General features: G+C 43.0%; 4 protein-coding genes across 8 annotated transcripts; 1 reads left to right on the top strand and 3 right to left on the bottom strand.

Moving 5' to 3' along the window:
• Positions 1-888: 888 nt before the first annotated feature.
• On the bottom strand, positions 889-5,948 carry Fgf17 (fibroblast growth factor 17). Of its 2 annotated transcripts, none has more exons than XM_032917540.1 (5): positions 5,862-5,948; positions 5,647-5,683; positions 2,873-3,050; positions 2,518-2,624; positions 889-1,182 (listed from the first exon to the last, which is right to left on the bottom strand). In XM_032917540.1, the coding sequence occupies exons 1-5, from the start codon at positions 5,894-5,896 to the stop codon at positions 889-891; spliced, it is 651 nt and encodes a 216-aa protein (XP_032773431.1). In that variant the 5' UTR covers positions 5,897-5,948. The 2 variants fall into 2 exon arrangements, with proteins under 2 accessions (XP_032773431.1, XP_032773432.1); XM_032917541.1 differs by having other exon boundaries at positions 2,873-3,017.
• Positions 5,949-10,899: 4,951 nt separating this feature from the next.
• Npm2 (nucleophosmin/nucleoplasmin 2) lies at positions 10,900-17,681 on the bottom strand. Its single transcript, XM_032918240.1, has 8 exons — positions 17,576-17,681; positions 17,380-17,465; positions 17,175-17,288; positions 14,965-15,058; positions 13,614-13,768; positions 13,397-13,437; positions 11,110-11,143; positions 10,900-11,028 (listed from the first exon to the last, which is right to left on the bottom strand). Exons 1-8 carry the CDS (start codon positions 17,631-17,633, stop codon positions 10,984-10,986), a joined length of 627 nt encoding a protein of 208 aa, XP_032774131.1. The 5' UTR covers positions 17,634-17,681; the 3' UTR covers positions 10,900-10,983.
• Positions 17,682-30,124: 12,443 nt separating this feature from the next.
• Xpo7 (exportin 7) lies at positions 30,125-114,178 on the bottom strand. 2 transcript variants are annotated; one of them, XM_032918241.1, is made up of 28 exons: positions 114,062-114,131; positions 70,714-70,860; positions 67,711-67,804; positions 66,693-66,859; positions 65,501-65,593; positions 62,840-62,944; positions 60,851-61,016; positions 59,924-59,997; positions 58,284-58,403; positions 57,111-57,257; positions 55,464-55,636; positions 52,603-52,796; positions 52,140-52,245; positions 50,290-50,425; positions 49,734-49,807; positions 48,517-48,597; positions 47,670-47,733; positions 47,197-47,305; positions 46,140-46,246; positions 42,739-42,827; positions 41,760-41,867; positions 37,273-37,355; positions 36,663-36,877; positions 36,167-36,305; positions 34,861-35,021; positions 34,203-34,301; positions 32,709-32,836; positions 30,125-31,674 (listed from the first exon to the last, which is right to left on the bottom strand). In XM_032918241.1, exons 1-28 carry the CDS (start codon positions 114,077-114,079, stop codon positions 31,581-31,583), a joined length of 3,291 nt encoding a protein of 1,096 aa, XP_032774132.1. In that variant the 5' UTR covers positions 114,080-114,131; the 3' UTR covers positions 30,125-31,580. The 2 variants fall into 2 exon arrangements, with proteins under 2 accessions (XP_032774132.1, XP_032774133.1); XM_032918242.1 differs by having other exon boundaries at positions 30,126-31,674; positions 65,528-65,593; positions 114,062-114,178.
• On the top strand, positions 113,640-126,520 carry Dok2 (docking protein 2). Of its 3 annotated transcripts, none has more exons than XM_032918245.1 (5): positions 113,640-113,670; positions 123,472-123,753; positions 123,986-124,073; positions 124,823-125,004; positions 125,482-126,520. In XM_032918245.1, exons 3-5 carry the CDS (start codon positions 124,037-124,039, stop codon positions 126,094-126,096), a joined length of 834 nt encoding a protein of 277 aa, XP_032774136.1. In that variant the 5' UTR covers positions 113,640-113,670; positions 123,472-123,753; positions 123,986-124,036; the 3' UTR covers positions 126,097-126,520. The 3 variants fall into 3 exon arrangements, with proteins under 3 accessions (XP_032774136.1, XP_032774137.1, XP_032774134.1); XM_032918246.1 differs by lacking the exon at positions 113,640-113,670 and adding an exon at positions 115,344-115,364; XM_032918243.1 differs by lacking the exon at positions 113,640-113,670 and adding an exon at positions 122,273-122,498.
• Positions 126,521-143,495: the final 16,975 nt, after the last annotated feature.

Here is a 143,495-nt window from a genome sequence, read left to right as displayed (position 1 = left end):
TGCGAGGTGACTTCTGGAGTCCCCAGGCTGTGATCCTGCCACCCCCCTCCTCCCCCGGGCCTGGGCCCCACAGGACGCCTGTCCCTGCAAGCGGCCGCTCAGGGCCGCGCCTAGGGGCTGGGTTTTCCTCTCTCCTACAGGTAGCAGGGACACGTCGCGTGAGCTTGGACATCCGAGCCCGCGGAGGGAGGGGCCGCCAGTCCCCCGGGCCTGGGCGCGCCTCGGCCTCTCGGTACCGCGCAGCGGGACAAGCAGACTGCTGCACCTGTGTGCCCAGGCGCCCATCTTCCCCAGCCTAGCACCTGACTTTTCGGTGCCGCCAGCACCAGACACTTTGCAGTTGAGTTCTGTGGTCTCATTGCCCACCTTTCTTTAGCGGACCCGGTTACAGGAAAATGGTTTTATTCTGGGGCTGGGGGTGGGGACGCAGGCCTGGGGCGAGAAATATGAAGAGTGACTGGCTTTTGTTTCTTTCTGTCTCTGTCTGTTTTTGGAAACAAAACAGTCCCTACTGTCTGGCCAAGAGCTAGGTTATTCAGATTTAGAGAGGTTCTGAGAGCAAGATTTGGGCACAGTTGCGAAAGACCTGAAATCTGCTGACCTGCCTGCTTATCTCAGGTAGACGCTGGGAAGCAGGCATGTACGTCAGGGGACCCTATTTCTTCTCCTGGGGTCTGCCTCTGACATCAAACCTGTTCCATAAAATGGTGACCACCTTGGGATACACAAGTACTGTCTCTTCCCAGTGGGAAACTTCATGCCCTCGGGGTCCTTTTGGAGTTTGGCTCCCCACCTTCCACCCCAGCCCCCATCTTTGGATGAGTTAGAGAAGAGAGGGAAGGCTGTTGAGGGGCATCTACCCAGCCTTGCACACTAAGGCCTCCCTGACTACGTTTGGGACTGGGGCCTCCGAGTGCGCTTGGTCCTGCGAGTGGGGGCGGAGCCCACGAATTCGAACTGCTTCTGCCTTTCAGCGTGGTTGGGGAAAGGCAGCTGGCCTTGGTAGAGGCGCTTGATGAAGTGGGCCTCTCGTTGGTTCTGGCGGCTCCGGGAGGCCTGGCGAGGCCGGCCCTGCCGGGTGAAAGCCATGAACCAGCCCTCATGCCGGGCGTTCTGGAAGGCTGTGTAGTTGTTCTCCAGTACGATCTCGGTGAATACGCAGTCTTTGCTCTTCCCGCTCGGCTATGGAAGAAAGGAGCAGAGGAGGGGAATTTGTCCATTCACCCTGGTTGCCTGGTCTGCCTTTGGGCCTAATTGTTGTAGAACCCGTGTGAGAGCAAGAAGTCATTGTGCCCCTGTCTAGTGGGATGGGCACCTTTGTTAGCAAGACAGCAGTGGGCAGTACATACAAGCTGTGCTTGGAGTCAGTGTTGAACTTAAGTCATTAGGTACTTAGGTCTCTTGAGGAAGCCCGGAGAAAATATTGAATCTCAGTTCCCTTGGATGCTCACATATAGGTGGTCAAGACTGGGTAATAATAATAATTCAGTGCTGGGGGGTTGGGGACATGGCTCATGGGAATTCTAGGCTGTCTGAGTGAAAGCTGTCCCAGGGACAGGATAGGAGAGAGGGGTCAGAATTAGCTGCCCCTTGACCTCACATGCTTTGCCTCCTTACAGGTGAGAAGTAAGAGGTTATTTGGTGAGTATCAGTCAGAGCTAGAAATCAAAATTGATCCGTTCTAAGAAAGTGCGGTGCTCTGTCCACACAGCCCTGCAAAGCTTCACCAGTCAGTGCTTGGTGTGAGCCTTGCTTGTCACTGTCCATGATGCCCACTGAGCCTGGGAGAGCTTCAGCTGCATCCGAATGCCTCGGCTTCCAGCCCTTGTCACCTTTTAGCTTTCCATATGGCTGCCACACAAACATATCACATACAACATCATGTGGATGGCGAGTTCCTCCTGGTCGCTGCTGGGGGAATATTCCTCACATCAGCACCAGGTTTTATGTGGATGCCCTGCCCCTTCAGCAGGCCAGGAGCACAAGGACTCTTTTAAATAGAGATTGGGGGGCTGGAGAGATGGCTCAGTGGTTAAGATCACTGGCTGCTTTTCCAGAGGACCAGAGTTTGATTCCCAGTACCCACATGGAGGCTAAAATACGTAGCTCCAGTTCTAAGGGATCAGACACCCTCTTCTGGCTTCTACAAGCATGTGGTACCCATATGCAAAGATAGAAATAAATATTTTAACAGTCACTAGAAAGTTGGAGAGCTGGCTCAGTCGTTAGAGTACTGACTGCCCTAGCAGAGAACCTGGGTTTCTTTCCCAGCACCCTTGTGGCGGCTCACAACCATCTGTAACTCCAATTCCAGGGTATCCGGTCCCTTCTTACCTCCATAGGCACCAGGCACACATGTGGTGCACAGACAATAAGGTCTCATCCTGTGAAGCAGGAGCCCTGACTTTCCCCTTGTGAATTAGGTCAGCAGCAGTAGAAGATGCATTGCTGTGGCCCTGCCTGCCCTTACTGCAGTAGGGAGGACATATCTGTCTGCTGCTGTGTCCCAGGTCTCACCTTCCCAATCAGCTTGCCCCTCTTGTTCATACAGATATACTTCTCGCTCTCTGCCCCCTTGATGCGGACTCTGCTGCCGAATGTGTCTGTCTCCACGATGAGCTTGGCTACGACCAGGGAAAGGGAGAAAGACCTTAGTCTATTGGGGCTTCTGCTCAGGGATGTGCAAGGGTTCTTCCCACACTGTCTGCCCTTCAAAGTCAGATCAAAGGGTTGGTGGACTATCAGGCTTGCAGCATCAAGAGGCTTCCTCTCTACCCACAATACCTCAAGCCCCCTGACCCAGGAGCTGGGAAAAAATCCAGGGACTAGATGAGGCGGGTACAAGTGGCCTGAGGCAAGGGCCAGGTCTTACCGAACTTGTTGCCATCCTCAGCGGTGGCAGAGATGCGACGCCCGGTGACCTGCACGTGCTTGCCACTGGTCCGGCTGTAGAGCTGGTACTCACGGATTTGCCGCCTGCTCAGCTGGTCAGTCATAGCGCCCTGGTCCCTCACGTACTGGTTAAAATTAGGAGACGGGTGATTCTCCCCCTTTGCGGTTACCAAGGGAAAAATAGTGTCAATTTGCTTTGGGTGACACCACCATTGGCCCATCTGGGGAGAGGGGTGAGGACCTAAGTGAAGTGGGGCTGGCTGTATGCCTGGCAGTGTATGGTGCGAGCTGAAGACTGCCTCTGCCCACGATCTTCCCAGGGTGCTGCATGGATCAGTTGTTAATTTTGAGGACTCGTGATTGTCAGTCTTGGGAAACACAATGAGACAGTATACATCTGCAATCATAACAAGTTGTAGAAGAAACCTACAAGGCTATGTGTTCTGTCTCCTTGTTCTATAGGACAGGTGCATGGGACACCCAACTCACAGCCAGAACTCCTTCCTCTTTCTCTGGGGTCTTGGCTCTATTAATTAGGACCACTAGACCACCTCCCCCACCCCAACTCTGCCACTAGCCCTGCACACCTGCACAGAGGGTGGGCTTAACCACTGGGGGGGATGTAGGGGGGCCTCTTAGGTCCTTATCAAAAATGTCCTAGAGGTTCTTCAGAGAGAGAGAGAGAGAGAGAGAGAGAGAGAGAGATCCCTAGTGTAGGTGGTAGAGGCAGCAATAGAAGGAGGTACCAATAGCTGCTCTCATGGTCACCTGCCCACCTGTGGTAGTTACCTAGGTACTTAGTAGCCTACATCCTAGGATGGTTCAAGGAACCATTTCCACCGTACATCAAGCCTGTCCAGTACCACATCTCCACACTGGGATTTGCCTTACCCAGCCTTACCTGAGTAGGACAGAAACATCACTGCCCCATCTCCAAGGTGCCCTCTAGGGTGACAGTTGTCAGCTGCTGGTTATAGCTTCAACTCAGCCTGCAAGACTTGTGTAGGGACAACCCTTCCCTGCTGCTAATGCCTAATTCCAACTATAATGATCTCAGGCTGAATGTCAGTCACTTGGACCAAGACAGAGCCAGATCTAGCTCAGCATGTATAGAAGGGTGGGTTATGTCAATCTAGGGGGTGGACATAACCTCAAGGCCAAGGTTTAACTTGCTCAGGGTTGACCCCTGCAAGCTCTTCTGTCACTGTCCATCCCCAGCACCAGTTGTAAGGGGCAGGACTGCCAGACCTCTAGGAGAATAAGAACATCCCTGTGCATCCCACCCTAGAGAAACTTGAGATCAGTGCTTGTGGTGAGGAGCACACTGCTTAGCTCTCACAGGCCTCCCTCTGGGGTGGGTTCCTGTCTATCTCAGCCTTAGCCTTCTGGCCCAGGTTCAGGATGTCCGCCCCACTTGGCGGGCAGCCTTCTCCTGGCAGTCTCTTCCAGGTCAGGGGCAGATAGCAGCCCCCAAAGCCCCCTCCTCTCCTTGTCCCCCTTCAAGTCTTTCACAAAAGTAGCCCACGCCCTCCCCCCACCAACAGCCCACAGCCCACAAGTCCCTCTCCCACAGGACCTTGCCTGTTCCTTTCATGTTCCCGCTGTGGGGGGACCTCCCCTTCCACCACGGTAGACAGCTGCTTGTCAGACAGCCCCTCAAGCATGGCTGTGGTTCAGCCTGTTGCCCCCCCTCCCAGGGGGGTGAAGGGGCACTTCAAGGGGGAAAGGACAGCCTTGCCACCTTCCCTGAGTCCTGAATGGGGCCTCAGCCAGGCCATAAACGCCCAGGCCAGCAGCACCATTGTGCTAATTTCCTTTCCAGAACAGGTTGGACCCACCCACAGCCCCCTCCCTGCCAGGCTGGGGGCTTTCTTCTTACTCTCCCTAGATGTGTGAAGCAAAAGGCCTGGAACGGGCTAGAGAAAAGGGGAAGAAAAAAAGGGGGTGTTGTCTCTCCCCCCCCCACTGCTTCAAAGGCAGCCCCTTCCCACTGAAAAGGCATTTACCTTAAAAAAAAAAAAAAAGTCCCCAGTGGATGGGAAGAGAAACAGGCCTCTGGCCTGGGAAAGCCAGACCATCTCTCCCCAGAGCGGTTCTGGACCAGTGCATTTTAATAGCTGCACTCTTATGAAGGATCACAAAAAAAAAGGGGACAGGGCCTCGCCTTGAGCTGGGGGCTGAAGCTTGGGCGGGTGGGGGGGTGCGGGGGGGGGCGGGTGGAGAGGTAAGCCCTGAATTCCATTCCAAACAAACCTCTAGGCTTGACCTAGGAACCCTAGAGGTAATGGGTCTACCTGGATGAAGGCTACTCCAATCGTGCCTGAGACCCTGGCCACCGATGGTCCAAACATGTTGGTAAGAGTAGATGGTGGACAATACAGGTGGTTTTGAACCTAAACCAACCCTTCAGGTACCTGCAGGTACAAACCTTACCTGAGCTTTTGCCTCCACTGGCTTCTAACTGCCCAGGGCTCTCTCCCTCAGGCATAAACAATAATAATAAGTGGCCCTTAGCCCTCTGAAATCCAACACAGAGGGATGAAGAGAATAGAGACCTAGGATGGTTCTTAGAAAGGCCTGAGAGGCAAACCTCAGTCTGTCCCCCATTCCGATTCAGTCTGTTCTCCAACCCACCTTCTGAACTGACCCTCCAAACCTTAACAGTTGCTTGGTTAGGGGAGGCCAGTCCTGCCTCCCCTCCTTCGAGGTGAGGTGGGGAAGGTTGGGGGTTGGGGGCTAGGCAGGGGTGCCTACCTGCGTTTGACAGCAGAGGATCAATAGCTGCAAGCACCTGTTTGGGGAGACAAGGCAGTTCCAGGTGTGGGCACCCCAAGGTACAGCCATCCCCCACCTTTGTCTTGCCCCACCTGCCCGATAGGTGTCCCTGGGGGCGCGCGCGCGGGGTGGGTGGGGTAATAACATTCCTGGAAATGACAAAAAAGAACTCCAGGCGCAGGCAGCACACTTACAGGGTAAGGTTAGGCAGCAGGCGGGCGGCTCCCATCGCTGGAGAGACTTCTTGGGGCGATTTGCCCCTCTGCTCCCCAAACTCAGGAGCGGATGTGGGCAGGCCCCTGGGGTAGAGTCCCAGAGAAGCCAAGGTCTCTCGGAGCCACAGGTTTTCAGGGATGGAAAGAATGGAGGGAAGGGGAAAGCTAGCAGAGGGGGATGAAGGGGAGGCGTAATTGAGAGACTGAGGTGCGAGGTGTCCACCTTCCCGGCCAGTGAGGCTGCGAAGCCGGAGCTGGTCCGATTGGCGTACTCGCTCTCTTGGGCTACTGGCCTCGGGCAGGGGTCCCCGGGCGCAAAGGATGGAGCTATGAGAGCGTCCTCTATCAGGAGGCTGGCCCCTGCGGTCTCTCTTGATTTATTCCTGACCCGCACGGACCTGCTGGTCTCCGTGAAGTGCGGGGGGCCAGCGGCAGGCACAGGGAGGGAGGCGCCTTGCCCTCCCCCCTCCTCAGGGTCAGCAGCTCCCGCCCTCAGGTTTGATGCCGCAATCTCATCTCCTTAAGAATGAGCTGCAGGTACCGAGCTGGGGCTGGGGTCTCGAATTCTGGCTCGGGGTGGGAATTCCCAGCAACAGCCTTAAAAGGAGGAGCCTCCCTCCAGGGAGCAGGGGTGGGCTTGGCTTGAGCGGCTGCTGGCTCAGCTTCTCTGCTGTCACCCCTTGCCACCAGGAAGGAGGGGTAAAGCTGCGAACAGTGGGTGCAACAGGTTGATGGCAGAGATGGGGAATCAGGTGTAGCTAGGGCTTTTGGAGCGATCGCAATGCTCACAACAACTGGTTTGAGATGGAAACCCGAGGAAGAGTGGCAGTCACTTTTGCCTGGGCTTTCTTAGTCTATTTTAAAAAGGGGGGGCGTCAGCTGTTGGAGTATTGGGGGGCCAATGACAGTGAGCCAACATGGGAGTCCCTAAGATTTTGGGGATGATACTCAGCCCTGGCCTCTCAGGTCCCAATTTACCAGTGTCTCCTAGTAGTTGCCTGGAATGCAGTGCCCAGCAGTACATATGAGCACTAATCCCATGTAGCTGGGTACCCAAGTCAGCTATATTAACTGCAGTTTGCTGATAGGAAACTGGGACATAAACCAGCTGCTGAGTGAAGGGGCCGCAGTCCCAGAACCTAGGCTCTTCCTGTTCCTTGGAGGTCTGACTTCACCCTCCAAGGTCCCAGCCTGCCACTGGCTAGATATTTATTTTCAGGCTCGGAGACCTTGGCGGATTCTTTTCTCTTCTCCCTTCTTCTACCGAGACAAGGTCTCACTATGTAGCATCGACTGACCTAGAATTCACTGTGGAGACCAGGCTTGCCTCTAAATCACAGACCCACCTGCCTCTCTCCCAAGCGCTGTGATTAAAAGTGTGCGCACGGCATTTGACAGGCTCAAGTGGACGTAATGTGACAGGCAGCCGGAGGATCTGAAAGCTGGTCACCAGTTCTCTCCTTACAGAGGCGGGTGGCGCTGAACTGAAAGGAGTGATTGGGGAGTCTGAGCTCTGGCTCCTTTCCCCTGCGTTTACAGAGCAGCACACAGGTGGACTTATTTGCCTTCCCACCTTCCTGAGTTCCAGCAATCCACAAAGTGGTCTGCCACCCTGCGCCCCCCAGCAAGCTAGTAGATACCTCTCCCTGTCCTCTAAACAGGGCCTTAGGCCAGCTCTCTAGCAGGGGCCATTAGAGCTCCACCCTCTCTTCCGCAGACTTAAAATGGCACTGCAGGGGGCCTAGGAGCAAATTTGGAAGAGTTGTTTGAGAAGGTGGGAATTACCAGGGGGAGTCAAGGGGTTTGAAATTAAATTTAAAGAAAGTTAGGACTAGGGGCTGGCTGGGGATGCAGCTCAGTTGATAGGAGGCTGCCCAGTGTTCATGAATTTTTGGGTCCTATTCGTAGCACTGCTTAAGGCAGGTGTGGTTGCACACCTGTCACCCCAGCACTTCAGAGACCCCAAGCAGCCCGACCAATTCATCCTTGGCTACTTAGCAAGTCTGAGGCCGGCTTGGGATATAAAACAAACAAACAAGGCTAGGCCTGGCGATGCACATCTTTAATCCCAGCACTCAGCAAGCAGAGGCAGGAGGATCTCTTAGTTTGAGGCCAGCCTGGGCTACAGAGTGGGTTCCAGGACAGCCAGGGCTATTAGAGAAACCCTGTCTTGAAAAGGAAAGAAAAGAAACCCACGAAACTCAGAACAAGTCAAAACTAGGAGGTAAGTGGTAGCCCATGTCTAACATCAGTGACTGTGCTGGGCCACCGGGCCAGTGCCCAGTGGAGCACAGTGCTGCAGCCCAGTTTGCTGTTCTCAGAAGCGGCTTCAGCCTGCTCACTTCTCAGCCCTGCTGTGCACCCTCTACCCCAGCCACATCATTTCCACCTTCCACATTCTTGCCATTTTAGATTCACCCCAGTCTCTGCCTCTTTAGGGAAACTTGTCCTCTTTCCTTCAGATTCGGTGACCCATCCCCACATTCTCTATTGGCTCCCTGGGACCCCACCTGAGTTCATTCCGAGGCCACAGGCAGCTAACAGGTAAGAGGGCTCAGGTGCATGAAGGAGACAACTAAAGACTTGGAATTCAATGGTGTCTGGGAGCAGAAGACAGGCATGGGGCATCAACACTGCGTGTTCTTGAGGCTCATTCACCAGGAGGCAGTGGGGGTTGCTTCTGCTCAAGGCTCTGAGCACCTGGTTCCTGTCACTGGGGACAGGACCCATTGTCACTTACTGGCTGGCCCTCAGTGCAGCCTAAGTCTCCATGGTAACAGATGTCAGCAGTGAAATTTGGTCTTGAGGCTCAGCCAGGATCTGGTAGAGCAAGGGTAGCCTGCTTTGTGTGTGAGCTATCCTTCTCTTTCCTTGTTATTTGGCATGTTCAGGCCTGGCTTTTAGGTTTGCTCTCATGTCCTGGGGGAGGTAGGAGCTGACCACAAGTGGGAGGCAGCAAGGAGAGTGAGGACAGGGACTGGGCTCTGGGTCTTACTGTCATCCCTTGCTATGTGACTGAAAAGTTGGTTTTCTGGTCCAGCTTCTCTTTTAGAAAAAGGAGCCAGGCTGTGCTGGCCCATGTCTTTAATCTCAGCACTCCAGAGATAGAAGTAGGTAGATCTCGGAATTCGAGGACAGCCTGGTCTACAGATTGAGTTTGAGATGGCTATCATGTCAGCTGAGACAGACTCATCCTGCGAAGGGGGGGAAGGGGAATAATAACCCTCTATGTGGTTTAGCCTTGGTTTACCTAAACTTTGGCTGGCAGACTTTCTCCCCTGATGGGGTGCGTAGGGGAGAGAGGGTTTATTAACATTTACTGGGGGGCTTTGAGAGATGCTAAGTGGAGAGAGAAATGGCTACCAAAATTCTAGTTAATCTCCACCATTTAGTACCAACTCCAACCCCCCCTCTCCCCCACCTCCGTTGGGGCTGTCTCACCTGTGCCCAGCTACTGCAAACACTGCTACCAACCTCAGCCTAGCCATCCTTTTCCTGTAGAAACACAGGAGAGTTAGAGCAAAAGGCCCTAACCTTTGGTTTTCTGGCTCCAGGTTCTCTTTTAGAAAAAGGAGCTGGGCTGTGGCTATGTGGACATCTGACTCTACAGGAAGTTTGCACATCCACTCAGTGGTCACTAGCGTACTGTTGGTCAGTCTCATGTACGGATCTGATGTATTTGTTAAGCACTCCTATATGTAGAGCCTTGCCTGGGGATGCAGGAGGGAAGAAGTCTGTCTGTGCCTGGCCATGAATAGGCTTTTCCTCACTGAGGACTGCACTCTCTAGCCCTTGCCCTCTGCCTGCAAACTGGCAGGAAATTCTCGATCAGTAGGGTGGTCAAAAGCCAAGGCTCTGACATCAGACTCTTTAGCTCCATGACTTTGGTGCAGACTGTTAACTTCTGTGCTTTGGTGCTCTCATTTAAGAAATGAGGCTAGGGGTTGGGGATTTAGCTCAGTGGTAGAGCGCTTGCCTAGCAGGCGCAAGGCCCTGGGTTCGGTCCCCAGCTCCGAAAAAAAAGAAAAGAAAAAAAAAATAGTCTTGCCAGCTTCCCCCATTCTCCATGTCAGCTCCCTTCACACCCTGGTTTCCTTCCTTCAAAGCACTTGCCAGGACCTGAAATCCTGCTGCTGGCTTTGTGTCACCACCAAGCTATAGTCAGGCTCTTCCTATACAGCTGTAACATCCCAGTGAACCAGGATGGACATGTGCCAAGGGCCAAGGAACTAAATAGGAACCAAAGCTTGTTTCCAACCTCCTGGGACTCACACGTGGGGGTCTGGGCAGCTCTTTGCTGGCTGGTTTCTGGCCTGGTCTACAGAGATGCTGGGACAGGGCAGGAGCCGCCCAGCTCAGGTTCCTCCACAAGCACAGCCCTTTGCCCTAGGGTTAACTTGTGTCCTGCTCAATCAGTGATGAAACCATGGCCACTCCCCAGTGAACAGGCTCCAGAGGAACCTCAGGAGGCCAGGCAGCCAGAGCTTGCAGTGGACACCCACAGTTTCCCATCTGGCTCACTGTCTGCCACAGGCCTTACGTGTCACGTAGGCCATCTCATAACTATAATAGCCCAAGTTGCTCCCAGGTTGTCCCATATGCTTTTGACAACTGCCTGATAAGAGCAAGGAAATGGAGCAGTTTGGGCCTGGATTGGACCCTTCCTGGTGGCAAAAGCAAGTTGGGTCCTAGAGTTCTGCACTTGTAAATCTCACCCACCCCAAAGAAAGTAGCCTCCTCAGCCCCAGCTCACTGAAATGGCTGCTGAGGCTAGTCCACTAGGCCTTCCCTCAATCCTGGGGTAGAAACCTAGGAAAAGCAAGATGGGGCTGGTTTCTTGCTCATGGTTGCCCTCTGCTGGGACAATAAGCTAGCGCAGCAGCAAAGGGAGGTTCTGATCATGCAAATTTTATTGTGGCCCTGTGCGTGCTTGCTGGACGTTCTCCGAAGTCTCCGGAAACTGGAGGGCTGGGTTGCAGGGCTCCTGTATAGCTCCCACAATACCCTATTACATTTAGACTAAGGTGCTGGGGCCGGACACCTGCACCAGAGCACAGCTGGTAGACATCCCGCCTTGGACATAGAAGCTGCTAAGATGAGCTCATTTCTTGGACGTCGACCTCTTAGGTTTGGGTGTAGATTTTCCCTGTGCGGATAAGAGACCAAAGAGTCTACCACCCTCCCTGGCTGCCTTCCCCTGGGCCAGCCCCGACTTCTCAGTGCTCACCTTCTTCCAGGGGCTCTTGTCCTGAGGGCTGGGCCTGGAAAGGAACAGGGACAGAGTGGGCAAGAGTGCAGCTTCATGCCATAGCTGAGCCCTCCCAATAGTGGCATACAGGAGCAGAGCTGGGACACTTCATCTAGACAGGGGGCCTGGCCCAGAGGGCTGAAGCTGCAGGCTTATTCCTCTACCTGGTCACCCCTCCTGTTTTGCCTTTTTCTGCATGCACTTATTTACTGCAGTGATAGGGATTGAGCTTTAAGTCTTTATGCACTGCAGGGACGCACTATCACTAGATTGTATTCCTACCACTTTTTTGTGGTGTCAGGGAACAGACTGTTTCAGGCATGCTAGGCAAGTTTCTGCCACTGAGCCCCACCTCAGCTCTGCCTCCTTCCTTTTCCTTTTCTGTTCTGCCTCTTTAAGAGTGTTTTCTTGGTATAAAAAGTGCTCTTTTCATACCAAGAGGAGGACTAGTGGTAGGAGGGATGGCTGGGAGTATGGGAGCATAGGCTCAACAGAGGATATATACCTAAGGTCTATTATGTAGCCCTGGCTCTCCTGGAATTTAGCTTGTAGACCAGGCTAGCCTTCAACTCAGATCCACCTGCCTCTGCTCCCCGAGTGCTGTGATCAAAGGTTTACGCAACCACACCTAGGCTTAAGTTTAAGTGTAGAGAGGCAGACTGAGCAATGGTTCTGTTAGACTTTGTTACAGGTTCTTTTTGGTTAAGAGGCTTGTTGACCTGACTGATGGGCTGATCTCTTGGGGTAGGGTGATGAAGAGATTTGTCTTCAGGGTTACAAACCAGAGAGACCCAGAAACTCCCAGTGATTCCAAAAACATGCCTGGTTTGCTCATCGAATAAGTGGATGCCTATGGGTGTACTTGCTGTTCTGCCATTGCTAGCTTTAATCCTGGGGACGGAGCAGGACCACTCCTGCTTTGGGACTTCTGTGCCTACCGAGGTAGGGAGGGAAAAGGCTCTCTCTAGCTTCCTTTTAGTTTCCTCAAATTTCCCCACCATTGCATCCAATTTGTCATTTACCCCTGTATAAGCTGCCCCAGGACTGTCTAGACAAACCTCAGGCACACTGGCCTTCACACTCACCATGCTCTCTGTGGTGCTGGCTGCTTAGGGTAGTTAACATTCTCCAGTTGTGTGGAGGTTTGGACTGTATTAAAGTTTAAATTTCTGGCTAGCAGAAGGCTTCCACAGCCTTGAGAACCTCAAGAATTTGCCCCATACTTTCTCAGGCTGAGGGTCTTAAAGACCTGGTTCTACAAAGTGATTTCCAGTACAGCCAGGGCTACCCAAAGAAACCCTGTGTCAAAAAAAAAAAAATGGGGGCTGGAGAGATGGCTCAGCGGTTAAGAGCACCGACTACTCTTCCAGAGGTCCTGAGTTCAATTCCCAGCAACCACATCACCATCTCATCATGCTCATCACATCATGCTCACAACCATCTGTAAAGAGATCCGATGCCCTCTTCTGGTGTATCTGAAGACAGCTACAATGTACTTATATATAATAAATGAATAAAAAAAATAATTGTGTTGTATTATAATAGTATTAAATGCTTACAAAGGGAAAAACTACTTTAAAAAAAATGACAAGCTGTTCCTAAAACACTTGATGTGAAATGAACAGGAAGCCACACTCTGTTCTCTTAATTCTAGTCCTTTCTGGGTTGTTATTGTGCTTCCAAAGTCTACATATGTTCCATTTACCCTGTGCCATAGAGAAGAAAAAAATGATGGGACTTTGGTCAATTCTTATGTTGACATTTAGATTGCTGCTACTTCCAGGATTGTTGGATAACGATATGGTAAGTTTCTAAGCATAAATCTTGAACTGTTTGAGTGGAAATTACCTCAGATGGAGTCAGAAGGATAGTGCATGGTTTCCCAGAGGTGTCGAGGCTGTGCGTGGTGTGTGCATGTGAGTAAGCACATTACCTGCACCCTGCTTTCCAGGACTGGCTATCTCACAGGAAGAACTTTTGCTGTTTCAGCTGGGCCTGGTGTGCAGGCCTGTAATCCCAGTCATCAGGGAGGCTGAAGCAGGAGAATAACAAGTCCATGGCCTGCTAGAGCTGTACAGTAGTTCAAAGTCCAGCCTGGGCAACTTACCGATAGCCTTGTTTCTCAAAATCAAACAAAACACCCACCAAACCAAGCCAAACACAAAGACTGGGGCTTGTAGCTGAAGTGGTACCCATTTGCTTAACATGCCAGAAGCCTTGTCAGTGTTCAGTGCTGATTGTGGTGGGGAATTTCAGTGTGAATTACCTCACTGCCGCCTCCTCCTCCTCTTTGTCCACCTTTTTTCTCTGGGAACAAAAACCAAGTGTTATTTAGAAAAGTCCACTGGAGGCCAGAACCCTCCAGTGCTGAGCAGGCCCAACTGAGACCTGCAGAACTTCAGGTGGAGACCTGCGCCTGTCCCAAATGCCCAACACTGGAGGCCCAGCTCAGGTTCTCATGCCCTACTCATGCTTTCCCCCACCTTAGCTATGCTCGTCGGCCTCTGGGGAGCTGCCCTTTTGACTTGTTTGATAGGGATCTCTTCTAGCGATAGATCTGCATCTTCATCCTCATCTTCATCCTCTTCCTCTTCCTCCTCCTCTTCCTCATCATCTTCCCAGGCCATGTCTGAAGTCTCTGGAATAGTATGGGAAGTAGGCAGGACTAGAGCATGGTGGGGAAAACCAGAGCATCTCACCTTAAGGCTCTGAATTTATCCCCAGGCAAGTGCTGACTTGAGAGGGCCTTATCCTACAGTGGGCCTTATTCTTTCTCTCCCTCCCTGAAAAGTTGGGGCCGTGGTGAAGCCAGAGGCAGGATAGCTCCGTGGATGTTGAGGGAAGGAGGGCAGGCAGGAGGAGGCTGTTTATGGAGAATTGGCAGAGCCAAGGCTGAAGGGAGGTGAGCAGGGAAGGAGAGGTAGATGGGAGTACAGTATGGCTTGGCTCTCAGAGGTTGATGTACTGGAAACCTGGTCCCCAGTGTGCCATGTTGAGGAAGTGGGATCTGTTCTGAGGTGAGGTCGAACGTGAGGTATATCTTTTCTGTTTCTTGAGACAGTTTGTGTGTGTGTTTGTGTGTGTGTGTGTGTGTGTGTGTGTGTGTGTGTGTGTGTGTGTGTGTGTGTGTAGCCGTGGCTGTCCTGAAACTCATTCTGTAGATCAGGCTTGTCTCTAACTCAGAGATTTACCTGCCTTTGCCTCCCCGAGTACAGGGATTAAAGATGTGGACCTACCGTGCTGGGAAATGGATTTTAAAGGTCAAACATGGCCCACTGCTATAGCTTCATGCTTACTAGTAGCCAATCTTTGAGATACTCCTAAATACTAGTTATAGTAAGAACTTCTTTTTGGGTGGAGGACCTTGTTTATATATAGCCCAGGCTCTTTCCTAGAGCTGAAAATACAAGCCTGTGCTGTTGTTGTAAAAATATAAAAATAGAAAATAGAGTTGTCTTTTACCCTGTTAGGTCCACACCGTGGTGTGCCAAGATATCTAGCAGACATCTTGGGCACCACGGCGCGGACCTAGTGGGGTAAAAGACCAACAATACATTTTTATTTTTATATTTTTACAACACTGTGCCACCGTACTCAGCTGAAGAGCCTTTTGGAAGACCCTGTTTATTCTACAGTATTTTCTGAAGCTGAAACAAGGGCTACCTCACTCATGATAAAGGCCTGAGGCTCACAAAGGACACAAAGGACATGGAAAGGCGAGAAGATTTGAGACGACAGCCCTTGTCACAGCCTTCTAGTTCAGGCCACTGGCAATCATTTGCTTTGGAGGGTCTGTGCAGAAGAAAGTCAAGAATCTCTGGAGGCTGCACTTACCATAGCATTCCTGGCCACTGAGGAACACAGGTCCTGAGCCAGCCCTGAGACGAAAAGTTACTGGAGGAGAAAGCTCTATACCTGTCACTGTGACCTGTGGTGGGAAAGAGACATCAGGGCAACATAGAAGACACAGGTAATTCAGCCTGGCCCCTGGTAGGTGCTGGTCACAACTGCTGCAAAATTCCAGGGTCGAGGAGGCATAGGCAGGAGGATTGCAATTTTGGGTGACATAAGAGACACTCTGGCTCAAAACAAAACAAAAAATCCAAACACACAACAAATGACCCCCATCCTAAGGTGACCACATTGAAGAAATCACTCCTCTGCTTTTCACAATTGAGAATGGATGGATCAGTGGTGCACACGAGTATCCCAGCACTTGGGGAAGAGGCAGAGTCAAGAGGACCACTGTGGGTTTGAAGCTGGTTTAGGTTACCTAGACTGTCTCAAAGAACAACAACCAGAACAAAATAAAACAAGCAAGCAAATGGCGGAGGCAAAGTGAGGAACTCAGGTGGTGCCATGTCCAGCACAGGAAGCTGAGCAGGCCTGGTGGCCAGAGTCCCGCCCTCACATCACGGAGGGAGACACATTTCTCCATGGAGCTGTTTTCTGACTACCACGTGGTGCAGCATTTGTGTTTCTACCCCACCCACCCCAGGAATCCTTCAGTAAAGGAAGATGAGGACATGTTAAAGTGAATGCAGAGTTTGCATGATCAAGGAACCCAAAAAGGCTCAAACATTATTATCCCAACATAATGGTATGTTAATGAATTGATGGGGAAAGAATGTGGGATCAGGTGAGACAAAATTAAAAAAAAAACCATTTTAGGGGCTGAAAAGAAGGGTCAGCTATTGAGAGCACGGATTTCTCTTCCAGAGGAGCCGAGTTCGAGTCCTGGCATCCACACGGTGCTCTGAAACATCTGCAATTCCACTCTCAAGGCCCTCTTCTGGCCTCTGTAGGAACAAGGTGTGAATGTGCTTTGCAGAACATAGGCAGGCCAAACACACAAGTAAAATAAAAATGAAGCATTTGATAAAAATTTAACTCCCTACTCAGGAATAAAATTAAAAGCCTTAAAGCATAGCTGTACCAGATGGGGGCTTCCTTAATTTGGTGAAGCATATCTGTCAAGCACATCATGGAGAACCATCTTAAATCAGGGAAGAGGAAAAGAGGTCAACGCTCAGGTCTCGTTTGCCCAATTACAGTTTCCGATTACTCAGGAGCTTTTGGCTTTACAATGATGCAAGAGTTAAATCCGTTTAGTAGAACCACACACCTGAATTCTGAATTTTGACCTTCTCCTGGGCCAGTGGTGTGTGATAGAAATCCTGCCTTATTCCTGATGCTCTATGTGCCCTGGTTTCTCCTCAAGCTTAGCATGGTGCTATGGCTCCAGGGGCTAAGCATAGTAAATCCTTTCCCAATTATGGTATTTTCAACTCACAGGTTCATTTTTAAGTCAGATATAATAATTTGTATTATACCAAAAGCCCTAGCCTTTGGGGCAATGCCCTGAGATCACAGAAAAAGGGAAAAGTTTCTGTTGTGGCTTATGTCTGTCATCTCAGCACCAGGGAAGGGGAGGCCGGAAGGGAGCGTGGAGGCCATTCTGTGATCCAATAGGAGACCCTGTCTCAGACAAACAAGGGCAGGCTAGGTGGTCCACAGGTAAAAGCATTTGCTGCATAGGCCTGGCGACCTGAGTTCAATTCCTGGAACCCACAGCAGGAGAGACCCAACTCCTGGGTTGTCCTCTGATCCCCACATGTACTGTGGCACATGTGTCCTGAACACTGTCTCCCTCTCTCTCTCTCCCTCAATTTTAAATTTATTAATTTAAAATGAATTTTAAAGTGCTCCAAATTACAAACCTGCCACTATTCACACACAATGGTTAACTGCACGGCACGAGATACATTTCTAGAGGGAAGAGCTTCCAGACTCAAAGCCCAAATAGAAGCCACAGACAGTGTCTTGGTGACGAGTAGTAAGCAAGCTTAAACAGGACGCTGTGGGAGAGGCTGTTCGGCTTGCTCATGGCACCATCTCTGGAAAGCAGGAATTGGGGTGGTTTTCCCGGTCGCCTTGGTGAGGAGCCCGAGGCATGAAGGCATCCACACTTATGGCCAGGCCCATCTGAGGATGAAGTTAGGGTAGTGAAGCCTTCCCTGGGCCTGCAGGGAGAGAGGACTCACCATAGGCAGGACAGAGGCCTTCAGCGTGGCGATAGTGATTGGTGATTTCCTGTCTTCCTGGGGAAGGATTTCCACGCGATTCACCTCCTCTTTGGCTTTCTCCCCCAGGCAAATCTGAGAAGGTTGATGAGAAGGAGCTGTTAGTTGTTGAGGCTGGAGACTCACTCCTGTTCCATTCTTCTCCTCCTCCTTGGGAGACACCCACCGTGCTGAGCAAAAGCTTACAGCTGTCCTTCCTCTCGCCTTGGGCTCTAAAGGTGCAAGTCTGTTTTTCCTGAGTGAGCTCACTGCCTGCATAGAGAAGATGGAGGTGTGGAACTGGGAGGCTCATGAATTCCTCTACGTTAAGGGTTCACCAGCAAACCCACTCCACCATTACTGGGGACAGCCTCAGCCCTTACCCCAGAGCATGTTCTTTGCCGTGGTTTCAGTCATGCTGCTGGTGCTGTGGCGACTCATGTCGATTTACTGGGTGGGGGGGAAGAATTATGTCTGTGATGAGGTAAGGTCCTGGGTCCCTGCTTGGAGCTCAGCTGTTATCACTGTTTTTTTGAGTAATGCAAAGGCTAGCTCATAGCCTTCCATAAGGGAAACTCCCTGAGTCCTGGGAATGTTGACTATAGCCAACAGCCATTAAAAACTAGAAACCAACCCCCCCCCCCAACACACACCCCCCCAAACGGATCAGAGCTTCCCCAGACCTGAGACAGACACACTCAACAAAGAAGTGCAAAGAATGGTGGTTTTGTCTAGCCCAAGTTTGGCAGCTTGCTGAGAGACCTCGTGGCTGCCTTTGGGGCCCTCTCAGAAACCCCAGTGTGGAGAGGGAGGGGACAGAATGGCCTCCACGTTCTCTTGGATCCGAGTCCCACTCACCCCCTCTCAAGCTCACTGCGCTGCCAGTCATGGGTTGCACCTCTACTGCAGGTCCTCAAGCTTCAGGGTTTCACTTAAGGGTCAGCTGCCCACACCAGGCTGTTAAGAAGCTTGGGAAAGAGGAGGGGAAGGGGAGGCAGGCCGTCCCCTCCTACTCTAGAAGCACCTGGCCCTCCATTAGACTTGATTTGGGAGCATCACCTCTGCTGTCTCCCATTGAGCAGGTGTAGGTAGAGCCAAGAGAGTTTGCATTTCTAACCAGCTTTCAGGTGAAGCTGCTGGTACCTGCCCAGAAAGAAGCCCCTGTGTGAGAGCCACCGTTTACAGCTAGTGGGGACTTACTGGGGTTACCAAGAGAGAGCTGTCTTTGCTACTCGACTTAGAGATGTTTTCCGATCAGGCAGGAAGCATCAGCAATGATGATTGCCATGCACTTCTACCTACAGTCTATGAAGAATGGTTACTGCTTTGTACGTTTTCGATGGTTGGCATTGCTGGTGTCCTTAAATTTAGCCATTCTAGTGGCTGTATTCATTCTGTTTCTATTTCCCTCAGAGAAAATGTTCTACTACTGGGCTCTATCTTCAGCCTGTTGGTGGTATTTTATTGTAGTTATTAATTTGCATTTCCTTCATGATAAAGGATGCTGAATGTTAAAGTGGTTGTTGGTAATAGGCAAACTGTCATTTTCAAAATGCCTGATCAATTATTAAGATTGAATTATTTGAGATTATTTTTATTGAGATTATTTATAGATGTTCTTTATGTATACTGGATATTTGTTTTGTGTCAAATATATGTATTTCAAATATTTTTCACTGTAAGTCATGTCTTGTCTCCCTTCCTTCCCAAAACAAGGTTTGGGTATGTATCAAGGCTGTTCTTGAACTCAAAAGGTTTTTATCTTTCCCCCTCAAGTGTTAGAATTATAGGTGGGCACCTTCACGCCCACACCTGACTCTAATTTTAGCTTTGATTCTTAGGTGTGTGATATATTTTAAGTTTGCTTTTCTAGGATGGTGCTGGGATGGCTAAAGAAGCACCTTTTTATGCCAGACATCCATCCTGATGCCCACTAACCATTTGTCTTTGACTCCAGTCCCTGGAAGATAACTTCCCAGTAACCCAGACATAGCCATCCTTACACTAAAATGTACAGCTGTGCTATCGATTTGCTATGCTATGACTGCTTTTTTTGGCTTCTATAACTTGCTTATGCAGACATTCAAGGACTATTTTGAGGTTGCCTTGGGTACCTAATCTTGGCAGACAGAACAGCTCTTGGCTTGCTTGTGCAGATATTCAAGGTCTGGTGGCTGTTGCCTTTTGAAATCCTTCCCTCACCCCCTCCTCACCCCAGCAATCTCTTCTGGTTCAGATATTGTTGTCTTGCTAGCAGCTTCAATACATTTAACTAATTATAATCCAGATTGAGTCTGTGGTCTTTCCACAGGGGTCAGGAACTTCACAAGAGTGTCACATATTGCAAAGGCTGGCATTGAACTTATGAACATTTGTCTCTGCGTCCTGAGTATCTGGACTCCAGGCATATGCTACTACATTATTTTGAGCCCATTTCTTTTTCTTTTTCTTTTTTTTTTGGAGCTGGGGACCGAACCCAGGGCCTTGCGCTTCCTAGGCAAGCGCTCTACCACTGAGCCAAGTCCCCAGCCCCTTGAGCCCATTTTTATTTATGTAGTAGGAAAGGTTCACTGCCCATCCCTCCCCTCCTGCTTACCCCAAATGCATATCCTCTGACTCCAACCCTGGAAAAGACAGTTCTTTCCCTTACACTGATCTTGGCGTCTTGGTGTCTATTGATCATATCGGTCAGTCTCTTTCTGGGCTGCTTCTGTTCCATTGGTCTGCATATCTGCTCTCAAGCTAGAGGCACCCTGATTTGATAGTAGATCTTGGCACCAGGCAGCATGAATGCCCAAGCTGACCTTTTGATTTTTTTTTTCTTTTTTTTTTTTCTTTTTTTCGGAGCTGGGGACCGAACCCAGGCCCTTGCGCTTGCTAGGCAAGTGCTCTCCCACTGAGCTAAATCCCCAACCCCTGACCTTTTGATTTTAAATAGATATTTTAAGGCTGAGGGTGTAGTTTAGTGGTAGAGCACTTGGCTTTTATGTAAAAGTCCCTAGGTTCCATCCTGAGCACCAAAAGAGAAGACTGTAGTGGCTGGAACAATGGTTCATCTTTGGGTAAAAGCACTTTTTGATCTTGCAGAGGAATTCAGTTCCCATCACTAACAGGGTAGTTCAGCTGTCTGTAGCCTCACTTCCAGGAGAAATGCCTTCTTCTAACCTCCTAGGCAAGTTACATGGTGTGTATGTATGTATGTATGTATGTATGTATGTATGTATGTATGTACAGGCAAAACATTCATAAATAAAATCTAAAAATTTTAGAAACAAGATTTGTAGCTATTTTTGATTTTTAAATTTTCACATATACAACCAATACATTAGTTTCTATAAAAAGGACTTTGAATTCCACCCCCACCACCCCAAGACAGGGTTTCTCTGTGTAGCCCTGGCTGTTTGGGAACTCATTCTGTAGTCCAGGCTGGCCTCCAACTCAGCCTGCCACTGTCTCATGAGTGCTGGGATCAAAGGTGTGTACCACTGCTACCTGGTTCCTTTTCAAATTTCCACTGGAGAAAGTACATAAATGAAAATATTTTTATGGAGCTGGATGAAGTGGGATACACTTTTAATCAGAGCACTCAGAGGCAGAGGCAGGTGGATATCTGTGAATTTGAGGCCGGCCTGATCTACATAGGAAAAGTCTAGGATAGCCAGAGCTACATAGTGAGAACCCACTCAAAAACTGTCTTTATGCAACCCATCTCTATGTACGATGAATATACACCAGGGGGACATGGCTCAGGGGTTACGAGCACTGACTGCTCTTCCAGAGGTCCTGAGTTCAATTCCCAGCAACCACATGGTGGCTCACATAACCATCTGTAATGGGATCCAATGCCCTCTTCTGGTGTGTCTGAAGACACCTACAGTGTATGTATGTATGTATGTATATATATATATATATATATATATAATGAATAAAAATCTTTTTAAAAAAGACTATATACCAATAAAATTTGAAGTACTTACTTGAAAAAATTTTGGATTTTATTGAATATAGAGATCAATGGGCTGGAGATTAATTTCATGGTAAAGTGTTTGCCTAGCATGTATGTTTAGTCTCTATAACAACAGCAAAACACCAAAACACCTACTATGAAGACAACATCACGGTGTTTTTGGATCATCAACAGATTACAGCCTAGATTTCCTTGATGTTATCCTATAGATTTCAGCACAGATCTAAAATTACTCATGTGTATTTCATGTTCTTGGATGACATAAAAACAGTGTATATTTTAAATTTTAATCTAATTGTTTTAGAACATACAAATAACCTTTATCCCCCCACCTCCACCCCCAGTGGTATAGGACAAATGCAGGCAAATCTAGGGTTTTGGGCATGTTGAGTATGCTATGGTTGGTTTGTCTTAGGAGGAAAGGGAATTAGTTGCTGATGTGGACGGGCCATGCAGAGAAGAGCGAAGAGGAAACCACTGCACATTTATATGAAGTACCACGGTCAAACTCATTGGACATTAAACACTCGAAAGATTTACTTTAACATATTGATAATAATAGATATTATCTTCTATGGTTTGCTTAATTCAACTTAGTGGTTCAAGTGGCTTATTTTTTGTACTCTAAATCATGGTATCTGAGAATAAAGACAAGATTCCCCCTTTCCTTTGAGATCCATGTACTTTTCCTTTTTGAGCTGCATTCATTTGGCTAGGACATTTTGGTAAAACATCCACTGTCCTTTTGAAAGAGGATCTTACTATGTAGCTCTGGTTGGCCTGGAACTAGCTATGTAGATTAGGATGGCTTTGCACTCTGAGAGATTCAGCTCCCTCTGCTCCCTGAGTGCTGGGTTTAAAGGCATGTGCTACCAAGCCTGGCCAGACCGCCTCTTCCCCTTCTCCCTTTCTTTTCTGCCAGAGACAGTCTTCTCATATAGAACCCAGATGGACCGTGAACCTTGAGCCCTTCTGCCTCCTCCTTCCAAGTGCTAGGACAGCAGGTCTGTGCTATTGCAGATAGCCTTTTGCTCTCTTTAAACAGGAGAGTCCATTTTAACCTTCAAGTGTGTTGTAGGGATTATGCTCAGTACAAAGTATAGGCCCTGCGTTTATTTTCTGTCTTCTTTCTTTCTTTCTTTCTTTCTTCCTTCCTTCCTTCCTTCCTTTCTTTCTTTCAAAAAATCTATTCATTTACTATATATGTAATGCAGTTGTCTCCAGACACACCAGAAGAAGGCATAAGATCTCATCACAGACGGCTGTGAGCTACCATGTGGTTGTTGGAACCCAAACCCAGGACCTCTGGAAGAACAGCCAAGTGCCCCCAACCAGTGAGCCATGTCCCCAGCTCTTGTTTTCTCTCACCAGCACTCAAAAAACTGCTGAGTTGTTTTTGAGATACAGTCTCATATATTCCAAGTTGTTGTCGATGGTGCGTGCTTTTAATTCCAACATTTGGGATATACAAACAGGCAGATCTCAGTGAGTTTGAGGCCAGCAGCCTGGTCTGCAGGGCAATTTCCAGGACAGCCAACACTACGCAGAAAAACCCTGCCTTAAAAAACCAAAAACCAAACAACCAAAAAAAAAAAAAAAAAAAAAAAACCACCAAAATCCAAAACGTAACAACAACAACACCCAAACCCCAAACTGGCCTTGAATTTACTATGTAACTGAGAATGTAATTGGACTTCTAATTTTCTGTGTTGGGCTTGATGTTGTGTTAGGGACTGAACCCAGAGCTTCCTGCCTGCTAGGTAAGTCCTCTGCCAATAGAACTACATCTCTAGCATAATATCAGTTTTTTTTTTTTTTGGTTTGAAATTTAATGTGCTTAAATTTTCATTATATATTTTCTATATCTACTGAGATGATCTCTAATTTTTCCTTACTTCATGCGGTGTTACAGTTATGCTTTTTATAGAAAGGTATTTAAGAAAATTATGTGTATAGGTGTTTTGTCTGCATGGTATGTCTGAGTACTTGAGTGTCTAGTGCCCACAGAGGTCAGAAGAGGTAGTTAGATCCCCTGGAATTGGAATTACAGACAGTTGTGAGCTACCATGTGGGTACTGGGAATTGAACCAGGGGCTCTCTGGAAGACCAGCCAGTGTTCTTAACTGCTGAACATCACTATAGCCTTATTCTTTTGAAGATTAAATCAACATTGCATCTAGACTCAGCCACTTAATCATGTTATATCCTTTTTATATACTGATTCTGACATACATTTTGGTAAGAATGCATCTAAATTAATGAGATAATAGTCTAGAAGCTTTAAATTAAAAAATTTTATGTATGTGCCTCTGGCTCAAGGAGGCAGAAGAGGGTGTTGAATTCCCTGGAACTGGAGTGACAGATCATTGTGAGCCAACATGCGGGAGTTGGAGATGGAACATGGGTCCTCTACAAGAGCAGCCAGTGCTTTTAACTGTGGAGTCATCTCTCCAGCCCACTAAACTTTATTTTATTCCTTAATGTCTTTGGTTTTTTATTTGAAATGATGACTTCATTTTCTGAGTTTCTGTGTGATTGGCATTCATTTTGCAGAAATGTTTGTGACATCGCCAGGGGTAGGTCTTCTCTCAGATTCACCCAGTGTACTGTCTACAACCCAAACCCTAGTCTTGCCCAATGCTTTCTCTTTCCCAGTCAGGTATCACAATTCTGGAACTAGGGAATCATAGAATCATTAGAATTTAGCTGATCACAAAATTGTTTTGGGTCCACCTCTCAACATTCCTCAACTTCTGTCTCACAGACCTAGCCTCGGTTCACACACGTTTCATCCGTTAGGCCGGTGGGTTAAGCAAGGAAAGCAAGGACTGCTCACCAGGCTGCTAAAGAGCCTTTGGAGGTTTAGAAACTGGGTTTTAGGATCAAAGCCCAACCTCTTGCAAGCCCGTTCTTTACTCTGACACAAAGAAGGCTGCACTTGCCCTCTAGTCATATTATTTCTGTTATTCCTCACAAGGTGTTTCATGCCTTTTTTGTCATGACTTCTTGGTCTGGTCAGGGCTTCCCTGGAAGCTGTCCACTGCAGAGCTCTCCTTAGCGTCTGAGACGTTCTCCACGGGTTCAGCACTTCAGCTTTGGGACAGAGACTCTACCACAGCCGCTGTGGATTTCGGTGTGAGGACGCGATGCAAATAAACTCAGATTTCTGCAAGCGCAGGGCCAAGAGGAGATAATACCTGGAGTAGGTCAGCACCTCAGTTACAGCCGGAAACCACCCAGCGCACGAGTCCTACTGCGCGTGCGTGGAACAAGGGCGGGATCCGGTCTGGGCAGCCCAGATGCAACCTAGGCATCCGCCGCTCCTTCTGACGCAAGGAACGCACGGGATCACTTCCGGGGCCGTGCAGAACATAGGCTTAGATTTCAGCCGCTGCGCTTGGTGTCAGCTGTGGAGGGTCGGGCTGCGATTTCTGCAGGAACTTCAACTCACTTCAGTACCTCTTTTCACCCTGTGCTTATCTTCTGCAAGCGCATCTGCGGCTGTAAGTCACATCCATCAGGACGTGACCTGATTCTTTGGTGCAGACTTGGAAGAAGCAGATTTTGGTTGCTGGGATAGATAAGGGACAAGATTAGGATCACCTCCAACAAACGAGCAGGTCCTAAAACTAGATGTGGGAACAGCAGGGAGGGAAGATTTGGGTCTACGGATAAAGCAGAGTTCATACACTGACAAAAACGGGCTTTACAGATGTAAAAAGGGACGTGGAAGAGACTTGAAGCTGAGTGGAAGGGTTACGCGATATTCTTTGTGACACGTGCCCCAGGCTGGATTTAAGAGTTATTAACCAGTTGAAGAAATGGCTGGCTGTACTGTTTTCATTTCCACTCTTGGATGTTTTGTTACCAACTACTCTTGAGAGCAGGGGAGAGGCTTGCATTTTCTGACATTGAGCTATATTCTCCACTTTTTACTAGTTGTGGGAAATCCGTATTAGATTGTGTAAGTGGCTCTTCTGAGCCTTGGGGTGGGGGTGGGGTTGTTGGGAAGAGGGCAGTCATATTATCTAGCCTTGATTATTTTGCTTCCTTCTGGGATTACAGGTGTGCACTACCATGTGCAATTATCCATTCAAAAAATTTCTCTACAAAAATTATGTATAAATGTGCACTTGAATGCAGGGCCAGAGAGGTTGTTGGATTTCATGTTATTAGTCACAGGCAGCTGTGAACTGCCTGATGTAGGTGCTGGGAGCTAATTCGGATCTTCTCCAAGAGCAAGTGCTCTTGGCTTTGCTCCACCATCATCACCTTCCCTCCTTTTGTCTCAAGACTGGATTTCAGTGTGAGCCGAAGCTGATCTGGCACTTGTGGCGTTTCTCCACCAGCCTTCTGAGTGAGCGCTGTTATTACAGGCCTGAGCCACTGCATCCAACTTTGCCTTTTTTATCCTGTGGGCTTGTCCTCCAGACCTTGGTCCAGACTGTGACTGTCGTAACTTGTGGTTCAGGAATTCGGTTACTCCCTTCTGCTCAGGCTGCACTCCTTTGCAACCAATGATGAGATGGGTTTGGCCATTAAGTGTTTTGTGTGCTGTATGCTTTTATGAAGTTTTCAACTAAAAGTATAAATGCACTAACCAGTGGTTGCTCATGCCTTTAATCCCAGCACTCTGAGGTGGAGGCAGGAGGATCTCTTTGAGGCCAGTCTAATCTACAGAGTGAGTTCCAGGACCGCCAAGTCTACAGAGAGAAGCCCTGACTCCAAAAACAACACACGCACACACAAAGTATAAATGTGGTGTACTTTATTTTACTGTTTACTGGTCTTGGGGAAACGGACTGCTGAGGATTAAAATCAGGGCTTGTACATGCTCAACGAGCTCTCTTCCACTGGCTGCAACCTGTCCTGTTCACTTTTAAGGTCACTGTTTACTATTAATGGGTTCTGTGCAGAAGAGTTTAACTAAGTGTTTTGACTCCGTGGGTTCCTTTTCTGTAGCTGATAATCATAAAGGCCCTGACCCAGATGCCAAGTGTCATGAATGAAGTTGACAAGGGTACAAAGAACCATGAAAGGCTAAGAAAGGAAAGTCATTTTCAAACTTGATTCTACCCTTCACTCTGATGGCCTCAGCCCCACTGTCTGGGGCAGCTTCCTTCAATGGAAAGTGTTTCCCAAGTATACCAAAGTGGCAGACTAGCCAGCATTTAAAGTTTGGAAAATATTCAAGTGTCATCAACTTAGAAGACAGCTGAAAGGAAGACCTCCTTAGACAGGATCCTTCATCTAGATAATAGAAGTTTCACTGTAGTTGGGGATACAATTTCGGTTCCTTCAAATTTGTTTTCCGAAGTGTAGTAAGGTACAGGTTAACCCAGCTGTCCTTCCTCAACATTTTTGCTTTGCTGTCTGACACACTAGTAGATACCACATAGATTTGTAGATTTTGTCAGTTCTGGTTTGGACAGAACTGGTTAGGGTGATGTTTTGGTTATCTAGGTTAACTCATGTTGTAGGACCATGGCTATTTTAGAAATAGCCCATGTGCTTAGAAGAAATTCATCACAGGTTATTGGAACACTACTCTCCAGGAGTACTAGAGTAAGCCTATGTTCTGGAGAAAGAGAATACATCCTGGTTGTATTGGCTGGTTTTGTGTGTCAACTTGACATAAGCTGAAATTATCACAAAGAAAGGAGCCTCAGTTGAGGAAATGCCTCCATGAGATCCAGCTGTAAGGCATTTTCTCACTTAGATATCAAGGGGGGAGGACCCAGCCTATTGTGGGTGGTGCCATCCCTGGGCTGATAGTCTTGGGTTCTCTAGGAGAGCAAGCTGAGCGAGCCAGGAGAAGCAAGCCAGTGAGTAACATCCCTCCATGGCCTCTGCATCAGCTCCTGCTTCCTGCCCTGCGTGAGTTCAGTCCTGACTTCCTTTGGTGATGAACAACAAAGTGAATGTGTAAGCCGAATAAACCTTTTCCTCCCCAACTTGCTTCTTGGTCACAATGTTTGTGAAGGAATAGAAACCCTAAGTCACTGGTAGATTGAACATCTCCATTAGAAAATTGAGGTACCTGCCTCAAGTCATTACTTCTTAAAATTTCAAAGCCTAGCCAGGCATGATGACATATGTCTACAATACTAGTACTTAGGAGAGGCAGGATAGCCAAAATTCAAGGTTAGACTTGGTTACATTAACTTTGGTTTAACCTGGCCTATGTAAGGACACATATCAAAAAACAAAATTTAGCCAGGAGGTGGTGGTGCACACCTTTAGTCCCAGCACATGAGAGGCAGAGGCAGGCAGATCTCTTGAGTTTGAGGCCAGCCTGGTCTATATATATAGTTCCAGGACAGTCAGAGCCGTCACATAGAGAAGCCTTGTCTTGAAAAACCAGCAAAATAAAAACAAAAACAATATAAAAACCTAACATTTTGATTGAGTAAAATCCCATTTTTGGTTTGCACTTTAGTAGGAAAATATTACCTTTATTTGGGTTAAGCTAATACATACATATGTACACAATAAAATTTAATAATCACCAGTAAGAGAATGTAGGGTTCATTGTAGCTTATGCCAAGAATCACTGTGTAGATTAGATACTCAGTGCCCAGGAACAGCATAGAACAATATATACTTTTCCATGATATCTGAGGAATAGGAAATTAAAGATGATTGGATTTCTGGCAACCTACAGATTGGGAAAAAAAGTCTTAACTAACCCCACATCTGATAGAGGGCTAATATCCAAAATATATAAAGAACCCAAGAAGCTAACCTCAAAAACAAAAGAAACCCCCCCCCAAAAAAAAACCCAAACAACAACAAAAACCCCCAAAACAATCCAATCAAAAAATGTGTTATAAAACTAATCCAAGAATTCACAACAGAGGAATCTCAAATGGCTGAGAAGCATCTAAAGAAATGTTCAAAGTCCTTAGTGATCAGGGAAATGCAAATCAAAATGACCCTAAGATTTCACCTTATACCAATCAGAATGGCTAAGATAAAAAACTCATGTGACAGCATATGTTGGCATGGATGTGGAGAGAGGAACACTTCTATTGCTGGTGGGATTGCAAATTGGTACAACCACTCTGGAAATCAATCTGGAGGTTCCTCAGAAAACTGGAAATAGATCTACCTGAAGACCTAGCTATACCACTCCTGGGCATACACCCAAAAGATGCCCCATCATGCCACAAGGGCACGAGAACATCATGAGGTTTGCAGGCTAAATGGATGGAATTACAAAATATTATCCTGGGCTGGAGAGATGGCTCAGAGGTTAAGAGCACTGACTGCTCTTCCAGAGGTCCTGAGTTCAATTCCCAGCAACCACATGGTGGCTCACAACCACCTATAATCAGGTCTGGTGCCTTTTCTGGCCTATAGTTGCATACATGCAGGCAGAAAGCTATATGATGCATACATAATAAATAAAATGTTTAAAAAAATTATCCTAAGTGAGGTATCTCAGACCCAAAAGGACATGCATGATAGGAGTCTAGCATGGCTGCCCTCCAAGAGGTTTTACCAGCAGCTGACTCAGCTAGAAGCCTATACTTACATCCAACCAATGGTCTGAAGACCCCATAGTCTCAACAAACCCTGACACCTGAGATCTCTGACACTGAGCTACCAACCAGGCAGCATATACTAGCTAGTCCAAGGCCCCTGACAGATATACAGCAGAGGACTGCCTGGTCTGGCCTCAATGAGAGAAAACACACCTAACCTTGAGGCCTCAGGAAATGGGGAGGCCTGGCATGTGGGGACACCCTCTTGGAGATGGGGTTGGGGAATTTGGGGAGTTGGTGAGGATGAATGGGATGAGGAACTGTGGAGGGCAGAATGGGAGGGGGATAATGGCTGTAAAAAAAAAAATTAAAACATTAATACAAAAATAAAAAAGTAAAAGAAAAAGATAATTGACTTCATATTAGGTTAAACTTTATGAAATTAGTAATGTGTGTGCATGTGTTTGGCTGTGTAGACAAGGTATATCTAGAATTAATTCTGTTTTCATTTCCCAAATTCTAACACCCCCTCCCCACCCCTGCTTTGGGAGACATGATCTCTTTGTAGTCCTGCCTGACCTCAAACTTCAATTTGCCTGTCTTTGCCTCCCAACTGTTGGGGCTAAAGACATGTAGTACTATGTCAGGGCAAAAACTTTTGTCAGTTGAATTTTACAAAGCTTGGGGCTATGGAAGATCTCAACTGTTAGCACTTTGCTGTGACTGCATCATCATCCCTAGTGAGTTTCTTGCCTCTGGAATTACTTTGTAGGAGAGGAGGAAGAACACTGGGATCCTGCTGACCAAAAATTTTCTAGTATTTGTGAGAAAGGTTCCCAGCCCTTTTGTCTTATTTACTTTAGAATTAGTATCCCAGGTTCTCTTGAGCATGTGCCAAGATGGTTTTTCTAGGAAGGTATTCAGGATTGGCTCTTGGGCCCTTGCAGGTAAGATACCCTACCCACAACTGCCCTATATGCTCATGTTTGTCAATGGTCTTGGCCATGGAGACCCCTCATAATGAAAGCACTGTGCAGTACAGGCCGTAAATCACAGAAACCAGTCTTCATTATTTACTTAATCTGGCCTGTTCATTCTGTAGTATTTCAGGGGAAACATCTGCCCCTGACCTTGTCAAGGCCTAATAAATGTAGCCCAGCTCCCATCAGAGAGGCAGATGCTAGGACTAACACAATGGGGCTTTCCTCAGCCACGGCTCATAGGTAGGTCGTTCATTTATGACCTGGAATGAGGTAGATAGAGTGTCTTCATTTTGACAACTCCGGAGAACATTATGCTTTAAGTATGTCTGCAGAACCAGTCATAAGAGTTGAGTCAGACATAGTCTGAGTTAATTTTACAAGGCAGAGGGACCTCTGTACTTACTGGCTTAAAAAAAAAAATTGTGTTTAAATATCTCCATGTGTTTACAGTGAGACACATCCCTGAACATACTACACTTGACTGCTGAAACCAGGTCAGTAGAAACCATTGAAGTTTATTGGCGGTCACAATGCTTACACTGTATGCAGCAAACACCCTTACAAGTCTATCCGCAACCTGATCACGCAAGAAAAGATTCACCACACAGTCGCCAGAGGAGAAGGAAAATTAATAAGCTTGTTTGTGAGGATTGAGGAAAATAAAAATGAAACCTAATTGATAAAGTCCCGTGGGTAAGAGCTGAACTAGAGATGTGTACAGCTAGCAGCAGCTGTGGGAAAGTACAAGGCAAAGAGCTTTCTCCATCCAATGTTCCTCTGTAGGCTCACTTTTCTTTTTTAATATTCAAAACATTTATTATGGTTTTTATTTTATAAAAATGTATATTTTTCAAGGGAGAATGTTAAATACTTCATGCTAGGTAGGCCTTGTTATTAAGAACCCCTCCCCTGTAGTAACTTCCTCCAGTTCATACATTCATGAGTGCAGGGTACATACATAAATATCCACACACACATCCACACACACTGCCTCAAGGGCTGGGGAAGACAAAAGTTATGGCCACACATATTAGGCCTCTGGTGGACTCATGCAATTGCTCAACAAGAGAGCAAATGGCTCAATTCTCCATCGTCTCCCTACAGAGACCAAGAATCCTAAAACACAAACCCAACTTTTAACAGCAAGAGGCATCTTTCTGAGGATGAGGGTACGTAAGATGGAGAAAGGATGGAGATAAAACACCAGAAACTTCTAGCTGGAGTTATTTGTCACTGCAGGAGGCTGGGGGACCCAGGGCAGCATCCATGATGGAGAGGATGGTGCTCCTGCAAGGCTCAGAGTTCCTAATAACAAGGGTTAATACAGCATCAGGAACGCATCATTGGGGGTTTGGTGGGGAAAGGACATTAAGAAAAAATATACATTTGGAGTTTTTCCTTTTTTGCCTCTCTACACTGTGTCACTAAATATATCTCTGCACTTTCACACATCCTTGTCCAATAAAGCTTCAGGCCACCACAATACACATTTTCTTCACTCTCCATACATAACCCCTCACATCAGCATTGGTGCACTAGACTCTGTAAAAATTTTTCAATCACACATTTTGTTTTTAAACTTGAGTCAATATAAACCTTGTTCAAAATGTTATGAAAAAATGTACATGTTTATACAAGGCAGGTTGTGGCAGGACACTGGGTTCTCCCTGCATGGGTGACCCCAGGAGTGGGCTGGAGCCTCAGATGCTTGTGCCTCTGTCTCCTCCCACCACCCTTCCCACCCAGTCCCCCAGGAACCAGCAGCGCCCTGCCCCTCAGTGAGTGCACACACACCCCGTACTTCCTGGGGAAATAGCTAGCTGACCTTTGCCATTTTCCCCATACCCCTGGAGGAAGGAGCCGGGATCAGCCAGGCTCTCTCCCTTGCAACTGTTCACCCTCTGGACCAGACCGAAGGGACGCTGCTCTGCAAGGTAGAGTCCAAGAGTTGTCAGCTCATCATGTCATTGCTATTCACTCCGTAAGTGGAATTCTTCATTGAGTCATTGACTTCCCGACGGAATGCTGACAAGTTCTGGGTGAACCTGCAGAAAGGATGCATGTGGGATGGAGGAAGAGGTAGAAAGGAAATGTCTCTTCCTAAGCACAGAAATAGTTACTGAGAAGCAGAACACAGCAAATTGTGCCTTATCAGCTAACCTTAGTCTCAAGACTATTAGGGAAAGGGGGCCTTATTTACACCTCTGCTTCTTCCTGGAAACTTCATAGCAACCAGATATGGTCAAACTTGAACCTGGGAGGGCCACCTTGGGCTTGTGGCAGCAACACAGACACATTAACTACTTGACAAGAGATGGGAATTAACCTTAGGCAGAAATGACAGGAGATTGGTACAGTTCTCAGACATAAAAGACTAAAGACATTGAGCTGTATTGTCCAATAGGGAAGCTGCTAACCATAAATAGCTAGGGAGCACTGGCCTATGGCCAGTGAGAGTGAGAGCTGAATCAAGCAATATTTAAATTCAGTTCTCTATTCTCACTCTAATCACCCCCCCCTTCCCCCAGCTGGGGACCGAACCCAGGGCCTTGCGCTTCCTAGGCAAGCGCTCTACCACTGAGCTAAATCCCCAACCCCTCTAATTACTTTTATATTAAAACACTTTCATTAAAATTATATAATTAAGATAAACCAGATAGTTAATTTAGTTCTAAGAAAACTTTGATATCTGGCATGACCAGGTACAGAATCCTGTACCAACTCTAAGTTTATGAAATATAATTCAGATTAGGTGTTTCTGACAAAAACTTAGCATCTCAGTTTAGGTATGCCATTAGGTGTAATATAGAAATGCTTCTAAAGATTTAGGTCATATTCTCAATAATAAATAATAAAGTTTACATTCTCAATTTTAAGACATTATATACCAAAGTAGATGTTTGGGGCTACCACTAAAATTTGTCATGGAGAAATCTAAACTACACATGTTGCTTGCCTCTCTACTAGACAGCACAGCTTTAAGTAAGTCACATATGGTGATTAGAGACGTTTATGGAACTGTGCTTGCTTCAGTGGTTTGAAAAATAATAGCACTTCTTGGCAAGACCCAGATACCTACCTGTCTCTGTTTTTCGTCAGAAGATTCCGCTCAATGCCTTCCATCAAATTTTCAAAACACAGGTGCATGGCCTGCTGTTTCTCTGGTGGTTGGCTATTGACAATGCTGTTTCTTAGGTCAGAAAAATACTGTGGGTCAAGAAACAAGACAGAAAGTGAAAGAAGGCAGATGATTATTCTCCAGAAACGGCAATATCTACAAGTCAATTCATATTTTAAAATTTCAAGTACTTAAAGGATGATGTCTTCATACTATTTTAAAATAGAAACTTTTAATTTGTAAGGTAGCTTGTTCAAGTTACTATGCCTCCCTTTCTCTGCTGACCATGGCATGGTCACCATACTTTAAGGCAGGGTGTCTCAAATGGCTCAGGATGTCTTAGAACTCATGATTCTGAACTTGTGGATCTGCCTGCCTGCCTCCCTCCCCTTCCCGAATGCTGGAGCTGTAAGTACTTGCTACTATACCTGGCATCAGACGCCCTTTCAGGGGAATCTCAAGGCTCTGTGACAGAGCTGGACCTGGCTAGAGCTTGGGTCTTAAGTGTTTTGAAGTTTAGGACATCGTTCCCTTTTAAAGGATTTATCTCACTACTTAAAGAGCTCAGACTGGCCTTAAACTCACCGTGTAGCTGTGGATGATCTTAATCTTTTGATCATCCTGCCTTCACCTCCCACATGCTGGCCACCAAACCTGACTGTGTACAGACAGTGTACTTTAACAGGAAGTGGACATATTTAGTTGATGCCTTCCCCTAACTGCTTGCTAGATGGTGGTAGGCGTTTCACAGTGCCTGGAAATCATAGCCATGTGAATACATATTACTTCATGAGCCTCTGGCTTGCCTACCTTTGCTTTTTGTCTTCAGAGATTTTACTCTAGTATTTTCTGTATGTGTTTGTGTTTAAGGCCCTCAAATGACAGAGATGTGTTAGATTCCTTGGAAGTGGAGTTAAGGATGGTTGAGTGATGTCTGATGTGGGGCTGGGAATTAAAATTTGGTCCCTCTGGGAGAATAGCTAACAGACTTAATCACTGAGGCAGTTCTTCAGACCCCTTTTCTTTCTGAGCAAGAGTCTTACTACCTGGCTGTCCTGGACTTGCTATATAGACGAGGCTGGCCTTGAATTCAGAGAGATCATCCTGCCTCTGCCTCCTGAATGCTGGGATTAAAGTACACACACTGTCTTGAGGAGTGGCAGCATTTAAGAGCACTGGCTGTTCTTCTAGAGGACCTCTGTTTACTTCCAGCACCCACATGGCAGCTCACAACCACCTGTAATTCCAGTTCCAGGGGAATACATGTCTTCTTTTGGCTTCCAAGAATACCAGGTACACACATGCAGACAAAACACCCAGACATAAAAAGAATAAAGAAAATATTTAAAAAAAAAAAATCCAAACTCCCCCCCAAAAAAAAAACCCCAACAAACTTAAAACTTAGGCTGTCAGGATTGGTTGTAAGTACCAGATATCCTTCTGGTCCTTGCTTACCTTTTCATTAAGTAATATTAAGCCAAGCAGGGGTCGAGACATAGACCACTGATTCCTACAATCTTCAAAGATGATGATGTTCAGCACCGTGGACAGCATCTAGGAGCAAGAAGAAGGTGATCTGCTTTGGCTACCTACAATGAGAGGTCTTTTCTGTGCAAGGTGAACTAGAAAAACCACGAAGGAAGCTTCATTTTTTTCTTTTAACTTTTATGGTAAAATGTTATTTACAAGTAGTATCCTCCTGTTTATTTCTTTTAAAAACTTTTTAATTTTGCTCTACATTCTCTGTCGGTGTTGAGGATTGAACCTAGGGCCTTTGTGCAACCCAGCAAGTGCTGCCACATCCCTAGCTCTGTGTTCCTACTTTGCAAAAAAAGAAGCTAGCCCTAAGAAAGCTAGATATGATTAACTCATACTCCATTTCCCAGCAGTGATAGAGAAGTGCAGTTTTCATGGAAGACAGAGTGCTCCTGAGATAGGATGAGCTCATTTCAGATGTTTTTCAGATCTAGAACATTAAAAATCCACTGCCATTTTAAGAACATGAGCACAGTGAGATGTGACTTACTTTGGCCTTCCCTCTGGCCTTCCCTCTCTGGAAGACACTGACCCATGGTGGGACACACCACCAACAATTAGCCCTCAGACTCCTTACCTGCTGGATCATGGCTGGATGTTGCTGCATGATATGCAGAAAGCAGTCACTCTCCCGGTTCAGGGGTGTTGTCCTTTTCTTGGTGCTCCGTGACAACTGTTTGAAGAGATACGTCACAATATGGTCCAGGCAGGAACAGCAGCCTGTGCATACCATGGTGTCTGGAAAAAAGATGCAGGAGAGCTGCTGATCTGGGCAAACAGATTAATATTGGCTGCAATCCCATATGGGTACTCAGTTAGCCTGGGTCCTCAGTCATTGAGTATACATAAGGCCCAATTTAAAACTTAAATAGAATATGAATATTAAATTATTGGCTTAATGCATTTTGTTTCATTAAAAAAAGTTCCCATTCTACAAGTGCTTTATTTGTGCCAAATATTTTGCTAAATGCTTTCCAAATACTGGTTCTAATAAATGCTCTTGAGAATTCTGAGAGTTAAGTGTAGCTTCTGGCAACACAGACACTAACCTGGAGAGATAATGAGACTCATCTAAAATCACACTGCTAGAAACAGACAGAGCTGTAGAACTCAGAGCCCGAGTTACTGGTGGAGGAGGACATTGTCAAAGACAGTTTTATACGGCCTGAGAGTACCTGCCTTGTGGAGAACGAGCTATGTACTGGCTGGTCCTCATCTCTAAAGCATCCCGGGAGAGTAACAGCTTATGTGTACTTTTCACCAAGGGACACAGTAGCACATGCTGACTAGGAAAGGCTAGGGGAAGAATACTTAAAAAACATAAGCCACTTCTAATTCTCCCAAGGAACCTGGCAATGCGCAGGGGCCTCCCAAGGCAAGGTCTGATACCTTGGGGCTAGACTACCCTTTTATATGGCTTTATCCTAGAGAGAAGTATGGATGTATCATGGAAGTGGCAGTGAGGCGTGGATAATTCACAGTTGATAATTCAAAAGTTCTTTGAATCAGGACTATTTAGCCTAAACATTGAAGTGGGTGACAAGACACTAAGACAATAAGGTCTAGGAAGGTATATACTTCCATAGCCTCTATTATGCTTAGGAAAGTATCAAACTCTTAATGTGCCAAAGGGGATTTTGCCTGATTTGCATTATGCCTGCTTATTTCAGCTTGATTTTATTCCTCTAAAACCCTTCTGCACAGGCCAGATAGATTTCCTGGTTTCCTTTTGCCTATGCTAGTGCTTGCTGTTCCTGAAACCCTCATGGACTTCCTGTGACACCATCTTCTTGTGACCTGGAGCTTATGTATCCCTCTGTACTCACCCTGTTATACTATGGAAGGGGTAACTGTGGCACAGACCAGATAGCCTAGGTGCTTACCAAGTGCAGTGAGTCCTTCAGAGATAGAAGAGAGGATGTACATGATGACATGAGGTTCCAGGCTTGCAATGAAGTTCATATGGTCCTGGGTCAGGACTTCCAGTAGTGAATAATAAGACTGGCTGAGCTTGGGGTAATCCTGGGCAGAGAAGAAGGAAGAAGATCAGCTGGATCATTTGGTACTTTAGCAGGAAGGGAGGTCATTAGCAAAATAGTTCTTTCAGTTGAGAAAACAAAAGACTTAGTTATAGCAGAAAAGAATGAGGTTGTAGTTTCTTGTTTGTTTGAGACACGATCTCTCTATACAGCCCTGGTTGGCCTGGACCTTGCTGTTGACCAGGCTGTTCTTGAACTCAAGAGATCTCCCTTCCTCTTCCTTCTAAGTGTTGGGATTAAAGGTGTGAAGTTGTAGTTCCTTAGGAAAACATTAAATCATAGTCACAGGCAGAAAATAAAATGAACACACTCGGAGCGTGAAGCTGCCAATGGGGCTTACCAGGAGGTCACTGTGAGGAATAGAGAGGAGCAGTTTAATGAAGGTCTGTAGGGCATTTTCCAAGGCATCATCTCCATAGAGACGGAAGACTCCAAAATTGACGTAGCTCCCACTGAGGGCAGCCTTCAGCATGGAGAAGCAGATGGAGATACCCTTGAGCTTCAAAGCATAGACCTGATCCTTTGGCACCTCTCCTAGTGTCAAGATACGATTGCCTGCAAAAACATATAAGAACTATGTATACAACTGTATTTATAGCACTTCTTTTTTTTTTTTTTTTTTTTTTTTTTGGAAATAGGGTCTTACTATGTAGTTCTGTCTGCCCTTGAACTCACAGAGGTCTGTCTGCCCTGAGTTCCAAGTGTTGAGATTAAAGGCATTTGACACTACATCCAGTATTCATAATTTTAAAGCCATCCTAATGTTCTGATTCCAAAGGCATATACAATATACATTTCAGCAGCTCTTTGGTGACATCTGGTGGTCTAATACTTATGAATAAGAAACACAGGAACCCACGGAAATGCTGTCCTGGCTATTGTTAATCTAACCCGAGACCACACACTGTTGGACTCACTTCCAGGGGCATTTATCTCTCTAAAGCACCTACCATACATTGTTATCATCTTGCTGGTTTCTCGGAAAAGTAAGATACCATTGGGAGATGAAACATCAAATTGGAGTCGCTGAGATCTGAGCAGAAAATACAGAAAGACAATAAGTCAAAGTATTTCTTAGGAGATCAGGATCCTCTATGTTCTCACCGGTACTCAATGGGTGACCGAACACTACGGCTGCAAACTGCTTACTCCACTGAAGAAAGAACCACACTTTTTATTCAGTGATGCTGTCCCCCCCATTTATTTACTCATTCATTCATTTATTTACTTATTTTTTTCCAAACAGGGTTTCTCTATGTAGCCCTGGTTATCCTGGAACTATAGACCAGGCTGGCCTCAAACTCAAAGAGATGTGCTTGCCTCTGCCTCCTGAGAACTGGGATTAAAGTGTGTGTCACTACAGCCTGCCTGATATTGCTTCTTTCTTTTTCTCTTCAAGATAGGATTTCTTTAAAGCCCAACAATTTAGGTTCAAGCTCTGCTTCTCAAACAATGAAAACATTAAAATACAACCAAGTCAAACCAAAGAAAACAACAGACAGTAGATAAAACTAAAGGTTTTAAATTCTCCAGTTTTGTTTCTTGTATAGCTTCTACCAGTCATATATTCACAGGCTTGGTGGCAAGAGAAGGAGGGGTGAGCACTACTCTCTCTCCCTCTCCCTCTTTTGAGATATGGTCTCAGTATGTAACTCTCCTGGAACTCACTCAGTAGACCAAGGTGGTCTTGAACTCATAGTGATTTGCCTGTCTCTATTTCCTTAGTAGGTATTAAAAGCAATGTGCCATTATGCCTGGCAAAAACCACTGTTTTTTGTTTGTTTACTTTTTGAAACAGAGTTTCTCTGTCTAACCCTGGCTGTCTTGGAACTTGCTTTGTAGACCAGGCCTGTCTCTGCCTCCTGAGTCCTGGAATTAATGTTATGCACCACCACTGACAGCCTGGCTTCTTGTTACCACTTTCTTTCTTTTCTTTTCTTCCTTCCTTCCCTCCTTCCTTCCTTTCTTTCTAAGATTTATTTATGTATATGAGTACACTGTCATTGTCTTCAGACACACCGGAAGAGGGCGCCAAATCCCATTACAGATGGTTGTGAGCCACCATGTAGTTGCTGGGAATCGAACTCAGGACCTCTGAAAGAGCAGTCAGTGCTCTTAACCTCTGAGCCATCTCTCTAGTCCACCACTTGCAAAGAATACAAAGAGTTCTGGATTGCTCTAACACTCAAATACCAGACGGGGAAGGATAAATGTTAATAATCTTTGTTTTGGCTCCTGACTGTTCTTAAAGTCAGAATATGTGTTTTAGCTACCTAATTTTGGAGCAAATGTCATCTGGACCATTAAGGCCTCCAGAGGTCCTTTGTGACATCCTGCTGCCATTCAAGATGTCTTCTTGAATAAGCCCTAAAGTCACTCACTTTCTCTGTGTGTTCCCTGTTCCACTCTCACTCACTACAGTCTAGTCTTTACATGGCAGGTAGCAAGAATAACCTTAAATGATGGAACCAAATCATGGACAAAGGTGCATAAAATGCTTAGTACCTTCCTACTGTACTAAGAAAAAAATGCCTGCTCTTCAGTACTACTTGGTACCCCTGTACCAAGGCTCTGAGCACTGACTGGCACCTTTGCCCATGAATCTGACTTCCTCTATGAGCTGTGCTTGCTCACCAGGATCCTATCACAGAGGCAATGCTCTGCCTTCAGTCCCAGCAAGTTGAGAGTATCTTAGGATGTTAAAGGAGCATTATCTGCTCACAATTTTTACCTGGAGTCCCACCGAATCTTTGTCATTCATATCCCTGCCATATACCAGTTTCTCTGAAAGGTTTTCCTTGACCCTCTCTCCAACTCCTTTCAATTTTTTTTTTTACTTTTTTAAAAACAATACTTAACACTGCTAAAATTCTTTCTGTACATTTTACTTTTGGGGAGCATAGGGTCTGATGTTGCACCCCAGGCTGGCTTGGTACTTATTAAAGCCCAACCTCACCTCAAATTTCCAGCAATCTACTTGCTCAACATATACTTAACTCATTTTTAGTGTCTTTCTTACAGGGCTACATCAGTTGAGGGTAGAGACTCTGTAAAAAGAGCTAACAAGTTGCTTGACAAAGACTGGGTGCTCTCAGGTACTATTTTATAAATTAATAGCTCTTGAATATAGGCCTCCTGGGGAGTTATGGCTACACTATAGTAGTGTAGTAGTTTTAAGGCTACAGAGAGAGCTCCAGGACAACCAGGGCTACACACAGAAACCCTTCCTTGAAAAACTAAAACCCAAACAAATAAACAAACAAGGGAGGCAGGCCTTGAGTGAAATTTACTCAAGAGGCCATGGTTGCTGGCAGGGCTTTCCTTTAAAAGCTCAATGGTGGTAATACACATTTAATTGCATCGCTCAGGAGGCAGAGGCAGGTAGACTGAGGACAGCCTGGTCTACAGTGTGAAGACAACCAGGGCTATACAAAGAAAGCCTGTCTCAAAAAAAATCTAAAAATGGAAAAAAAGTGTCATAAAAAAATTGATAACCATACCCACAACGGCAGAGCTAAGGCACTGTTTTTTCTTTTAATCCTAAAAAGTAAAACAATCTAAAATTAGGTGTATTGAAAATTTTATTACCTTGAAAAAGGGTCAATCTTTTTTAATCTAGCTACAGTTAGGCTCATAAACATCTCTCTCTCTCTCTCTCTCTCTCTCTCTCTCTCTCTCATGCAAGCAAGCAGTATATGCATATGTACACATGTGTGCTTGCCTATGTATATGGAGACCAAAGGCTAGGGTCTTCTTCTTTTTTTTTTTTTCCCGGAGCTGGGGACCGAACCCAGGGCCTTGCGCTTCCTAGGCAAGCGCTCTACCACTGAGCTAAATCCCCAACCCCAGGCTAGGGTCTTCTTACACTGCTCTACAACTCTTTTTTTCTGAGACAGGGTCTCACTATGTAGTCCTGGCTGGCCTCAACTCAGAGATCCCTGTGCCTAACCCATTTAGTGCTCTGACTAAAAACATTCCTGGCTTTCCCACTATATTTGGAGACAGTGTCTCCTACACTGATTGGCCAGCACACTGTAAGAATTTGCTTATCTTTCTTCTTTCAGTGTATGGACTATGAATCTATATAGCCATACTTAAACTTTTATGTGGGTGCTGGGAATACAAACTCTGATCCTCACATTTGTACAGCAAGCACTTCATTCTCCCTTAGCCTTCTTCTGTTGTTTTGAGACACAATCTCGCTCTGTAGCCTGGGTTACCCTGAAACAATCCTCCTGCCTTAGCTTCCTGAGTATTAGGATCATAAGTGGGCCATTTGCTCACTTAAATTAATAAACCTTTACTGAGAAAAGATTTAAGCTGGGTGGTATTGGCACAAGCCTTTAGTTCTAACACTCAGAAGGCAGAGTCAGGAGGGTAGTCTACTGATTGAGTTCCAGGACAGCCAAGGCTACACAGAGAAACCTTGTCTTTGAGGATCCATGTTTGGTTGCCAGCACCTCTGTCATGTGGCTCACAACCACATGTAATTAATTATATCACAGTTTTAGAGGAAGTCAATGCCTCTCTCACCTCAGCAGGTACCTGCACTCATAATTGAAAATAAATTCTCAAACAAACTACAGGTACTTTAAAACAGTGTATCTTTCCTTGTAAATCCCTACTCTGAAATACAAAATGGCCAGCACCATACCCAAGTATCAATTTATGTATGTTTGGGCAGAGGAAGAAAGCAAACACCACTCTTGGCCAGGGTGTGTTTGTGGGGTGAAGTGGGTGCTGTTAACACACACCTTTAGTTCCAGTGCTTGGGAGGCAGAGGCAGGTGGATCTGCATTAGTTTGAGGCCATCCTGGTCTACAGAGTGAGTTTTAGAACAGCAAAGGCTGAAAACCAACCAACCAACCAACCAAACAAACAAACAAAAAAAACCCAACCAACTAACCAACCAATCAAAAAACCACCCCCCAAACCAAAAACCAATTTGGGCTGCCAAGATTACTTCTTATTAAGAATTGACATCTTACGAAGGGCAGCTGGGGGGGAGGGGAAGAGAAGAATAGCCACCTTGGGTTGGAGATTTACCTGGGTTAGGAGTGTTTTCTAGCATGCAGGAAGCCCTGGTTTGATCCTAAGCATTGCAAAAATCAGGCATGTTGGTACATTCCTGTAATCCTAGAACCCAGGAGGAGGGATGAAGTTCAGGAGTTTCAGGCTCAACTTGGGCTACTGAGACCCTATCTCAAAACAAACATCCTGCTTCCCTCTCTACAACAAACAAATAAAACAAGATCTTCTGAGTCCTCTTGGTGATTTATTTCCTGCAGATAGCAATAGCTTTGCGTGGCTGGGAATATTTTTCAAATAACAAGAACACATGTACTTTTACAAGTTTGCACATTTGATAGTAGTGCGTTTAAGAAAGTGACTGACCTTAGGGGTTCTCGAGTAGCAGAGCACCTACCATCATGCTTACCTGTTATGAACTAATTCAGCCATCAGCTTGAGCACAGGTGTAGTACAGGCTGGGTCATGGTACCAGAGCTCAATTGCCCGCTGGAGAATTGGCATGTAGGAGGGATATCTATAAAGGAGGTGCTAAGGAACAAATTCTGAATCCGGACGTCACAGATTTTAAGTTTTTAGTGCTCATCTATAGCTCTTTATTTTTCTGTCGTGCTTACTAACCTGGGATATTTTTCTATGTGAGCAATGTCTGTCTTTCTGTTAGACTAAGGAATACATTTCAATTTTCAGTGCCTTTATTTTTAAGAACACAGTGTATTTCAAATTTTTATTTATACTTTACCACTTGTATGACAGGAGATCAACTATTTCTTTTATGCTGGAGGAACTACAGGAGAAAAAGGTACTCAGATTTTGATGACAGATACAAGGTTGTAAAGTTAAGACTTTCTTCCTAGCTCTACACAGCTTTTTATAGTTAATGGCACAGGAGACCATGTCTGGCTTTTTTCTTTTCTTTTCTTCTTCTTCTTTTTTTTTTTTTTTTTTTCAAGACAGGGTTTTTCTGTACAGCCATGGCTATCCTGGAACTTGATGTACACAGCCTGCTGTAGACCAGGCTGGCCTCCAAGTTAAGGTTCTTCCCTCCTGTGTCTACCTCCTGAGTTCTGGGACTAAAGGCTTGCACCACCATGTGTGGCTTTTCCACACGCAGTAAAATTCACGAGCAGCAATTCTACACTGAGCTTGGTTCCCTAGCAATGTTTATCTGGAACCCAGATGAGAAACTGGGAAAGAGCTTATGTACTAACCAGAGGGCAGGGTTGTGTCATGAGTGCCCTGAAGTGGGCTCCTCGGAGACAGTAGACCTTTTGGGTAACCATCTTCTTGAGCCACCAACCTGCCTCCCCCTTCTCCTTCCTCTCCTATCATATAGCCACACTCCAGCTATGGTCTGTGCAATACGTTTCCAGTCTGAGTTAGGATACATCCATTCGAAGAGCATCATGAAACTGGTCTTGGCATTGAAGGCAAAAGCTATCCCTCTCAGGTCTCTCACTAGGCCAACCAGAGTTCTCTGTAGCAGGATGTAGAAACAGAAGAAACACCTCAATTATAACCCTCTGACAGGAATTCCAAGCAATTGCAATCAGACTCTTTCACAGCTTGAAAAACACCCCTCCCCCAATATTATGAATCTATTTCTTTTTTTTTTTTTTTTTGGTTCTTTTTTTTTTCGGAGCTGGGGATCGAACCCAGGGCCTTGCGCTTCCTAGGCAAGCGCTCTACCACTGAGGTAAATCCCCAACCCCATGAATCTATTTCTTAATGCTAGAATGAATCTTTTTACCTGAGAAATTAGTTTTGGAAACTTGATGTGCAGGCTGAAGATTTATTGGAACAAAATCTGAAATCCAAAATTCTCTATAATATATTGCAGGGGCAATCCTGAGGGCCTCACATGTGTGAGAAAAGCACTTTACCTGATTTACACATCCCACAGTGTAAAAATCTCAAATTAATTTTTAGTATGCCCAGTAAGTAGAAAACCTTACATTATGAAACTGTTCTTATACAGAATCACTGGGGTAGGAGACAGGTCAGTGCTCTGATCCCTAAGACCCCTGCACTGCAAAGGAATAAAAGTCTTCATGACTAATAGTAAAAGCAAAACATTACCTTCAGGCCAAGTGCATAAAGTGAACGTGTAACACAACTGGATTTTGTAATTAGACTTGAGTCCCATCCTCAAAATATCTCATTATATATATGCAAATATGCCAAAATCTGTTAAAAAAAAAAATCTGAAATCCCAAACATCTCTTTTAGATAAGGGATATACACCCAACACTTAGAATAATAGTATGGTCTATGCTCACTACTGCAAAAATGAAGTTAAGCTATTTTGTTCCCTATGCTAGAGCTTGAACCCACGGCCTCATGTTAAAAAAAAAAAAAAAAGACTCTTGAGCACGGTAAATTTTAAGACATTAAAGAGATTTATAAAGATCAGGAAAGCAAAATAACTCAGTTGTACCAAAGGCAAGGGGGGGAAAAACTCATATAAAGGCAGAAGAGGCTTACATCCCGAGTTCTTTATCCTAAGTGTAGACTCTACCAAGAAGAGAAAGGCAGTATCATTTTAACTTCCCTTGTACCCTGGCTACCTGGAAATAAGACTGATGTGTCAAACCTCAGAGCTGTTTATACATTACATTTTCCATTTGCAGAAGAGGCCTAGTAACTTTTCCATGGTCATGTTGCTTCTCAGAGTAGGGCATGAAACTTCTATCTAGATGCCAGATCTGATACTTGTAAGATGGCCCAGTGTGCTTTCTTTGCAAGCTGGTAACCTGAATTTGATCCCTGAACCATCTACAGGTAGAAGAGACCTGACTACACACAGCTGTCTCCTGCTTCCACATATACTCTGTAGCACACACCACAGACCTGCAACAATAGACCATATACTCTCTCTCTCTCTCTTTCTTGAGCTATTAAATCCAATAGTTTCTTTCTCAATAGAATTTTTACTTGGGCATCCTGATTAATAAGATGACTATTTAAAAACCTATATAAGCTGGGTAGTAGTGGCAAACACCTTTGATCACAGGTCCTTTGATCTGGAGATGGAGGCAGACAAATTTTTGTGAGTTCAAGACCTGCCTGGTCTACAGAAAAAGTTCTAAAGCAGCCAGGGATACCTGAGAAGCCCTGTCTTGAAAACAAAACAAAACAAAACCCAAAACAACAACAACAACAAAAACAAATCAACAGATCAAAACAAAACAAAAAACCAAAAAAACAAATAGAAAACCCAATTATATTATCATTAGAATGCCTGGGAATTTGAGGATGACTTGTTTAACTGAAGAGGCTGTATTACTCTATGAACAGTAGTCTTCTTTAAGCAAAGTATCTGAGCTGATACTTTCTAGCCTAAGATATAACAACCTAAAAAACTGGATACATGGGCCATGACAGAAATAATGGGTGACCACTGCAGCTCATTGCCAATGTGGTTTCTTTAGGTAGTCTTATTACTTGCTTTGAATGACTAAGATGATGGAAAAGAGCTGGCATTCATTGATGCTCTTAACTACTTGCCCCTTTGAATGACTTGGGCTCCAACATAAGCATAAAGTTGAGAAAGCTGTACAGAATGGTACTGCTCTCTGACTACCTTGCTGTGAAGTCTCTTAGTTTTCCATCTTTCGCAATTAAAAAAAAGTTTTTAAACATTTGTTTGTGTGTATACACACATTTGTGCTCACAGATATGTTACAGTGCACGTCAAAAGACAACTTGAAGGAGTTGGTCCTCTTCCTTCACTGTGTGGGTAATGGAGATTGGATGTAGGTTGTTAGGCTTGGTCGAGTGTCCTACCCATTGAGCAAATGTGCTGTTTCCTAAGTACTGCCACAGGGCCACTACCAATGCCGACATCCTCAGGTCTTCTGGATTTGATACGGTATCTACAATCATGTGAGCACGTATATACAAAGTAAACACGGAAGAGTAACAATCGAATGACAGTTTTGAAAGCCAGAACTCAAGAATGAAAAAACTTAAAACTTGACATGTAGAATATGGAAATTTAAAGAATAATTTTTTTTTTTTGGTCTGTTTGTTTCATTGTAGTGTGGGGTTTGAACCCAGGGGCTTCCAGTGTTCTAGTAAGTGGTTTGACAGAGCCATAATTCCTAGGCTCCTCAAAAGAAATCTCACAGAAATAAGGAATTGCAAAGATCTCAATAATAATGAAAATGCCATGTACCAAAATTTATGGGTTTTGAAAACGTGTTTTGAGTTGGGGGGGCAGGTAGGAAAAATCTGGAAGAAGCTGGGGGAAGGGACATTGTGATCAAAATACATGGTGTGAAAAACATTTTCTGCAATTAAAAAGAGAAAAAAGAAAATCCATTTCATGACAGTGGAGAAGCACCTAACACTGTACATGTCAAACAGTAAAGATGACAAAGTTTACTTTCAAACTAAAAACATTCACACACAGAAATACTTTTGGAATAAAATGCCTAGTTTTATAGCTTTACAATAAGAAAGAGCTGCAAAGAATTGAGTAACTCGAAGAAAAACATGAAAACAAAGGTAGAAAACACATAAAAAAATGGGACACCATTCAAGATACAGCAGTGATTCAAAAGACAGTAAGAGAACTGTTACTTCACGTTAACACATCTAAAATGTACATAACAGTCTCTAGACACGGATAAAGATCCACTTTAATATGAAGGCTTCAAGAGCCCCAGAGACTCAGATGTCAACTAGTTTGTAGAAAAGTTGCACCCTTTTGGCAGCTACCTAATTCTTCATTTACCAGGGACTGCCTTTAGCCAGAAGCCAACTAGTTCATGGGTGGAGGACTCACCTTTGCCTCTTGTTCATTGAAACTGTTAGTGCTGAACATCTGGGCCACAGCCTCAAACGCTGCTGTTAGTGGGAGCATGAATTGTTCATACTGATCTTCATCCTCTCCTGCAAGGGAAATGACCCTGAGTGTGACTCTGATGCCAACAAATCCAAGCTGGGAATGCTTGAGAAAGAAGTTGGGTAAAAGAGGAGGAGGCCACAAGGTAACCCACAGGCTCCGTTAACTATGCCAAAGGGTGTTAGTAGTAATTCAGGTCAAATGTTCGCTGAGACATGCATATGCACAAGGCACTACTTGCTGTTTATTTTGTACTCAGTGAGAAAGGACCAAGACTACTGCATTAGAACTAGGTGAGATGCTTCTGGAAGCTTTACTCAATGCACTTTCTTTAGTCTTTCATAAACCTAGAAGGTGTCCTGTCATTTTAGTAGGATTAAATTAAAACAACTCAAAACCACAATGACAACCACCACGGAGCAACAATGACTAGTTGAACCCCCAGTGCTACTTAGGTGACTAACCTTCCCTGTTCATATGCACTGGAGACCTACATAATTAAACCTTTGTTGACTGGGTCTGGTGGGTTGCTCATTAGTGTGGGGTGGAGGCAGTTCTGGCCAATAAAAACCTCAATACATCTCTTATTTTATGGATACTGTAGTCAGAGAGAGAATTTTATATTTGAAAAACTATTTTAGACAAAGATCTCACTATATTTCTTTGGTTGGCCTCAAAAACCACAGCCTTCCTGCCTCAGTCTTCCAAACAAAGGAATAATAGCTTCACACTACTGTATTCAGCTTAAAGAGAATTTTAAAGATATGGCATATCAAGTTAAAAACTTGGTTGCAAATTGTTACTCTATATTATTAAGCATGTCAGTTTAATGTTTTTTTTTTTTTTTAATGAAAGGGGAGGGGATGTTATTTCAGATGTTTTTGGTCACTGTGGAAACAATCAAGAAGACTCGCCCTATTTCTCTACTCTCTGTCCTGAGATAAAAATTTAGTACGGGCCAGATTACATCTTGAGCCTCTAGGGTTTATTGCAGTACCTAAATCCACCATGAGGAGACGCCCAAGTGCTGTGTAGAAGGTAGTCCGACACCGCATGTCTGTCAGGTTGGACTGATTGTTAATACCCAAAAATGAAAAGTGCTCGCTCTATTAAAAAAAAGAAAACAAGTTAAAAAGGTAAAAACAAGGGTTAAGAGGTAGAACGCAAGTCAGTAATTTCAGAATTACTGAGCCCTTGCACGCTAGCCCCATGGCCATTCTTTAAGGATACATGGATGCTTCACTTTTTAAAGTTACTGTGGCTGTTATTACCGTTTTATCCCAAGTATATACAGCAGTAGGTGACCTTAATATGGCTCAGGCATCCTGACCCCCAAAGCAGCTCTGTGATAGGAGTGTAATCTGGCAGAGATGCAGGACCCAGGGCCTCCACTGAAACACTTGCTTTGCAGTGCTGAGGAAGTGTGGTGGGTGGCTGGAGAACCGACGGAGAGAGGCTGGGATCACTCACCGTGTGATTGTTCAGCATGAACTGTACAGCGCTAAGCTTCACTAGCTTCCTTACACTACTGTATGTAAAGACAAAGGGTCACAGTCAAGGAAAGTGTGGCACAAACTAAGAATGGTCCAGAGTAAGGACACTTTCCCTAGATGTTTTATTTTCTAAGCCACATGAGCACAGTACTGCCCAATAAGGAGTGTTTGTTAGTGTCTCGTAAGAGAACAATGCCCATGTCAAACTGCTACTCTTAAGAAAATCAGTACCATAGCAATTTCCCCTTAGAATCAGATTATCCTATGGTAGCTCCTCCTGACAGGGATTTCAAGAGACTTTATGCTTTAAAGCCTTGCCTGAGTATCCACTGTGCATTGTGAGTAGACTCCTCTCTTACTCTGAAAGGTTCTAGCTATAAACAGTTTTTTTAAGAAGTTAGAAAAAGTTGCTTAAGAAATTGTTCTGTGGTTCCTGTACTTGCTGGCTCCCAATTGCGGAGCAATGCAAACTTTAGAGCAGACGCCGTTCAGGTCAAGGACAGCAAGCCACTGCTTCTGTGGGAAGCCGTGCAGGGTGCTTACACAGGAGCCACAAGGCTCTTCCCACTGCAGATGCTAAAGGCTTAGTTAGAGACTGTACCAGCGAGCTATATTCTGGGTCCCTAGTATTAATTTATAAATCTTAGGACCAGTCAGGGTTAACTATTATATTGTGTGGTGCCTCACTTTTAGGGACTTAGAATTATTCTAGATTCTGTGTAAATATCGTCTTTGGCATCAGGAAAACAGAAGACACCTGAGGTATACACAAGCAGGAAGTCATGCAAGTTTCTGAGTTGCTCAGGGTCTAGTTTAAAGGATATCCAATGGAGAGGTCGTTGAGAAGCTGCAGTGTCTTGGAGGTGATTGGCTCACAACGACCCCAGTACTTCAAGTTGGTGATGCTGAAGGACACAAAGAAAAAAGAAGAGAGAGATTTTTGATGTGTTTGATTTCCTTGAGGGAGAAAGAAGAAATTCATCAATCAAGTCACCACACATCTGCATCACCAATTCACAGACATCACGACCACAGGAAAAAAAAAAGGGTATAAAATCTCTGTACTTACATTTGGTTGACTAGAAAAATTATCCTTCAGATAATCTTCACTACTTGGTTCCAAAGCTACACTGGCCCATACCCAGGCCCTTGGAATTCTGGGGCACTCCAGGGCTGATTTCTGCAGCAAGGGTAAGAGATTTCTGCGGCAGTGATAACATGCGGACGTATGCAACTCTGCACCTGCACCATCCACTGTCAGCTGCAGAACTCTAGTAGCCCTTGCTTCTGGATTCTTGGCTGGCAGAGTCCTTTAGACCCCCTTTGCTTTTTCCATTTTAAATTATTAACCAGCTCATGGATATCAGTGTTTAGGCTTGGGACAGTTGCAAGGAAGCAAAATGGTACTTTGCACACAGCCCTGGGTTATCAATATTTGACTCCTAGTGTGTACTTTGATAAATTGAGCTCCTAAAGAGGAAAATGTAACCAAGGGACATAACTTAAAAACAACAAAAACAAAAACAGAAAAAGGGCCAATTAGGAGCATTGACTTTGAAGACATTCAAATAGCAGGAGCAAATTTTGGAGACTCAAGACTCCTGGAGGAAATGATGTTTCCTGAAAACAGTAAGCCCATGAGAGTGAGGCTTTCCCCATGGGTATGGGGCAGGCATTCCTAATGGAAGTCAGCACCAGAAAACAAATGCCTACTTTGGGCATCCCAGACAGCTCAATGGTCAAGAGTGAAAGGACAAACACCAATCACCCGGGAGCAGCTCCATTTTGATAGTGCCGTGACAGGATTTGAACTGTGATTCCAGAGGCTAAAGAGAGGATTCGGCAAAATTCTACACAAGCCTGGAATGCTCTGGGGCCGGGCCATATCTAAGCACAGCGTGTCACACACTCAAATGCACAATTCTCTGACGCAAACGATCAAGGCTGGAATAGTAAGGCAGTGGCAGCCCAGTGCCTGGGTCACTGCTCAGCTGCAACAGGACAGCAGGACCTCTTGCTGATGGCAAGCCGCAACACTTACACTTTTCCTATGAAGACACTCAGCACCATCGTCTCATCATTCAGCCCCAGAACTTCTGAGAGTCGGCGGTACAGCTGGTGTCATGCAAAGTAAGAGAAAAGAATCAGAAGACACAGATCAGAGCCCTCACAAACCCGAACTCTCTAAAAGATGTCCACACGCAGGGCGTAAGATGTCGGACAGTCTTGGGAAGTTGTACTGAAGGACAGGCTAGCTTCAATGGCCTAAATTCTAGATGGAGGCTGTGTTCTCTTATTGGCCCCCTTCAATCCTGAAATTCTCCAAACACTGCCAAAACCACCGGCTGTTCTCTACACCCATTCATGTATAGACACTAAGAACTGCCAACTTGGGGGAGTACAACAGATGTTCCGACTGGCCATTTGCTAAGCATACGGAGCACTAGAGAAACAGGCCCCATGCATTGATTATTCTGAAAACATTTGGACTATCCAGTACTGAAAATCTGGACCCTTATTGTAACTGTGATCAACTGCTCCCCTCTACCAGCAACTCTACATCTGAGAAGAGAGAAACGGAGGTGTGAGTCTGTTACCTTTGAGGATTTCTGCACCTGGTCCCCAATGTAGATCTTACGAAACTGCTCAAAAAAACTCAGCATGGCCAATTCGAGCTTCTCATTACCAGCCTGAGCCAAACGGGAATCTGTCAAGTTCATAAGCTGGAGCACCCTGGAAGAAGAGAAGCAATGATTCTCTCAACAGCAAGGTATCTTGGGCACTGTAAACGATGTTAAGCTAGCTCAAAATCAAACACGTCTTTATCCCTCACTTTGGGAATTGCCTTTTCTGCAAGCACTAAATGTTGGTGAGGAAACCAAGTCTCTACTGCTAAGAAACAGTGGTAAAAACCAATATAAAGGGAATCATTTTTTTTTTTTTTTTCTGGAACTCCTATGAGATTGTGGATGGAATGACCTTCTGCATTGAAATTCACCTATGCAGATGAATGGGATTGGGCTAGCCCATTGCTTCTTAATCTTCCTTTTTCACAGAGTCTTGAAAGAAAGGGAGACATGGCAAAAAGGTCACGGACAGAAACCACTTCCAGGGACAAATAGAAGATACACTACCAGTGACTTCAATCTTTTGCTTTGTACCCTTCTCTGCCAAACAAGGATGTGGTCAAAGTTGAATAAGTAAAAATGACATTTTTATAGCTGAATTAATTAGCATTTTACAGAATGAAGACAGCAACTACTTGTGACATATGAGTACGTTAGATTCACTTACTGTATTGCAACACCCAAGAGGACAGCTCATGAGACACTGTCTAAACTGCATTTATTATGACACATATGTGGTATCAGAAAGGTTTTCTGATTTCATTCTTAGGGCATCCTTGTTCACTAGCTTTAGCAATTGCTAGCGGGACAATACTATGTATACTTTTGCCACAGAAAAGGCAAAAGAGCATCTAATAACCAAATGAGGTAGAAAAACACAAATGAGAATTTTTCAGAACTCAGATTTATAGAGTGAGTATCTAGGAACCAATGCTGTGTAAGTGTCCTCCCTAGGAAGGATATGTGAAAAGTTCAACGTTTAATGGTGGCAGCTCTCTGTAGGGCTCTATAATCATTTTAAAGCACACAGCCACATTCTGTCCCCTTCTTCTCACCTCTTACAGTACAGCAGCTTTCTAGAAGCTGCAGGGTGGATGGTATCACCACACACTGATGTAGAGATGGTATTCTTGAGATTTGTGTTTGCATGTAATGGGTTTGTTACTATAGTAAAATGATATTTACTTTTATTTTTATTTATTTATAGACACAAAATTTCATTATATAGCCTTGGGTGGCCTAGAGCTCAATCTGTAGACCAGACAGACTGGCCTTGAATTCAGAGATCTACTTACCTCATCCTCCCCACTTTAACTTAGAAAACTTTCAGTAACTTTTAATACTCACTTAGTGGTTCCTTTTTTCTAATGAAAGGAGAACTACAGATACAATACAATGCGAAAGCCTGTGGGTCATCAAGGGTATGGCAAAGGGCTGTGACAGGCTATAGGAGTGCTGCAATTTAACTTTTATGATACCAAGGAACCAGCTTCCTCTTAGATGGGTCAGCATTGTAAATACAGCCCACACTGTCTAACTCCGAGACACTAGTCCTGAACAGATCAATGATTACCCTCTCATTTGCCTTCCTAATTCCAGATACAACATTTCCCTGCTGATTACTGCTAAAATGATTTTAGTCTAAGTCATGGGCAGAGTTCTTACTGCATGCATAAAAGAGAGCTAACTAGAACAGCAGGTCCACGTCCTCATGGGCATAGAGCTGCTAAAGGTTTCCTGGAGTTGATGGGAAGCGTCAGTAGACCTAATTGGTGCTGAGTAGTCAGGTAGAACGAAAGGCTTCCACAGGGCACACTTACCGACAGACAAGCTCACCATCCATTGCATCTTGCTCATCAGTGCTGGCAAAAGACACGCGGCCACCAATCACAGCTCCAATGATGTAGACCAACCACGTCAGTCGTCCTGGAGTAGGTAAAAGACTCTTTAGTGACTGTCCCCTTGCCACTGTTGTAAAGGCACTTCTTACTAGAAGGCACCTTGACTTTGAGATTCCTTTAGTAAATCTTACTTTTCTGATAGAAGATGGCTACCACTTTACTCTGGTAAGATTGATGACACCAAGAGGGAAAGTGATCAGATAATGAGCATTCCTTACTTATTCTGCCCTAGCACTCTGTGGTACTTGTCCATTCATTCATTCACTCTTTGTATGGAGGTAATAACACGTAATAAATCCTTTTGTTTGCAGGGGAGCAAAGCGAGGCATCGAGAGGGAAGAGGACTGACAGTACCTCTGTGCTCCCTGCACACTGTACTCACCCTCTTGCACTGCAATGTCCATTGGGCTGGCGCTGGCACTCTGCAGCAGTTCTTGGTAGGACTGGGCCGACTGGTCAAACAGCTGCACAAGGAGCGCGCACGTCTTCTCATACTCACACCGCCCGATGGTGGACAGCTGGTCCAACTGTTGCTGGACCAGACCTGTATCCTCCAGGGGATCCTCCAGGCCATCCCTACTCCCAAGAAAGAAGGCAGCTCTCTTTAATTTCCTTGATACAGCAGCACTTTCTCCTTAACCATAGAGGAGCAACATTAATTTTACCCAAGGGAAGATATTTAAAAAGATTTATGACAGATGTCTTTGTCCCAGTACCAGATAGTTTGTTGAGCCTGAATCTTCTCAATTTCTTTGTATTTGTCTGATATTGAACCCGGCAGTCTTATGTTTCTAACCCTTCTGAACTCTTGTGTTTTCCTTCTTTTATTTAATTAAATTTATTTTTTTTCCTTCTGTGACAGGGTTTCTCTATCCTAGAACTTGCTCTGTAGACCAGGCTGGCCTTGAAATAGAGATCAACCTGCCTCTGTCTCCTGGGTACTAGGATTAAAGGTGTACACCTTTACCATCCAGCTTATTTTAAATTCTTTTAAAATTACATTTTTTTAACTATTACTGTGTATGCATGCATGCTAAAGTATGCATATGTAGATCTGAGGACAAGCTATAGAAATCAGTTCTTTTCTTTTACCAAGTGGGTCCTGGGAATCGACGGGTTGTCAATCAGGGTTAGAGACAGGTATCTACTTTCTGATTCATCTTGAAGGCCCATAAAGAGTAACTTCTTGGGGCTGGAGAGGTGGCTCAGTGGTTAAGAGCACTGACTGCTCTTCCAGAGGTCCTGAGTTCAGTTCCCAGCAACCACATGGTGGCTCACAACCATCTGTAATGAGATCTGATGCCCTCTTCTGGTGTGTCTGACAGCTATAGTGTACTCATATACATAAATAAATAAATCTTAAAAAAAAAAAAGAAGCAACCTCTTTTCCTTCTTTTTTTTTTTTTTTTTTTTTTTAAATTTTGTTTTTGTGGTGCTGGGATTGAATTTGGTGCATGTCAGGCACGTATTCTATTGCTGAACTACCCTAGGTCTTCCTAGCCAATCTTTCTGATTACTGTATACTTGGGATACTCTAAACACATATTCCTGTAATTGAAGTTATGACCAATTAGGTTTAGGGAATTAAAAACTTTCATGAGGAAGGCAGTATGTTTCTCCCAGCAATGCAAAAATTTAGATGAATTCCATGTGTCATCAAGTTCAATCCTGCTATACAGAAAACATGTAACTGTAAGAATAATCATATGAAGTACGATTCTTTACTTAACAAAGCTTACTCAATAGTCTTGTTTATACCCAATTTTGCCATGTATACTTTGGTACCAAACTGGTGGTTTAGCTTCTCACTTCTGGTTTCTGAATTGTGGCTCTGCACCAGGTCTTGCCTTATCTACTCTTCCTTAGCTTTTTTATACCACTTTGCCCTATGGTGAGATCTCTACTGTTCTGCTGTAGCATGGCAATGCCAGAAGCAGCCGCAGCCAACAGCTGTATGTTCTCCACACGCTACATACAGTGCTAAGTTGTATTCACTCTCCTAAGAAACAAGGGAATCTTATTACTATTTGTTTATAAAAAAAAAGGAAATGCAGGAACATGCCCAAGCGTATATAGCTATTAAAACTGGCTTAGTGGGTCTAGATTCTCTGCAATACTTCTCCACCCCCAACATTGCCTTCTGGAAGTCAAATGACTAGACAAAGGCTTTCCAGTGAACTTCATGAATGCTCCTATTTTGAAATGACTCAAGTCATAAATAAAAAATTTGGGCCTGTAAGATGACTCAGCAGATAAAGGCATTTGATGCCAAGCCTGATGATGGGAGCTTGGCCCCTGGGATGACATGGTGGAAGAAGAAACAGACACATAGACACAAAAACATACATCAACCATACACTAAAGACAACCCAATGTCCTTCTTGACTGTGAACAAATAAAGGATAAAATAAAAACAACCCCCCGAACCACAATAAAAAATGCCAAACAATAAAATATCACAAACCAACAAATAAACCCAAACATTGTAGTCCCAGTATATTATGAGATATGCAATGAAAGGATATGAGAACAGTCCCTAAAGAAAGGTGATCTGATTTAATATACGACATGTCTTAAAAGGCCTGGCAATTCTCTTTTTTAAAGTGATTTAATTGTCTTTATTTTATGGGCATTAGTGTTTTGCCTGCACCTATGTCTTTGTGAGGGTGTTAAATTCCCAGGAACTGGAGTTATAGACTGTTGTGAGCTGTTACATGGGTATAGGTCCTTGGGAAGAGCAGTCAGTGCTCTTAACTACTGAGCCATCTCTCAAGCCACAGCCTGACATTTCTTTAATTATGGGTTTCTTGTCCATTTAGCAGTCAAAGCAGATGGGAGCCTATATACTAACATGACAAATCAATGATAAGCTTGCTAGAACTGTATCTTTTTACAATCTCTGAAATTAGAGTCAGTTACGACTTGACCTTCCTTGTAATCTCATTTATCTATTTCTTTAGGAAGTCTCACTAAATTCCATACTTGGACATTCTATATTTTACTTCCTGTGTCCTATAAACAGTCCTCACCTTTGAAGAGTTATCAGTGGCAAGGGTAAGCACATGAGACACTGCTGTGGCTATTGATACAAAAGGACATGAACAAGGTATCAGAAGGAAAGACAAAGACTGTTGGCTACAAACAAACACAGTGCTGATACACCTCTCCCTTTGGGACTTCATTTCTAGTAACTATGACACAAGTCTGTTGGTAAGGGTATGTAGTGGTAATATATTTCCTTACCTCAGAATGATGTGCACAGATTCCAAACGGGATGTGATATAGGCTTTGGTGACCTCAGGAGTATATGTTTCCAGCATATGGGGCTCTGTGGCTTTGACATATGGCACAGAGGCTGCCAGCCGCTGCCATAGGCTCAGGAGATAGTGCACACTATTTGGGGCAAATTCCCAGTGCTAAGATCAACAAAAGAACACAGGCATGATTTTCACTTCTGTGCATAAAGTCCCAGGCCATATGACACAAAGAATAACAAAGTAAGGTTTTAGGGGTTCCCATCTGTGTATGCTAACTCTGATTTAAACTGGATAGACACTAGCTATGGTGGTTTAATACATGTCTCCTATGAGCCTGGGCATTTAAACACTTGGTCACCAGTTGGCAGTGCTGTGTGGGAAGATTTAGGTGCAGTCTTGTTGGAGGGAATCTGTTAAAGGAGCAGGGTTGTCAGAGTTCATAGCTTTGCCCAAGTTCACTCTCTTAGCCTTGTTCCTGCTACTGAAGATGTGACCTATCCGCTTCCTGATCCTGCCACCATGCTTGTCCCTTGCTGCTTGCCTCTACCACCATGGACTCTTTGTATTGATTTCTTTTGAGACAAGGTCACATTATCTAGTTCTGGATGACCTGGAACTCACTACACAGCTGAGACTCATAGGGATTCACCTGCCTCTGCCTCCTGGGTGCTGAGATTAAAGACAAGTACCACCATGTATGGTCCATTATAGACTCAGCCTTCTAAAACCACAAACCAAGTAAACTCTTCATTCTCTAAGTTGCTTTTAGTCATGGTATTTTATCACACCAGCAAAACAGTAATGAATACACTAGTATTTCAGATTCAAGAGTTTAGTGAGAAAGAAGGTGCTTCAGTGCTGGCTATATAAATCCAGATGACAGGAAAGATGCATAAAAGTGGGTCTGAGACACCAGAATGCAGGAAAATTGCTGGTTAGTTTCTAAGAAATTATGAGAAGGCAAAGTCCCACTCTGAAACTAGTGAGCCGGAAATCACAGGGAAGAGACTCAAGCTCTCAGATGAACGCTGTACAATGTAAGTCACACAGCAAGAGACCTTTAAAGTGCTGCTACATAAAGTGCAAGGAGGGAGGCATCTATTTTCTCTCGTTCTTCAGTCTAGATCCCTGTTTTATCTTCTGCTTTCCAGAGGAATAATAAAGGCTTCTCTTAGTCCTGGATATAACCCAGGGCTTTAAGTTTGGTAGGTAAACACTCTACTACTGAGTCATGTCCTCAGTCCTTCTCAATTTTAATTACTGTCCTTCTAATTTCTATATGTTCCTCCAACCAAAGTTACTGAACTGTGTTTTTTGTGGTGCTGAGAGCAAACACAGTCTCACAAATATGAGACAAGTGTTTTACCACTGAACTAGAACTCCAACCCTTTTCCTTACACTCATGAATGTAAATAGTCTATAATAGTAACTACTTTGCAGGGTATGTTATAGGTATAAAATATTCTTTTTTCTTCCTGTGATTCTGAAGATTGAAATCAGAATCTCATGTTAGGGAAATGCTTAATCACCAAGCTATACTCCAACTCCAATAATGTTTTTATAGGGTTAAAATTATTACACAAGAGAAGAGATCCCAATAATTAAAGAGAAAGACCAGTGATCAGAGACAAACCTGTAGGCTGGTCACTGTGAAGTTGGCTATCAACCGGATAACATCAGGGTAGTTTTCCACTTTTACCAGTTCTCCCAGTTGGTAGTTACTCTTTAACCGAGCCAGTAGTCTGCAGAACTCATGGTAATTGTTTGGGTCTGATAAACTCTGGCAATGGCATAGGAAGAAAATAAAATGGAAAATGTGATCACCACACTCCAAGAATGACAAGTGTTTGGTGCAGCAAGGGGAAGGGCATTTTTTAGCTTCTGGGCTGCAAATAATCATGATTTAGAACACAGTCACAGAAGGCTTGGAAACAAGTAAAATGTTACTTTTAAAAGCTCTGGTCATCTCAGATATATTTGCTTTCCATAGATCAAAGGGAAGCTAATTAATTTCATTTCACATATGTTGAAATGATTGCTAATGAAGCACCTTAGTTCTTTTTAATCAACAAAAGCTAAACAAATGTTTCATGTTGTATCACAACTATTAGATGTCTATTATATACTAGTAAATAATTATGTCCACTATTATGAAATGTAAATTATCAGTATATTTGTATTTCCTTACGAATATTAGTCTCTACTAATGAACAGGACAGAAACTTGGTTTTATTCACTTACACAATCCTAGCACATAGTAAGTCTCAATACAGTTTGCTGAATGAATAGAGGCATTTTTAAAGAGAGGGACAAAGTTAAGTATATTTAAAAACCCACCACTTTAGAATTTTCTCTTTTCCAACTATAGAGAATAATGGAAGAAAAGTGGTATTTAAAGGGAAAAAAATTAAAGCCATCAAATTATGGGATGTACTTTTGGAACTAAGTATTTCGCTTCCAACCTAAAGAAGCCTAGGTCACTCATATCAATGTTAAACACTGAGAACCAAAAGCAACCTTTAGATTCTTAATTTCTCAAGGGAACTCTGCCCCCGCCCCCATACACACAATGGCTCCATCTTTGCTGGCTTGTATCTGACGACCTATCCTCCTGATTACTGTATTCTGGAGTTACACAGCCCAAGCTCTTCTTTGGAGCAAACCCTCCCCACAACTACCCATCTTTGGAGGTGCAGACTAAGCTGCTTCCAGGGATTTCTGCCATTTATAGCCCTTAATGAACTTCCTTCAGACTTCTGCAGCCAGCCATATATTAATTCAGTGTATATATTCTCAGAAATCTTACCTGTGGATTTTCCAGTATTCGTTTAACACCATCAACAAGATGAGAGAGAAACTTGGCCCTCTCAGCGTTGTTAAATAGGGATCTTCGGACTGAGGCAATCTGTACTAAGCAGGACAACACCTGCAAGCACAGCACAGCACAGCACACACATTTGGTAAGACTGACAGCTATGGCCTCTGTAATATTCACTAGCTTTATCAAAGAAAGAACCCACGTTCATCACAGCAATGCCCCATGGCTACATTCAGCCTGGAAAATTCCCTTATATGGTATCTATCTCTGACTACTCCAATCATTTCTTTGATCCCTTTTTATCTATACTTAAACCTTAAAAACGCCAAGCAGTTTATAGTTTCAATAAAGCTTGAGGTTTAGATTTTTTGCTTTAATAAAATCAAATTCTGCTTATAGAACTAGGATAAAATAATCAGGTCAAATCTATGCCCTGAAAAAAGTGTTTTCTTCTCTTTCCTGCCTACTGTGCTAGCTCTTTGCTGTCTGTCCTTCCAGATCTAGGTCTGGGTCTTTTCTATATAATCTGTTCCCAGGATGGTGAATGTCTGTCAGCAGCGGCACAGCTGCTGCTCTTGTTCTGGCCTGGCCTCGGACACAGGGAAGCACTAGGAGGTTAGAAGGTACAAAGACAAAGGTGTTCTCCCTTCCCACTTCCACTGGACCACAACAGGCAGTTTCTGTATAACTGCCATAGCTTTTGCTGTAATGCTGTCTCTTAGTATATAGGCTGAGCTCTCCTAGGCCTCCACTCCCACCAGCCTCAAAGGGCATGTATCACCTGCCTTGTTGGGTCACTGTGAGTTGCTCCATTATAAAAGTCTGTTTTCACTCTCTACTCTTCCTGAAGTGACTTCCATCCATTACTTTACTGTGTTCCTATGTGTATTTCATGTACGATAGTATTTAAGTCCACAAATCCCCGGACCTACAAGGTTTTAGAACGCCAATGACCTTCCGATTTAAGGTGAAGTTACTGCTTTAAAGGACAGACATACCATTCCTGACAGTATCCCAATGCTTTCTGGGAGAAAGGAACATTGGTCTTTCATTTTATCATTTATCACTATGTGACTTTGGCCCCAGGGACTTTCTTTTCTTCTTTCCCTCAAACTTGTTATTGTACTGAATTTCCAGCACGGTGGCCTCTATTTCCCCTGTGTGGGGATTACAGGAATGCCTGAAGGATTTTAAAAACACCTCAGCCAGTCTCAAAGTTTAGCTAGACAAGTATCAAATGACTCTTCCTTCACACACTAGCAAATGACAAGCACTAGGGTTACAGACACAAGGTGGGACACAAAGAGATGACAGCCATAGCCTGACCACAGAAAGAAGAATAAAAACAGTGAAGATTCTGTTACTAGAACCTTTAGGACAACCTCTGAGTCATCTGGACAACTAATCCTGGTGTATTCTGCTTCTTTCCCTTTAGAACAGGGTTTTCTATGTAGCCCTGGCTGTCCTTAAGCTTGCTATATAGACAAAGCTGTCTTTGAACAGAGATCTTCCTACCATCACACCTGGCTTACTCCTATGATTTTGCAAAACAAAATAGACCTACCATTTACTCGCCAACACTACGTTCTAGAAATAGGTTTGCTTTACAAACTATGGTTCTGACTTACCAAAGGTGAGAATGAGGGAGGAATGGAATGATACAGGTCAAAAAACAGCTGCAGAGTCGAAGAATCTAAGAATGCTAGGAGAAGAAAAGACAAAGAACGTGCCTTTACTATGCCTGCATGCATTTTTCCCCTTGCATTATATATTAGGGATCATACATATACTTCTGATTTTTTTGTCAAAGAAGCATCATTTTCTCAGAAATCAATAGACTAGTAGAGATTGTTTTCTTTTCTCTAGGTTAGAAAAACAGTACCAATTTAAACTCCTCTACAAAGTGTTTGTCTTTTTGACTCTCAAGGAACTTTAGATAATCTTAATCCCTCTTCCCACGTGTTTGCTCTTAGGAAAAACCACAAGCTGAAATTCTTTTGTTCGTATTTTGTCTTTCTAAGATAGGGTCTTGCCTTCTGGCCTTGAACCTGGGTCTTCCTGTATCAGCTGGGACCACAGGTAAGTTACACTGCATGGCCCTGTTTTGAAGTAAGAGAATAGTGGCTAGAGATGGCTAACCACTTAAAAGTACTTGGTATTCTTCAATAAGACCTGGGATCAGTTCTTAGCATCCACATGGTGGCTCACAACTGTCTGTAACTCCTGTTCCTGCAGATCCAATATCCCCTTTTGGCCTCTGAGTGCACCAGGCACACAAGTGGTACACAGACATACATATAGGTAAAAAACCCATACACATAAAATTAAAAAACAAACTCACTCACCCCCCAGAAATGTCAGGGCAGAGGTGTTGTTATTCAGTAATTTTAAGTTCTCCATGAATCTATTACTTCATGAACCCGCATCATATTATAAAGAAAGGCGTGAAAACACTAAGGTTTGTTCAAAGTAAAAAAAGAATTATAAGGCCTTTCTGGATTATCCTACAGACACAGGGCAGGTAGATTTAGACTTAGGTTGGAGCTCTCTGTTACCTGATCTCCAGCTGGTGGGGATCTGAACTGTACACAGGTCATCTGAGGACTCATCAGTAGATGTGCCGATAAAATCAAAGTTCAGACAGTTATGGGTGAGTTTGAGCAGTTGCATTAGCAAGCCATGCTGACTTTCATCATTCAAGTTCAGATTCTTTCCTGATGCCTGGAAAAATCATCACACAATGAGCTCCAAATACTTCTCTCTTCATAGGTTCAGAAGCAGGCTATTAAGCCGGAAAAGAACTGTACTTGAGCATAGTAAAATCTTTTTACTCTAGAAAGATGTTGTACTTCTTTTGTTTTTCAAAACAGGGTTACTCTGTGTAGCCCAAGCTGGCCTCAAACTCAAGAGGTCTACTTGCCTCTGCCTCCCAAGTGCTAGGATCAAAGACATGTACCACCACCACCCATCAGATGCTACATTTTTACTATACAATGTTATTGGAAACAAAAAACAAAAACAAAAACAAAAAAACCCAAAAAACAAACAAACAAAAAAACCAACAAAAACTTTACTTGTTCTTTTAGTATTAACGTGTATGTAAAAATATGAAGCTGACATTTAACACTTCTTCTTCCTATGTAATAATGGCTACTGGGAATCATAAACCATGTGGGATGTGGCAGTGGGATGTGGGTAGTAATTGCTAGGCATGGCTGAAATCAAACTATGGGCAGAGTTCAGAGTAAGCTTTACAATTTCCCTCCTCTTCGTAACAACCATCATTATCAAACATTTTTTCTAATGAGAATTAAAACAAAATTACTCCTGAATACTACATATTTATCTGCAGTGTATCTGTAGACTTACAGCCAGATTTTGTACCGTAATAACTGTGGCAGCAGTTTCCAAGGAACTACTGGGGGCGTGGGGGTGGGTGTGGGTGTGTTCGAGCACGCCACTCAGTGCTGGCCAATTATTTCTCATAGGATCAGGGAGGAGGATTTGATCCTTAGTTTTTTCAAAAGCTAATTCTCCCAGTGGATGCCATGGCTTTGTTGGTACCACAGCTTTGTCTGGAAGCTTGCTGGACAAAGGAACATTTGTAAATTTGGGGTATAACAAAAAAAAAAAAAAAAAAAAAAAAGGTATCATTGATAGAGAAAACAGAAAGAAAAATACAAATTTGTCTCTGAAGCTAAAATTGGAAAAGATCAGAAACTGAGAATAAAAACATGTAAGAGTGAACCAAAAAGCCACAGGCTATCCCTAACTGGCTCTCCAAGTTGAAGAAGCCACCTGACACTGTTTTAGATGTGTTTGACAACCCTGCTCCCTTCATTACTCCTTCTGTGACATGGTCTTACTCTGTAGCCTAGGCATGTTGTACAGGGTTTTTGTGGCACTGGGGACTGAACTCAGCCAGGTTCTCATGCATGGTAGGTAAGTGCTCTACCTGACTTTGATTAATTCAATAATATCAGTAAGTGAAATTAAAACCAGCTCAGTATTTAAAGCAGTTAATTTCCTTATGGGATACTGCCTCTCCCTAAGTCGATACTAAAAAAATTTAAACCACCCTTCTTTACAGATGTTGCTTCTTAATTTGCTGCTGTTAACTCAGCAGGGAACAGAAGTCACCTAGTTTTGTATGGTAACAATGTAGTCTGAACCTGCTCTCAGAACACTTAAAAATCTAAACACCATAAAGCTAAAATGTTTCCATTCTGTATAGACTTTTTATGTGGCTATAAAACAACAAACAGCAAAATTCTAATTTTGTAGTAAACTAGATTCCCTGAAGACAGGAACAAGGAATGAATGCTCACCTATTGCTTTTTATCTAGAGGAACAGCTTTTAAATGGGGAAACCACTCGATCTTTCTCTAAGTCAGTAATCAACCTGGCTAGCTGTTTCTCCATCTCTAGATATATATATAACATGAGAGGTGATGGACTCAGTTAGGTGCTGACCTCTGACAAGTCCCATTCACTCTTACTCTCGAAAAAGGAACTATGAGTTATGACCTAATTTATAACCATACCTGTTTCAGTAAATTGCAGGAAAGTGTGAAGATATCAAACAGTGATGAGTCTCGGAAGGAAGAGGCTATTTTTCTGTGTTTGGTTAAAGGATGGGTGGTGTCTGCCTGTGTAAGAAAGAATAAGCCAATCCAAGTTTTAAAATTAATTGGGGGAGGTTCACATATATTTTAAATAAACCAGAAGGATTTCCAAATAACACAATATAAACACAAAATTCATTTTTATAGCTTAATTTATTATTGAATCAGATCAAGTAGGACCATGAAAAGTCAGGGGGTTGCTCTTGGCTATCATGACCTCAAATTTCTCTAGTGTATAGAGGAAGAGAAAAACTGCACACACTGTTGGCATACATTGCTAGCAATTGCTGTCATGTGATATCATGGCTTAGTTACAAAACCAGGCACAGTAGCAAGGCTAGGCTTTGGTAAGTTAACCCATCAGGGCTGAAGCAAGTGAACAATTTCAAAGCAGCCATCAATAGCCATGAAGTTGAATAAAGGAACGGCTTGTAGTCTCACTTCACTCTCTAACATATTTCAACATGGAAATGAGAACTTAAATGCTTCTAAGGATCTCTCATCTCACTGTTTTTTTTAACCCCAGAAGCTAACAGAATATCCTGTATTTTAACACACAGTAGATACTCAACAAATGGAATAAAAGAATTAAGGTTGTCTGTGATACTTGTAAGCACTCATTGAAAACTTACATTTCTTCTGCTTATTGATCAATTCATCTAAGAGGGTCTCTCTTTGTTTTAGTCACATTGAAGAGTTATATATAGTAAAAGTTTCCATAATGTCACCTCTAGGTTCAAACAGGAATGGTAAAGAAGAGTATACTTTCTGATTTAAATGTGCCAACCAATAAATAATGGAGAACTACTTAGAGGATCAAAATATTACAATTCTATTGTCCATGTCACTGTGTTATATATATCTTACATGATGAAGCTACACTTTTTTGTTTTTGAAACAGGTCTCACTATGTAACCCTGGCTGTCTTAGAACTTGCTATGTAGACCAAGCTGTCCTTGACCTTACAGAGATCCACTAGCCTTTGCCTCCTTGTGCTGGGTGCTGGGACTTCTCCAGGCATGTGCCACCATGTCAGACAATTGCTAGATTTTATACCTACAGTTCCACATATTGCTGTACTGATCATAATAAGCACATTAACTATGTCAAGCCCATTCATTTACATCCCTTCTCCTGCCCTGACAACTGAACTGTAGGACCCCGGGCTTGTAGGCAAGTGCTCTACCATGGAGCCATGTCCCTTACCCCAATCACTTAAGGAACACCTAGGAACACTTCTTTTTTTTTTTTAAACACCAACATTTGTGCATTTGGAGAGTGAGGAACAGGCATTGAAAGAGTCTTTGTATGTAGTTAAATGGATGCTCTTTTTACATGTAACAGTGGTTGAACAGTCCATTGTTAACATAGGGTTTGGTGTAAGACTATCTAGGACCAAATTAAGACATTATTGCTCACTAACTGTGAAACTGTAAACAAATTACCATGTATCTCAGTTTCTTCATCTAGAAAATGGGAGCCATAATACCCACCTTATAAGACTGTTGAAAATAAAATCAGTTAAGTTTCATTAAAGAGCTTAGAATGGTGGCTGGCCCATCATAATTACTCAAAAGGCTAAGCTATTGGCACTTTGATAACTATTGCTCACAATGGCAACTGTATCTAAGAGATAACACAATAGGACTTCCAATCTTAACAGGTTGTAATCTGGAGCATTAAAAGAGTACCGATTTACAGTTAGAAATACAGGTTCTCAGGGTTAGTAAAACAGCTGCATACTTATTAGCAATAGCAACAGTAATGCCAATGTAATCAATATGCTGGCAACTTAAATGTGAGATGTTACATCCAATATCAATATTAGCCTGTTCAATAATCATAAAATTCTAGCTAAATACAGAAGTAAACAACAAATCGATAAAGCCAAAGCAAAAAGAAAAAGGAAAGAGGAGGAGAAAAACAGCCACTGGTGTTTCCTCTGTAATATTTGGTGATATCAGTGACTACTTGAAAGAATGACTGGTAAAGGAACATTTTATTCACTGGGAAAAGATTCCCAGCAAGACCTTCAGTAGAACACAATTGTACTTTATCTTTTTTTGTTTGTTTGTTTTTGAGACAGCATCTCTAGTCCAGGCTATCCTTGAACTCTTGACCGTTCTGTCTATACCTGCCATTTGCAGGGATTTAGCACACCATTATGCCTAGAGTGTATGGGTCTAATAAGGACCAGGGTCTGGTGCATGTTCTCTAAGCACTTTACCAACTCACCAAACCCTAAGACTGGGGTCTGACTTTTAAATTTTAGCAGATCCTCCCACATTCTGGTATGGTTTTGACATAGGATCATCATTTTTACTTCTACAAAGAACACTGATACTAATAAGGAAAGCTTATATGGAAGAGTAACTTATATTGGTAATTTCAGAGATCAGAATCTCTGGTGGGTCAGGATAAAAAGAGCAATGTGGGTTGCCTTTACAGAGGAAAACCGAATGGATCTATTTTGTTTCAAGAAGGCATTAATCACTTACCGCAAAAGCACACAACTGCCAAAAAAGATCACCCCACACACAGCAGAAAGAACCAATACTAAGAAAAAAATGTGTCACTTACTTCAATAAAGAAGGCTGTAGCACTTACTTGATTAATTTCATTGGTGAGCTGAGATAAAATTGTGACGCCAATGATGCAGTATTCAACACTGTCCTGGTAAGCAAACACACAGGAGACAGTTGGTTTGGCTTGGCTTTGGAATGTACTCACACTACTGGATTGTATACAGATTCCTTGTTACCAAGAAAACTGCCTAGAGAAGGCAGCAAGCAATTAGAATTAGCTTCAACCTGTTGCCTTGTAGAACACAGAGACCACCTTCTATAGAAAAAAAAAAAAAAAAAAAAAAAAGACTGCTGCATTTGACCTTATAAAATTTGGAAGTTCACTAAAGTACCCCAGCATAAACATTATTAAAAGAGAGCTGTAAAACATACCTCTGTAAGGCCAATGATAAATAACAAAGTTTTAAAAGAGACTGTTTACAACAATTAATAAAAAGGTAAGGATGGGGGCTGGAGAAACAGCTCAGCAGTTTCCCAGAGGACCTGGGTTCAAGTCCTAGAACCCACATGGAGGTTCACAATCGTTTGTAACTCCACTCCCAAGGAATACCAAGCAGGCACCAGGTTCGTAGATGTACATGTAGGTAAAACACTCACGTACATTGGACAGGAAGTTCACAGAAGAATAAAGCAACAAAGAACACATAAAAATTTAATCAGCCTTATTCATAATCCAAATGATGCTATTAAATATTTTTATCTAAAAACAAAACTGCTTAGCTTCTAGAGCTGAGGTTCAGGAAAAACTTAAAAACTGAAGTTTTGAAGATAATTTGTAAGTATCTTTGAAAGCCAGAATACTTTTTTACCCTTCCAACAGATTATCTTCAAGGATTAGTTCACCTGATAGATACCAAAGTGTGCTTGATAATTACCGAATATTTGATAGCTCCCACCTGAAGCAAACCAAATGTTCATTTACAGACACCAGTTAATTAATTTACTGCATTTTAATTTGGTACAGTATGTAGTAATCTTCTGAACAGACAGGATTTATTTATGCTAATATGCAAAAATGATCATATGGGTTAAAGAAAAGATGGTGAAGAGTATTTCAGATAATGACATTTTATGTAATTTTAAAAAGTAGATAAACTTTTCAGTCTATTTCTGTTGCTTTCCCCATTTTTATCCTGGCACACAAGTGTGCACGCACAGACACACACTGACATCTATGGACAATATACCTGTAAGAACCTCGTGACGTCTGTGATTGCATTTCTGAAGACATAGTCGTCCTTCTGGCAGTCAAACCAGCCCAGCTTTGTGATCCTGGCATATAGCTGGATGAGTGCTTGTGTCACAAAAGTCGCCAATTTCGGCCGAGTGGCAAGGTAGTTGAGCACATAGTTCCCTGTGAAATCAAACAGCACAGGATGAGGAGGCTTGACATGGGGGGGCCAATGTTCAAGATACATTAAATAGCCAGAAATGTCAAATTAAGATTAACTCTATTATTTCTTTATGCTACTGAAAAAAAGGGAGCTTCAGATTTAAGATGGTGATGATTTTCATGATTCTGGGGACTGAATCCAGGGTTCTGTGCCTGACTTAGCACCACTGGGCCAAGTTTCAGCCTCCAAATTAAGGCTACTGCAATGCTCAGCTGACCTCAATTTTGGGCAAGGGTTATCAAGGTCACCAAGAATGATTTAGTGTTGTTAAGGACCTTTTAAAAAGTGTTATCAAAGTCTGAGAGTGCTGACATTTATAGACAAGATGGAGATATTTAAAATCATGATTTTCTTTTCAGAAAAAGTTATTATATAGGCTTTTGAATCTAGAATTTTATATCATAATGACAAATCTAAAGCCTTAACTGTACTTCCACATGATAAATAATGCTGTTTATGCAAAAACCAAAGAAGCCCTAAATGTTTTCTCCCCTGAGGTATCAGTGACAATAAAAAAAATGACAGGCTGGGTGTGGTTGTGCATGCTCAGCAGGTGTGAGGTGAGACAAGAGGAATGTGAGCTTGAGGCTAGCCTGAGCCACACAGGGAGGCCCCATCTGAAAAATGAATAAAACAAAAAAGTGATTTAAGAAATGTGTTAGCAACCAAAAGGATGCCTTAGGAATCATCTGAACTAATTGTACTGGACCCAAAACCTTAGAGGAAAAAAAACAAAAAACAAAAAACAAAAAACAACCAACCCTGAATCTTAGATATCTTTAATTATACTACACTCTTCTTCTATACTTACGGATATCTATCCGCTGTTCCAATGGTAGGGGGTTGTTTGTTCGTGACACAAGCTTGGTAAGGCATGTAGCTGCTAGCAACTGGGAGTAGGACGACTGTGGAAAAGAAAAGAGTGAAGGCACTGAACACTGTGTTGGGTAAACCCGCTATATGGTTTCTGTTTATTTCATAAAGTTTTATCCTGTGACATTTCTACAGTATAGCATAAGAATAAAAAGGGAATGGAAACATTAGACAGAATAGCCTATTGTGCTGCATAGCTCATCTTCACGTTGTATCTGTCCATCAGCACAGCTCTGGGAAGTGTGTATTATGGTTTTACAGTAACTTCAGATCAACTGTTTCTAAGAAAAATGATGTCCTAACAATGGAATATTATCTTATTCTCAAGTGGAGCTTTTAATACATTTTGGACTTACAGGTCACTAAAACATTCCAACTGGTCATAACATACCAGGAGGGATCATATGTGGTGATCTTACATGTTACATCATGCAACAGGAACAGATTCAGAACTAAAACAAATTAACTACAGGTCCTGGATAATTGTCCATGAAACTAAGTCTTAAGACATCCATCCGTTCATGCTAGTATTTTTTATAAAACCCCACCAGGCAAAAAAGACTTTTAAGACCCCAAAAAAAAAAAAAAAAAAAAAATGTTTGTGGTGCAGCCCTGTAAGCACTCAGTAGTAGAGGCAGGAGGGCAGCTGTGAGTTCAAGGCTAGCTAATGCTACATACATCAAGACTATCTTGAAAACAAAACAAAATGACTAATACAACAGAAAAAAAGGTTCAAAAGTGGCTTGGATATGATTTATACTCATACATGTGCACGGTTTACTGTAAAAATATAAGCTGCAAAGTCTTTATTCATGACTTTAAGACTTGCCAAGCCACTGAGAAGTCTGCAGAGATTACGTATGAGGAACCCACCACAACTGTTTTACAATACTGCACTGATTCTGCTTTCCTCGACCTTAATTGTCACTGAGGAACTAGAGCTAACAGTTGAGAGTACACGTGGGCTCTGGGAGCAAGGTGTGAAAGGAAAGAGCTGGTTGCACATCTCCCAAGACACATGTTCTGTATTAGTTCACAGACGGTCATTAAAGAAAATGCACAAATGCTATGTGCAGACCTCAGTCAGACCAGTGTTCTGGCATGACTTTGTAATCTTGAGATACTCTTAAAAAAGAACTAGATCCCTGAACTTCAAAAGAATGATTTTAACATCTATAATTATTATATAAACATTTGGATAATGCTAAACAGTAAGTCAATTAGAATTCTATTCTTGGGTTGGGGATTTAGCTCAGTGGTAGAGTGCTTGCCTAGGAAGCGGAAGGCCCTGGGTTCGGTCCCCAGCTCCGGAAAAAAAAAAAAAAAGAATTCTATTCTTAACAAATTAGCCCTTTTACATTTTTTATATTCCTTTGACCCAAATGATGTTCTTTAGAAAATAAATTATTATTACTTTGGTGGTGTTTAGAGATAGGGTCTAACTTCATAACCAAGGCTGGCCTTAAACTCATGGAGATTGCTGTGATTACAGGCATCAGCTACTCACTACCCCTGGCTTCTGAATTAAAACTGCACTATCACATCTATTTCCAACTCTACCAGGCTCACAGTAATTAGAGCTAATATTTGTACCTTTTCTTAGTTTCTTTCTTTTTATCTGTGAAAAAGATAATAATGGTAGGCATGTCTAGAAAGTTGTTTGGGGGCTGAAGAGATGGCTCAGTGGTTAAGAGCACTGACTGCTCTTCCAGAGGTCCCGAGTTCAGTTCTCAGCCACCACACAATGGCTCACAGCCATCTAAAATGGAATCTGATGCCCTTTCTGGTGTGTGTAAAGACAGCTACAGTGTACTCATGTAAATAAAATAAACACATTTTAAAAGAAAGAAAGATGGGCATTAAGAAAAACAAGACCAGGGCTGGAGAGATGGCTCAGTGGTTAAGAGCACCGACTGCTCTTCCAGAGGTCCTGAGTTCAAATCCCAGCAACCACATGGTAGCTCACAACCATCTGTAATGGAATCCGATGCCCTCTTCTGGTGTGTCTGAAGACAGCGACAGTGTACTCCTATACAAAGTAAATAAATAAAATCTTTAAAAAAAAAAAAAAAAAAAAAAAAAAAAAAAAAAAAAAAAAAAAACAAGACCAATGTCGCATGCCTTTAATCCCAGTACTTGGCAGAAGCAGGTGAGTCTCTCAGTTCAAGGCTAGCCTAGTCTACAAAGTGAGTGTCAGGATGGCCAGGGTTATATAGAGAAACCCTATCTTGGGGGGAAAAATAAAAAAAGAGGACTAAATTTAAGTGTATGTTATTTCATTGTCTAAAGGAGGTGTTGATCTCCAGTGAAGCTGAAGTTACAAATGTCTGCAAGCTACCAGACATGGGTGCTGGGAACCAAGCTCTGGGCTTTTTACAAGTATAGTTTGTGCTCTTAACCACTGATCTATCTCCTCAGCCTCAGTCACACTAAATCTTTGCATAGGAGGCATCAGGAGTTCAAGGTCATCCTGAGATACATAGTAAATTTGAGACAACCCTGAACTATGTGAAACTCTGTCTTGAAAAACTAACAAAACACTTTAATTTTCTTTAATTTTCACTGTCATGGTCATGTTTCCTTACATTTGTTAAGTAAGCAGTAAGCAGATCTGAGGAGATAAAAATGATAGGAGACAATCAAGTTTATAAAACAAGGACTTATATATACCCCCTTATACCCTATAAAGGACAGGAGGTGACACTGAAGCATAAAAATAGAGAATGCATCCCAGGTAACTGGTGCAGAACAGAAATACATGTGTAGAGAGCTTACTGATGAGGTCATCATTAACCTGGCTGGTATGATACTGTTCAAGAGTAAAGTGGATACAGATACCTGAAGATTCAGAGCAATGACTATTGCAGTCTGTCCCTAAAGTTAGAAGCAGAGCATTTTCCTTAATTCTGCTACCCTTTAGGACTTGTCAACTCTTACGTACACTTCCTCTCTCAAGGAGCAGCTGGCACTTGCTCAGGCAATCAGGGCTGTTGGTGAATTCAACCAAGGCTTTCTCTGCCTGCAGTCGAGTGGTTGTATCTGTTGTTTCATACAACTGTTTGCACAGATTCTCTAGTTGGGCCAGGCTCTGGAAAAGATCAGTAAGAAAACTGTCAGTCTAGGCAACTACCTATGTAATGTACTTTAACTTGAAATTCCTGGACAAAGACAACCATGTGCAGTGAAGCAAGAACTGACACTTACCAGAGGCTGAGTAGCCTTTCCTTAATAACCATATGCATTTTTTTATTTGAAGCAGAAAACAAAATGATAGAATACTTAAAATATCTATTCAGTTTTGAGTCATTGTCTTGGGAAATAAACACAAATGGTATACTTTCTCTTGCAAATAACTACTTCCTAAATTCTTCCAAAAAAAAAAAAAATTCCAACAAAAATTCAAAACTTATTTTGTTGCTAATTATAAAAGCACCACTAGGGAAAATGCTGCTAAAACACACATAAATAAATGCACATAAAACACAACTTAAAATGTAACACAGATCTTTACTCGGTCTTAAATATTTTCCTTTTGGGTAACAGTTGCTAGCTTGCAGCCACCAATATGGATAAAGACATTACCTCTGTAAAGCTTCTAGAGAAAATTGGAGAATATAGTACACACCTTTCTCCCTGAGTCCCGCATGTCTCAAGTGCAGCACACTCTTCTGATGTGTTTAAATTCTTGCTTCAGTTCCACATTTAAAGTGAGGTCAAAATAAATTCAACCCTAGCATCTGCTTACTTGGAGATAAGACAAGGGAAACGCCCCCAAACAAACCCGTCTCTCCAAATCTTGAACCTGTTCCAGAAAGGCAGGAAGAGTATGGGTGTGTGCTTTGGTTACAACCCCAAAGGGATGCAAACAAATCTACTTCCAGTCAACATGTGTTCAAGGCAAAAGCATAATGAACTAGTTAAATCTACACTTAATCTGCACATGTTAGTCTTTAAGGAATGGTTTGGACTTTAAGAACTTTCAATAGTAGTAAGCAAGGCTTGGGTTCAGTAGTTTTGGGGATCTTGTTATTAGAAGTGACCATTCTGACAGGATAGTAACAATGGAACAAGCTGTGGAAATCGCTTGGTATATATTACAGGTCTAAAGCTTTTTATGAAGTGACTTTCAGTCATGACTTCTAGAAGGCAGGCAAGCACTTAGGGCAGAATTCCTATTTTATTCAATATGATTAATAAGTTCCCACCATTAAACAAAAGGCAACAAAGACAGGTACCAGGTGTCACTCTGGAAAAACCCTCAAAACATAAAAAACACCATCTTTTACTCTCAAAAAAGAATAAGCAAGACTGTCTTGGGACTGCAGTGAGACTCACTTGTTTTTCCTGACCTCCAGCTTTCTCAACAGCCTCAGCTTCTGAGCAGAGAAATCTGTGGCGGTGAAACCAGATTTCAAGTCTGAAGTTCTGTGAGAACTACCTCATTCACCCACTCCACATGGCTTACAAACATGGATATAGAGTAGAAATCTAACTGTATATATCTCACAAAAAACTTATCGGAACTCCCTAAGTAGACCATGCTGGCCTTGAATTTACAGAGACCCATCTGCCTCTGCTTGCCAGTGCTGGATTAAAGGGGCGTGCCTCCGGACTTGTTAAATCCCTACATTTTTGAGTGAAGAATTAATTCTCCTTCACAAGGTTTTGTTTCAACATCAGACTTCAATTTCCTCATGTAAAATGACTGACTCCCTTACAACGAAAGGAACAAATTACCTAAAACAGGCAACAGAGACAACATCAAGAAGACACATAGCTGAACAGGAAAGCTTGGCTTTAAATTTGATATTAGGTAATCGCATTAACTGCCTAAGCTTCAAGTATGTACACTGAGGTTTTCAACACCCTGAACAGACACCCTTTAAATAAACCTGTTGCTGCTTACAGTATAATGATGCTCCTTAAGGTCTGATCAATCAGTTCTAGTAGCTTCCCCACAATAACTCTTCATGTTTATTTCAACAAAGCAATTCGTTCTAGCATCCCTATTACCAAAACCTATATACATACAGGTCATGGTAGGGCTTTAGTTGCTGTTTTGATTGCTAGTTTCGCAGACAAAACATACTGATGAGTAAGACTGGTAATGTGTTCTCAGCTCAGGAAACAGGATTGTTTCAGAACAACAAAATAAACCTGACCTTACACAGCCTGACCTTATGTCACACACACACACACACACACACACACACACACACACACACACACACACACACACAGAGCGAGCGAGAGCGAGAGAGAGAGAGAGAGAGAGAGAGAGAGAGAGAGAGAGAGAGAGAGAGCGCTAAAGTGTACTTTCTGTTCCTAAGACTGTCATGCCTATAGTTCACAAAGCAACTTCTACCTGGCACCACTAAAACAAAAGCACATTTACAAACTGGAAGGTGATCTTCAAACTAGCAAAGTATTGCTTTATTACAAGAAACTCAGACCACTAACCACTAAGGTTAGAACCAGACTGATTTTGCCAGTAGCCACAATGATGCTAAAACAAAAACAAAACAAGCTCTCCCCATTCTTGTATACATAAATGTAAACTAACGTAAATTACCTTTAATATTTATTTCATTGTGACATGGTTCTGCCATGTGGCTTATCTCAAACTTGCTACTTTTAAATCTATGGAAGCTAGTATGACAGGCATGTGTCACAATGTCTGGCTTACCATGTATTATTTACCAGCAATATTATAACATACTCAACTTGGAAATATAAAATAGAGCTCAATTATTCACATTCCAACATAAGAACTATTGTTGAGACCACAGACTTCACAATATGATGATTTAGCTGAAGAATTGGTTCTAAATAAGGAAAATAATTTTGTTTGTACATTGGATACCACATTACCTCATAAAGCAGGAATTAGTTTGGAATCTACCTTAGTTTGTATACTATTGGTTTCCAAATTGCCTTATATTCAAATTAGCCCCACTGCTTAAAATATTTCCTTGGGAGATTTCTACACAGATTAGGATACTTGCTTTTTTGGAAGGGCCCAAGACTTCCCATTAATTAAATACAAGCAGTAAAATGGAAGTAAGCATAGCCTAGAGATCAGATGGAGTGTGTCCTCCATTTGCTATCTGATTCTGTGAAGTGACAGAAGCCACCATGATATTACAAAATGAAGGTGTAGGACACAAGTCCCAATGGGAAAACCAACCAACCAACCAACCAACCAACTACCCAACCAAAACCAGAGAGGACTCACTAACTTAGTGGATGAACTTTCATAGTTAGGATGTTTCAAGTACAAAAAAGAACTGTTAAAAAAAATTAGGCCCAACCCATTTAGATCCTCCTTACCAACATTCTGCATACAGAAAAACATTAGTTTTAGGTTAGGTATATTAGAAGAGATGACACTGAACTTTTGCCAGAAAATGGGTTACGGTGAAGACCAAGAACATAAAAGGGCAATTTGATATACAAGGGTATACTTAGAAAAAGAATAAAGTAAAGAGGGGATGTTGGGGTTAGGGATTTAGCTCAGTGGTAGAGTGCTTGCCTAGCAAGTGCAAGGCCCTGGATTTGGTCGCCAGCTCCGAGAAAAAAAGAAAAAAAGAAAAAAAAAAAAAAGAGGGGATGTTATTGTTAATAATGAGTATCCAACCATCACAGATAATAACTAAAGAACTCTTAAAAACTGGGTGGCAATTATTACTGATAGATTAAAAGAACACATGATGGGCCACCAGGATGGCAGGTAAAGGTGTTTGCCATGCAAGATATTGCTGACATACATTATAATAAAGCTCTCACTCTAGGATGGCTAAGCATTCATTACTATTAAACTCACAGGAAAAGCCCAGATTCCAGGAGAAGAGAAAGGATTCCACAAAGATGTCCTCTGACATCAACACACCCACTATGGCATTTGTGCTTGTGTGCACAGGTGCACACACACAGAAAATATGGATGAATATGAAGTTAGTTACCACTGAGAAGTAAGATTTTGGGAGATTTGAAATTTCTAAATCTTGAGAAATTTTAAAGGTTCATCTTTTAAAGTGTGTGTGTGTGTGTGTGTGTGTGTGTGTGTGTGTGTGTGTGTGTGTGTGTGTGTGAGAGAGAGAGAGAGGGGGGAGAACTTGCTATGGCTAGAGTGTGAAGAAACAACAATTTGCAGGCCTCTTTTTCCACAATATGGGATCCAGTTATTAAACTCAGGTTGTCAGGTCAGGCTTGGTAATAAGACCTCTACCTGCTGAGCCATCATGGGGGACTTTGTTTTTTGTTTTGTAAAAAAAAAGAGAGAAAACAGAAACTTCTATGGAACTCAATATGCAGACCAGGCTGGCCTCAAACTTGTCTCCGTCACTGGTGCTGTCTGGTGCTGAAATTATAGGAGTGAACCACTAAACTTTGTTTATAACTTGAATTAAAAAAAAGATTTGCCTTATAACTTGAAGTTTTATTTAATTTGGCTAGCTTGAAACTTACAGCAATCCTCCTGCATCTGCTTCCAAAGTCATGGGATTACAAGCATATACCATCACACCTGGTGGCAATAATTTATCAATAGCAATCAGAATTTATAAAGAAAGAAAAGACAAAGAGTCTATTCCAGAAGCTAATGAAAAATTGTATTTGTAATTAGTTTCTATTTTGTCCTTATATTGGTGGTTTTGTTTTGTGTGGGCCTGGCTGGCTTAGAACTCAGGCTGTCTTGGCCTCTCAACTATTGAGATTAAAGACATGTATCACCAAGCCTGGCAAATATTGGTAGTTTAATAATTTGTTTATTTTATTATTGATATTTTGTTTGCATATATGTCTTTGTGATTGTATCAGGTCCCTTGGAACTGGAGTTATAGACAGGTGTGAGCTGCCATGTGGGTGCTGGGAATTGAACCTGGGTTCTCTGGAAGAGCAGTCAGTGCTCTTAACCACTGAGTCATCCCTCTAGCCCAATATTGGTGGTTTAAATGATTTAGAAAAAAGAAAAACAAAAATCCATTTAAAGTCTTCTATTTATAAGGTTTATTTACATATTTACTAGTCAGTCTCTCCTAAATTATTTAGAGAGGCTTATTATGCTGGATTCAGTAGGGGAAAAAAAAAAAATCACCCAGCTCTCTGAATATTTATATGTGCAAATAAATTCTTTAAAAATCTCTGGCATCTCCAGGATTTAGTTCAAATCAAAAAGATATTCTTTAGAATGGCTAAAATGGAAGAGCCAAGACCACTGTTGGGCTGTAGTTCAAATAGATTGACACTGCTAGTCAATTCTGAGCTGACTCAAACGTCAGAACCTGGTAGTTGTCTATTAAAGCTAAACTTACATGGAAGTGGTTCCAAATGGAACACCAAATTCCCATTAATAGCAGTATGGACAAATATTTTGCTTCCTACTCTGAGTGCAGGATACCCAGGAATGTCTACTTTATATCTACTAAGCTGTTTATAATTTGTGCAGCTTTTTGAAGTACAGATAAATGACACAACTCTTCCCAATTCTCCAGGTCTTAATCTGTCCATTTTTCTCTGATGTTAACTAGAGAGATGTTCATCAAAACCCTGCAGCTTGGGGTTGGGGATTTAGCTCAGTGGTAGAGTGCTTGCCTAGCAAGCACAAGGCCCTGGGTTTGGTCCCTGGCTCCAAAAAAAGAACCCCCCCCCAAAACAAAACAAAACAAAAACAAAACAAAACAAAAAAAACCCTGCAGCTACACTGGAGACTATTTACATCAACTCATGCCCTGGACCTAGGTCTGCTATCCACTTAGCAAATAACTAAGTCAAGGTTTCTGGATGTGTTTTGGGGACATCCTACTTTTAAGAGTATTGAGTAGTTAACATTTTTTGGCTGCAGGTGCTATGTAACATCTACTGACTTAAAGCAAGATAAAATGCACACTTCAGCAACTGATACTGCTCCGCAGAGGGCTGTGTGTATTAGATAAGGATAGCGTGTCACCGGGTGAGTCTGCAAAATACCATACTAACTCAAAATATGAATGAATCTTACATAATAAACATACATGATCTTTGAATTGTGGGTAATTTATAGCCAAAACATGTTAACAAATTATTTTATGAAATAAACAGACTAATTGAACATTTAATGCTCTTCTTGATTATAAATTTAACCCACAGCATTCACTTACTCTGTCACTAGAAGCTGGCTTAGGTTCCCTGTCATAGTGACAAACAGTACAGAGACCTACAAGTCGCAGCATTGCAAATGTATTTGCAAATAGAGGTCTCACACAAACAGCCTGAAATGACAGAGATATTTCTCGTTTTGGCCTCAAGGTGTAGCTTTAAAGTTTGACAAAACCGTTGAATGAAATTTGGTTTTCCGGCTTTCTACAAAATGTTAGACGGTTGGAAAACACTGGTTCTTTATTTTGTAGTGTCATTAGACAGATGTTGCCAAGAAGGAAATTCTTCTAGGGGACAGACTCCTATATGTTTCTGGAAAAGACCTGTGTCCTACTACAAACCCTCCCTTTAGGGGTTCACTCCAGGACTGATATAATGATCCTGATCGGTTCTGAATGTACAACAGACTTCGGCTAAGTTCTGCCATTAACACTGTCAACATCTGTCAACATAATCCTTTGAACATAGAGGGCTACATAAAACTTAGGTAGAGAAAGAAGAGTAATTCTAAATGAAAAGCAGCTTAGATACTAATCTTGTAAATGTGTGACTCTGGGTAAGCTAATTACAGGATCTCATTTCCTGTAGAAATGAGATTTTATTATATGAATGTCTGGTTTTTTTTTGGGGGGGGGCAGACATGGTCTCACTGTACAGTTCTGGCTATCCTGAAACTTACCATGTAGATCAGGCTGTCTTGGAACTTAGAGAAGTAGCTGCCTCTGCCTCCCTGTGCTGGGGTTGAAGGCATAAGTCACTATGTCTGGCTTATCCTTCTACTTTTCATTAGACAAGAAATATTGAACTGCTCATGAAGACAACAATTAGGGCACTTGTTTTGTTTTCTTTAAGAGTGAATATTTTAAGCAGGGGAGTTGGATGAAAGGAAAGAGAATGCATTTGAAATCATCTTAATTTCTCCTTCTTCTAAACGGGAAGTCACGCCTACTTCTTAAGGTTGTAAAAATCAATGGTAATATATATAAATTGCTACTGGTTATCACTAGAGGAGCCTTTACATTTGCTTGACATAAACGCACACAAAATCTGCAATGGTTCTACTAAAGGGATTATAAATATCTTTTTCCTGTGGAGCTAGAGGAATTAAGAGCAAAGGTTCTTACTCTTCATGAATTCTGTTCTTCTGAACTCATTTACTTGCTAAAACATATTTACAGCCCACAAATCTACATTCACTCACAGTTCTCTAAGTCACTGGACATACAGTTACTGGACATAAATTTTTCCCTAAGGAAAGCCTCTCACAATGTAAAAAAGCATACTGTCTTTTTTGTGTTTTTATAGTTTTGTGCTTCTTCTTGATGATTTCACTGTTGAAAATGGCCCTGAAACATAGTGCTCAAGTGGTGGTTTCTAGCTAGTGCTCCTGTGTTTATGAAGGCTGTGATGTGCTTTATAAAGATTGTATGTGTCCAAATAAAGTTCTGCTCAGGCATGAATTATGTAGTGCGCTTGACCAAGGGTTCAATGTGAATGTGTCAATAATAAGTACTAAATAACAGAAGTCAGCCTGACTGGTTGATTAAAATGTGTCCAAGGGTGGGTAGGAACCTAACCCTTTAGTTTTCCTAGGAGAAATGTTATAGAAGCTGCCAATTCAGTTTTCCTAGTCATTTTATTCAGCACAATTACAGGAGATAATAAGGTTATAATATAGTTATGTTTCTGATATATTTGATCAAATAGGAATTTACTATTCTATTTGTTTAACTTTTATATATGAATGTCTATAATGTAGTTCAAATTCTTGGACAATTATTTTAAATGTTTGCTTTAAATGCTACTACACACACACACACACCACACACACCATTAATTGTTTTTTCTAGAAAAGAAGATTCCATAAGCAGAAAGAAGTAGAAAAGAAAAGAGAAAACTGAATGAAAGAGGGAATAGGGGGCAAAACAAAACAAAACAATAAAAGAATCTGATGGCTCTTGCTATCACAAAAACACTAGTGACAACAGAAGAAGTCCCCAAAACAATGCCTTCAGAAAACTGAAGAGAGATGATCTTCAACCTGGAAGGCTCTACTCAGGCAAAGTGAAGGCTGAACAAAGGGACATACATTGTCACACTAATTTCTTGCCATGCTTCTCCTTTCTAGGACCTGCTTAAGAGAGTGCTTTACTCAAACAGGAAAAATCCCCAAGATATGAGAAATCCAAGGTAGGTCAAGAATATCAAAGAGGATGGTTTAGTGTCCCAAGAAGACAACTGTGAGCTGGCCGCAGAGAACAGTCATATTATATAAAAGCAAAATAGTTTAAGGGGAAGTCATGTTTAGTCATCGAGCACTTCCAATTCCTGACCTCTGTAACTGCAGACAAGAGTATGTGAAGAGGGGTGAATTCTCACTTTAAGCCTTCACATAAATGTCGGGATTTCCAACCTTCTGACATTGCAATATACACACTAGAAGTTAGACATGACTACTTAATCCATGTTAAAGTTGAATTCATAGAAAGAAAGCTGTCAGGCTGGTAAATTAACGACTTTAATTACAAAATAAAAATTCTACTGAGGTGCACAATATTTTAAACTAATATTTAAACGCGAAATGAAGTTCCAGATCTTCAACAGGTTGTCCTGTGCCATGGATTTCACCCCTACCACAGGAAAATAAAATGTTAGCTTTAAAATTGGCACTGTGTAATAGAATTACATTTAAAAGCCACAGGAAGATCTATATAAGGGCTGGAGGGATGACTCAGTGGTTAGGAGCACTTGCTGCTCTTCCAGAGGACACAAGTTTGGTTTCCAGCATCCATATCTGGCAACTCATAACGGTTTGAACTTCAGCTCCAAAGTTTTCTTCTGGCACTCAGGTGTATAATGCCCAACCATAAACACACACATACATATGATTTAAAACTCTTTTAGAGGCTTTGGTATACAGAATTTTGTGGCTTGTGATTTTTTTTTTCTTAGTTTTTAATTTTATTTTTTGAGATGGGTTTTCTCTATGTAGCCCTGGCCATCCTTGAACTCAGGTTTGCCTACCTCTGCCTCTTGAGTGGTGGGAATAAATTGTGCCATCACTGCCCTGCATTAAATGTATACCACTTCCTACTTACCCAACTTAAAAAGTTCTTTTTCTCTCTCTTAAAAAACAAAAAACAGTTGGGGATTTAGCTCAGTGGTAGAGCGCTTGCCTAGCAAGCGCAAGGCCCTGGGTTCGGTCCCCAGCTCCAAAAAAAAAGAAAAGGAAAAAAAACAAAAAACAAAAAAACCCAACAAACACCCCAACCAACCAACCAAAAACCACAAAACCCCAAGAAACACCCACCAAAACCCGAAAATCAAAATGAAAGCAAAAGATCAATACTCCCCCCACAAAATAAGCACAAAGCAAAATGAGACCAAAACTCTAAATAAATAACTTCAAGTTCATTTGTGTTGGTCAACTATTCCTGGGCATGAAGCCTGCCCTGAGTTAGGGTTTAATAGACCCAGTGAGACTCCGATGGAAAAAGAGTGATTTTTCTATTATTAGTGGGCATCAACTGCAGACAGGTTCTTGGTTAAGGTTTGGAGCCCATGTCTACTACTCACCCTTCTCAGTTCTGGTACCCATTTGGTTTGATTCTCCACAGGCCTGTGTGTGTGGTTTTTTATTTATAAATGGTGTTCTAATAAGGAAAAAAAAACCAACCCACTAGTTTTTGTCACCTTCACTTCCTTCTTCATAAAAACCACCAAGTTGTCTCTCAAATGTTTTTTATAAAACTTGATTCTGTCATGTTAATAGCATTAAAAAAACCAAAATAGTGTACACTGCTATGAAAATAGCAAGGTAAAAAAAGAAATATGTACAGCAAGCAGGTCACTCCAATAAAGCAAGCGGACACCTAATTATTTGGGAGCCCAAACCTGCAGTTTAAAACAACCACAGGTAAATAGATTTTCCCTGCTATTTTAGCATTTGTTATGATTTCTCCCCATATCTCATGTACTTGGTCCTCAACTGGAAACACCGGTTTGGGAGGTTATGGAACATTGGAGACATGGCCTCAGTGTTAGGCTGAAGTCTTACTTCTTGGTCAGCTGTCAAGAGATGTGAGCCAGATACCCAAAGTTCTCCACAGTAGCCCAGAGATCATGCTACTGCCACAGCTTCCCTATCATGGTGGCTGCATTCCTTACACTGTGAGACAAACAAGTGCTTCTTCCTTTAAGTTGCTTTTTCCAAGTATTCTATAAAAGCAACAAGAACACAACTAACAAACCATTCCCCTAAAAACTGTGTTTCTGGGCTGGAGCGATGGCTCAGCGGTTAAGAGCACTGACTACTCTTCCAGAGGTCCTGAGTTCAATTCCCAGCAACCACATGGTGGCTCACAACCATCTATAATGGGATTCGATGCCTCTTCTGGTGTGGATATAAATAAAATAAACTTAAGTCTTTAAAAAAAGGGGGGTAACTTGTTAAAAAAAACAAACAAACTGTGTTTCTATAAGCAAGACTATACAAGAAGAACAATCCTTCCAACAATTCAACATTCCTGGTAATGGTGTCACCCCACATCTCTAACAAGTTAAACTGGTGTGATACTATCTTGATATTATCAAGTTTTAAAGAAACTTAACAGTGATCTTTATTATGTAGCAAGAATGGTTAAACAGTTGACTTTTAAAATTCAGAAAGTAATAATCTATTGGTTAGGCATTTAAGGAGTCAAAGTGTGAATGTTACATAAACTTTTATGTTGGTAAACTTAGTTTTCAAGAGCTATTTATTTTATTTTGAATTATTAGATAACTTACACTGTTGTGGACTGCTGCTGGGTAGTACACATTTGTGATTTTATATCTATGTTTTTAATATTATTTTTACATCACATTAAACTTAAAGAGTATTTTATACAAACCCTATTCAAACAGTAAAATATCAAAATTAAAATAGTAAAAGCTGGGGTTGGGGATTTAGCTCAGCCGTGAGGCCGCTTGCCTAGCAAGTGCAAGGCCCTGTTTGGTCCCCAGCTGGGGGGGAGAAATAGTAAAAGCTAAGTCATATCCAACAGAACAAAGGAAAGAAGTGATCACATTTACCTATTCATGACTTTAAACTAGCTATGTTGCCAGGGATGACCCCCAGTGATTAGACTGCTTATATGGATCCTCCCTTCTCTCTACACTTCTAGTCCTTACAGTTTCTATGATTAACATAAAATGCACTAACAAAGGAAATCTAACTTACTTAAAAGAATGAAAAGACTAGCAACAGAATGGAAGAAAAATCTTTGCAAAAACCTGAAACCAGGCAGGTACTAAAAACAAAAAACAAAACAAAAAACCCAAAACAAAGACTGCTTAAAAATTCCTTTAAAATTCCCAAAAAAACCCAATTAAACACACACACACACACACACACACACACACACACACACACACACACACACACACACACACACACACGGGGTTGGGGATTTAGCTCAGTGGTAGAGTGCTTGCCTAGGAAGCGCAAGGCCCTGGGTTGGTCCCCAGCTCGAAAAAAAAAGAACAAAACACACACACACACACACACACACACACACACACACACACACACACACACACACACACACACACACACTCACACTGCACAGTAGCTCATATTGATAACTTTTATCACACTTGGGAGGGAGGCTGGGGCAGGCAGGCACTGCTCTGAGTCTGAGGTCAGCTCAGGCTAAAGAACTCAACCCTATTTTAATAAACAAACCAGAAAACAAAACAAAACAACCCAAACCAAACCAACCCTTAACTCCCAAATCTCTCGAAGATCAGGACACTTCACCAAATACACCACAGAGTAAAAAAAAACAGTGCTTGCCAGTTTGGAGTTGGATGGGTGAACAAGGAGAGCACGGGGTGGGGATGGTGGTGGTGGTGGTGGTGTTTGGAGCAGTAAAATGACAGTAACAACAAATACATATTATTATAGCCGTGCTAAAACTCGAATACCCACAACACATTTCGCAGAGAGTGGAAATGGGAAATAAAGGGAAACTATGGGGCATAGGACAGGAGATGAGGGGTTATGTAGAAACTGTGCCTTTTACTCAAAATTCTAGTAAACTAAAAAAAAAAAAAATTCAAGCACAGAAAAACAAATTTAACAATAAAATTAAATTAAAAACAGGGCTGGTAAGATGACTTAGTGGGTAAAGGAACTAGGCAAGACCTGAATTCAGTTTGAGGGATTCACATGGTGGAGGGAAAGAACTAACTCCTAAAAGTTGTCCTCTGACCTCTACATTCCCCCAATAAATAACCGCAGTAATAAAAAAAGAAAACCCAACGGGGTGGGGGTGTACACATCTTTAATCTCAGCACCCAGGAGGTATTACACACAGAGGCAGATTGATTCTGAGTTTGAGACCAGGGTTTGAGACAGATCAAGTTCTAGGACAGCCAGGGTTACCCAGAGAAACCCTGTCTCAAACAAACAAACAAACAAACAAACAAACAAACAAACAAACAAATCCAAACAACCCCCAACCCCTCTCAAAACAAACAAAAAAAACCAAACACCTTCATGATAGGCAATAAAAATATTCAATAAAAAACTCCCACAAACTCAAAGTCAATTTATTGCCAAGATCTGCTTGCAAAAGGTGTGAAAGAACATTACAGATTCTTTATTTTTAGCTATATATTTGAAATTTGTTACAGGAAATGACAAAAGGTAATTTACCTTCACTTTAGTTCCTAGACTGGGATCATGTTTTTCCAAACTAAATTCTTATAAAGAAAAAAGATAGGGAGAATATATCTGACATGTTAGGCGGTTTCAATGAGTGTGGGACTGGATGATTTTTACTTAACTCTGCTAAAACTGGGTTGGGTTGTCACCAATCCTCCATCTAGGGATCCCCACTGTCTTGACAACATTGGCATCAACATAACCACATGACTCAGTCAGACACAAGCCACTTATGTACAGAATTATCGTCAGCATTAAGTAAGTTTTAGTACTATATTCTTTAAGAAGGATTTCTCAAACTACTGACTAAGAATATAATGTTCTGAAAACATCAGTAACTAACACACCAATTCATCACATATCTAAGGTTGCTGTTTTTTCAAGTGAGAGCAAGTACTGAGGGCTGAACTGATATTTAGGCTAAATGGGCAGCATGGTAGGCTAATGAAAAGAACACTGAGGAGGGCCTACAGTGGTTTATGTGTGGTTCTGCTATACTGCTCCATAATATCCGAAATAGACTTATTCTTCAAAGCCCTCTTTCTATCACATGCAAAATAAGATCCATTTAATGATAGATATGAGTGCCTACTATGTGCCAAACACCATTCTAAATGCTTGGTAATATTAGTGAGCAAAACATAGCAAAACATAAGATTGTTGGCCTCATGGTTTCGGCATCAGCGGGGGAAGACAAATGCACTAAACATATGAAGCACATTACAGGGAATGTGAGAGGTGATAAGCACTATGAAAAACAGAAAGCACCACAGGTGGACAGGTTTGTGAGCTAGTCTTGAATAGTTAAGACAGCTCTCAGAGAGAGGTAAAGAAAAAAAATGAGCTCAAACTTTTAGTGGGCAAGTGGGATTAGTTAAATAGGCAGGGACATCTGTTTGTGTCTCCAAAAAAGGTCCTTCAGTGAATATGACAGTACACTAAGTCTTCCTAAAAGGAAGATCAGTTTGTTAGATGCCAACTACGTGCAAGGCATTATATGTCTTGTTTTCTGTATAAATTTAAGATTTTTAGTACTTATTTAAAATATAATAAAAGGTACATATGACTTTTTATACCAGTTAGCTTAAGGATTTATCCTGAGGCAGACAGTAGACATTCTATGTACACTATCACTTGAAACTAGACAATGTAGCAGCTGAAATGACAATAGCCATGTTCGTAGAACACAGACATGAGCTTCCTAAACATCTCAGCAGAACTCCACTAACAAATCTTACACGGTTGACAGGGAGACAATCTGCTCTTCCTCAGATGAGCAGAAGTTAGCTCCTTGGCTTCCGAGCATGAAGTACTCTTTCCACAAATGGTGCTATGCGAGTTAAATCCTCAGGCAACTGTTTCTTTGGAAATGTTCTTAAAGGTCTAGAAATAAGTAAGATTAAAGGAATTTCATCTGAGGAAATGAGGTAATTTTAGGTTCATTCAGTCCAACTGGATATGAGAATATTTTAGGGTATGGCTGTAGCAAAACAAAGCAAAACCAAACCTAAAAACCAAACTACCTAGTACACATACAATTTTTAAATACATTGCTGTTCCCTAGATAAAGTATGTCTACTGACATTTTTGGTTTGTTTTAAATCTCTCATGAATGTGGTTGTGCACTCTTAAAACCCAAACATTCCCAAAACATCAAGGCAGAATGATTGCAATTTTGAAAGATCAGCCTTGGTTACATAATGAAACTCTGTCTCAAAAACAAAAAACTAAACCCCTCATGAAATAGTTCTGAATATTCAGATCATACTGATTTCAAGTACTCAGCAATACATATTTTTACAACATAACCATGTTAACTTATTCTTTGTTTAATGAGTTTATACCTTTGATTTGTAATTTTTAATTATTCTTCTCTCCTACATTACATCTCAACCAGTTTCTTTCCCTCTACGCCTCTTAGTTCTTTGTCCCATCTACCCTCTCCCAAATCCACTCCTCCTGTTTTCCTTTAAAAAATAAAACAGACCTCCAAAAGATATCAACCAAACACAACACAAGCTACAGTAAAACTAGGCATAAACCCTTACATCAAGGCTAGACGAGGAAACCCACTAGGAGGGAAAGGATCCTAACTGATGGCAAAAGGGTCAGAAACACCCCCAACTCCCACTGTTGGAGTCCCACAAGAACATCAAGCTATACAATCATAATGTACATATATGCAGAGGACCTAGCTCAGACCCATACACGGTCTGTTCGTCATCGCAGTATGAAAACTCATAACTACTTGGTTATGATATTCAGTAATTTTGAATGTATAAGTGGTGCGTGTGCGTGCGTGCGTGCGTGTGTGTGTGTGTGTGTGTGTATGTGTGTGTATATGTATGTATGTGCCTGTGTACATGCAGTCAATAACTGAATTTGGTTATTTTGTTTTGCGAGACATCGTAGGTCTGCTTGGAACTTGAAATGTAGCCCAGGCTTTGAACTCACAGCAATTCTGTCATAGCCTCCCAAATGCTTGGATTACTGGCAAGAGTCACCAGGTGCAAATATAGACTTCTTTATTACAGAGACATTTAGATGTCTGTGGTACTTGGGGAGAAAATGAGAACTCTCACTAGTTTTACCCTCAAAATAGGAGGGAACAACATAAGGACTATTATGCCTGCTTAATAATATAACTCATCCCTTCCTTAGTATTATCAAAATTTGTTTTACTATCTTAAAATTCTTTTCTTCAAACATTTATACTATAGCAAACACACAGTTGTAAAAGAAATGTGTTCAGTTATAGCAATCCAAAGAGTAAAGGGGCTTATATTTCTCAGACAATGTGAAAGAGTATTTTGGAACATACTGTCAATCACTCTACAATTCTAAATACAATTCTAAATATTTTATTTAACTGATAACATTCTAAAGGAACAGCCAAACAATATCAAGTTCTTAATTTCTGATGAGCCAAGGAAAGCCATGTTGTATGCCAGATACTTAAAAACATGTTGTTTTCAAATTTTTCTTCAAAATACAAATGAGAAGACTGCCAAATATATATAAAAAAAAATCCTCCGGTTTAAAGTTCTCAAAAATATAGGTCACGGACCCCTAGAGCATCCTGAGACTCCCAAGATGTTTCAAGCTACTGTACACAATGGCACTAAAATTCTTTCTTTCTTTTGGTTGTACTGACACTTGCACAAATGGTGCAGTAAAGGCACTAAAGTAACGATAAATCCAATGGTACTTTAGTGCAAACCATGACAGTGACTTCAAAGCATATGGACAGTCTTGGAATTCTTGGCTGCCACCCATTCCTTTAAAGCAAAATAAAAATGTAGCCAGTTTTACTTGAGATTGTGCTTGATGGAGAAAAGTTACTTTTACTAAATCTCAATCATAAGGACCAGAGAGATGGCTCAGCAGGTACAGACACTTACTGCCTGATGACCTGAGTTTGATACCTGGGACACACATGGTATCACATGGACCACTCTCACATCCTCAATTAGTAGTGCAATTAAAACACTGATATAAAATATTTTCATGGAACAATATGAGAATAATAAAATATTTCTGCAGACTATGGGTTTTCACTTACCAGAGGAATCAATGTTCAAAAAAGGTTTTAGATTACACAATGCAACTTACTTTCACAAAACTACCATTTGCAGAATACCCAAAACAACCTGAAAAGGCTATTAAAATACTCTTCCCTTTCTACTACAATATTTTGTGAGACTGGATTCTGTTCAGACACTGTATTCAATACAATGAATGTATCATCATAGGTTAAATAGGGGAATAAACATGAGAATTCAGCTGTATTCTATGAAGCCAGATTTGGAAGAAATTTACAACTGAAACAGCAGGGGGCTGAGGTAGGTGAGAGTTTAAGGCCAGTCTGGGTTATTATATACAAACTAGCTTCAAAACCAACGCCCCCACACTCCATATACACTTGAACTTAGTCTATCTCTGAAGTGCTCAGATTATACAGGTGTGAGCCATCAATCCCAGCTTTGTTTTTTTATTCATTAGTTGGCTGATTTGCTGCAGGGTGTGAAGGTCAGAGTCAGTTCTCATCTTCCTCCGCCCATGTTCAGGGGATTAAAACTCTGATCCATCAAATTTGGCAAGAAGTACCTTTACCTGATGAGCCACCTCTCTAGCCAGGGTATACCTCAATTCTTTAATTTTTAAATTATATGTATATATGTGTGGTATGTCCACAAGGGTGCAAGTGTCCCGAGTCCACGAAGAGTGTGCTTAATCCCTGATGGTCAAACCCTCTGTAAGGGCAGTACATGTGCCCCCACCTTCATTTTTGGATAAGAAAAAGTGAGAAAGACGTGGGAGGGGCTCCAAGCAGAGAATACTCAACAATACAATCCGAACTCACTGAGCCATCACACCAGCTCCACTTCAGTTCTTTTCCTTGTCAGCTTTGTGGACAATATATTGAATTCCTACCTTGCTCAAAGTTGACCAATTATTTTACTATGCTTTTAAAGTACCAATAAGAACTCATGGACCTTGACCCACACATTTAGATAACAAACTTAGATCAAATGTATTTCCTAATTACGTTCTTTAAATCAGCTACTATAAATTCAATCTCCTAGTCTCATTCCCAGCTCCAACGGCAGATCACCAGCTATGACCACTGTGCGGTTTGAATAAAAATGGCCCCCTTAGGCTCACAGATTTGAATGCTTAGTCATCGGGACTTGAGAAGAATTAAGAGTTTTGTGGCCTTGTTGGAGAAAATGTGTGTGTCACTAGGAGTGGGCTTTCAAAAGCCCATGCCAGGCTCAGTTCTACCTCTCTGTGACAGTGGATCAGAATGTAGCTCTCAGTTACTGCTCCAGAGCCTACATGCCTGCCAACATGCTTCCTGCCATGATGATAAAGGACTAAACCTCTGAAAAACTGTAAGTAAGCTCCAAAAAAAAAAAGGGCTTTTTCTTATAACAGTTGCCTTGGTCATGGTATACTTTCACATTGTTTTTCAGGGTATCTTCACACCAATAGAAATTGACTATGACAGTCACTCCCTCTTCACAATCTCCAGTGACTCACACAGATTTTCTCCTCCTAATTTCCCTCCCCTCACTCATTGCTTTATCCCAGACCTCAACTCCAGCAGGCACTCCCTTGGAGCCCACAGGCCACTCTGGCAGAGAAGCAGGTTGGCCAATTGCAGATCTTCATCTCTTCCTCTATTCCCCTTGTCGTACTCCCAGCCCTGTAGCAGATATTCTGTTATGGTCTCTGTTTAGTCTCTGCCCCCATTTCCAGGGGACTAAGCAGAAGCTGGTGGAATCCCCAGCTCTCCTTGCTCCTGTGGACCCCTCAGCCCCAGCTAGTCTATCCCATTCCTATCTGTTAGTTCCCAGTATCCCAGAAACATATTTATACCAGGAGCCTTCAGCAACTACGACTATCAGGATCCCAGAAGAATTTCCTACCAGGCAACGAAGAACCAGAGAGGAAACAAAAACTAAGGAACAGAATTTCCACCTGACAAAGACAAGACCACACATCAGCACCTAGAATTACAACCTTCCCAATTCCAGATGCAAGCATAAGAACACGACCAACAGCAGCCAGAACAGCATGTCTCCAGTAGAGACAGCAAGCCTACCACAGCGGGCCTGAGTAGTCCAACACAGCTGAAGCACAAGAAAAAGACCCTAAACAGCCTTTATGAATAGGAAGAAGTTCTTAAACAGAAAATGAATTTATCCTTTAAAGAAAACAACAAAACAAACAAACAAACAAAAACAGTAGAACGAATGAAAACAGTTCAACACCTGAAAGTGGAAACCTACTCAGTAAGGAAAACTCTGAGGAAAATCTGGAAATGAAAAATTTAGAAACTTGAACAAGAACCACAGAGACAAGCCTGATGGAAGAGAGAATCTGAGGCACTGAAGACAGGACAGAAAAAAAATGGATACTTTGGTCAAAGAAAATGTTAAATCTAAAATTTCTGGCACAAAAAAAAATCCAGGAAATCTGGGACACCATAAAGACCAAATTTAAGAATAACTGCAAGACACACACACACACACACACACACACACACACACACACACACGAAAGAAAAACCCAATTTTTCTCTGCACCTCATACAACTTTCCTTCAAAATTGACACTCAGACACATAGCAAGTCTCCAAAATAGAAATAATATCCTGCAGCCTATCTTACCTCAGAATGCTTACAAACTGATGGAAACTGAACAACCCACTACTGAATGAAACATGGGTCAAGAGAGAAATTAAGGAAGAAATTAAAAGCTTTCTAGAAGTGAATGAAAAGGAATTAACACACTCAAACTTATAGGACACAGTGAAGGTGGTTCTAAGAGGCAAGTAAGTTCATAGCACTGAGTATCTACATTAAAAAAAAGTGGGATAGCATACTAGTAACAGCACTAGTGAAAGTGCTAGAACAAAAATTAAAAACTACAGCTGAAAAAGGAGCAGAAGGTAAGAAGTAATCAAAATCAGGGCTGAAAAAAATAGAAATAATAAAAACAATAGAAAGAATCAATGAAAAGAGTTGATTTTTGAGAAAAATCAGTAAGACTGACAAACCCTTACTCAAATTTACTAAAAGACTGATTAATTCAAATTAATAAAATCAAAAATGAAAAGAGGGACACAAAAACACTTAGGGAATCCAGACATACTTTAAAACCCAGTAATCAAGCCTACTGGAAAACCCAAAACCATTTCTCAAAGTTAAGTCAAGATTAAATAAGTAATTTAAACAGAACTAATACCTCTAGTGAAATAAACATCTCCCAACCAAGGCTGGAGAATGGCTCAGTGGTTATGAAAAAAAAAAAAAAAAAAAAAAAAAAAAAAAACCTAGGGCCAGGGCTGGGTTAGAGATGGCTCAGAGGTTAAGAGCACTGACTGTTTTTCCAAAGGTTCCAAGTTCAATTCCCAGCAACCACATGGTGGTTCACAACCATCTATAATGGGATCTGATGCCCTCTTCTGGTCTGTCTGAGAACTGCTACAGTGTACTCACATAAAATAAATAAATCTTTAAAACAAAACAAAAACCTAGGACCAGATGGTTTTAGAAAAGAATTCTAAGAAGAGATTACACCAATACTCCTCAAATTATCCTACAAAATAGAAACAAGAAACACTCCCCAATTTATTTTACAAGACCACATTTACTGTAGTACCCAACAAATAAAAAGAATTACAGGGGCTGAAGAGATGGTTCAGTGGTTAAGAGCACTGAGTTCAATTCCCAGCAACCACATGGTAGCTAAAAACCATCTGTAATGAGAACTGATGCCCTCTTCTGGTGTGTCTGAAGAAGTGACAGTGTACTCGCATATATAAAAAAATAATTCTTAAAAAAAAAAAGAATTACAGATCAATTTCCTTTATGAAGATAGATGTAAAAATTCTCAATAAAAGACTTGCAAACTGAATCTAAGAACACATCAAAAGGATCATCCATCATGATCAAGAGATGCAGGGATGGTTCAATATAAGAAAAAAAAATCAATAAATGTAATCCACTATATAAACAAATTAAAAGGAAAAAACCTACATGATCATTTCAGTAGACGCAGAAAAGGCCTTTGACAAAATCCACCACCTCTTCATGATAAAAATCCTAGAGAAATTAGAGATACAAGCGACATATCTCAAAATAATGAAGGCATAAAGCCCAGATCCAATGTCAACTTAAATGGAGAGACGATCAAAGCAATTCCACTAAAATAAGGAACAAGACAAGGTTGTCCACTGTAGGTGTAGATTTTTAAAAATATTTTAATAAGGTTTTTTTTTAATGTTTTAATGTCTTTTTTAGTCTATCACCTATTAAAGGTAGTGGAAAAAAGGTTACCAGAGCAAAGGAAGATGTGAACTTGTTTAGAAAAAAATTTTTTTTGGCTAATTTGTGTTGTCAGGCTATCGGTAGTTTAGTTTATATGATTAGCATCAGCTCAATCTACTTGTAAATACTATTTATGAATAAGCAAGGGCAGGACTTGCAAATGCCATTTATGAACAATAGCTTGATCTAGAAAAAACCATAAGGCTCTGCCAATTTGACTGACTTGGCAGGGGTGGCAAGAAGCCACCAAAATATCATTAGAATTTTTTTGGTGCGTTTTTCTCTATGGAGTCATGACAAACAATGATCAATGAAGGATGGTAAGGTGTACTAACACCATCCAGTGTCAGGGAGCCTAATCATAACTAGCAAATTAATGGTAAGGCTCTGGCTGGAGAGATGGCTCAGTGGTTAAGAGCACTGACTGCTCTTCTAGAGGTCCTGAGTTCAAATCCCAGCAACCAACATGGTGGCTCACAACCATCTGTAAATGAGATCTGATGCCCTCTTCAGGTGTGTCTGAAGACAGCTATAGTGTACTCAAATATAATAAATAAATCTTAAAAAAAAAAAAAAAGAAAGAAAAGAATGGCAAGGCTAAAATACCATTCAGTATTGCCCACTATCTGTTGGGCTTTATTTATATCCTTTCTAAACATCACATGTTCTCTCAAGCATTTGCTCTAGGAAAGTATCACATGTCCTTTTTCTAGGCTGTCTCCAGAAAAACATTATGGGCCCATTTTTAATAAAACATCTTTTCACGTGTCTGCTTCAGCAAAAACATCCTCTCTAGTTAGTTTTTTTTTAAAAAAATCACAAGATACAACTAAGTTTCTAAAAAAAATTTTTTTTTTTTTCTATTTCAGTCCCCTCCCCTCTCTTCCTACCTATAAAATAGAGTACTTGAAACCTTAGCTAGAGCAATAAGAAAACTGAAGGAGCGGGGTGGTGGTGGCACACACCTTTAATTCCAGATTCAGAGGCAGGCAAATCTGAGTTGTCTGGTCTACTGAGTGAGTACCAGGGCAGCCAGGGCTATAAGAGAAAACTGGTCTACACACACACACTCACTCACTCACTCACTCTAAAATCATTCCTAATGACATTCTGCTACGTTTACTGACCTTGTTCAGCCGTCAGCTGGGAATAAATATAGAGGGTACAAGTCAGATCATACAGAGTGAAAAATCTTGGGACACTCAGCTCTAGATGGAATGTCTCCATCAAATCCCTCCCTTCATGGCTTAGGAAACCCTATTAAAGAGGAGGCGGTAAAAGGGTAAGAGTTGGAGGGGATGAAGGACACCAGGAAAACATGGCTGGCTTTCTACATCATGATGAAAGCTCATATGAACTCAAGAGACTGAAACCGCATGCACAAGGCCTGCATGGGTCTGCATTGGGTCTTTTGCATATGTATTATGGCTTCCAATTTGGTTTTTATTTAACAGTTGTATGTGATTGAGTGGTTCTCTGATTCTTGTGCCTTATTTTGGACTTTTCCCCTTCTGTTTGTATTATCAAACTCCAATGCATTAGTTTTATCTTATAGTTTTTCATTTGTTAGAAGTCTGTTTTCTTTTTTCCCCTTTTGGTTTTCAGTCTATGTTCTAAAATTGTATTATCTTTTTTAATGGTGTAACAAGGGCTCAAAGAAAATCCAAACTTGCATATTTTCTGTAGTTTTCAACATGGCCAAAGACTGTTTAGAACATCTAAACTTCACATAATTATTAAAAGATTACAATTTCCAGCACCCACATGGTGGCTCATAACCATCTGCAATGGAATCCAATGCCTTTTCCTGGTGTGCCTGAAGACAGCTACAGTTACAGTGTACCCATATCCATTAAATAAATAAATAAATAAATAAATAAATAAATAAATAAATAAATCTTTAAAAAATATTTACTCCTTGAAGACAATGGGCACATTGTATAGTCAAAATTCACGCCTATTTAATTTATCAATTAATTTATTTATTAATTATAAGTACACTGTAGTTGTCTTCAGACACATTAGAAGAGGGCATCAGATCTCATTACAGATGGCTGTGAGCCACCATGTGGGTGCTGGGATTTGAGCTCAGGACCTCTGGAAAAGCAGTCAGTGTTCTTAACCGCTGAGCCATCTCTCCAGCCCCTATTTATTAAACTATAAAGAATATCAATATGTGGAGCAAAGAAAGAATGTAAAGGAAAACATAAAAATCACCTCCCTTTATTATCCACTTTAAATTTTCAAGAGTATTTTTTATGTTCCCAGTGAAAAGAATTATGCAACTAAAATCTTATTGTTCCCAAAATGAGAAACAAATAAAATTACCCCCATCATAGTTAATCTGTAGACAGCAGGATCATTATACTAAACACTGAAAAAGAGTGTAGTAAAGGGTTTTGAATGCCCATGCTCCTCATTCTCATTAAGAAGCACATGAGATACCTCAACAATTACTGCTAATGGTCTTTCCTAAACAGTCTTATCTGCAAGTTCTCTGTGGGCATTTAAAAATAACAGATTTTCATTTTGAGTATTAAAAAAGAAACACAAGTATATTTTGGGTCATCTGGTAGATCACTTTAATAATGTTAGGATACAATCACTCATGATTTTAGAATACATTCTAGTTTGCTGGTGGCCTACTGACACCCAGGTATTCTTTGTAACTGAGGGCTAATTAAAAAGGAGTAGAGGTAGGCTGGGTATGTAGAAAACATGTCTGTTACAGAATGGTGACATTACACTAGGAACAAGAGTTTCTAAATACTCTGAATGACCAGCATGCTGAACTTAGGATTTACAGGACTTTTTATGGGTATCATGAAGATGTTCTGCAGTCAGATGGTGCTGATGGCTGCATAACTCTGTGACTGTACTGGAAGCCATACTTTCTAGTGGCTAATTTTATTTTAGTAGAAACAAAATGAAAGTACAGCATTGTAATCAGTATTACAAACAGTATCATCTAGCATGTTAAATGTGTGTTGTTAATTTTAATGCAATTGGTTTTGTTTAAAATCTATAAATCAGTTTGTAGATTAAAAAACAAAACAAAACAAAGAAACAACCCAACCTCTTCCTCTCCAAAAAAAGTGACAGCTCCAAGGAATTCATATCTAGTTTGTCTATATCGATTACATTAAAATCTAAACAGTAAATTGACACTGCATCTTTGAGACACCATTTGCCCTTCTAAAATGGTCTATATTTTAAGAAGGTTTGAGAAAAACTGACATGAAGCTCATAAACATTATCTTTATCTTATTTCTCTGATATTCAGTAATAAAATAGTTTAATAAAAATGTACATTTAGTGCAAAATTTGTATTTCCTTTATAAATTACTCCAAGGCCTTAGAATTTCCTTTATCTATATATATACCATTCTACTGCCAAAAACTATGTATTGGTTTAAACATAGTGTCTTAACAAATTCCCACTGTTTCATCAAAGAGGAAGAAAGACATCTAGAATCAGGTACTAACGTCCTTGTTGCTTCAGAATACTTTAGGTCTGTTTTGATCATTTATGGTCAAACCAAGTTAGTAGGCAGTGACTTCTAGTGGTTTTAGCATACCTTTCAGTAACTAGTAAACTAAAAAAATGGAGTATCTGTGCCACCAGCTGGTAGCTATTTCGGAGGGACACTGCAGTGACAAGGAGAAGTGATGGGAACAGAAGGACACAGCTAGAAGCACCACTGGAATCTAAAAGAACTAGACGTGTTTGAAAAGGATACTAAGCCCAGCTCCTGCAGGGTCTACCAGAAAAACATCAGTTAAATGTCTTTACTGTTATACATGAGCACTAACAAGTTTCCTCTTTTAAGAAGAAAAGAGATCAAAATGTTTCGCCTTGAATGCAATGGTTCAAGATACTTTAAAAACCATATAGTTTTTTGTTGTTGTTGTTTTGAGCCACATCTCACTATGTAGTATGTAGACCAGGCTAGCCTGGAACTCACAGAGATCTGCCTACCTCTGCCTCCCAAAGGCAGGAGTAAAGTAAAAAATGTATCACTATGCTCTGCCTCAAGTTTAAAAAAAAAAAAACAAAAAACTTTCTCATACTTAAATAAAACTGGTTGCTTAATGTAATTAATACATATTTATGTATGCTTCATAGTGATAATTTACAATCTATACATAATCACATAAAGTAAAGACATTCTAACCTCTTGCAATCTTTTTTTATGGTTTTATTTTTTTATTTAATATGTGAGTGCTCTGCTGCACATGCACCTGCATGCCAGAAGTGGGCATCAGATCCCTTTTATAGATGGTCATGAGCCACCCATTTGGGTGCTGGGAATTGAACTCAGGACCTCTGGAAGAATAATCAGTGCTCTTAACCACTGAGTCATCTCCCCAGCCCCTAAAGACATTCTAAATAGTTTTCATACATGTTGAACTACAGAAGATACTCAGGATGAATTTTCTTTGAGACCTTGTTATGCTTACCATTAAAGAACATAATACAATTTGGAACATAGATTTGATGAAGCCTGAGTCTATCAAGGCTGACCTAGGGCTTATGACTGAGTAAGCTTTTGTTTTTGATTTTGCTTTTTAAAAAAGCATTTAAGGGGCTGGGAAGTTAGTTCATGGGTAAAGAGCATGCTGGCTGTTCTTCCAGAGGACCTGGATAGGATATCCAGCACCCACATGACGGCATACAACCATCTGTAACTACAATCCCAAGGGATGGATCTGATGTCTTTTTGTGGTCTCCAAGGGCATCAGGTATGCCCATGATACACAGACATTACAAACATCCATAAACATAAAATAAATAAGAACTTAAAACATTTTAATTGGTATATTAAAAACATATCTTTATTTACTTATGTACGTATACCCATGCACTGTAGTGCCCATGTGAAGCTCAGAGAAGAACTACAGGAGTCAGTTTTCTCCCTCTGCCATAAACGTTTTGGCAGCAAGCACCTTGATCCTGTGGACTCCAGCATAAGTTTTGACTGTGCTAAGGCACTTGACTTACATTAAGTTAGACAGTAACAGACATTAAGTTAGACAGTAAACCACTCAGCCTTTAACTCTCACTTGCTTTTTACCTTCAATACCTCCTAGTAAGGAAGGTATTATTAAACAAAACGAAAACACCTCAGAAAACCTTACCTACAGAACTGCGAGCATTTCACACTTGCTATTAAGATTCTATGAATCAAAGAAATTTCAGTTTGGGAACTGCCAAGTGAAAAATTAAAGCAGTTTTAAACTAAAGAATACACAATATATGCAGTTTCCCAATTTCTAAGATTTAGGAGCCATGAAGTGTTTAGGAAATGCTGCTTTTCTGGCCCCTTTGGAGATTACTCTTTGCTGACTGTTGACTGTATTATTTAATCCTGGCAAATAACACTGATAAGGGAACCACTGCACAGAAGCACTCTTTAAAAGGCAGAAAACCAGTGACCTGGATGTTCTGCAGGACCGTAGATGCTACGGCTCAAACTGTCCCAAAGAAGCAAAAAAGACAAAGAATCTTCCACTGGTTACATTGACTGACATGGAGTGGCCATGGCAGAATAAGTTATCTAGAAGTACCTGAAGGTGCAATCTAAAATAATAAAGTGCCAGAAGGAGGATTCTCACTTGAGCAGAGGATAGTGACACATGCCCATGATCCTAGCTCCCAAGTGGCTGGAACTGCTGTTGTTATCGTGGATCAGTCTATCCACTTGTGGTTATGAGTAAAACTGCCTGATGGAACAAAGGTGTATGAGAAACCTTACATTTTTGTTATTGTTATTACTGTTTTGAAAAGAAAACCCCACTGGAGGGATAGCTCAGTAGTTAGAAGCACTTGTTGCTCTTCTAGAGAACCTAAGTTTGGATCCCAACACAAAAGACAGGAGCTCACAGCTACCTGTAACTATAGCTCTTAGGGGACTCAATGCCCTTTTTTTGGCCTCCATGGGCACTTATACACATATTGCATATATTTACACAGACACACAAATAAACAAGAAAAAGAGATCAAAAGAAAGAAACTCATACAAGTTCCTAGTATGAGTTAGGGAGATAGAGAAGCAGTGGTGCAGTTAGCTGGATCTCATCCTCTATGCATTCCCCTCTCTGGTACCCTGGACAGGCTTAATGTACTGTGGATTTAGTCAGTACAAAACCTCAACACCATTTTACATACAAGAAAACTAAAGCTCTGAGGGCTAAAGTTAAATCCAAGGTTGTACCCCTATTCAATATTAAAATTTAGGTATTTCTTCAAATCCAGTGCTTGTTCTGTTAAATCACACTATATAAAATAATTAATTTTCCTTAAAGTCCTAACTATGACAAAGAAATAAAGTTTGCCAAATATATGGTACAACTCTGTGCTTTTATCAGAAAGGAGGGAGTACTATATGGCCATACCCTTCAGACCTCCCTAACAGTATCACCAACTGACCAAGTATGCAAGTGCAAGACTATGGGAACATTTGTCATTTAAACTAGAGTTTGTGATTAAAACTGTAAAAAGACCACGTTCCAAATAGTTTGTTAATCTGGAAGAAGCTTGAATCTTGAAATTAAAAAAAAAAAACATGAAAATATTCTGCAAATTAGACTGAGCGAGTCAGGTGTACCACCTGCCTAAGTAAGAAAGTAAGTAAGGCAGGCAGGCAGGCAGGCAGGCAGGCAGGCAGGCAGGCAGGCAGGCAGGCAGGCAGGCAGGCAGGCAGGCAGGCAGGCAGGCAGGCAGGCAGGCAGGCAGGCAGGCAGGCAGGCAAGCAAGCGTTGGGTCCAGTAACATGAAAAACTAGTTAGCTTTAAGTTTTCCTGCCACAAACATCAACAGCTGGTGTTTAAATAAAATCAGCAGAAGAGCTCTTGCCTGGCATGAGTAAGATGTTGAGTTGACCCTCAATATCACACAAACAAGTATACAAAAACTTGGGCCATCCACACTCTAAGTAAAATACCAATCTTACAGAGTTTTTGTTCTGGAAAACAACAAAGGGTAGGGGTGGAAGAAGAAAAAGGGAATTCACAGGAACACACAGGGGGTGGTGGTGGTGACTCTCATGAAATAAACACTGAGAAAGGAAGCCTGCATCACAAGGACAGAGATAAAGATTCCAGACAAAGGTTAAGAGGACTGCATTACCAAAATCTGAGAAACTTCTTGGGGGTGGGGGTGGGAATGGGGGTGGGAGGAGCAAGACTAGATCTTGATTCAACATGATTTTCAACATACAACCAAACCCAACAAAACATACATTTCTTCTTTTTTCATACAAATAGCAACACAGAATAGATTCTATTAAAGAACATTAAATTTTCTTATTGAAAAGTTTAGGCTGCTGTAAAATACTAGAATAGATATTAAGAGCCAATTTGAATTAAAAATTAGGTTTTGTTTTTATGACATAGTTGTGTGTACATGGATCTGCGCTTAATTAAGCACACATATGCTAACATATATAACTTCAACTTAAGTACATAGGTGGGCCATTTCTAGTCTGAAAACCCAAAGTATGAAACTTTCTACAAGTGACATGAACCCACAAACAGAAAATCCTGTAAGTGACCTTAACTGAGGGTTCACAGTCCAAGTACACTGAAAAGCCTAGATAAAAATAACTGTGCAAAAGGTAATAAAGAATAAAATTCATGCTTAAACTTCAGTCCCATCTCTAAGATCTTATAAAATATATGGCCTACGTTCTGAAATGCAAAAAACAAACAAACAAACAAAAAAAAAAACCCAAACACATCTGAAATATTTCCTATGTAAAACCTTTTGAAAATGTTTACCATTAACTTGTGCAGTGCTAAGAGATCATCATGAAGGAAAATGGCATTTTATTGAAAGACAGTCTATTTACTAATGCAAATGTTCTTATTTTAATTCGCTTTTCTTTCTTGTTTTTTTTTGAGATAGGGTCTCTCAACATACCCCTGTTCAAATTTAATACATAGATGAGGCTAGCCTACAACTTGGAAATCTACCAGCCTCTGGGATTAAAGATGTGTGCTACCACACCTGGCTTAATATTATTTCTTTTTTGATTTTTTACTTTAAATTTTTGGTTTTTGGAGACAGGGTTTCTCTATATACCTCCAACTGTTCTGGGGTCTTGAACTCAAGAGATCCACCTGCCTCTGCCTCTGCCTCCTGAGTGCTAGGATTAAGGGTGTGTGCAACCATGCAACCATGACCTGTTTTATTCTATTTTTTAAAGAGCAAATTCTAACAAGAAGCCAAGTTGAAAACTTTTTAAAAATTAACCACACATATAATGATAATCTGTTTTGGCATGTACTTTCTTAATCTTTTTGCTATTATAACACCCCTGCAATTAAAATTCAGATGGTACATAAATTTGAGAGATGGCTTAGTGGGTAAAAAGCAATGGCTGGGGGTTGGGAATTAGGCTCAGTGGCAGAGTAGCAAGTGCAAGGCCCTGGTTTCGGTCCCCAGCTCCGAAAAAAAAAAAAAAAAAAAAAGCAATGGCTGCTCTTCTGGAGGACCTGGGTTTAGTTCCCAGCACCCAAATGGCAGTCCACAACTCCAGTTCTAGGGATACAATGCCTTCTTCTGTCATTTGTGGATACTAGGCACATACATGGTACATATACATTAATGCAGGAAAGCACTCAGTACACATAATAAATAAATCCTATTTCATTAGCCTAATAGCCATTATTCAGATAAATACAGACATATAGTAAAATTACTGCATTCACAAATGAAAGATTCCAAATATTCAGCTATGAGTAAACAAAAACCCCAGTAGATTGTTAGAGAAGAACTTACTGAAAAATGTTCTCTTAATATATACATAGTAATAAAAATAAAATACTCAACATGAAGCAAACTACTGTTCTACATAATTGTTTATACATCTAAAATATTTTATCTTAACTTTATGGGTGTTAAAATGGTATATCACGTGTGCAGTTGGTGCCTATGGAGTCCAGAAGAGGTGGTTGGGTCGCCTGGGATTGGAGTGAGACAGTTATAAGCCACTATGTGGGTGCTGGGACTAGAACCTGGGTCCCTTGGAAGAGCAGCTCGTACTCTTCAACCACTGAGCAATCTCACCAGTTCCCATCTCTGTTTAAAAATAAGGGTCATGACAATATCCTAATGTTTAAAAAAAAGTAAATATGCCTGGGGAACTAATGCTTTGAAGCCTCAAAGTACAGGAATTTTCAAATTACAGTACATTATTAGAGAACAGTAGAAATACTAATATAAAATCCAGCAAAAAGCTGGAGCTGGAGACAGTCCTGTGGTTAAGAGTATTAGTTGCTCTTCTAGAAGACTAGGGCTTGATTCCTAGCATCTACATGGTAACTCAGAATCAGTTCTATGTCTAGTCAATACCCCCTTTGGCCTCTGCAGGCACCAGTCATGCTTGTGATGCAGAGACATACATAAAGGCAAAATATCTGTACACATAAAACTTTAATAAAAAACCCACCAAAATGAAAAGGCAATTTACCTCTCTTCTGAAGTTCTAGAATGTAATTTGTGCCTACAATCTTGGTAGAACAGTACCACAGGATATCATATACAAAGTAATACTTTTGTATTCCACAGAAACAGAGGTTAACAGCCAACTAGCTTTCCTTGAATGCTCTTATTCTGACTTTTATTTCTTTAGACTCATATCACACGCATAATGAACAACCTCTAATTTTGAGACTAGCTGCTAGTATTTTAAGACTTAGAATCTCCTCTGGCCTACTTACATGTAGCCTAACTCCTGATACAAATATTTGAAAGTTAGGAAGAATGAAAGAAAAGACAAGAGATATAGGCACAAAAAAGGATACAGAGTTCTTACTGACATAAAAATCCACAAGAAAGCTTCTCATCTCTCCTTATCTCTTCCCATGAGAAAATCCTGAACACACTCTGAACTCTTTTAGAAGGCTCAACAAGGCAGAAGCATATGAAAATTCAAAACAGAACATTAAAGAAAAAAAGATAAAAGAAATCAGAAATACTTAATCTTAGAGCACTGTACTTTGACTCTGAGAAGAAAAAAAATCATAGTCCATATTTATTCTCTTAAAAAAAGTGAGAGAATCCCAAGTAGATACTTCTTAAGGGCCTTGGCATATACACACCCCACACAGTGCTGGTTCTTCTTAGTCTCTGTAAATCTAAGTCATTTTCAATTCATTTTTCAAACTTACAGTGCTGTATAAACTATGAAAAACACTTTTCAGGAAAATTAAGTCAGCAAATAAGAAAGACCAGACAGATTGTGATGTAAAGATTTAGAAGAAGCTTCTTGTAGAAGTTATAAAAAGAAGTCTTTTCTGGATATTTCCAAAACAAGTTGATGGGGGGTAAGCAGATGAGGTCAATGTAGAAAAGGGAATGGCTTTCCAAAAGGGAAAAATAGGATGGGGAGGCTTGATAAGAGTTTTTGCCTATAATGTGTAAAGCCCAAGGTTCATCCCTGGATCCTAGAACTAACAACGTCCATCCATCTATAAACATAAATAAATCAAAAGCTGTTTAATGCTGAATTACTTTTAGTTGCTGGATAGTTTAGATGGCACAGAAGCAGGAAGATCCCTGTAAGATGGTGGCCAGCCTGGTCTCTACAGCAAGTTACACAAGTCAACCAGGGCTGCACACTGTGACCAACTCACAAACAAGATTTTCTTTCATTTGCCTCAATGTAAAACAAACAAAAACTTTAAGAGGTCACAGTGGTCAATGTTGTAGTTTATGCAAACCCCAAAGAATATGAGCTCTTCTTACATAAATGCATGCCAATATCAGTACTGTTGCAAGGAGTTTGCTCTTGCCAATGGTAACAGAATCTGAATTTACTTGTCCTGATTAGTTTTATGTCATCTTGACACAAGCTAGAATCATCAGAGAAGGAGCCTCAATTGAGAAAATGCCTTAACAAGATCCAACTGTAGGAGGACATTTTCTTAATTAGTGATTGATGAAGGAGAGCCCAGTCCATTGTGGGTGGTGTTATCCCTGGGCTGTGGTCCTGGATTCTATAAGAGCAGACTGAGCAAACCATAAGAAGCAAGCTAGCAAGCATTACCCTCCGTGGCCCCTGCAACAGCTTCCTGTTTCGAGGTTCTTGCTGTTTGAGTTCCTGCTCTGATCTCCTTCATTGATAAACACTTATGTGGAAGTGTAAGACAAACCTTTTCCTCCCCATGTTGTTCTGATCATGGTATTTCATCACAATGATAATCCCAACTAACACAGAAGCTGGTACGAGGATAGTGGGGTACTGCTGTGGCAGATCTGATCACATGTTTTGAGGAGGATTATGGAAGGACTTTAGAACTTTTGGCTAGAAGGGTCATTGAGTGTTCAAAGCTTGGTGAGCTGTTCTGTGGAAGCTTGGAAGACACGACTGCTGAGAACAATGCAGACAATGGGGCCCTGGCTTGTGACAATCCAGAGGGAAGTAAGAAAGTTAAAGACTCTATTGGGCTGCTGTGTGTTGTGAGTTAAGAATGCTTGGCTCTGGGGGCTGGAGCGATGGCTCTCAACCGGCTGCTCTTCCAGAGGTCCTGAGTTCAATTCCCAGCAATCAAATGGTGGCTCACAACCATCTGTATGTAATGGAATCCAATGCCTGTTCTGATGTGTCTGAAAACAGTTACAGTGTACTCATATACATAAAATAAATAAATATCTTAAAAAAAAAAAAAAGAATGTGTGGCTCTTGTTAGCTGAGGCCTGCTGTGAAAGTGAAATCTTTGCTGGGATCACTGATCAATTGGAGCTGAGAAATTAGCAGTGATTAAGAAGAGACTAGCATCAGTGAGGTGAAATCTTTGGGAAGTGTTTCCTGAGAGTCAGAATACAGAAACTATGTTCCAGAGGTGGCCAAGATTATACAACATGCTGGCAGCCAAACTTGGTAGTGTAAGAGTCACCTACAGAATACCAGTTTTGAAAGCAGTCATGAAGAGCAGCAGAGGCTTGGCACTGTGTGGCAGAACTGGAGTCCCTGAAGAGAGCCTAGAAGAGGTTATTGATGAAAGCATAGCTCAGTTGTAGCAAGAGGCTACAACTTTGGAGATGCTAGAACCATGAACGGGATAATCACCACCAGCAGCAGCGGAGCGAGCCAGAGCACAGAAACAAGCTGTGTCTGCTGCAGAGATTCGAGCCAGAGAAGTGAACCAAGTCTTTGGAGGAGCCCAAAAGATCTTGAGTGGATTCCAGACATTGAAGACACTGAGGTATTTAAACAGATGGAGTTTGGTTTTGCTTTGTTCCACTGTGACTGTGCTCTGGCTCTTTAAGTGTTTAACTTGATTTTGATTTTATAGGAGCCTACAGTTGTCACCCACAGTTATAGACTCTGGATTTTAAAGAAACTAAATTTTAAAGTGTTTGAATTTGTAAAGACTGTGGGATTTTCTTAAGTTTGTAAAAATGTTTTAATATTGTAATGTGTATACTAATCTGTGATCTTGGAGATGAACAAGAAAGGAAAGGTTGTGGCACAACAGTGATGTGTTTTAAGTTTATGAAGAGGTCAGTTATGGGCTGGAGAGATGGCTTAATGGTTAAGAGCCCTGACTGCTCTTCCAGAGGTCCTGAGTTCAAATCCTGACTCACAACCATTTGTAATAAGATCTAATGCCCTCTTCTGGTGTGTCTGAAGACAGTTACAGTGTACTTATATATAATAAATAAATCTTAAAAAAAAAAGGGAGGGGGCTGGAGAGATGGCTCAGTGGTTAAAGCCCTGACTGCTCTTTCAGAGGTCCTGAGTTCAATTCCCAGTAATCACTTTATGGTTCACAACCATCTGTAATGGATCTGAACGCCCTCTTCTGGTGTGTCTGAACAGCTATAGTGTACTCATATAAATAAAAATTAATAAAAAGGGTCAGTTGTGCTGGCAAGTTTTATGTCAACTTGATTGATAGAAACTAGAGTCATGAAAGGGAGCCTCAGTTGAGAAAATGTCTCCATCAGATCAAGCATTAACTTAATTAGTGATCCATATGGGCCCATCCAACTGTAGGCTGACAAAGCAAGCCAGTAAGCAGCACCCCTCCACTGCCTCTGCATCAGCTCCTGACTCCAGGTTCCTGCCCAGTTTGAGTTCCTGTCCTGAGTTCCTTCAAAGAATAGTAATAAGAAAGTGTAAGTAAGACAAGCCTTTCCTCCCCACTTGGTTCTGGCGTTTCATCACAGCAATTATAACCCTAAGATACTCCTATTGCAAAACAAAACAAAACATCAAAAAAACAAAAACCAAATAAACAAATCCATCAAGTATTCACTCAAGTTCATTTGCTGTCAGCGACAAGATAGTTAGCTAGATGTAGAGATGCATACTTTTAATCCTGGCACTCAGGAGGGAGAGGCACACTGATCTCTGAGTTTGAGACCAGCCTGGTCTACAGAGTGAGTTCAGGACAGCCAGGGCTACTACACACAGAAACTATCTTGAAGATGAACAAACAAAAAGGATACCAGAATAGGTATACATAGTGACCAGCTAGCCAGCTACCAGTTAACATATTTATAACATCTAAGGCTAAATGTCTTTCACTGTGAAAATATGAGCTGAACACAGGTGGCACGTGTTTGAAATGTCAGAAAATAGAAGGCTAAGGCAACACCATGCATTTGCAGCTGGCCTAGGCCTACTACATAGTGAGAGCTTGTCTCAAAAGCCAAACAAAACATACACAGAGAAAATATGGCTTCTAATTCAGCATGGTAATTGAAAAGCAAATGCTGATGGGATATCTGTGTTCAAGTTTACCCCAAACTCCATTCCTGAGACTCATCTTATTTATTGCTTCAGCATCCTACTCACCACGCTCCCCTCAGCAGACGAGAATGATAGAAGCCTGCTTTTTTTCCACTATTAATTGGTTGGGATGGTTTTAAAAAACAAGGGAAGGAGGGCTTGAGAAAGTCAGGTCCATTGAGCTCTCGGGTACATATACCTGCATCATACATATGCAGCACAAAACCATGTAGCATCCTGTACTTGTCAACTGACTCCTACCTGGGTTAGCCTCTACTTTCTGCCCCCAGTTACACATCTCCTCCAGCTCTATTTGTCACTGGCATATACCATTGCTCCACTTCTTACCTTATCTATACGGTATCAGTTTTCTCCATGTTGGCCAGTTTCTGCTCCTTCACATTTTGGCCTCTTCTTACCATCAGCCTTATTCCTCACCTTACTTCTTTTTACTTCTATTTTCCTGGAATAATCCAGGAACACATAGCTTTGTATGTGTTACTCTCTCTGCTGGTACACTATCAACTTAGACACTGCCAGGTACTTTTTGATTCAGCTTGAACATCCAACTACTTTAGATGAAGAAGCCTTTCTTGACTCTGTGAAGGGAAACTGACAACTGTGTTTTATGTTCTGTGTGTACATAAACTGTATCCCTGATATCACTTCGTAACCCTTTAGCGGTGTACATCTCTCGTTGCTAATGTCTTATTCTCATTTATATCCTTGTATGCCGAGCAATTTTGATACAGAATATGATTTTTAAAAACCCAATTAATAAATGTTTACTGATGACTATATTTAGCCATCATTTCTTCACCTTACGAAATCACCAATACATTAATTCTGTCTTAAACAATGCCAGCCTGTTACTTAGCAAGTAGGTGGCACATTTAGGTGACATCTGAAAAACATCAAGACAGGTAACAATGTGACAAGTTATGTCTGAAACCAGAAATGACAGGAGCTGTTTTAACATGAACCTTCTAAAAGCCTCTAAGACACCTTTATGTTATGACAGATTTTTGTTTACACCTATATAAAGAATATCACCTAGGTTTGCTTTTGCTAAGTGCTTTGGGCAAGAAATGTTAAGTTGATTTTTTTTTTTAAGTTCTTAAATTTCATTTATGAGTACACTGCTTCTCCCTCAGCCAGGAGAACAGAACACAGTGTAGGAAATAATCTTAAATAAGTCACCCAATACAACTATTTGCACTGATACACACTTGAAAGGATATTTTAGCTTGTTTCTATTGGCATGTGGGCATACCACTTTTGAACTCATGCTCTACTTCTGCATATTCTTTGGTCCAAAAGCATACTTATTCTAGATTAACACTGTTCAAAAGAAATGTCTATGAAAGGAGGAGGTGGCTCAGTTGATAAAACACTGTCAGGCAAAAATGAGGACCTGAATTTGGATCCCAGCACCCACACAAAAAGCAGGTGCAGTGAGTGAAGGAGGCAAATACAAGAGTAACTCTAGGGCATTCTGGCCAGCTAGCATTGCCATATTGGTGAGCTCTAGGTTCAGTGAGATCTCATCTGAAAAATAGAGTGGCCAGTGATTGAGAAAGATACCCTATGCCTACCTTTAGCCTGTACATGAACACACATGCCAAAATGCCCATGATACTGTAACTATTTTTATTTGCATAATTATGATAACTATTAGACACATAGTAAGATTAAAGAACTTAATTTTAAATTTAATTGAAACAATGACTTGTTGCCAGAGGTTATCATTTAAATAGTACAGTAGAAATCCCAGAATGGCACAGCAAACAAAATGTATCAAGGAATTTCTGAGTTTGGTTCCTGGGCTTTGGTTACAGACATGCTGGGTCAGTACTCACCCTTCCCAAAATTCAGGCAATAGAAGTGAGGTATGACATTTCCCCAAAGAAGATCTGTAAACTCCTGTGAAGGTCAAATGATGATATACTTTTTTCCTAACTTCATTAAGTCTGATAGTTACAGCCACTATATTCACATCTAAATTTCCAATGGTTCTCCAGTCTTCTAGAGATAGCAGGTCTTTATTTAGTCAACCCATTTCAAGCAAAATTCTATTATCAACATCTCTACAATACCTATCTTATAGAATGGCTCTGAATATCAAATGAGAACACTATAAAATGGCAAGCACCTAAAAGTCCAATTATGTGTAGGTAGTTTCTAATTCTATATTCACTCAAATATATCCACATTCCTTTTATGGCAGTAAGAGTATGGGCATACATTAAAAATAGATATTTGTGTGAAGTGGTCAAGAGCCAAGGATATGGATATCAGAATTACTAAGGGTCTAGTTTTTGTAGTTAACAATTCCTTTCCCTTCCAAATGACTTTAATATATGTTCCTGTCCTGGACAGTTTTATGTCAACTTGACATAAGCTAAAGTCATCAGAGAGGAGGGAACCTTAATTAAGAAATGATTAAATTATTATACAATGGGGCTGTAGGCAAGTCTGGAGGAATTTTCTTAATTAGTGATTGATGGGGAAGGTCCAGTCTATTGTGGGTGGGGCCCATCTCTGGGCAGTGGTTCTGGGTTCTATTAGAAAGCAGGGTGAACAAGCCATGAAGAACAAGCCAGTAAGCAGCATCACTTCATAGCCTCTGCATCAGCTCCTGCTTTCAGGTTCCTAACCTGTCTGAGTTCCTGCCTTGATGTGGAAGTGTAAGCCAATAAGCCCTTTTCTCCCCAGAATGCTTTTTTGTCATGGTGTTTCTTTGCAGCAACGCAAACTCTGTCAGCTTCCTCAAGTTATCTTATTTTAAAGAGGCTATAAATAAGAGTGAGCTGCATTCTTCAGAGGTACTATAATGTGAGGAAAGAGTAATTAATAATCCCATATTTAGGGACCTGTTGACAAAAGCATGGCCTCACATTATGAAGTCTTAACTCTATAACACAGGCTTTTATTGTCTCTTCAATTCTCACAGAAAACCCTGAAGGTATAGTACCACATTTGTGCATCCTCTCCAAGTCCCCACAACAACAGAATACAGAAGATGGTTTATGGTAGTCACTACAAATCATTCTCAAGTATCTAATTCATAGTCCAGCTTGGTCGCACATGCCTGCAAATTTAGCTACTCGGGAGGCCGAGGCAGAAGGATTCGAAGTTCAAGGCTATTCTGAACACTTTATTGAGAACCTGTCTCAAAACTTAAAAAGAGGGGGCTGGAGGGAGTGGTGGTAGCACACTCCTTTGATCCCAGCACTGGGGAGGCAGAGGCAGAGGCAGGCAGATTTGTGAGATGAAGGCCAGCTTGGTCTATAGAGCAAGTTTCAGCCAGGGTTACACAGAGAAACATGTCTCAAAAAACAAAAACCAAATCAATCAAACAAAACCAAACAACAACCAATCAACTAGAGGGGGCAGGGAAGAAAAGTAGGAGCTGCAGAAATTGTAAAAGAGTTAAAAGTGTATATGCAAGGTCCTGGTTTCAGTCTCTGCTACTGTGGGATTAAAAAAGGAATAGAACTCATTACCTAAAAACTAATTTTAGGTACAACTGTCTAGGAACATATATTATGACCTTCCACTAGGACCAAGAAGTCAAAAGAGAACCATTTGTAAATAATTTGTAAACTTAATATTGTGGTTGTTCATACCTATAAAGAATCACTACCTTAAACTACAGTTCTAAGTCTCATGAATGATTTGAAATGAGGGACAAAACTTTGTGCAGGTACACTTCCTCTTTCTCTCACCAGAGTACTACATAGTTTCCGATGTGTTTTCAACAATGAATAAAGCTACCCTATAAGCTGAATAACCACTGTTTTCCCCTGGCCTTCCAGCTGAACAAGTTACTAAGTCTTAGATGTGAGGGCATACTTAAAAACTAAATAACTAAATGACAGGAAAGGAGTTATCTCGAAGGGGGTGGTGGTGTGACAGGGTACAAGTAGGGGCATCAGGAAGGCTTCTGGGTACTGAGGATATTAATTTGGGAGCGGGTTACAAATTTTACTTGATGAAATTTCATCAAGCTAAATAATGAAAAGTTCTTTACCAGTCTTTAGGTAAGTTATTTCAGTAACTTAGAAAAGAAACAAAGATGAGTCCCTCATACTGAGTAGAAATCAGAGAGTTTAAAAGTTGTCTGTAGGGGCTGGCGAGATGGCTCAGTGGTTAAGAGCACTGGCTGGTCTTCCAGAGGTCCCAAGTTCGATTCCCAGCAACCACATGGTGGCTCACAACCATCTGTAATGGGATCTGATGCTTTCTTCTGGTGTGTCTGAAGACAGCTACAGTGTACTCACATACATAAATAAATCTTAAAAAAAAAAAGTTGTCTGTAAAATGGTGTACTAGGTGAGGCTGGTAGTGAAGAGCGGAAGCTTCTCTACAGCAGCTGGTGTGGAACTATAGCCTTCACTCCACCAAGAACCGACAGAGAACTGAGCCCATTGAAGAAGGTGCATTTGAAAGTGGATTCTTCATCCTCAGTCAAGCCTTGAAACTGCAGCCCCAGCTGACAGTGCAGATTGTACACTAGACCCTGAACCAGGACCATTGAGATAAGCCACTCCCAGGTCCCCGACCCTGAGAAAATCTGTGAGATAAGATGTCTGGCATTAAAATAAGAAAAGAAATTCAAAACACTATCTTCTTTACACATACAGAAGGGAGCAAAGTAGCTGTACCTACAGAGAGCTGTTAGCTTATTGGCTTAAATGGGTTATTCTCCCTTCTAGAAGGGCAATGGTACAATATTGCTTCTAAAATCCAACCCGGACAGGAAACTCCGCAGGTGATTATGGAAGCTACCTCCTGTAAGATACAGACAGGAATCTTCTCAATCCAAATCAAAGACTACTCCATCCTAGTCACAGTCCATTTTATTGCTTGGTGTTTGAATGGCACCAAACACACACATACAGTGTTCTTAAGGCTTTCCTTACAAGAGGAAATCTAACAAATAGTGTTATCAAGTAGATATAAATAGGTGATTTCAGATAGATATTGGCCTGCAAATATGTATGCGGAATAGCACACTTCCTCAGTTCTAGCTATTTAGGAGCTGAATGAGAATTACTTGAACCTGGGAGTTCAAGGCCAGCCAGGACAACACAGGGAGATCCCATGACAAAAATAAAACAAATCCCAGACATTATTTTGTAAACTGACATTTGAGAGGGATCTGGGGAGGGGAATCATGCACTGAAATGTGCTCCCCCTATCTCCATCTGTGTGGCTGAAGCCTGTTTTCTGCTGCTTGTGGAGTATTTAGTACTTCAGCTACAGGCTCCTGGGTCTTTCTCATTTTGTATCTTTTACACGGTAAACAGTAAGAACTTTGGTACTAATATGTTTACTTGAAAAAGTTACGAAAGTTACTATTTATTTTCATGTAGAGTTCTCAAAATGGGCTTACTGTGCTATCCTTTCCTTGCACATTTCAAAAACCTGAAACAATCACTTTTGCTATATAATATATATATATATTATATATATACATTTTTGGACTCTGTTAAAATTTAACCAGCCAGCTGTACTGATTCTTCATTACTTCCTAGAGTTACACTAGCAGTCAGTATTTAAAATACTGCACCTGAAATTTCAAACTATGATTACTTCGCAAAGTCTTCCCTGGTACAGTTATAAAGCAGAGCTCACCAACACATTAAATTTGTATGTCTAATACATGTACGTATTAAGCAATCTATTTAATATACAACTATACTGGATTCATTCCTTTTTGTCTCAAATTCCTGTTAGTTATTAAAGTTAGCAAGTTCCTTCTCAATCTTTGCAATATCACCATTCTGAGTTATCTTAACATTATATCAGCATTAACAACTGAATGGGAAGATATTGAATTGCCACATCACCTCCACTTAACTTTATATAACATCCTCTCTCTCTCTCTCTTTTTTTTCCACAGCTGAGGACCAAACCCAGGGCCTTGCGCTCTACCACTGAGCTAAATCCCCAACCCCTTTTTCTCTCTGCCTGTCTACCTACCTATCTATCCATTCATCCACCCATCCATCATGATTGCTTAGTTTTAGCCCCCCAGCAGGTAATGCTTTGTAACTACACTATTCAAGGTTAGATCACACCTTTAAGTAAGAAAATCATTACATGAAGGCCAGTCTTCTAAAGACCCTTGACTATGACAATAACAGGGCTCACAGACAAACCAAGTATTATAATTTTTCTATGACTAAAGTTTCACAGCACTTAAAATCTTCAATAAAACACAACCTGGCACACACCTATAATCCCAGCACTTTGGAGGTGGAAGGAGGAGGATTGGAAGTTCAAGGCCAACACTTGTTTACATAAGAAGTGTGAGGTCATATGGGGACTCCATCCAGCCCCTCAAACACATACCTGAAAGAACCCTAGGCCCCTATATACCTTAGAAAAATGTCTTAATGTTTTCAGAAGCCCAAGGAAATCTGTCATAACACTTACTTGTCACTAACAGAGAAAAAAATTGTTCTCCCTAGTGGTTCTACAAAAGTATAGATCTCCTCTACTAGTTCTACACATGCAGCTTCCTGATCATAAGCTGTAGACTCCTTTATTAAGCTGTGTGATGAATAGTGTGATCAGGTACCTTCTTCAGTGTTCTGCAGACTAGTTTCTAACCAACCTGGGTTAGAATGTGTCTTTTTCATGGGACGGTTTTGTATTAAAATACTACTATAAAGAGTCTGAATATCCAATACTAACACTCAACTTGTTGGTCTAAGAAAATAAAACCCAGCATGTCCCAGCACTCCGAACTGAGTGATACATTAGAGTCTTGAGCACGCTGCCCTTCACTTAGAAGTTGACTAAGTCTTACTTGGTCTGTTTATTTTTGGGTAGGTGGGAGAAAAACATCCCTCTGAAAAAATGAGACCTTTTTTTTTTTTTTTGTGGCAAAAAGGCTATGAGGGTGGCTTTGATACATTCTAACATTCTAATGAGTAGTAACAGTATTGCTTTAAAAAATCTTGGAGTGGAGGACTTCAGGAACAGACACTTCTTTAGAGGAGACAGAACCCATAGATGGATACTCACTTAAAAATATATGAGAGCTTGCATGTATGTATGTATACCATGTGTGTACCCAATGCCTGTAGAGGTCAGGTGTCTGACCCTAGATATGGAGTTTTGGATATCTGTGGGTCATCATGTGTGTGCTGGGAGTCATCTCCCTTACTCTCCTCTCTATATAGGCATATACACAGGGATGCATATATAGTCTTCCCCTGCACTCCCCAAAGCACTGTTCATGAGCTCTAGTCTCAAGGTCCTGGGTTTGAGCCCTAGCACAACAAGAAAGTTCTGGAATACTCATTGCACATCCTATTCCCTCAGCAGAAGCTGGACTCAAAATTAAAACAAAACAAAAACAAAAACTTTGGTTCACCTGGGTTTACTTTAAACAAGTCTCACAGCAGTTCCGTGCTTTGGTTCTGTTCCCTTCAATACAAGAGGCAACCACACTACCTCCTTTTTTAAGATGAAAAAAAAAAAAAATTGACACGAACTCCTCCATGCCTTTGTAGTAGAAACAGCTACTACTGTACCTTCTACACTATTATTATTATCACTCTGTCATGTTTTACTGCTCCTTCTGAAGTAGGCCACCACATTGCTTTAGAACATGAATCTTGTGGTCTCCTATTTGTGGTTAAGTTTTGCGATATAATTTTACCCTGATAAGTCCCTCCCACTCCAGGGTGCAACTCCACCAATCTCAAGCCTTCGAAATGAGTCTTTAATCAGTCTCTTCTCTGTCAAAGAAACAACTAGAAGTCTCACCATTCCACTTTCTTTGAACATACTGGGAATAAGATTACTCTTTGAACTTGGGGAAAGATGCCACAAATTTGCAAAATAATAGCCTACTCTGCTCCCTAATCTTTACTTCCCATAGCCCCAAACTGTGGGGTTTGTTACACAGAAAATCTGAAGGTTCCTGACAGTGGATTTGCATCAGTAACTGTCAAGAGTATCAGAAGCCCCAGATAGCAAAAACTTTACCTAGTTGGAAAGAAACAGCTTGCACTTGTTCCAGCTACTACTGGGTTAGGTGTAGGCTATCTTTCCCCCCCCCCCCCCGGCCTGTGTTATTCTATAAGGAAAAAGTGGCTCGGCCCCAAAGCATCCCCCCACCCAGCTCCGGAGCATGATCAAGACCCTTCTGAGGGCTGTCTGCACCCAACCCCAGCAGCTCTGGTTTCAGACACACCCCCCTCCACCCCGTGTTTCTCCGGAGGTGTGGGCGCTCAACTCCTAGGCTATGGCAAGGGGGGACGCCAGGGGAGGCGAGCAAGGCCTCAGCTCCCATTTTGGAGGACGGGGTGCTCGGGCCTCCTGGCTGTGCCAATGGAAAGTGGGAGCGGAGGGAGTTTCAGAGCAGAGGTAGAGGGCCAGACAGGGAAAGGGGTCTCTCGGATTCGGGGGCGTGAGAAGGCGACCGGAAAGAGTGAGGAGAGCGGGGTTCGCGTGGTGAGGCTCTTTTTGTTAATCACGGAGGGCCGGCGGTGTGACCTGGGGGGCCCCTTAGGACAGTCAGCGAGGGGTCCTCTCCCTCCCGGTTTGGAGGGATTCCTAAGGGCTGCGCGGAGGCCTCGGGCCGCGGCTATGCGCGCCCACTAACCAGTCCGCCCTTCCAGCGCCTCGTGTGAGGCATGGGGCCGGGTGGGAGGGGATGGAGGAGGCCCCCGGTTCGGGAGGCGGGAAAGGCCCCGCGCTGCGGGACGGGCGGCGGTTCCATGGTTCCGAGCGGCGGCGACGCGGCCTGTCGGGTCCCGGGCAGGCTCGAGCCCCAGGGCCCGCGTGCGCCCCGCACTCGGTGGCCCCGTTCCCGCGGCCGCCCCCTCCCCCGGCGCTCGCTCACCTGCACATGATCCGCCATTTTGCTCCATTCATGCTCCTCTCAGGCCCCCCCTCCCCCCCAGCGCGCACCTCGGCCGGGGCTGCCGCCGCCGCTGCCGCCGCCGTCGCCGCTGCGCCTGCGCGCTGGGGGCTCGGCGCTCTACGCTCGTGGCGTAGTGCCGCTCGGCTACGCAGGCCCTGGCCGGTCGGCTTGGGTTGGAGAATGCGCAGCGTGGCTGGGACGGCGTAGAGGCGCGGGCAACGTCAGCGGCCCGGAGACGCGGGGTGGGAGGAAGCGGAGGGCCGTGGAAGCGCAAGGGAGGGGAGCTGGGGGGAACAAAGCTTTGTTTACATGGGTTTTAAAGGGGCCGCGCTCGAACTCGCGCGCGGGCCAGCACCGCGTGGAAGTGGATCATGCTTTCTGTCGTTCTGTGTGCTGTCATGGCACCACCCTGCACTCTGCACCCGGGGCATTGCCTGTCCACGTGCGGCCTGTTGACTTGCCTCTGGACATTTCTGCCTCCGGGCCAAAGACCTCCCACCTGGGATACCTGCACTATTCAGGACTTCCCAGGACACTGTTCTTAACTGGGCCACAATTGTGCTTGTGCTTTTCTAGCCTGTTCTACTGGACCAGGGTCATTGTTTTCTGATCCGGGTTTCACCAACAACCCCGGCAGCAATCGCCTTGTTTTTATTAATGTCTTTTTCTCCTCCATAAACAGCCATGGATACAGCCGCCAACACCGATGATAAAAAATGTAACAAGCCGCCGTTTAATCTTCCGAAATCGATTGCTATTTTGACCAGTGCTACAGGCAACTCACCCCACTTCCCCTCCACCCCCACCCCCTCCCCCAAAGGGGTCAGATGCTTAAAGAGGTGCTCAGCCGCTATCCCTCTTGGGTCGGGTGAGGGCAATATCTGAACGCCGAGGCCGAGTCCGCATCTATTTTCTGTGTTAGATAATGCCGATTCCTATTTTCTATTGGATTCCACTCTGGTTGATACTCAAGGATCCTAGATTAAATCAGCAGGTTTTTGATAGCACTAATTATGTTAAGTTTGCTAATAAGGCTACATCTGCCTTGTTGGGGTGAGGGGGTAGGGAGCGCAAAAGAAGGTGGTAGTGAGAGGCCCACAGTATTACTGTTGCGGATTTATTGGGCTGGTTTTCAGCAGTGTGTCTTCCTCCTAGTGTGTCTTCTAGTTCGCAAAGGTAGGACAAGTAGGAACTACATTACCCAGACTTCCTTGTAACTGGGGTTCGGCCAGCAAAACTGGCTCAGTGAAAGAGACTGACTCAGAAGATTTTGGAGGCAGAAGTAAGGCAGAGCTTTCAAATGTTGTTTCTGGCAAGCTCTTCCTGTTAATCTTTCACTTTCTCGCCCTCTTTTCTCCTTCTCCCTCTTCAACCTTCCAGTAGCCAATCATTAATTCCATGAGTATAAATAAGCAAGGGAGTGTGTAGGGGAGGTAGTGTCAGGGGACTCCTGACTTTGTGTTGCATGCATTACTGTTGTAGATGCTTGGGGTCTCAGTGGCAGTGACATTCTTCTTGACTGATTGGTTAGGTAGCTTTTGGTAGGCCTCTGTCCACTATCTCCTGATGTGGTTGGTTCTCCCTTTCTCTTACCTTTCTAATGGTACCTCACCCAGCTCACCCACTTAAAGTAACCTCAGAGGTAATCTTGATTTTTCAGCCTTGTTAGTCTCCACAGCCTTCACCTCCCAGTCCTGTTGAGTATATAGCTAATACACACCCAACTCAGCTCCTGTCTTCACTGCTGACATCCTGGCCTGAGACTTACATTTTTTCTAAGCTCTCTTTTGATTCCTGTTATAGTTTCCCTTCTTCCAGTATTTCTCCTTGGAAGCGCAATCCTCATACCCTCTGCAAAACTGACCCCACAAAACAGATAATGTACACTCTTGTTTAAAGCCCTTGAGAGGACTCTTACTGAGTATATGCAGTGTGGTCTGAGTCACCTCTCCTGTACCCCTGCTCCTTCACAATGCTCTTTTCCTTTCTGACTCAGCTCTTCTTGCTTGTGCAATTACTTAGTGCCTTTCCTTGTCTGAAGGTGCTGAGAACTGAAACCCCCCCCCCCAATGCAATGTGTTTCCCTTATCCTTGAAGGATATTGCCTGAAGCTACATAGCAGGGAACATCTATTTGCTGGTTTCTCCATATATACCTAAGATAAAGTTTATAAAGTAGCCATAGTAAGATGAATAATAGATAACAGAACAATGAAAATGTGGCATTGCACATTTTTTTTTAAAAAAAGGATTGCTTGTTTCTGGAGTATTTAATAGTTCTGAATTATAGTTTATGAAACCTTGGATATAGGAGGGCATACTTAATGGGGAAAGGGCTAGGGCTGGCAATGAAATTAGGGATGTATTCTGCCCTACCCTTCACAGTCAGCAACCTCTGGAGCTGAGGATCTGTCCTCCAGATCTCCAGCAGGCACCAGATCTGACCTCATCCTCATTTCTTTGCCCAATCCATCTTTCTCATGTCCACATCTCTTTGCCCATTTAAACCCTTTCTCTTGTGTGCCCAGAGCTGCCCACTGGGTAGCTGTCTTCACCTAGAAGATCCCCTGAGTAAGGAAGCCAAGAGCCAGCCCAAACCTCACCTTCCCTCAGTGTGAACTATGGAATTTCTTTCCTTTGTGACACCTTTGCTTCCAAACACTGGTGCTTGGAGACCAAGAAGTCCTCTAATTCTCTGCACCCCTGTTGTGTCTGGGAACAGTGTCTTGATTCCAGCTCATGTGGTTCCCCAGAGGCCAAGCAGAAGCTTCTGTGGTTAGTGCAGGATTCCCATAGCAAGATTCCCACTCCAGCCCGGTGAAGTTCAGCTTGATAGAAGACATGTTCTTGGTAGATTCTATCTCCTTTCAGACTATGGCTATGAGAAGAGTATCTCTCTAGCTTCCGCAGGCCAGGGACGGGATTGGGGTGTCTGGAATATGTGGGGTCAGGTTTAAAAGTTTCCAAGGAATCTGGTAAACTCGGGTGCCCCCCTGTGGTTCTCATTGGTATATATCCGGTTTCCCTTCTGGTTGGAAGGTAAGGAGCATGAAGAAAGCATCCTTTGCATTCCTAAGAGGAGTGTGCTGGTGACCTTCACAGCAGGGCCACACCGGAGCCATACGATAACGATCTGTATCCTTTTTAGGGTTGTTCTGCTTTTGATGCTTTCAAGACCGTCTCACTGTGTAACCCTTGCTGGCTTGGAACTCACGAGGAAGACCAGGCCAGCCGTGAACTTACTGCAGTTCTCTTGTTTCTACCTCCTGATGGAGTTATAGAACCTGCACTTTGGTTGTTTTGTTTTTGAGACAGACAGGGTTTCCTGGTTCTGGCTGTCTTGGAACTCTTTGTAGACCAGGCTAGCCTCAAACTCAGAGACCTACCTGCCTCTGCCTCCTGAGTGCTCAAATGAAAGCCATGCTGCATCACTGCACAAATGTGCGTTTTAAACAAGATTGGCACAGCAGAGGCAAAGACCACACAGATTCCAGGTAGACCAGACACTCTAGAGCCTAAGTTCTTAAACTCTTGGTCACAGCCCCATAGGGGATCTTGAAACTGAACGTGGAGGCTTCAGAACAGAAAAATTGGCAACTGTAAAAGGTCTCTGGACATACAAAACTAAAAATTAATTCAAAACCAAATGTATAACGAAGCTAGGGGGATTCTGGCAGTGTTCTCTGGTTGCTCTGTGAGACTGGCCAAGCCAGCTCAGTCAGTCAACAGGTTCTCCGGGGTAGGAGCAAGAATTAAAAAGAAAACAAGACAATCAGACAACACTGTAGCGTGACCCCAGCCAGTTCTGAGGCTGAGGGGTTTGTTTGTTTTCTAGTCTGCTTCTATAGCACTTTAAGTATATGCAAGTAATAAGGTCAGTTCTAGGTCAAGAAACTAGCAAGACAGTAAACAAATAGTCAAGGAACAAGCAAGGCCATAAACAAAGCCCTGTGATCACTGTTTCCAAGGGCTTATCAGGATGACCTAGTTATCTGAGCATACTTCCCTGTCCCAGCCCAAAGTCATATTCTTGCCTGAAGCCTACTTCTTTGCTCTAGTCTAAGATCAGATTCCTGCCTGAGCTAACTTCCCGACCTGGCCCAATGTTAAATTCCTGCCAAGCGTCTCCCAAAGCTTTCCACTTGAGACTTCATTGCAGCCAGGGTTCTGAACAGGCAACATGCTCACTGTTGCTGTGTGTACTGTCAAACCATGCAATGCCTGAAAGGCATGCATTAGTTCAGATACAAGATTATTATATACCATGAACTGATGTATCTTTACTGTACACCAGGTTTTTTCTGCTGCTTTGGAAACATAATGGCTTGATAATAGGAAAAAACCCCAATATTTTTCTACAGTCATTCCTCAGCACCTATAAAATTAGTATATCCTTAGATTATATTGTTAGAATATTTTATTTTAAAAACTGCTCTTTGAGTTGCTCACTTGTTTCACAAAAGATATTATAGGTATTTTGAACTTGGAATTTGCATTGAATTTCTAACAGTTTCTGATATGACTCTAAACATACTAGTGCCACTTTATACTATGTATGTATGTATGTATGTATGTATGTATGTATGTATGTATGTATGTGTTTGGGGGAAGAGGTCTTTTGTATCAAAGACATACCTTGGCAAATACCTGTGTAGCCAAGGATGACTTTGAACTTCCAATCCTCCTGCCTCCACCTCCCAAGTGTTAGGAATCCAGGTGTGGACTACCATGTCCAGCTGTACTATGTGTGAAGTGAATTCTCAGCACTGATGATTATAAAATCAGAATAGCATTCAACTTTGAAAAACATTAAAACCAGAGTTATATAAATTTATTAGCATCTGCAATTCCTGAAGGCAAGATGGGACATGGAGAGAGGAAAATTTTGAAAAACTGCTTTTCAATACTGTGTATGTGGCTTAGCTTTGCCTGAGTTGGAAGACTCTGGTTCCCTTTCAGGAGCTCTCCAGACCACTCCTAACTTCAGTTTCTTTCCTTTTCAATGAGTAGGTTGTGCGGACTGATTAATTCATGAGGTTCCCATGTCCTTCACTATCAAATATTCAGCCATCATGTAGTTATTGTGTGAAAATGAACAAGTGTACCCATCTCAGCATGTAAATTTGCTTCTGTCTTTATACTTTTGGTTATGAGCCTAGCCGTTTAATGGCTGAACCATCCCTCCAGTCCTGCTTGTCATTAATAAATGGCAGTGCATACACCAAAGACCTTTTTTTAAAGTAAGTTTATGATTGGTTATTAGTAAATGCTTGATATGCATATTTGTTTTATATTCCTGAGCCCAAGTAAAATTTCCCAGGTGATAAGGATTGAGAAGTGAAGACTCTGTGATGCTCTGAAGACAGAGGAGGGCGGTGCCCCATTCCATAATCCTAGTCATTTCCTAAGCCAGTGCTCCCACAACTCCATGGTTCTCTTTTAGTGTTTGGTCCAACTTGCTAAAATCCTGGCATCAAGGTTGGGGTGATGAGCTGGACTAACACTCCTCCATACCCCAGAGCTTTCATGCTCATTTTTCTGAGCTGTTATGGTCTGCACCCAGCACCTACAGCAGAAGGCTTGAACAACATGCAACCGACACTCCTCAGTAGAAGAAATGGGCTAAGTTATATACACACCCTTCATAGGATTGCTCCAGGAGAATGGTCTGGTCCTCAGTTTTCCCCAACTATCCTAAATTGCTTCTTCAAGCCATCTGGCCCTAAGGTGAATTTCTCCATGGAACATGGCTTTTCCCAAAAGAGATTCTCTTTCTCCATAGCATCTGCATTCTGATTAGGGCCTGAGAGAAGTTGCATTACAGAACTGGGAAGATGAGTCCATGGCTAATGGCTTTCGATGCAAGCCTGAGGACTTGAGTTTAGATCTCCAGAGTTTATGTAAGTCCATATTAAAGTAGCATCTTCAATCCCTGCAGGCATGCTGGGAGTCAGAGGCAGGAGAATTTCCAGAAGCTGCTTTTCATGGGCAAGCTACTTTGACTTATGGGAAGGTAAACAAGAGATCCTGTCTCAGACAGGTTGGGAGGTGAGGAGGGATACCTGAGGTTGGTCTCTGACTTCCACAGGTATGCTTGTATGTGTGATACACACACACACACACACACACACACACACACACACACACACACACACACACACCACTCTTGAACGATTAAAAAAAAGTTGTGCTAACTAGGCATAATGGCACATGTATTAAAGACTAGCCCATGATACATAAGACTCTGTCTCAAAAGATCAAAACCCAACCAATGAAACAAACAAATAAAAACCCTGTTGAATTAGCAATCTATCCACGCCCCCTTAACAGTTCTGTGATCTCAGGTAAGTTGCAAACAGGTGCGCTTATGCCCACCCTGCCTTTGTCAAAGAGTAGGATGTGACTGGTGAAACAGTGCATGCTAAGGACCAGCCTCTGCATGGAGAGCGGTTCTGAGAGAAGGGGTTTCTGGGAGTGGTGAAAAGAATGACTCGAAATCAAAGTTTACATCCAAGCTGATGACCTGTGTTGTGCTTGACACAGCTTTTCCAGTTTCCTTCTGTGTTCTACTTTCTCTCTATTCTGCTTCCTTGCTATTAAGATCTCTCTCTCTCTCTCTCTCTCTCTCTCTCTCTCTCTGTGTGTGTGTGTGTGTGTGTGTGTGTGTGTGTGTGTGTGTGTCTGCATGTGCACATGTCTGTTCTCCAAGTAGTTCTCTTTTTATCCTAAAAAATTATCTGGATAGCTCGCCTCCTGCAGAACATAGGTTCAGTCTTTTATTTTACATAGCAATCCAGTAATTTATTCCAGGTTTCCTTTTGATTATCTTATGAATCAGCATCCTGAGGGCCCAGCTCTTTGATTCTTAGGAGACTTCAAGCATACATTTTTTTCTTAACTTTGCAGAAGAATTCAGAGATCTGTCTACCTTTGTTAAGAACAGACAATACGCTAGTTATGTGGGACACTGCCCTGATCACACCTGGGCCTAACCTTCCACTGTTCTAGGCTGACCTTGAACTCAGGAATCTGCCTGCCTTTATACTTTCTGACAAACTGGCACATAGTTTAGCTGCCTTTGTTCTTTTAGATTCATGAAGCCCCTCATAATTCATATTGCATCCTTATATTTTGCATAGTTGAGAAATTATATTTATTTTGAACTCATGTGTTTAGAGTTCTTTCCCATAGACTTAAGAACTGTCCTAAAGGTCTCAGCATTTACCATTTTGCTGAGGCATTAGCCTCATTAGCTAACACCTTCGCCTTCTAGACTCATGTTCTCAGATTATCATGGAGTCATTAACATCGACAGAGAGGACCTTCCTCAGAGGAATGTGAAAATGTATACGTTATTACCCAAACAAGCCTCACACCCACAGAGGCATGCACACGTGTGGAGGCTCGCACCAGGGCCCTGACCCAGGGGCAGGAGCCATGTCATGTCACTCTGTCTCCAGCAGGGCCACATCAGGCTCGACAAGTATAGAATTGGGAGTTCTGAAGCTCCTGTGGCTTAAGGCAAGTTCCACTCGAAACCCAAGTGTCTGTGGAACACTTGTGAGGAAGGAAGCCAACAGCGGAGATGTACTTGGGGAGTAAATCTTTTTCTAGAGAGGATGTTCTTATTTCTAGATTCTTCACAGGGTTCTGTATGGTATGTGCTGTTGGCATGCAGGAAATACTTTCAATGGGACTGGTACGTGAGTGCATGCACACGAGCGTGTGTGTGTGTGTGTGTGTGTGTGTGTGTATGTGTGTATGTGTACCTGTGTGCATTCATGTGTGTTTTATCCGTCTGTACACAACCAGGTATCTGGCTCAGCTTTGCCTGAGCTGAGAGTCTTGGGTTCTAGGCTGGTGGCCTTATATGCCCTCCAGACCATCTCTACCTTCAGTTTTCTCTTTTCACTGAGTAGGTTATGCTGATTGACTCCAAAGGTCCTTCCAGCCCTGGAACACTCAGCATCTGGCCTGAATGTAGAGCCCTTGCTGCTGCTTTTCTTGAACAACTTGATTTGGGGTCTCTTTGTTCCTATGGCCCAGTCCTTCACACCAGTATCTACAGAAGTGCAAAATTTGGCTTCTTTTGAAATTGCATGTTACTCACTGGAAATGCAGGAAGGAAGCTTGAGGGTGAAGTGCACTCAAAAAAAAAAAAAAAAAAAAAAAAAAAAAAAGGCACACAGAGCAAGAAACCACAGGGCCTATCAGCCTGTCGTCATCAAGCAGACTAGAATAGAGTAGAAAAACTCTAGGCAGAGAGGAAATGAACTAGAGAGAAGGGGGAACAGGCCCAGAAGAGAGAGGAGAGAGGGCAGAAGCAATGGCGGGCTGAGGCTGGGATGGTCAGAATGGGGGAGATGGCCGTGAAGCAAGGCCTCCTGCATCTCCAGCAGCAGCAGACCTTTGGCAAGGTAAGAGTAAGGCTGGGCTTTGGCTGGGTGGAGCCGCTTGGAGGAGGACCTGGTTACTATCTTGGGTAGAGGGGTCTTAATGTCCCTGACCCTTATGAGACCGTGTGCTCCACCAGTTTAGACATCTTAGGGAAGACATCTCCCTTCTTGCCTTGCCTCCTAACCCAGGCCCCAAATCGCTCTCTTTGCTGAGGGTTGTTTGTCCTCGAGTGTGGGGTGGGGAAGGAAGCAGATGCTGACATCATCTCTCTCTCCCCCTCTCCCTCTCTCTCTCTCTTTGTTCTCTTGCACAGTATTGAATTCGGGGGTAACTTGGGAGGGTATGGACGGAGGAGTTGGGGGCCAGTTTGAGATGACAACAGAGGTTCCTTACACCTTTGACTGCTACTAAGCTGTGGCCTCAGGGTGTTCTGACCTCTTCCTTCCCTAGCCTCTTTGAAGGAGAAGCTCCTCTGCCTCCTGCTGTCGCCCAGCTGTGCCTACCCACACCCCCTACCTCACCCTGTCTAGGTCTCTGTCTGTCTCTCTGCTTGTCTCTCACGGTCCAATTTGTTAATCAGTGAGACAAAAAGGAAAGAAGTTGGGAATCTTTGGAGCCAGAGCCTTCCCTGTGATGAAGACTTGTTCCTGGTCTAGGCTACCATTCACCCTCTGGGCTCGGTGACTTTTGTCCCCACTACCTGGTGGATGGGCCTGTCATCTTCCTGGGCTCTGCATCCATAGGACATTTACTGCGGCCCTTGCCTAGCGGCAGATCTTGGTCTCTTGGCTGATCATCAGCTCGCTCATCTCATGGTCTCTGTTGTCTCCTCTGGCCTCTCTGGTTCGTCTGTGATGGTTCCCTTTCTTCCCATCCTGTGTTGTTGCTGTTCCTGCTCTGCTACCTCTCCTATGACTCCTCTTCTTCCCTTTCATGACTGTCTCTCCATCTCCGATTTTTTCCACTTGGCCTCTACTTGCCATACTTGCTCAGAAGTGGCGCCGGTTCACAGCCGTGTTATATGGAGAGTCTGGCTGTGCCCTAGCCAGACTAGAGCTCCAGGATGGCCCGGAGAAGACACGGCGAGGAGAGGCCACTCGGAAGGTTGTTCGCCTCAGTGACTGCTTACGGGTAGCAGAGGTAGGCAGTGAGGCCAGCAGTCCCCGGGACACCAGTGCCTTCATCCTGGAGACCAAGGAGCGTCTGTACCTGCTGGCAGCCCCCTCAGCAGAGCGCAGTGATTGGATACAGGCCATCTGCCTGTTGGCTTTCCCGGTGAGGTGTACAAAATAGCCCATAGGCACACAAGGGGAGGGCAATGTTAGATACTTCCTGTGGGCAGGTGGTGAAAGAAACAAAACTCTCTTTTAGGGGAGTTCTTCCTTAAGGGAACCCAGTTTGAAGTGCACTCACAACCAGAAGGCTGGGTGTGAGCTGAAAGTGTGGGTCAGAGGGAGGCTTTGGGGTGAGTTCTGGTGCTAAGACCTGGGACCGTCTGCCTCCTCAGGGGCAGAGGAAAGAGTCACCAGGTCTGGAGGAAAAGAATGGCAGTCCCTGCATGGAGGAGAATGAGTTGTATAGCAGCTCTACTACAGGTAAGGGTTGGGGCTGAGGGACACTCTTAGTGTGGGCGGGAGGAGGCCTGGGCTGGCTGCAAGGTCAAGTCTTCCTGCCTTGTGGTTACCCTGGGCCCAGCTTATCAGCTTCTCCCTTCCTGGCTTCTTGGTGTGGCTCAAGGTTGTTGGAACCCAGCCTGCCTGTCACTCCCTTGGCTCAGCCTGACCTGCCTGACTGAGGCTGAGGGTCTTGGTCTTGACTCTCTCTCTTCGTGGGTCCTAAAGTGATTGTGTGAGGAGAGAATCGCTTTGTGACTGTCTGGTTGTGCAGGGCCTCCTGTGAATAGGGAACTGTAGTGCTGATAAGAGAGGCCTAATTCTTGCTTGCTTTGTGCTTTCTATGCTCCTCATGGAGACACAGGAGAGAAATGCTTCCATTAAAGGTCCATCCACAGGAAGGGTCACTGGCCATAGGAGGGTCTTAGGGTCAGGCTTCACTCGTAGCTTAGCATCAGGGACTTGGGGAGAGATGGTGTGCACAAGCTGCAGCTCTGGCACCAGTGGCAGGAAGGATGTGGGCCCAGCACTGGGGCGGTGTGGCTGAGGGCATGAAGGATGCCTTCCAGGGGAGTAGGTGGGATCAGCGACCTAGGCTTTAAGATCTGTAGTGGGATCACAGGTAACACGAACAGGTTTTTCTCGAGAATTTCTGGCATGCTTACTAAGGATGGGTTGGTGTGGAAGAAGTCCACTGTTTCCTGTAGCTGCTTTTCTTTCCTTCTCCCCAGGGGTCTGCAAGGAATATGCAGTGACCATACGACCCACAGAAGCCAGTGAGCGCTGCCGGCTCCGAGGGTCCTATACTCTCCGGACCGGGGTGAGTGCCCTGGAGCTGTGGGGTGGCCCTGAGCCAGGCACACAGCTATATGACTGGCCCTACAGGTTTCTGCGACGATTTGGGCGTGACAAGGTGAGTGAACCGAGCAGGCTGAGACCAAAGATGAGTTACTTAAGAGGAACAACCAGGAAGGGGCAGAGAGCCATTCGAGAATGGAGCGAGCCAGCAGGGGTAGGAGGACCCGGGAGGGGAAGGAGGGAAAGCCAAGAGGTCTAGGTAAGGAGATATGACTTAGAAGGGATGGGGCGGACAGAAGAGCTGTTGACACTTGAGCCATGTGTGGAAGGAAGAGGATGCCAGGTATGGTGGCACACAACTATAATGTTGGCACAGAGGAGGCTGAGGTAGGAGACAACAGAGTTGAAGGCCCTACCTGGGCTACATAGTAAGAACCTTTCCCCAAGTAAACAACCGACCTCAATTAAAAAAACGCGGGGGTAAAAGGACAAGAGCTCAAAAAGAAGTTTCTGATGCAGAGGCCTGAACGTCTATATTTGGGTGGAGGTCCAGGAAAGAACAGTTCCACAACCTTTCCCCCCCTCACTGTAGGTGACCTTTTCCTTTGAGGCTGGCAGACGCTGTGTCTCTGGAGAGGGCAGCTTTGAGTTTGAAACACGACAAGGCAATGAGATCTTCCAAGCCCTAGAAAAGGCCATTGCTGCCCAGAAGAATGCCACCCCTTCTGGGCCTCCGACCCTGCCAGCCACAGGGTCCATGATGCCTACTGCGCTGCCTCGACCCGAAAGCCCCTATTCCCGGCCCCACGACTCTCTGCCTTCTCCATCCCCTGGCACACCGGTGCCTGGCATAAGGTCAGGGGGCCCTGAGGGGGAATATGCTGTGCCTTTTGACACAGTGGTTCACTCCCTGAAGAAGAGCTTCAGGGGCATCCTGACAGGTCCTCGTCCACTCCTTCCTGACCCACTATATGACAGCATCCAGGAGGATCCTGTGGTCCCTCTACCTGACCATATATATGATGAACCTGAGGGTGTGGCTGCCCTCTCCCTCTACGAGAGATCACAGAAGCCCTCAGGGGAGACATGGAGGGAGCAGGCCACTGCTGATGGGGGTACCAACTCCCTCCAGCAAGACTCCTCTGTGTCTGGCTGGCCACAGGTAACCGAGTATGACAATGTCATACTTAAAAAAGGCCCAAAGTAAGGGGATGGCCAGGAAATGGGATATGTGGCTCCCAAGGAGGACTTTGGAAGATGTGGATGGGAAATGGGGGACTTCTGGGAGAGTCCTTTTTTGGTTACTGTCCCTTCCTGGGCCCAACGTTTGCTGTGCCTTATTTGTGTACTGTGTGAGTCACTAGCTTGGAGCAGGAAGAGGGCCCTGGGGGGACCCACCCTCCTCCTACACTTTTCCACTTCCTCCCACTGCCTTGGGTCTAAAGGGAACTGGGGCCATTTCTCTTAAAGACAAAGGATTTCCACAGATGTCCTGGCTCCTTGGACATCCAGGCCTTCTGCCTATAGATGTTCTGACCCTTGGACAACCCTGGCTTCAGGGTAACAATAAGAGTGGCAGTGTCCCGCCCTGGCTCCCAGAGTTTTCTAGACATTAAACCAATTTTGAACTACTCCTTTGTGGCCTGAATGCTGTGAGGTTGGAAGAAGCTGGGGCTGACCTGCTGAATGCTTCTTCCCCTGGCTGTGATGTCTTTCCTGGGCCTATACCAGGTCCTCAGCATCTGTCTGCAGAGTCAGAGGCCCCAAAGGTCTGGGTCCCTAGGAAAATGTTTATCTTGATCTGTTTTCTGTTGCTATAACTGAATACCATAGTCTAGGTATTTTGTGAAGAAGAAAGATTTTATTTTCAGCTTATGGATCTTCAGGCTGGGGAGTCCACAAACACAAAGTGTGCTTCTGGTGAGGGCCTTCTTGCGTGATAGTACCACAGCGGACATGGCATGCCAAGAAGACAGTAAGCATACATGGAGAGAGGAAAGCTGCTCCCTAGATATTGCGCTAGTCCTCAAATGACTTAATTCATCTACAAAAGCAGTACCCTCATTGGCCAATCCCAAAGGCTCCACCTCCAAATCCACGAGCAGATATAACTTTGGAGATTTTTGTTTTCAACATATGACATGTCCATTCAAAGCATGAAAAACCTTCAAACGTCCACTTTTTTACTTTTTACGAGGACAGAAAAATGGGAGTGGATGTGTTGATGCAGTTGATGGCAAACCTGGATTTTGAGAAAGACTTGGCCTTTAACATATTTTACATTTATTTACTTCTTCTGTGTGGGCGGGCAGGCGGGGCTTGTGCCAGTTTTCGAGAGGAGGATGAAGGACAGCTTGCCGGAGTCAGCTCTCTCCTTCTCATGCGCCCCAAGGTCTGTGTGACTTATAGCACCTTTTATGCACTAAAAATAAGACTTACAGGCTGGAGAGATGACTCAGCGGTTAAGAACACTGACTGCTCTTCCAGAGGTTCTGAGTTCAAATTCCAGCAACCATGTGGTGGCTCACAACCATTTGTAATGAGATCTGATGCCTGTTTCGGGTATGTCTGAAGACAGCAACAGTGTACTTATAATAAATAAATAAATAAATAAATAAATAAATAAATAAATAAATAAATAAATAAATCTATCTTAAAAAAAAAAGAGAAATAAGACTTACCTATTATGTGGCCCAAGCCAGCCTTTTCTACGACTTGACTGCCCCTCACCCCCCACTCTCCTGAATGCATATATGTGAAAAACACAGAGAGCCAAAGCACAGATGTCTGTCCACAAGAGGCAGTCCAAGGCCATGTGCTTCAGAAACAATAACTGTTGGGAGACCAAGAAAGGCTTCATAGCAAAAGGTGGTGTTTAAGGTAGGGTTTTCAGCATTTGATGGTACTTAAGGTGTCTGTGGAGGGGTGGGGGGACAGGGGAAGGGGGAAGAGAAGGGGGAGGGGGAGGGAGGGAGAATATCTTGGAAGGGAGGAATGATAATGAAACTACAGAAGGAGTCGGGAAGCAATTGGAGACTCAGAGTGGAGGAGAGCCGTGATCCGTCACCGTTCAGTCAGAATGTTGACTTAATGATAGCAGGAAACATCCATCGGGTAGAAATTACATTTTGAACAATGCTGAACTTCGATCTCTCCCCCACTGATCTCTAAGGATAGGTTCCTTTTCCTTAGTGCTGGGCATTGGCAATCTCAGGTGTGACCCATGCAACTTTGACTTAGGATAACATGAACATTGGGGAGGGGGCGTCTTATCAACACAGAAACCTGCTGTAGATGGAGGAGCAGTGTCTGCAGCAGCAGACTCGGAGTGTGTTGTGGGAAGCTTGTAGTTAGTGGGACAAGGAAGGGAGTTTTGAAGCTTTGGGTAAGGAACGCCACAGAAATCTTTAGGACAGCCGCTCTGGAAGGATGGGCTTGGGGGTGAGAGGTATAACTTAGAGTCTCCACTGAGAGGGTTCCTGGGATCCAAAAGGTGTTACAGAGATAGCTCCTGTGGAACATGGGTATCTGCTGAATGTGGCCCATGGAGAAGGGAGGTTTCCAGGGAGAAACTTGAGTTTCAGGTAGTGAGCTTGGATCCTCACATGCTGAGGTTAAGATGGCTGTAGTAGCCAGGGGATGTGCTTTTAATCCCAGCACTCTGCAGGCTGACACATCTCTGAGTTCGAGACCAGCCTGTTCTACAGAGCAGAGTTCCAGGTCAGTCAAGGCAACACAGAAAATCTGTCTCAAAAAAACTAAAAACCCAAAATAAAACCAACCAGCTGAACAAACAGGAAGATGGCTGCATTATGTCCAGCCACAGTGAGGTAGAACTAAACAAGGTTCTAGTGTCCAGGAGAGCAAGGAGTAACACACACACACACACACACACACACACACACACACACACACACACACACACACACACACAGAGGCACACTCACAGATCGATGCTCCCAAGACCCCCTGTATGTGACCAGCTAGGTTTTGTCAGTTTTAACAGAGTAAGTAGCTGGAACAGGTGAGAGGTTCTCTGCCCCTTTTGTCTGTGCTAAGTGCCAAGGTTTGCATTCAATCTAAGTTCCAGAATCTGTGCGGGTCCAATTCTCTAAGGAGCTCAGGCTCCTCAGAACACTGGGGGAAGAAGAAGTCAGGCAGATTCTTGGTGTCTCATTACTAATTTCCTCACGTGGCACTTGACGTGCTCATCCCGAATGTGCCCAGCAGGGGGCAGTGTCAGCCTGTGGAAACTGCCACTAGGGATTAAACCTACGAGGTGAAGTGGGTGCCTGGTCCTGAGGGACGAATTTCTCTACCCTAAGGATCTGGGGCTGGGGGGGCAGCTTCAGGAGTCTGCATTTGAGAGCGGGTCCCTTCGGACTCTAGGGATTCCCCTCCGGAAGTGTGGACACGCTTTCAAATCCTGGGCCGATCCCTATCTCTTTGCGCTTTTCACCTTCAAGAGAGAGAACTTTCTGGTTGCTCTTCTCTGAGATCACGTGATCTCACCAGGGGAAGTGGGGGACAGCCTGACTGGGGAAAAGTGGGGTGGGGGTTGGTAGCTGCAGAAGTAGAGCATTTGGGGAAGCTGGGAGGGGCAATGAAAGTCTTTAGAGGACTGTTGGGGAAATGCTGACTAGGCTTTCAGTGCCCTCAGAGGAAATGAGCCAGTGGGTGTGCCCCATTCTGCGGGAGCTCTGAGTGCCTCTTAGCTAGGCTTTAGCTGCGTCTGTGTCACCGTGATGTGTGCACCATCCATTCAGTAATTCTACAGAGCAACTCCCACTTGTAGGTCCCCCTCACTCAGAAGCTGGGATTCTGGAAGGCTCCCCAGCCCCAACTCAAAGGAGCTAGCAGTGGGGAGCAGAGAGCGAAGGTGGCTATTGATGGATCAGTGATAAAAGCAACTTGAGAGCACCTCAGGCAGACACATTGAGGCAAGGCCTCCTTCAAGAGCCGCTGAGCCATCTAGGAGGCCAGGGGAAAGTTCATCGGTAAGGAAGGAGACAGTCCTGCCCTTGCGGAGCTGAGCCAAGAATTTACAAAGACCTTGCCACCCAGAGAGGGTCTCTGGGCTCTAGGCAAGCCTCTTAGTTCCTGTTGATCCTATGAGAAGCTTGGTTGTATCTAGGACTCTTGTAGACTGGCTTAATCTTTTCACTGAAATCATAGGTTGCCTAATGCATGCTCTGAGAAATTTTTCACCATTCATCCTCACCACTGAATTTTCTTTTACTAATTACTTCTTTTCTTTTCTTTTTTTCTTTTTTCTTTTTTTCAGAGCTGGGAACCGAACCCAGGGCCTTGTACTTGCTAGGCAAGCGCTCTACCACTGAGCTAAATCCCCAACCACTTACTAATTATTTCTTTACATACTGACCACAGTTTCCCCTCCTTCCCCTCCTCCCAGTCCTTCCCGCCAACCCCCATTCACTTCTCTTCCGTTTCTTTTCAGAAAAGGGGACCTCCCATCAACCAACTCTGGCATCAAGTTGCAGGAAGACTAGGCACATCCTCTTCTACTGAGACTAGACAAGGTAGCCCAGTAGGAGGAAAGGGTCCCAAAGGCAGGCACCAGAGTCAGAGACAGCCCTGCTCTTGCTGTTAGGAGTCCCACTTGAAGACCAAGCTACACAACTGAACATACATGCAGAGGGCCCGGGTCAGTCTCATGCAGGCACCCTGGTTGTTGCTTCAGTGTCTGTGGGCCAGGTTAGTTGATTCTGTAGGTTATCTTGCACCACTGAATTTTTACACCTACATGATATATAACTACATACCTAGGGTACATGGCATGTGTGTACATATGCTTATATATATGTCTGTGTGTAAATATAATTTATACTATTTGCTATGTAGAATATAACATACACATGTAATATATAATTTATATATTCTATATAATCACACTATATCTATAATATGTCTATATTATAGATATGTCTGTCACAGCCTGTTTCACCTAGGATACAAACATGTAGAACTTTGTTATATGTGAAACACTGGATGTACTGGTAGCACAGTGGTATTTGTGTATATAAACATTCAAGATAGAAGAGAAGCATAAACATACCAGGCAGGAGGAGTTCTTTCATCTGTTTAATCTTATAGGCTTTATATAAGCTTGCCGTTGACTGAGAAGTCATTGTGTGCCACAGACCGTGTGGTGGCATCAGGGCAGGTCCCCAGCTTGGAGGTGTGTGTCCAAATTCACAACTGCCAGATGCTGCGTCATTCCCATTCTTTCTCTTCTGACTCTCCCATCTCTATTGTTCCGACTTTCTTCAGAGTGCATAAACTTTGTGTGTGTGTGTGTGTGTGTGTGTGTGTGTGTGTGTGTGTGTGTGTGTGTTGGCTGATCCAAGTGAACCTGCCCTGTGCTTACAGTGGGATACCAGGCCCCCCAGGAGGTTCCACTGTGGATGTTCAGCATCTGAAAAGGCCCCGATTTGCTTGGGTCTCTCTGGCCCATTCAGCTCTCTCTGGGGACTCTCCTCAGGCTACTGATGTTGCCACCACTTTCCAGCCTTGATGCTAACCAGCCTACTGCTTCTTGGCTTCTGGGCATTGATTCAATTAGCCAAGATGCCCACCTCCTCCTGCAAGGGCCATTTATAAAATGAACTGGGGTAGCCGCAGATCCTCAGGCAGGACAGGGCTGGGGAGATGGTAAGCTGAGGGGAGGAGGTAGAGGAACCCTGGGAGGGGTGTCTGATCCGATTAGGTGCTAGACTGGCTTCCCCCTGGCAGGAGGCTGTACATCATTGCTTTGCTTTGGTCCTCTACTGCCCAGCACAGAGCAGAGTCCATCAACCTCTAGGCAGTGGCCAGGTTTGGCAGGGAGAGGGCAGTGGTATGTAGAGTGTTCACAACACTTTCATCTTTGTAGAATGATTGGGACAGCTTAATGTTGTGGACACAGGCTTCAGCTTGACTCCCTGGGTTCAAGTTCTACCTCTGCCTAATGGCAGCTGTGCCTATGGCACCTGCATCGTTTTTTTGCTGGTGGAAAAGGAGAAGGGTAACACTTATCTTTTTCAAAGCTTGTAGCAAAGATAAAAGGAACCAATGAAAGCATAGCTCCCAGGACAGTGCCTGGCACAAACCAAGCTCTGGTGACCACCAGTCTCATTTGGTCCTCAAACCAGCAGGCAAGTTATTCTTATTAATAGTGTCACTGGGTCATAGGCAAGCATCTTCCCCCCTGGTCTTTGCAGAGAAGACTTGGGCTTTGTAGGTGTGGAAGGAATTGCCTGGGCGAGAGACATATGGTTCTAAAGAGTAAAGAAAGGAGAAAGAGCAATCAAGGAGAGGTCAGGAATGCGTTGCCAGTGGCCTTTCCTTTCCACACTAGGAGAGGGAGTGCAGAGAATCAGCCTCAGCTTGGAGAAGGGTTCTTGGAGAAGATTGTGTGTGTGTGTGTGTGTGTGTGTGTGTGTGTGTGTGTGTGACAGAGAGAGAGAGAGAGAGAGAGAGAGAGAGAGAGAGAGAGAGAGAGAGAGAGAAAGGTGTTTGAGTAAAACTAATGACTTGAAGTCATATCATGGGTCCATGCTGGCAGCCCGTGTTCTACTCGAGACAGCTTTCCAGATTGCTCTATGTTCTCCAAGCAGTTCTGTTATTCTAAAATTCTCAGGACAGTTCATCTCTCAGAGGTCAAAAGCCCAGTTTTCTATTTTACATATCAATTCAGTCATGATATCAATTCAGGTTTCCTTTTGAGTATCTCATGAATCAACATCCCATGACTCCAGCCCATTGATACTTAGGAAGAGTCAGCAAGCACAGACCCAGCCTGGAATTACCATTCAGACCACACCTGGACCTAAATTACCTCTGTCCCAGGCTAACCTTGAACTCAGGAATCTGCCTATCTTTGTGTCTTTCTGACAAGTTGGCTTACACTGTAGTTGCCTCTGTTCCTTCAGATCTGTGTGGCTCCTTACACAATTCATATTTTGCATGGTTGAGGAATTATATATTTTTGAACTCATGTTTTCAACATTATTTCCCACAGCCTTAAGGGCTGTCCTGAAGGTCATAGCATTCTACCATGTTGCTGAGACATAGACACACTCTTGCCTCCCAGACTTGTGCTGTCTCTGATTATCATGGAGTCATTAACCTTAACAGAGAGGACATTCCTGGAAGGAAGAATGTGAAAATATGAACATTATTAAACAAACACTCACAGCAACCATCAACATTCAAGGAGGTCCTTGTGCTCTGTTCCAGGGGCAGGAAACCATATTGTCCCTTTGTGACTACTCTGGACTCAGCAGGGGAGGTCAAATTCCTGTGAGTGAATCTGATGCTCACTTGATCTATTATGTCTAGGAATGGTGCTGCAGGCAAGCAAATTGCTGTATAGGGTAGAAGAACTTGGCTGGAAGCAAAACTGGAAGCATCCCTTTTATGTTCACAGCATCCAATCGCACAAGGCAGTGAGCACTTTGGGGTAAGGGAGCTAGCTAGTGGCTGGGAAGAAGCACCAGGTGGTCTGGTTAGTGTCATTTGCCAACTGGTGTGGTCTGTGCAGATCCTGGGACCACTGCCTTGAAGCCAGAAAGAGGAATTGGGGGAAATGAAGGGGAAAGTTGAGGAGGAGTGAGCATAAAGCCCAGAGACTGCTTGGAAGCCAAGTTTGGTAAGCAGGCCCACAATCCCAATACATGGGAGGCTGAGTCAGGGTTGTTAGTTTGAGGCTGCCCTGGTCTATGTAGTGGGAACGTGTCTCTAAATGAATGAATGATTGAATGAATAAAAATAAAATAAGGCTCCCAGAAAACACTTAACACAGTACAGTTTCTCTCTTTTTCTCTTTCTTCCTCCTTTAATTCTTCCTTGCCTCTCTCTCTTCCTCTTTCCTCTCTTCTCTTTTGTCTCCCCTCAACCGCTTTCTTTTTCTCTCATGGAGGTCTTAGATTTTACCATGTTGTTCAGGTTGGCTTCAAAAATTACCCTCTTCTTCCTGTCTGAGCTTTCTAAGTAGCTAGGATTCTAAGTGTGTGCTGGGCTCTGATTGAAAGGGCAAATGCAACTCAGTTTTTTCTTGAGGTGGAGAAACACAGATGCTTTTCACTATTCCAATAATGTTCAGTGATGGTGCTCTGGAGGATGGCCCGCCTAGAAACTTCTCATCCCTCAATTCTGCCTGCCAGGAACCTATGCCTTATCTTGCCTAGTGGACCTCTGTCTGCATGTGCGTGTGCGTGTGCGTGTGCGTGTGTGTTTCTGGGGATAGAACCCAGGGCTAGCATGTACTCTCCTAGCCTCTTAAAATGCCTTCCTGTGAAATGTTTAGAGTGTCCAATGCCTCAGATTAAATGCATTCTCAGCCCCAGGGGCCTCCAGAGAACTCTAGCCTGTGCAGGCATGGAATAAGGAAAAGAGAGGGATCTGGAGAGAGACGTAAGTATGTGAGGGGAAACATGGCTGCCAGGAGGGGATAAAGGGGAGGATGGCCATGTCCTGTCTCTGAAGCCAGGGTTTGACTGGTTAAAACACCACCACCACCATCACCACCACCACCACCAGCACCAGCACCAGCACCACCACCATCACCAGCAGCAGCAGCAGCAGCAGCAGCAGCTTGCTCTGAAGTTGTCGGAGGCACAGATTAGACAGAACCTGAGCATGGCCATGTTTCCCCTCACATGCTTATGTCTCTCTCCAGATCCCTCTCTTTTCCTTATTCCATGCCTGCACAGGCTAGAGTTCTCTGGAGGCCCCTGGGGCTGAGAATGCAAGGGACAGGATGCCTGAGCCTGAAGGAACCTTAGCAACCCTCTGTCCTGCAGCCTCACTTCCCACCTAAGGAAACAGGCTTCATGGACTTCCCCATCTCTCTCAGCCATGTTTACCATTTATGAGAATCTGTGTGGAGGCCTTGGACATCCACAGGAAGTTAGTTTGTGACTTTGTAATGGATAGGAGAAGCATCACAAAGATGGGGACTCCTGCTCCCCTATTCTATTTTCCTAAAAGGACAGGTCTCTCTGAGCAAGGATTTCTCCTCTCCACAAAGTTACTCTGTAAGTCCCAGAGGAAATGCCCAAGGGTTTGCATGTAAAGGTTGTGTTAATTAAGGGCAGCCGAGACCCAGACTGTTCACTTCCTTCCGGTCACCTCACTGATCTGCACCAAAGGCAAGCTAGGTGGACCTGTGGACATTGTCCCTTTCTGTTTTCCCTGGTCCCTAAGGAACACTGCTTTGCAGGCAATGAAACAGGGCACGACAACCAGGCTGTTTCCCACTAACAGCCTGGACCACGGAGTCCAGGTGGGTAGTACAGGCTTGGTGGAGAGAAGGTGTGTGGGGGGTGAGTTGGGGTGGGCCCAGTAGAGGACAATGTGGGTTCATGCAGAATGGACCTGTATCAAAGACAGACAGATGGAGGGAGGAAAGAGAGAGAGAGAGAGAGAGAGAGAGAGAGAGAGAGAGAAGACAGAAAGACAGAAAGACAGAAAGACAGACTTACTTACTAGGGACTGGGGGTCTACCGGAGGCTGGAGAGCAGTAGCTGATGTAAGGGATTCTGTCTGCCTCAGGGCTAGAGGAAGCTCTGAGACTCTTTCTTCTTTCTCTTCCTCTTCCTCCCTGTCTTCTTCCCCCTTCTTACTCTTCTGTTTATTCGTGCTTGTGTGTGTATGGAGGGGAGGGAGGTGCTCATGCCCTGGCATGAGTGTGGAGATTGAAGGATGACTCTCAGGAGCTGGCTCTGCCTCTGGCTGTTGAGACAGGATTTCTCATTTCTGCAGCTGTGGTGTTTCTCCAGGCTGGCTGGTCCTCAGCTTCTCTGTCTGACTCCCATCCCACCTGGTATTATAGAGGCTTGCCATCACATCTGGATTTTATTCTTTTAAATGTTGGTTCTGGGAATCTGAGGCCATCCTTTCACTGACACCCCGGTCCCCAGCCTCCCAGAAGTCCTTCCTTTGAGAAATAGAACGGCTCCTGAAGCTGCCAAGTGGCTGGAGAGGTTGGATTGTCTGAACCTGAGGGCTAATCTTGTGAAAGAGGAAAGTGGCCCTGATGTCACTGTGACTGAAATAGCCAACAGCCTACAGGAGGAAGGGTTTATTTCAGCAAATGGTTTCAGAAGTGTCAGTCCATTGTGGTGGTGAAGTGGGGCAGAGGGAGCAGCATGGAGCCTGGTGAACCTGGGGAAAGAGGAAGAGGGAGGCTGGTGCTTTCTTACGGGCATTGCTCTTTCAGTCTCTCCAAGCTTTGTGTGGGGATGATGCCACCCTCATTCAGGACTGCTCTCTCCCTCCCAGTTCCTTCTGGAAATGTTCTGAAAGGCACACCCACGGGCATGCCCCATCTCCTAGGTGATCCTGAATTGGGTTATTTGCTTGTGTTTTTGCTTTTGATGTTGTTTGTTTATATGTATTAAATGTATAATTGTTAGAGATCTTTTCCTATTCTGTGGGCAGCTCCTTTGCCTGGGTGATGGTACCCTTTGTCACATAGAAGCCTCTCAGCTTCGTGAGATCTCTTGCATTTATTGATTGCTGGCTCTAGTGCCTGTGCTATTGGTGTCCTCTTAAGAAAAGTTGCAGAGGAGTTCCTTTTCTGGTCCAGTCTATTTGGTGTTCCATATGCCTTTTGTGCCTTAATAGGCATCTCTTTCTTTAGAATGGACAGATTTTCTTCTATGATTTTGTTAAAAATATTTTCTGAGCCTTTGACCCGGGTTTCTTCTCCTTTTTCTCTCTCATGTGTAGGCTTGGTCTATTCACAGTGTCCATAGATTTCCTGGGTACGTTGTGCCTGGATTCTTTCAGATTTAACATCTTTTTTGCCTAAGCTATATGCACTTCTTCTAGCTTGTCTTCAGGACCTGACATTCCTTCTCCCATGTCTTTTAATCTGTTGCTAAGGCTTACTTCTGAGGATTTGTTTGACATCCTGTTGTTTTCATTTAATTCAGTTTGGGTTTTCTCTAGTGATTGTGTTTCTTTGCCAAATTCTGTATTTATGTCTTGAATTGTTTTTATTATTCATTCAACTAATTTATGTTTTGTGGTCATGGTCTCATTATGGCATTTATCCCTATCCATTTTAAGGTCATCAACACAATCGTAATTGCTATTTGAAATCTTTGTCTTGTGCTTCAACTGAATTGCTCTTTCTCAGGACCTATTGCAGTAGCGTTGCTGGCTTTCGAGGAGCCATTTTGTCTTGGTTGTTTATGATGTTTTGCCTTTTCAGGAATCTAGGCATCAGGAGTTATGCTATTTGGAGTATTTCTTGGTGTAGATACCTGCTCTCACATTTGTTGGGTGGCTGTCCCATTCTTTGATTGCTTGCTACACGCTCTGGGTCCTAGCCAAGTGTGGTGGCTATGGGGTACCTGATAGAGTGTTTTTTATGAGCCAGAAGGAATCACAAAGAAATGGATATGTGCTAGAAACTGTGGCTGAGAAGGGTTGTGGGAAAAGGGTAAGGATACTCTGGGTCCACACCAAGAGGTAAACTTCCTAGGGAACAGAGGGTGGGCTGGGGGAGAGAACTTGGCCCGTGTGTTTTTAGCTCTCAGCTATGAGTAATAGTTTCCACCAACCCCAATGGGGTTAAATAAGATGAGTGAAAATTGCAACCCTTTATTCAATATCAAGTCATCCTTGGCCCTCAGAGCATCTGATGACAATCAGATGCCAATGTCCTCAGATCTCAGGGTTGTCCGAGTCTCCATGAGTTGTCATAAAGAACCATGGAGAGAGCACAGGATGGATTCACAGACAGCACAAACAACTTAGGTTCACCAGTTTTGTTTTGCTTCTTCCTCCGAGTCGGCCTCAAATGTACAATCCTTCTGTCTGTGGTGATAGACATGCATCACCATACCTGGAAAATTCACCTGTTCTTGGCTCCACTGGCTTCTCTGGGGTTCATCCAGAAGCTTAGTGAGTAGTCAAACCACGACAGAGCCCTAGGACCGGGGTGGGGGGGGGGGTTGGGGTTGGGGGGGTGGGGCTTTGCCACCTCTGGAAGCTGACAGGCACCTGAGATCTAGGATCCGACTTCTTTAAGAACTTAACCTTTCCTGTTGGTCCAGGCAGGGAGTTGGTTGATGGTCTGAGGAGGGATGAGAGCTGGAAGAAGAACTGATTGGAGAACAGACCAGTTTGCAAAGTCTCTGGCAGATCAGTGGCCATCATCTGCACTTAAAATAGTGAGCACCTAGATTTGGGGTCTGATATCTACTGTCCTGACTCTACAGAAGGGAGCAATGCAACCCTCTCCCTGTCTGCAACCCTTTCCCTGTCTCTAGGGAATCTCAGAAGCCCTTCCCATAGAGGCCATGAGAAATGGGACTTTTTGCTCTAGACCTGAAAGTGTGAGTGCTATAATCCAGTATTCTGGTAGCTTAGGGGCTGTTCTGTTCATAGTGGGCAAGATAGTGAGGGGGTCCTCACACTTATTGTCTAGCTATGAGTCTGTGTCTTGGTAGTTAAGAGGTGTTTTGCTCACACTGGGCAGGATGGGAAATGGTCCTCACACTGTAGTATCAGCAAGCAGACACCTTCTGAATGTCATAGACATGCTATTGCTGGCCTGCTACCTCACCAGTTCCTCCTCCAGGAGGTAGATGTGTGTGTGTGTGTGTGTGTGTGTGTGTGTGTGTGTGTGTGTGTGTGTGAGGGACAGCCTGTAGCCTCTCCCCATTTCTCAGAGGTACTCCTGTCTGGATTCTCTGAAGTCAGTGCTTTGGCCAAGACCAGAGCTGATGAGGGTAAGGGGTGGGAGACAGTTACCTCAGGGCCCTGTTCTGCCAGGATAAACTCACTGGCTCCTTTTACTGGTAGGTAGGTCAGATGTGTAGAGAGTAGCTGTGAATTCAGCCTGATATACAAAGCCATAAACTTATCCCAAAACACTGGGAGATTTTTCAGTCTTTTGTTGTGGCTGTTGTAACTTGATTGGGCAGTTCTACAGCATGAACTTTGTAGGTGACAGTGTCATGTCACAGTGTTAAATGCTGGACACTCCTGCTTAGGTCTCTCAGGTCACATGCCCTTACCGTGGCCCTTGCTGTGGGGTCTACTTAGTTCAGGGCCAGTGTGTTAGTGCTCCTGGCACTTGAGGTCCCTGGTCATTAGACTTCTCACTGAAATATCAGGCGCCTTAGGAGCAGGAACATGTTGCTCTCAGCTTGGCTAAGAGCCTTGTTGTAGAGTGCCATGCTTTCCAGTGTGCCAGCTACAGGATCCACTTGTAAGTACAGCAGCTTTTGAACAAAGACAAAATGAGTTTTTATATGGAGGAGCCAGTCTGGGGAAGGGGAGCGTGCTGGGAACATTAGCAGTTAGAACCAAAATGTTTTCTCTAGGAGTTGAAGAGCTAAGGGCTCCAGCAAGGGACTGAGGCTGGATATGTGTGATTTGGGGGCCTGACTCCTATGTGCAGACCTTCTTCAGGGCACTAAATACCTCTGCCATGTAATTCATCCATGATAGCTAACCTCCATGGGCTCATAAAATATTTTATTATTCCTAAAAGCCTACCTTATAAAAGGCAAATGCTCCCCATAAAGTGGTCATGTCTGGAGTTCATTATCAGCCAACACCCTAATTATGATCACTTTAGTAGGAATTAGGTGGCACCCAGAAATCTGATCTTAATAGTTTACATGTGTGCATGTGTGTGTGTGTGTGTGTGTGTGTGTGTGTGTGTGTGTGTGTGCGTGTGTGCATGTATTTGAGTTGAGGGCATGAGCTTTTTTTTTAAAAAATTAATTCAACAAATATCGATCAAACACTACTAGAATGCCAAATGGCAGTCTTGGTTCTGTTGGAATGGAGACTGAACAAAGGCACAAAACACCTCTGCCCCTGTGGCGCTTACACGAGGAAGAAGGACAAGGAACAAGCATAACTAGAGGTGAATGTGAGCCAGATGGCAGCAAGCAACACAGATAAAAATGCAGTGGGGGTGGGGAGGGGACGGTGGGGGAGGGGCCGTCTTTCTGGCAGGGCTTGGCTAGGACTAGCCTGTGACCACAAGTGCTAGGATGAGGGGAAGGCCAGAGACCCCTGGGAGATGGTCCTGAAGGAGATCCTTCCTCTATCCTAGAGTCACTCTTCCTGTGAAGCCTCCTCCTCCTCCTTCACCCATCATTCCAAGAATCAGAGAGCTTTCAGGGCCCAGCTGAAGAGAAGCCATAGATGGGGTGTTTTCTGGGCAGGCAGGGTGACAGAGTAGCTGGCAAGGTTCAGCCAACCCCGTTCCTGGTTGTATTAGTTACCAAAATACAACAGGTGAAAGGGAGAAGGATTTGTTTCAGCTCACACAGAGGGTTCAGTCCACAGCCACTTGGCTTTGTGTTTTTGGCCCTGTGCTGAGACAGAACATTATGGCAGCAGACTTTGTGTACTGCCTGCTGACCAGGAGTTAGAGACCAGGAATACAAGAAGGGGCCAGCCTTAAAGACACAACCCAGTGACTCACCTTCTCCAGCCATACACCATCTTGTTTTTTCACTATTTTCAACAATGCTGCATATTATGAATCTGTCAATGATGAAGCCGTTCATTAGGTCAGGACCCTGGTGACCTGGTCACCTTTGGAAACAACACTACAGACACATTGGTGGGTATGTGTTCTACTGTTGCACATGGTTCTCAATCCAGTCAATGTAATAACTCAGATTAGCTGCTGCACTCGCGAATGAGCCACTAGATCACCTCACATAGCTTGTTCCCTCTCGTGTGACAAAACATGTCCTGGAGAGGTGTGACACACATGTCTATTCACCCCAGAGAGGGACTCATGACAGACTAATTATGGATACTACCAAAGTTAAACTTGGTGAATCAATGGGTTTTATTGGAGTTACTTAAAGGGGTATAGAGAAGGGTTACTCACAGAAGCAGAAATGACTCAAAGACAACTGTATCACTAGGACCCACCCCAGCATGGGTGACAGCTCACAAAAGCTGGGAAGTTGGAGCACACTGTATAGTCTGCAGGCAGCCCGACGGGTTGGAGCGTCCTTTCCAGGTTCGAGTCTAGGGGATTGCTCTCCTTTCCCACACCAACATTTGCAGCTCTAGGGAGTCCCAGGCTGAGATGTGTCACAGTGTGAGGACAGGCAGGGTAGACTCGGGCTTGTTTTACACTGTGCTAGGACTCCCTCTGTACTCTACTCTTCTGTTGGGGACTTTCTCTAGCTAGGCAAAGGAGCACAGAAGGAAACCACACAGAGCTGCCCAAAGAGTTTAGTTGGGGAGGTTGGCAGCTCCCCACGGTGTAGTGTGATACTGCTGGCGGTTGATGGAGGATGTAGCTCTGGGGTACTGAAACCCAGGGGGAAGGAAGTCCAACTACTTGAACATCAGTAATTTCTAGGGATGGTGCCAAAGAAACATCCCTAAACTAGAGGAAGAAAAAAAAATAGCACTGTAGGCTGAGAGACCCATGTTTGGTCATTCTAGAATGTTCTATGAGTGCGGTAGGGAAAGGAAGGGTGCCAAGCCACAGGGGAGGCCCCTGCAGAGAAAGAAGGGGAAGAGGACATTGTGGTCTACTGTGGGAAAGACAAGGGTAGTAAGGGGAGGACATTTCAATGAGAGTGGAGCTCATCGTGAGCAGAACCCTTATGATGGATCAGAGGACCTTGACACTGCAGAAGGAGAAGGCTGATTGGCTCCAAGTCCTTGGTTATAGAAATAGACCAGGTAGAGGGAAGAAGATAATTGCTCAAGACCCCATAGTTACTGGCAGACTAGGGACCTCATGCCTGGGGAATCTCAGCTCAGTGGAGCTCTGGTCTTCATTCTGCTCTGCTCTAAGTCATCTGAAGTACTAACTCACCCATCTCCACTCCCTACCAAGAGAGGTACAGGGGTCATTAATTCCCCATTTTTCAGTTGGAGAACCTTAGGTGCAGCCTTAACTCACTCAAGGTCACACAGCTAGTATATGGGGAGCGGAGATAGGAACTCTGTAGTTAGCACCAGGGTCCTCGATTTTCCTCATAGAGATAGCATATCCTAATGAACTATGGCTGTGGTCAGTAGCTCCTGCCTAAGCATGACAGTGCCGTTTGGGAGAACGTCCTCTGGTTCTCCTCCCCTCCGACCTGCTTGTCAACGCCTTGGTACCTTTGTTCCTTATTATCTTTTTGTTCCCCTTCAGGCAGAGCTGGATACGTGAAGGAGCAGCTCTGAGCAAGTGAGGTGGCGTGCTATCATTTGCAGCACTTGTTCAGTGCCATGGTGTAAATATTTCCACTGTGGCCTGATTCCCTCTATGGCCATCTTCAAGCCCTCCACTGAACATCGATCAGCTTGAAGTGCTGCAAACTCTGAAGTGGACTCTCCTGTCTGTTTGTCCCCAATAGCACCACGATGGCACCCCTTTCCTTCCCAATTCTTCCTGAACCCCCTTCCCCTCCCCCTCCTGCTTATTCACTCCCCATTATGATTTGAAAGTTATCTTAGGATGTTTACTTCCTCTACTTGAAAAAGGAATAATAATAAAAAATTCATGGAGCTCTGCCCACTATAAACACTTCCTAGAAGTGGCTTTGGTGATTTAGTACAAATCTTGGTTTTACAGATATGGAAGGTCTGCCTGGAGAGTCAGGGGACTTGCTCAGAAACAGTCAGTAACTCACCACACCAGAAGCCTGACTCCTGGTCCCTTGCTTGCTTTTCTAACACATCCTGATGTCTTCTCTCTCTCTCTCTCTCTCCCCCCGTGTGTGTGTGTGTGTGTGTGTGTGTGTGTGTGTGTGTGTGTGTGTGTGTGTGTGTTTGTGGTGTTGATCCAAAAGAAGTAGGGTGAAAAAAAAAATAAAACTATTGGCCCAGGGAAGGGGAAACCCTACAAGTTGTTTTGGATCAGCCTCATCAGCCTGTAACTCTGAGTTGGAGTCTTAGATGCTTTGAGCTCTGTCACTTTAAAATGCAGATATTGTGAATATTTGCCTGGCACAACTCCCAGGGATGCTATGAAGACCAAAGGAGACAAACGGCTAGCAAAGTGTGTCTGATGTAAGGAAACACAAATGGCTCTTTAACACAGAGGGCCACTCAGTACCTCATTTAGAATAAGAGAGATGTAAGTTAAAATCACACCGTGGTAAATGACTTTTCTCACCAATCAGATTGGCAACAGTCCAGGAAGTTGATCACACCCTGTAATGGTGATGCTCTGAGGGAATAGGCACCCTCACCTTTCTCATGGGAAGAGAAGTGCTCGGAGCCTCGGCAGAGGGTAATTTGGCAATAGCTATCAAAGCTTTAAATACATAGCACTTCTGAACTAGCAATTCCACTTTTGGGACTATATCTAATAAATATATTTGCATAAGTGCCAAGAATCTCTTCACAGCTCTTTGTTGTAGGGATGTTTGCAACAGGCAAAATAATTGAAATGATAACAGTGTTCATCAAGAGAGGTATCTCTGGGCCAGGGGTGTGACTCAGTAGTAGAGCACTTTCTTACCATCCAGGGGACTTTGGGGTCCACCCCCAGCAGTGAATAAAAGGAGATGTCTCTTTAAGATGCCCTGTCTTCCCATCCTGCCCTGATTAGGAGCGATTAAGACACCAGAAAGATTTGCTGCCCTGTCTGAAGTAAGTATCTTC

Source organism: Rattus rattus, chromosome 12 (genome assembly GCF_011064425.1).
Source record: "Rattus rattus isolate New Zealand chromosome 12, Rrattus_CSIRO_v1, whole genome shotgun sequence".
Classification (NCBI taxonomy): domain Eukaryota; kingdom Metazoa; phylum Chordata; class Mammalia; order Rodentia; family Muridae; genus Rattus; species Rattus rattus.
The sequence above is the reverse complement of the archived record's forward strand: the minus strand, read 5'-3'. Positions and strand labels throughout refer to the sequence as shown.

Bases quoted from the DNA above. Each gene is read 5' to 3' on its own strand.
- Npm2 (XM_032918240.1), bottom strand. From the start codon at position 17,633: ATGAGTCGCCACAGCACCAGCAGCATGACTGAAACCACGGCAAAGAAC. The intron at 17,289-17,379 runs GTGGGTGTCTCC...CAACCTTCTCAG, and splicing joins GTAAGCTTTTGCTCAGCACG to ATTTGCCTGGGGGAGAAAGC. The intron at 15,059-17,174 runs GTGAGTCCTCTC...TTCCCACCACAG, and splicing joins AGGCCTCTGTCCTGCCTATG to GTCACAGTGACAGGTATAGA.
- Fgf17 (XM_032917540.1), bottom strand. From the start codon at position 5,896: ATGGGAGCCGCCCGCCTGCTGCCTAACCTTACCCT. The intron at 5,684-5,861 runs GTAAGTGTGCTG...CTCCCCAAACAG, and splicing joins CTGCTGCCTAACCTTACCCT to GTGCTTGCAGCTATTGATCC. The intron at 1,183-2,517 runs GTGAGACCTGGG...TTTCTTCCATAG, and splicing joins GGGGCAAGCTGATTGGGAAG to CCGAGCGGGAAGAGCAAAGA.
- Xpo7 (XM_032918241.1), bottom strand. The intron at 65,594-66,692 runs GTATATTGTCCA...TTTGCTTACCAG, and splicing joins ACGTCACGAGGTTCTTACAG to GACAGTGTTGAATACTGCAT. The intron at 50,426-52,139 runs GTAAGTGTGCCC...CTCTTCTTCCAG, and splicing joins GATGGTGAGCTTGTCTGTCG to GGTGCTCCAGCTTATGAACT.
- Dok2 (XM_032918243.1), top strand. From the start codon at position 122,427: ATGGTCAGAATGGGGGAGATGGCCGTGAAGCAAGGCCTCCTGCATCTC. The intron at 122,499-123,471 runs GTAAGAGTAAGG...ATACTTGCTCAG, and splicing joins AGCAGCAGACCTTTGGCAAG to AAGTGGCGCCGGTTCACAGC. The intron at 125,005-125,481 runs GTGAGTGAACCG...CCCTCACTGTAG, and splicing joins GACGATTTGGGCGTGACAAG to GTGACCTTTTCCTTTGAGGC.